At 43.2% G+C, this 110,977-nt stretch overlaps 1 protein-coding gene across 1 annotated transcript; it reads right to left on the bottom strand.

Annotated features, from left to right (window-relative positions):
* Window positions 1–6,320: 6,320 nt before the first annotated feature.
* On the bottom strand, window positions 6,321–105,718 carry LOC124015749 (ubiquitin carboxyl-terminal hydrolase 43-like). The gene is made up of 15 exons (XM_046331202.1): window positions 104,781–105,718; window positions 92,659–92,808; window positions 66,206–66,309; window positions 57,754–57,846; window positions 46,381–46,516; window positions 46,110–46,254; window positions 36,878–37,040; window positions 28,741–28,852; window positions 20,841–20,944; window positions 17,765–17,842; window positions 17,288–17,417; window positions 11,255–11,639; window positions 10,890–11,048; window positions 9,904–10,074; window positions 6,321–9,656 (listed from the first exon to the last, which is right to left on the bottom strand). The coding sequence occupies exons 1-15, from the start codon at window positions 105,399–105,401 to the stop codon at window positions 8,521–8,523; spliced, it is 3,687 nt and encodes a 1,228-aa protein (XP_046187158.1). The 5' UTR covers window positions 105,402–105,718; the 3' UTR covers window positions 6,321–8,520.
* Between the last annotated feature and the right edge of the window lie 5,259 nt (window positions 105,719–110,977).

Below are 110,977 nucleotides of genomic sequence, written 5' to 3'. Positions count from 1 at the left end.
TCCTCACAAGCTCTGCCAGGTTGGTTGGGGAGTGTCGCTGGACAGCTATTTTCAGGTCTCTCCAGAGATGTTTGATCACGTCCGAGCTCTAGCTTGGCCACTCAAGGATATTCAGAGACATGTCCTGAAGCCACTTGTCATGACTGTCCTGGTGTGATCCAAATGGGTAGATCATGATTTGCAATGAATAAACTTCCACCAGACCCCCTCTCACCTGCAGAGGGGAGGAGGAAACTGGTGTGGGGGTTTTGACACCTCCACACCCTGTCGTAAATTAAAGTAGAGGAAGACTCTCTCCCTCTTCAAATGCCCATAGAAATGTGTCTTTGCTTCACAGACAGTCTTCACACCAAAACTCTAACACATTCAGAAGTGAATACTGGAACAATATTTCCAACATATGAATGTGGGGAATGGTTAGTGGGGAGCTATAGAAAAATAAAGCCATATTGGTTTTTATTTTGTGATGTCATTAAAAATGGTATGGATGAAATACTGTAACTTGGAAAGTATATCCCCTTTATCTGTCAAGTTGACATCCAATACGTTGTGCATATAATATGAAAAATTATGAAAGTATTTTTGCTAAGATATGAATGCTATTTTAATTAGATATAAGAGATAACTTGCAATCGTATTTCCTTGCATAGTAAATAGCCATGCACCGAGTGAGGTCAGAGAGCTGATGGAATGTCCCCTCTGGCCAGAGTGCATAAAAGGATTGTGTAAAAAGCCATATTGTGTCAGTCCACTAGGGACCTTTGTCTCATGTAGTAAGTGTGTATGTTTTTTCTGTGCTATTATTTAGTTAGCTAGTTTTTGGATAAACGTGTAAATAATTAAACCAATTTGTGTATTAAGGAAAATGTTTTGCAGATGCATGAGGTGACGATTGTTCAGAATGATGACTTGATAAGAGGTCATGATTAATAAGATGACTGTTTATTGCCCCAGTCTGAGGTCCTGAGCGCTCTGGAGTAGGTTTCCATCAAGGATCTCGCTGTACTTTGCTCTGTTTATCTTTCCCTCGATCCTGACAAGTCTTCCAGGATGCACTTGAGCTCAATTTTGAGTCTCATAGCAAAGCGTCTGAATACCTACAGTGGGGAGAACAAGTATTTGACACACAGCCGATTTTGTAGGTTTTCTCACCGTTCTTGTGATCATTTACAAAGCATGTAGAGGTCTGTAATTTTTTATCATAGGTACACTTCAACTATGAGAGACGGAATCCAGAATATCACATTGTATGATTTTTAAGTAATTAAATTGCATTTTATTGCATTACATAAGTATTTGATCACCTAACAACCAGTAAGAATTCCGGCTCTCACAGACCTGTTAGTTTTTCTTTAAGAAGCCCCCCTGTTCTCCACTCATTACCTGTATTAACTGCACCTGTTTGAACTCGTTACCTGTATAAAAGACACCTGTGTGATTTAACAAAAGCGCATTCGCGATAAAAGCACAATCGTTGCACGAATGTGCCTAACCATAAACTAATTCCTTTCCTAAAATCAATACAAAAAAACCTGCATATTTAGTTAAAAGAAATAGTTTGAAATAGTTAGCAACAGTTTGGGCAGCCTGGCTCATTGCAAACTAATTTGCCAGAATTGTACATAATTATGACATAACATTGAAGGTTGTGCAATGTAACAGCAATATTTAGACTTAGGGATGCCATCTGTTAGATAAAATATGGAACGGTTCCGTATTTCACTTAAAGAATAAACGTTTTGTTTTCGAAATTATAGTTTCCGGATTTGACCATATTAATGACCAAAGGCTCGTATTTCTGTGTTTATTATATTATAATTAAGTCTATAATTTGATATTTGATAGGGCAGTCTGACTGAGCGGTGGTAGGCAGCAGCAGGCTTGTAAGCATTCATTCAAACTTTACTGCGTTTGCCAGCAGCTGTTAGAAATGCTTGATTCACAGCGCTGTTTATGACTTCAAGCCTATCAACTGCTTAGGGCTTGGCGTCCCGTCAGTGGGAAACCTGTCGAAAACTTCCAGAGAAATCGGAGGGTGCGCAATTCAAGTAAATAATCATACAAATTATGGATATTAAACATTTAGGTACATACAAGTGTCTTATATAGGTTAAACGCTAAAATAATTGTTAATCTAACTGCATTGTACGATTTACAATAGGCATTACAGCGAAAGCATGCCATGCGATTGTTTGGGAACGGCGCCCCACATCAAAATATTTTTCAACCAGCACAGGCTTTGTAAAATTACAAATAGCAATTAAATATTCACTTATTTTTGAAAATCTTCCTCTGATTTGCAATCCCAAGGGTCCCAACTACAACATGCATGGTCATTTTGTTAGATAAGATCCTCCTTTATTTCTCGTAAAGTCTGTTTAGTTGGCGCCACCGATTTGAGTAATCCACTCGCTCAACATGCAGAGAAAGGAATCCAAAAAGCTACCGCTAAACTTTGTTAAAACAAGTCAAAATCCTCAGGTACCCTAAAATGTCATTAAACTATAATATTTCATACGGAAAGAACTCCCTGTACCAAAACTAAAAATTTGTCCTCGTTTGGGAAGAAACAAGCCTGAAACCTTGAACAAAGACTGTTGACATCTAGTGGAAGCCATAGGAATTACAATCTGGGATCTGGAATTGCATAGGAACCATAGCTTTCCATTGAAAGAGCATGGGCTTCTCCTACCATATTAATTGTGTTATAGTCTCATACATTATTTTAACATTTCTACAAACTTCAAAGTGTTTTTTTATCCAATGGTACTAATTATATGCTTCTGGGCCTGAGTAATAGGCAGTTTACTTTGGGCACATCAGTCAGACAGGAAGTGGAGAAAAATAGACCTGTTAGCTTTTTTACATGGCACATATTGCACTTTTACTTTCTTCTCCAACACTGTGTTTTTGCATTATTTAAACCAAATTGAGCATGTTTCATTATTTATTTGAGACTAAATAGATTTTTATTTATGTATTATATTGAGTTAAAATGAAAGTGTTCTGTCACGCCTTGGTCTTAGTATTTTGTGTTTTCTTTAATTATTTGGTCAGGCCAGGGTGTGACATGGGTTTATGTTGTTGTATTTCGTATTGGGGTTTTTGTATTATTGGGATTGCGGCTGAGTAGGGGTGTTGTATGGGCTTGGCTGCCTGAGGCGGTTCTCAATCAGAGTCAGGTGATTCTCGTTGTCTATGATTGGGAACCGTATTTAGGTAGCCTGGTTTCGCTTTGTATTTCGTGGGTGATTGTTCCTGTCTCTGTGTAGGTTCACCAGATAGGCTGTAATAGGTTTCACGTTCCGTTTGTTGTTTTTGTATATGTATAAGTTATTTCATGTATCGCGATCTCTTCATTAAAGAACATGAGTAACAACCACGCTGCATTTCGGTCCCACTCTCTTTCTACAAACGAAGAACGACGTTACAGAATCACCCACCACACACGGACCGAGTGGCGTGGTTACAGACAGCGACAGCAGGAGCAGAAAAAGGAGGACGTTATGGACAGCAATGGCATGGAGTATACGACGTGGGAAGAAATAGACAGGTGGGCGGCCGACCCAGAGAGAGTGCAGGAGCCCGCCTGGGATTCGCTGGAGCAATGCGAAGAAGGCTATAGGCGAATGGAGTCAAAAAGAAAGACACGGCGGCGCAGAGCGAAAACCGAAAGTAACCCCCAAATATTTATTGGGGGAGGGCTCAGAGAGAGAGTGGCTGAGTCAGGAGTCAGACCTGAGCCTACTCTCCCTGTTAATCGTGAAGAGCAGTTGCAGTGGGAGAGGCTGCACCACTTGGAGAATTGGACATGGGAGGAGGAACTGGACGGAAAAGGACCCTGGGCTCAGCCTGGTGAATATCGCCGCCCCAAGGAGGAAATAGAGGTGAAAAAAGCGGAGAGGCGCTGGTATGAGGAGGCAGCACGGCGACGCGGATGGAAGCCCGAAAAGCAGCCCAAAAAAATTATTAGGGGGAGGCTTAATGGGAGTATGGCTATGCCAGGTAGGAGACCTGCGCAAACTCCCTGTGCTCACCGGTGGGCTAGAGAGACCAGGCAGACACCATGTTATGCTATGGAGTGCACGGTGTTTCCAGTGCGGGTGCATAGCCCGGTGCGGTTCATACCAGCCCTTCCTATTGGCTGGGCTAGAGTGGGCATCGAGCCAGGTAAGCTTGGGCAGGCTCGGTGCTCAAGAGCTCCAGTGCGCCTGCACGGTCCGGTCTATCCAGAGCCACCTCCACACACCAGTCCTCCGGTAGCAGCTCCCCGCACCAGGATTCCTGTGCGTGTCCTCAATCCTGTAGCACCAGTTCCAGCACCACGCACCAGGCCTTCTGTGCGCCTCGCCTGTTCAGCACAGCCAGAGCCTTCCTTCCCTCCTGCGCTGTTGGAGTCTCTCGCCTGTTCAGCACAGCCAGAGTCCCACTCTCTTTCTACAAACGAAGAACGACGTTACATGTTTATTGTTCATTCAGTAGTGTTGTAATTGTCATTATTACAAATATATATACACTGATTATTTGAGGACCACAAATAGCCGGTTTCGGCCTCAAATAATCGGTATCGGTGTTGAGAAATCATAATCATAATCATAACCTCTAATTTAAATGACTTTCTTTCATTGATCCCTAATATTCTGAACCGTTCTCTCCACATATTCTAGTGAGTCTGTAGAGAAAACTCAAATTAAAGGTACACCCAATTTAAAGGGATGGCTTTCGATAAATGTACTGAAAACCCTATTGAATGAATACTCCACAATGAATTCTGTAAGCCACGCCTGTAAAGCCTACTACACACCTGCATAAGGTAAGTCTGAATACCAACTACTGAGAAGTGAGTAGGAAAGGTGTGTGTAGGAAAGGCATACATTTCCCTAAGAGCACAGCTCACATGGCAAGAGAACTATTTGGAATGTGCTCTCTCAATATCAACAATTTTATATACAATTTTTTTCTCCACAATAGATCAACTTTTATTAATCAGTTGTTCTCTACACCTTGGTTTTGTAAGTTAAGCTGGTATGATGTGATATGGAAATGAGCAGAACCTGAGGCAGTTTAAAGTCCAAGTTAGACAGATACAATGACACATGCAATTGAATATCTCCTTGTTTGTATTATGATATAATAAAGAGAGTAGTAGTGAGAAAAGCTGTTTAATTTGCAATTTAATTTGCAATTCAAATAAATTCCAGTATGGTAGTAAGCAGATATTAGAGGCAGATACAATATATAAGTTAAGTCCACTTGTGCTTTATCCTGACGTTGCTCTCTAATCAGAAGCATACATTATCTGATTTGATCATCTGGAGCCTTCATTTACAAAATGACAAATCAGGTATAAAATGTAGACTTTTACAAAAGTTGCATATAAAATATACTCAACCAATGCCTTCCCAAGGAAAGCATCCTTTATTTAGGGTCATTTCCAAAACAAGTGCTCGTTTTGGTAAACGAAGTTAAATAACGTTGAGAAACCAAATTGATGAGAACAAGCGAATAAAAAATAAAGGCATAACATTTGAGCTAGTGTCATCAGACAATGTTGATGGTGTAGTGTCATCAGACAATGTTGATGGTGTAGTGTCATCAGACAATGTTGATGGTGTAGTGTCATCAACCAATTTGTCATGATGGTTGATGGTGTAATGTCATCAACCAATTTTCATGATGGTTGAATTTGTTGATGGTTGATGGTGTAGTGTCATCAACAATTAGTCATGAATTTGTCATCAACCAATTAGTCATGATGGTTGATGTGTCATCAATTTTACATACAATTTGTCATGATGGTTGATGGTGTAGTGTCATCAACCAATTAGTCATGATGGTTGATGGTGTAGTGTCATCAACCAATTTTACATACAATTTGTCATGATGGTTGATGGTGTAGTGTCATCAACCAATTAGTCATGATGGTTGATGGTGTAGTGTCATCAACCAATTTGCCATGATGGTTGATGGTGTAGTGTCATCAACCAATTTGCCATGATGGTTGATGGTTGATGGTGTAGTGTCATCAACCAATTAGTCATGATGGTTGATGGTGTCATCAACCAATTAGCCATGATGGTTGATGTGTCATCAACCAATTTGCCATGATGGTTGATGGTGTAGTGTCATCAACCAATTTGCCATGATGGTTGATGGTGTAGTGTCATCATCATGATGGTTGAACCAATTTGCCATGATGGTTGATGGTGTAGTGTCATCAACCAATTTGCCATGATGGTTGATGGTGTAGTGTCATCAACCAATTAGTCATGATGGTTGATGGTGTAGTGTCATCAACCAATTTGCCATGATGGTTGATGGTGTAGTGTCATCAACCAATTTGCCATGATGGTTGATGGTGTAGTGTCATCAACCAATTAGTCATGATGGTTGATGGTGTCGTGTCAGCAACCAATTTGTCATGATGGTTGATGGTGTAGTGTCATCAACCAATCCCCATTAGAAGAAGTTATGATGATGCATATGGGGCATCCCATATGGTGCAGTATATTGCATAGCTACTACTGTATGTCTGCTAACTCAATCATACAGTATATATCCTACACATTAACGTTATAGTTTAGGAGAATAGTAAATTATTGTATCATTTCATTGGGTTTAAATTCGAGATAATTTCAGATGAATGAAGTCAACTCAGTTGATGGCCAGTTGATGGCCTATGCTTCTCATGGGGCGATGGGCCTAAGTAATTAAGTAACTCAGAAATCTAATAGATAAATACATTTACTCTAATAGTGTTTTTCTCTTTACAGAAGCACTGTATGCCATTGTGTTGGTATTATCTGTATTACTACTACATATGTTCATATACAGTTGATGAAAGCTCAAACACACGTGCTCTTCACCCTCCTAACATAAAACACACATCATACGTTTCCATTCATTGTTGCTGGGAAATCTGCACTGACTAGAACATACACAGAATGTGCATATATCTGAGTTGGCATGTACCCTATGGCTGACAATTCAAATGCATTACAGCACTCTATAGGAAAAGTTACTCAATGATCTTCATTTAATGTAATAGAGCGTCATGTACAGTATATTGGGAACCTTAGGCAAGAGATGTTTAGGGTTGAAAATGAATGAAAATCAAGACATCCCTGCCCCTCTGCAGAGTACATCAGACAGCAGCACCTTCACAGTTGGTATCTTTAAGGGAGTTTGCCATGGCAACAGGGGAGCAGGTTTAATCCCCCCCTGGTGAGTTATTGTGAAACACAGGCAGTAACTTTCTCTGGAGCTCAGCAGTGGGGAGATACAGGGAGTGACATTAAAAGCCTTGAAATGGGCTGTCAGTCTGTTCCTGCTGCTCTATAAGGGGCTGACCTAAACCACTGGTGTGAGGAGGTTTCACAACAGTTCACCATCACATAATAGCACCCATCTAAGTTCACATAAGTCAATGTACTCTTTCTGATTATTTTTTTCCATTTAGATTCAAATAGAAAGTCCAAGATACTGTCTGGTATTCTTGTATGCTCCACAATGCATCTTCAACTAGATTATCTAGACCTTTATCGGGGTCCTGATGAATGTTCTGATTGACACAAACTTTGGTTCAAGATCCATTAAAGCTATTGTTGAGTATACAAGACCATCACTGTGCTGGAGTACATGGTGTGCCAACTACCCTCTTTTCAACCCAGTATTTCAATCATGTTAGGTACGAACATAAATCGTAATTTCATTCCTCTACCCTTACTTCTCCTCCAATCAAACACCGTCGTTACAGTACGGGAGCCAGTAACAGGTGTGTAACAGCCAGGTTATTACAGTACTTGTTTCTTTCAGTTGCCAGTTGCCACTGACAGAAGATGGTACATGATGAATATTAGCAATAACATAAGTGTATGAGGTCCCAGCAAACAGTTTGCGGTGGAAGCACAGACAGACAATCATTTAATTGAATCCTTTCGTGCAGGATATTCCTCCGCGGCTACATCAATAGAAAATCAAGGACAGCATACAACCAAGACAGATGCTTGACATGTTTGTGGAATAAATATGATCACAATGCAGCAGGGTTACCTCTCCATTGTACACAGTCTGCATAGATTCATTTACACACAAAGACAATACGTCAATAACCATCAGTGTTAACAGAGGGTACATGCTGCCCTTCAGAAACAACAGCTCTGATGGTTATACTACAGAGACCTGGTGACCGTCTGGATGTGATGTGTGTCAATCAATAGCGTGGTTCCAGTGTTCAACAAACAATCATTCTGAACTGTCACAGAGGCACTTACATTAAACAGAAGACTATGACAGACAGTTAACTGTTACGCACTGCATTACTGTTGGAAAAGCCTCCCCTAAGAACCTGTCTTATAGTAACACCGTGACTATTCCTCTGCTCTAGCAGTGGTGGCCAGACTGCTCAGCTCACCCTAACCCTGACAGTAGCATTGGCACAAACTCTAAATAAAGAGACACACACACCAGATAACTCTACTGCTGTGGCAGCAGCCAGTTAGCCTAGCGGTGCGGAGGGAGTCAGAAGCAGGACTCAGGGACGGGTCTCTGCTGCCTGCCCAGGGAGGTGGTGCTGTAGCGTGCCCGCTGCAGGGTGGCATAGCTGGGCTTGTCTGTGGCCAGGCTGCTGCGGGGGGCCGGGGGAGCTACCTGCCCGTTCCTCTGCAGAGAGGCACACCTGCGCAGGGTCAAGTCCAGTTTGGTCTGGATGTTACTGGAGCTGTGGGCACGCTTGATGTCAGCAGCAGAGCTGTGACTCCCTGCCCTCCCGTTGACAAGCTGCCCTTTGCTGTGACGGCAGTCACTTCTAGGGGCGCCGTTGGCCCTCTTTTCCTCCAGCGCTACACCGTTCAGGGTCCCATTGGAGAGGGAGAGTTTAGACGAACTAGCGTTTGCCACCTTGCTGGTTCGACCGTGGCCATTGGCCCGGACTTCCTCCCCCTTGCTAGGTGTACTCTGAGCATCTTTCTTCAGGAAGCCTGATTTGAAAAAGGACAAGAGGCTGTCGTGGCTCCTTACCTCCTGACCCCTCATCCCCTTCCTCTCCTCATGCTGTAGACCAGCCTGGAGCACCCCTACCCTGGAGGTCAGCCCTGCTTGGGCCTTGGGTCTCTTCAGTGTGGAATCCCTACTTGGGGGGGCACTGTGGCTGATGTGGACCCCATCAGTAGAGCCTCTATTGGGGTGAGGGTCCAGGGTCCTGCCCTGGTCCTGCCTGAACCTCTTGGAGGACCTCCGGCCAAGTGAGCTGTCATCCCTGACTTTAGTGATAATACTGAGCCCCAGACTGGAGCTCCTCTCTACGGCAGGCCTGCTCTGGCCCTCTGGTACTCTTGGGGAGTCGCAGGCCTCAGAGTTGGACCTGTCCATGCAGCTCAGGCTGCTCCCACTGGGGGAGCTGCCCAGGTCCCTGTGCCCGCCCTGGGGCGGGGTGGCCACTAGGGTGATGATGGGGTCCTTGGTGCACCGCGGCCTGCGCCCTGACTCCAGGTACTCCACCAGCTCCCCTCGCCTGGGGGCAGAGGGTTTGGGGCGGTCCTTGGAACCGAAGGACCAGCGCAGGGGCAACACTTTGCTCAGGGTGTCCTTAGTGGGTGACCTCATGCTCACGCTCCTGCCCTGAGTGCCTCGGACAAATAGCTTATTCTCAAACCCATCTGGACCCAGAAGAAAAACAAACACAGTTAGGATTCTTCCTCATATTCCTCCTCTTTTATAATGATTCATTGATCGACTTATCTACATAATCATCTGCTTTTTAATGATGTAATGAAATCCCTATACACAGAGATAATCCTCTTTGAGTAACAACCAGAACTTCAGACCAATCAGACACAGCGAGCCATAGTGGTTTTATTTATTTAGAGACATACTGGGGAAATGGTGTCCCAATGGGCTACTCACCTGTCTCTGTTTTAAGAGGCTCGTCCTCGAACACAGGGAGTTCTGGGGATTCAGAGGTTGGTGTGGGGCCAGGAGGGCCAGAGGTGGACCCCCCAGAGAACAGGCTGCCCCTCTTACTGTCCCGCGTCAGACGGATCAGCCAGTGGTCTGACGTGGAGGAGCTGGTGGAGCCTGTAGAAGTAGAAGTTATAGAGAGCTATGTGCCATCTACTGGACTCTCAACACAGCTAATACATACAAACCTGTCTCTTTTTCCTAGAGGGGGACAGTAGGCGAAACATTTCGGAAGAGTTTGCGCATATATTATAACAAGATTTTGTTAGTTGTTGTTAGTTTGGTATCCGAAGTCTATGCCCCTTTGTCGGTGATTGGTCAACAGCAGGGATTCTTCAATGAACTTTTCATTGTGAAATACTGCACCAAACATCTTAGTTATATGTAAAAAATGCACGACTAAGATCAAAAACATCAAAATGAATGACAGATTTCTTTAGTTATCTTAGATTCATTCAGACTATTTTGAGGAAGTGTATACTGGCTATGGCGTCTCAAGAGGGACAAACAGTACTATTGAAGCTTTTTTCTCATTTTTCAAGCGAAAGCCTTTTAAGGGAGTACACGTTCACTTTGCCTATCCGAGTTCTGCTAAGAGCAAACCAAACCTAGTATGCAGATGCCTTCACTGTACCTCCATTCTACGATGGACAAGGTCATTACACACTGCCAATCATACACTCTTTTGATTTCAACATTAATGCTTTAAATTTGAAAAATGTCTGGATGCTGTCAGTGTAGTGCCATTCATTATTTCATTTCATTTCACCAATAATGGATATCAGAAGCCTTATTTCCATTACATGGACTTACTAAAGGTCAGTATTCTTCCAGAACCAATTGGTATATATCATCTATTGAAGTGACACAATAGAACTGCAGGACATATTGCAGACCGTGGCTTAATTAAAGGACTTGTCAACAAGGCTCACCTCTGAGAGAGGAGCTGGCTGACCATGGAGGGATGGTGTTGCGTCTCTGGTAGAAGAGGATGTAGGCTCCCCGTGTGCACACCTCCCCCTCTGTGACTGGCTCTGCACTGCTGTCATCATACCCATACCACTGGGCGTCCAATGAGTTCCTGCAGAACGCTGCACAGAGACCCAGACACCGGTACTTACATACAGACTGAAGAAACCACCACCATATCTTTATCATCATCATCATCAAACACATTTTTGGACTGGATCTCACTTCAAGACACCTTGCTGATTAAGACCACTTTCATTGAGATTGATATTTCATAGAACATTTACAGGATGTGAACATGACAGCCAGACAGTCCCTCCATACAAACCTGTGTAATGTCCCCCATGCATGCCTCCGTGGTGGTTACACACGGCATAAAGGTCATATAGGAAGTCTGGAGGGGCCACGTCGGGTGGGCAGGGCTGTTTCCAGGCCGGGTGCAGGGGGCCGGGGAGCAGAGGACCGTGGGGGGGCAGAGGACCGTGGGGGGGCAGCCGGGTGCTCTGACTCCTCTTCACCACATGGGGCGCCATGTCTAGGCCGTCTAGGGGGAAGCGCACCAGCGTGGCCAGCTTGTTGCGGCGCTCGCCCACCTGCCGGAAGCGCTTCAGGTGGAGGATGAGGATGTCAGGCAGCGTCCACAGGCTCATTTTCACCATTCCCTGTTGCAGCTGCTTACAGTGGGGACATTTCCATGCATCGTCTGGAGCCAGCTGGCAGAAAGAGAGAGAGAGAGAGAGAGAGAGAGAGAGAGAGAGAGAGAGAGAGAGAGAGAGAGAGAGAGAGAGAGAGAGAGAGAGAGAGAGAGAGAGAGAGAAACAGAGAGAGGGCGAGAGAGAGAGAGAAACAGAGAGAGGGCGAGAGAGAGACAGGGAAACAGAGAGAGGGCGAGAAAGAGAGAGAGAGAGGGAGAGAGACAGGGAAACAGAGAGAGGGCGAGAGAGAGACAGAGAAACGGAGAGAGAGAGAGAGACAGGGAAACAGAGAGAGGGCAGAGAGAGAGAGAGAGAGAGACAGAGAGAGAGAGAGAGAGAGGGAGAGAGAGACAGAGAAACGGCGCGAGAGAGAGAGACAGGGAAACAGAGAGAGGGCGAGAGAGAGAGAGAGAGAGAGAGACAGGGAAACAGAGAGAGAGAGAAACAGGGAGAGAGAGAAACAGAGAAAGAGAAAGAGAGAGACAGAGAAACAGAGAGAGGGCAAGAAAGACAGAGTATTCATCCATGTAAAAAAAAGAAGAAGAAAGAAATCTTGTCCCTCAATCAACCCACTGAAATCATTTCATAACACTCTCTAAAGGTGCTACATTGGATTGTTTTACATTTTTATATTGTAATTTCAGAAAATGTCCATAATATATCTGCCGCTAATTGTGGAATGATAATATTTCACAGTATTACTTACCCGCCAGTGTTGTGATTGGCTGTGTGCTTTTCCTATTGATTTCTCCCGCCGGAGCGGCAGCTGTTCTGACTTTATGGCTGTGTTATTTAGTGAAAATTGCTCATTCCTGGTTGCAAAAATTATACATTGTTCGCTCAATTTCAGTTTATGTGAGAAAGCAAGCATTGAATAGTGTAGGGAATCATTGTACCATCTAAATCGCTATGAAATGTATTTTCAATAAGCAAAAATATTATTTTTCCAGCAGTTTGAAGCTGGTGGACAATGTTTTAGACATGAAACGTGGTCTGATACTGTCATGTTTTGTCTTATATTGTCTTGTCATTTTGCTTTCCCTTCTGTTCGTTTTCCCCCTGCTGGTCTTTTTAGGTTTGTTCCCTTTTTTCTCTCTCCCTCCCTCTCTCTCTTCTCTCTATCGTTCCGTTCCTGCTCCCAGCTGTTCCTATTCCCCTATCAATCATCTAATCTTTTCACACCTGTTCCGTATCTTGCCCTCTGATTAGAGTCCCTATTTCTCCCGTTGTCTTCCGTTTCTGTCCTGTCGGATCCTTGTATATTGTTCACCGTGCTGTGTCCTTGTCTCGCCCTGTCGTGTCGTGTTTCCCTCAGATGCTGCGTGGTGAGCAGGTGTCTGAGTCTGCTACGGTCAGTGCCTTCCCGAGGCAACCTACAGTTTATGGTCGAGTCTCCAATCTGTCCTCGTCATTACGAGTGGAATTGTTTTTTTATGCTTTGTTTATCGCTCCGATTTGTCTAGGAGTATTGCATATTTCCTTTACTGGAATAAAGACTCTGTTTTCGCCAAGTCGCTTTTGGGTCCTCATTCACCTGCATAACAGAAGGATCCGACCAAAGAATGGACCCAGCGACTACAGACGCTCGTAACACTGCCGTCGAGATCCAAGGAGCCATGCTCGGCAGACACGAGCAGGAATTGTCTGCTGCTCGTCATGCCGTGGAGAACCTGGCCGCTCAGGTTTCCGACCTCTCTGGACAGTTCCAGAGTCTTCGTCTCGTGCCACCTGTTACTTCCTGGTCTGCCGAGCCTCCGGAACCTAGGGTTAATAACCCACCTTGTTACTCCGGGCAGCTCACGGAGTGCCGCTCCTTTCTCACCCAGTGTGATATTGTGTTCTCTCTCCAACCCAACACATACTCTAGAGAGAGAGCTCGGATTGCCTACGTCATATCACTCCTTACTGGTCGGGCTCGGCAGTGGGGCGCTGCTATCTGGGAGGCAAGCGCTGAGTGTACTAACAATTATCTGAACTTTAAAGAGGAGATGATATGGGTTTTTGATCGTTCAGTTTTTGGGAAAGAAGCTTCCTGGTCCCTGTCTTCCCTATGTCAAGGTAATCGATCCATAACGGATTACTCTATAGAGTTTCGCACTCTTGCTGCCTCCAGTAACTGGAACGAGCAGGCGTTGCTCGCTCGTTTTCTGGAGGGACTCCACGCTAAGGTTAAGGATGAGATTCTCTCTCGGGAGGTTCCATCCAGCGTGGATTCTTTGATTGAACTCGCTATTCGCATTGAACGACGGATAGATCTTCGTCACCGAGCTCATAGAAGAGAGCTCGCGTTAACTGTGTCTCCCCTCTCTCCGACACTACCATCTTTCCCCACTGACTCAGGTGTTGAGCCCATGCAGCTGGGGGGTATTCGCATTTCGACTAAGGAGAGGGAACGGAGAATCACCAACCGCCTCTGTCTCTATTGCGGTTCCGCTGGTCATTTTGTCATTTCATGTCCAGTTAAAGGCCAGAGCTCATCAGTAAGCGGAGGGCGACTGATAAGCGCTACTAGACGGTCCTCTCCGTCAAGTACCTGTACTACCTTACCGGTCCATCTACGCTGGACCGGATCGGCAGCTTCCTGCAGTGCATTAATAGACTCTGGGGCGGAGGGCTGTTTTATGGACGAAGCCTGGGCTCGGGAACATGACATTCCTCTCAGACAGTTAGGGGAGCCCACGGTCATGTTTGCCTTGGATGGTAGTCCTCTCCCCAGTATATTATGTGAAACACTACCTTTAACCCTCACTGTATCTGGTAACCATAGTGAGACCATTTCTTTTTTGATTTTTTGTTCACCTTTTACACCTGTTGTTTTGGGTCATCCCTGGCTTGTGTGTCATAATCCTTCTTTTGATTGGTCTAGTAATTCTATCCTTTCCTGGAACGTTTCTTGTCATGTGAAGTGTTTAATGTCTGCTATTTCTCCTGTTTGTTCTGCTCCCTCTTCACAGGAGGAACCTGGTGATTTGACAGGAGTGGCGGAGGAATATCATGGTCTGCGCACGGTCTTCAGTCGGTCCAGAACCAACTCCCTTCCTCCTCACCGGTCGTATGAGTGTTGTTCTGATCTCCTCAAGAAGCGTTTTGCATCCGCTCCTATCCTTGTTGCACCTGACGTCACTAAACAGTTTATTGTCGAGGTTGTCGCGTCGGGGCTGGGCGTGGGAGCCATTCTGTCCCAGCGCTCCGATACTGAGGATGGGGTCCACCCTTGTGCGTATTTTTCTCATCGCCTGTCACCGTCGGAACGTAACTATGATGTGGTTAACCGCGAACTGCTCGCCATCCGTTTAGCCCTAGGCAAATGGCGACAGTGGTTGGAGGGGGCGACCGTTCCTTTTGTCGTTTGGACTGACCAAAAGAACCTTGAGTACATCCGTTCTGCCAAACGACTGAATGCGCGTCATGCTCGTTGGGCGTTGTTTTTCGCTCGTTTCGAGTTCGTTATTTCTTATTGCCCGGGTACTAAGAACACCAAGCCTCATGCTTTATCCCGTCTCTTTAGTTCTTCTGTGGCTTCTACTGTTCCCGAGGGGATCTTTCCTGTTGGGCGTGTTGTCGGGTTGACTGTCTGGGTAATTGAGAGACAGGTTAAGCAAGCACTCACGCACACTGCGTCGCCGCGCGCTTGTCCTAGTAACCTTCTTTTCGTTCCTGTTTCTACTCGTCTGGCTGTTCTTCAGTGGGCTCACTCTGCCAAGTTAGCTGGCCATCCCGGCGTTCGAGGTACTCTTGCTTCTATTCGCCAGCGCTTTTGGTGGCCTACTCAGGAGCGTGACACGCGCCGTTTCGTGGCTGCGTGTTCGGACTGCGTGCAGAATAAGTCTGGTAATTTTTTTTCTGCTTCTGCTCCTGGTCTTGCTGTGTCTCAGTCTGTCCCTAGTTGTTACTCTCCTGGCCTGTTTGGTCCTGTTTGCTCTAAAGCTTTCAGTTCTCTACCCGTGTCTCATTTTTTTTTTTAGAGTAGTACCCTAGTTTCCCTTTTTATCGTTTTCCGTTACGGTCCTGAGGAGAGGAGTTGGGTTCTTTCTCGGGACGTGCTGGACCGTTTGTGATCTATGATTTCCTCCGTTGCCGCCAGTGTTCCTCCTCGAGAGCGCCAGGAGGCGCTCGGTGAGTGGGGGGGTACTGTCATGTTTTGTCTTATATTGTCTTGTCATTTTGCTTTCCCTTCTGTTCGTTTTCCCCCTGCTGGTCTTTTTAGGTTCGTTCCCTTTTTTCTCTCTCCCTCCCTCTCTCTCTTCTCTCTATCGTTCCGTTCCTGCTCCCAGCTGTTCCTATTCCCCTATCAATCATCTAATCTTTTCACACCTGTTCCGTATCTTGCCCTCTGATTAGAGTCCCTATTTCTCCCGTTGTCTTCCGTTTCTGTCCTGTCGGATCCTTGTATATTGTTCACCGTGCTGTGTCCTTGTCTCGCCCTGTCGTGTCGTGTTTCCCTCAGATGCTGCGTGGTGAGCAGGTGTCTGAGTCTGCTACGGTCAGTGCCTTCCCGAGGCAACCTACAGTTTATGGTCGAGTCTCCAGTCTGTCCTCGTCATTACGAGTGGAATTGTTTTTTATGCTTTGTTTACCGCTCCGATTTGTCTAGGAGTATTGCATATTTCCTTTACTGGAATAAAGACTCTGTTTTCGCCAAGTCGCTTTTGGGTCCTCATTCACCTGCATAACAGATACAGGTCGCGGTGGTCTTCAGTGATAGCTCTGTGCATGAGACCGTGTTTGTTTCATCAGAACAGTATGTGAAGCCAAATTTTTCAGTCACTTTCACAACCTGTTGCTGGGGCGACTGCCTCCGGCACTCTAATCCATCTGATTAGTGTGCATGAAGAAGAATGGAGGAAGGAGATGGAGGCAGCTGTATCCAATAACCTTCATGTTCAGTCGAGGATACTAATCTGGTCACAAATGGAGCTAAAGAAAGCCTAGTCATTTGCCTCATGAATGGCGATGGGAAATGATTCACTCCTATCAGAAACAGACATAGGACTCAAACAATGCTCAGGAAGAAACTAAGAGAAGGCTCTTGAGGAGGACATGTTCTGGATATCTATCACACATGTCAACTTCATAAGCGTATTTCATAAACCAAATTACAGGTGTTACTGTTGACATTGCATCTTATAACACTGGGGGGTCTGTAAGAAGCATTATGGATTCCATAATGATGTCCTTAAAGGGATTGTTCACCCAAATAACAAATGTGCATCTTATTTTTAAGGTAGCATACGATTAATGAATTAGCAATTTGGATGAATTTCCCTTAAAGGACTGTTTCAAACTAGAGGCAGTCTCCCCTACAAACAAAAATACAGTATATAATGAAAATCACAGGTAGGAAGGATTTCCTTGCTCCTCGTCAGTCATTCAGTCAGTGGGTTTGGTACATAAGGTTCTATGACACATGTGAAACTCATTCCACGGAGGGCCGAGTGTCTGCGGGTTTACGCTGCTCCCTTGGACCTGATTGATGAATTAAGGTCACTAATTAGTAAGGGACTCAACTCACTTGGCTGTTTAGGGCTTAATTGAAAGGAAAAAACAAAAACCAGCAGACACAAGGCCCTCCGTGGAATGAGTTTGACACCCTTGTAGACTATAGTGAGACAACAGATTGCACTCAGCAGTGGTTGTTGCCTGACCGTAAGGAGGAGATAATGTACCTGTTCCTCTTTAGTGTAGAGCTGAAAGCACTCGTCCAGGGTACAATTGTGCTGCTGGACGTGCTGCTGATGCTGGCCTCTCACACTCTCAGCATCCTTCACCACCTCCTCCTGGATGTTCCCAAACAGGCTGCAGGAGACCGACCACACACACACACACACACACACACACACACACACACACACACACACACACACACACACACACACACACACACACACACACACACACACACACACACACACACAGACAGACAGACAGACAGACAGACAGACAGACAGACAGACAGACAGACAGACAGACAGACAGACAGACAGACAGACAGACAGATGGGAACATGCACAGAGAGAGAAAGAGGCTGCCAGGCATTAATAAAATAAGGCATGTGCAGCAGCATACATACTTTTTTATGATTACAGTTGGTCTACAATAATTCAGGGCTAGAAAGTTTTAGACTGTCACTGAGATTGACTGACCAGTCTTTGATTCTGTGTTCCCACTCGATGATGAGCTTCACATGGGGCGGTCCTCCTGAGCCACAGAGATTAAGAGCTCTGGGAACAAAAGGGTCAAAGGTCATCAGATTAGCAAGGTAAAACTTCAGCATAATTCCCTACTGTCCATCTATTATTCAGGTGGTATGTACATTTTGTTATGGTGCTTTTCCATTGAGTCTTACCCTCCTCACCAGTGGGCCACCAGTGTTTTATGTTAATGTAGGCCAGTGTTTCCCAAACTAGGGGTTGCAACCCCATGTGTGGTCTCCAGATTTGAAGATGGGGTCACAAGAGAAACTCTGGGGGAAAATCCTGCTTTGTTCATAGAACTGGGGTTATGTCAGTAACCTCCGGTAGCCGCTAAATGTGGTTGTAATAAACAGACAGGTTTCTGTTTTCTTCCAACAAATGTGGCTCTATCCTTTGAACGGTTTAAGATGCAAAATATTATGACCCCTTCACATGTGTGTCACGTGTGTGTCTGTTTCCCTCTACAATGCCCACAAGCCTTATTAGAACAGAGTGGACAAGATCAGGCACTAAATCAGGGGAAAAGAACATCATCAATGATTGTTATTTTCTGTACAGAAGATCAGAGAAAATGATTACTGTCAAAAGTATCATCAGACTGATTTGTAATAGATTGTCATAGCCCAATGAAATAAGTAAACAGTGGCCGTTGATTTCATCACTTTTCTTTTTACGTGGTGGGGTCACAAAAAATGTTAATATCAAAATAGGGTGGGGGGGGCAAACCAGTTTGGGGACCTCTGATGTAAACTCTAGCGCTGTTGTGTTTCCATTAGGAGTGTGGCACTAAAGACTTATTTGCGAGCAGAATCATCAAGCTCTGCATCAGTCAAGAATAATGTTGTTTTGCGAGAAGGTGTTAAAGTTCAGAATTAGCCATCATGTAAATGCCAGCTGAAAAGTACCCAGGGCTTTGCCGTGGCTCCAAGTCAGAGCAGAGCCATGGCCTCGTGAGACATAGGTGCCAGCCCACGTAGATGGAAACAGAAAAGTCTGAGCCTTTTGGGTAAAACACTGGAGTAAATCCCCATTGGAAATACGGCATAGAGACCTTTTCAGAGAGGGCCTTTGTGCAGCAGCATGTATTTATAGACTCTGTACAGCCACTAGGTGTCAGCAGGACCTTACAATTAAACATCCACCACACTGGGATTCAAAAAAAGGAGCAGATCATGGATTTGTAGATAGTGCTTTCAGAAGTGCGTTTTCAGAGGCTGAATAAACAGAATATCCACAAACTATTCACACAACAACATATGTTTAAAGCACAATCGATGGTAAGAAAGTAGTTGAATAAAAAAGGAATGCCCGCAACTCTGGTATGCTCCCATGGTGATTTAATCAGACGCACAATAAAGATGACCTTTTGATCCGAGTTGGATCTTCGGCAGGTCAAGAAAGTAGTTAAACATGAGCTTTTCATTCAGAGTCTGTGTTAACGCTACTGTAGGCCCCTTGAAACCTGGACAGCATTGAATATCATCATGTTGGGGTCCTTTCCCTTTCCTAAAGCATGTTATGAATCAGATTGATTTAATGTAAAAGTCAAGTTTTATGTGCTTTACCAAACCCTAACAGCTAAAACAATGCATGAGGCTATTCTTGGTGTGATAGAGCCCCACCAGAAACCCAGCTCCAGGGTCAGTTTTAAATAGGAAATAAATGGTAGGTGTGATTTTAAACAATTTGTGACAGATTAATTGGGGATCCTTAATGCTAGTTATTCATGAGCAGTAGAAGAGGTGGAATGGGGACAATACAGAGAAACAATTGATTTTTCATTCTCTACTACAATGGAGCGTGTTTTCTTGACTCAAAACGTCTGTGACAGTTGTGCTTTTATAATGGCCTCGAGAGATCCATCCAGTCTCAAAAGGACTCAATTATACAGTATTTGAATTCAGAAATATCTCTCAGAGCAGCTGGCAAGATTGTCTACAGTTTTCTTGGCAGAGAGTAGAGTAGTAAGTTCACTATCACAATGTCTATGACTGTATACATCTTGTGCTCTGGGGGTCCTTCAGGTAAACTACATTATATTCTGGGCTGAGAGTCAATCAAAGCCAGCTGAACACTTCAAACAGAATTTCATTACACAGTGATCCCCATGGCTGCGGGGTGCCTCTCGGTATGAGCCCCGGAGATTTCAGATCTGTAGAGACAGTACATGTATCTCTCCACAGGCTATAGCTGCTTTCATTTACCACCATCACAGCTACTATTATGACTCTACACAGCCCTGCCCGTGATGAAGGCTGGCTATGGACACCCACAAAATAGCGACGGGATAAATGCATCTATGCTGGTCAAAGGAGCGAAGTCGAATAGCAGACAAACTATATGCTGCAAGAAGAATGTTCCTTCCTATCACTTTATTTTCCAAAGTAAGGGAAAGCTATTGATTGAAATGCTAAATGTTTTTACTGATGGTGTTGTTGAAGGTTAAAAAAAAAGAATCACATAAACCTTTTAGGGGCACTGGTGCAGCAATATTACTGAAATATCAATACATGAATGGGTCTTGTAGCACCATCATCAAATAGAAGTGTTCTGAATACTGTGCACACATGCACTTTAAAAGCAACACGCCCCCCAGCAACCATTCAAATGGACGAATGGACATTTCTAAGCAACTGGAGGAATTCTGCCTTAATAAAGCACCCTTTAAAATAGCAATTAGCTTCCACAGAATGCAAACCATTAGGCACCCTCTCCTGAAAAGGAACCTTACAAAATGGCTGCATATTTCACTGCTGTAAGAAATGGGCATTACATAATCCACAACACAGTATGGACTGCCTCACAGTAAAGAACTACCCATACTAAATGTAGAGGGAAGAAACTGTGGTTTTGACACGTTACTCTTGAAATGCTTGGAAGACTTGCTTGAACACCTCTACTGCTTCACTTTAGCTTGATGAAGCGCCTGTTCGCGGCCTTACCTTCTCATCTCACTACCTAACTGTCTGACACGCAGACGCTTAGCTAGCTACAGTATGTGGCCTGCAGAGGCTGTCTGTCTCACCTGTTCACTGCTGGGTGGTAGAGCGGCCGTCCATCCTGGGGGGAGAGGTAGCTGTAGGACGCTGATCCTGCCACCACACGGATCTTAAACAGCACTCTTGCATTCTGCAAGACGACCACAGGTGAGAAATGATGATTATTGAATGAATCAATATTGGCATTGCCACTGGAGTTAGGAGCAGGGACTAGAGTAATGTACAACTATGAGTGTACAGTATAATCAGGGATCCCACTGGTCTTGGTGGACTTGCATATGGTGATTGATGGCACAGTTCTTTGAATCCTAATTTGATGAATGCAATACCCTTTAAAATCCTGTCTGCACAGGACAGATCAAGGTTTGTAGTCAGTAAAAAGTGCCCTATCATCTGATGTGGAGGTTGAATAATGATTTGTAAAGGCAGCATCCCCCAGCAATAATATTCTTCAAATTGGCACTGTTTGTTACGGTCAAAACCGCACGGCAAGTCTAGGTCCAAAAGGCTTCTTAACAGCTTCTACCCCCAAGCCATAAGACTCCTTAACAGCTAATCAAATGGCTACACAGACTACTTGCTTTGTCCCTCCCCCTCTTTTACACTGCTGCTACTCTCTGTTTATTATCTATGCATAGTCACTTTAACACTACCTACATGTTCCTATTACCTCAATTACCTCGACTAACCTGTGCCCCCGCACACTGACTCTGTACCGGTACCCCCTGTATATAGCCTCCACATTGACTCTGTACCGGTACCGCCTGTATATAGTCTCCACATTGACTCTGTACCGGTACCCCCTGTATATAGCCTCCACATTGACTCTGTACTGGTACCCCCTGTATATAGCCTCCACATTGACTCTGTACTGGTACCCCCTGTATATAGCCTCCACATTGACTCTGTACTGGTACCCCCTGTATATAGCCTCCACATTGACTCTGTACTGGTACCCCCTGTATATAGCCTCCACATTGACTCTGTACTGGTACCCCTGTATATAGCCTCCACATTGACTCTGTACTGGTACCCCCTGTATATAGCCTCCACATTGACTCTGTACTGGTACCCCCTGTATATAGCCTCCACATTGACTCTGTACTGGTACCCCCTGTATATAGCCTCCACATTGACTCTGTACTGGTACCCCCTGTATATAGCCTCCACATTGACTCTGTACTGGTACCTCCTGTATATAGCCTCCACGTTGACTCTGTACTGGTACCCCCTGTATATAGCCTCCACATTGACTCTGTACTGGTACCCCCTGTATATAGCCTCCACATTGACTCTGTACTGGTACCCCCTGTATATAGCCTCCACATTGACTCTGTACTGGTACCCCCTGTATATAGCCTCCACATTGACTCTGTACTGGTACCCCCTGTATATAGCCTCCACATTGACTCTGTACTGGTACCCCCTGTATATAGCCTCCACATTGACTCTGTACTGGTACCCCCTGTATATAGCCTCCACATTGACTCTGTACTGGTACCCCCTGTATATAGCCTCCACATTGACTCTGTACTGGTACCCCCTGTATATAGCCTCCACATTGACTCTGTACTGGTACCCCCTGTATATAGCCTCCACATTGACTCTGTACTGGTACCCCCTGTATATAGCCTCCACATTGACTCTGTACCGGTACCCCTGTATATAGCCTCCACATTGACTCTGTACTGGTACCCCCTGTATATAGCCTCCACATTGACTCTGTACTGGTACCCCCTGTATATAGCCTCCACATTGACTCTGTACTGGTACCCCCTGTATATAGTCTCCACATTGACTCTGTACTGGTACCCCCTGTATATAGCCTCGCTACTGTTATTTTACTGCTGCTCTATTTTTTACTGAACACTTATTTTTCTTAAAACTGCATTGTTGATTACGTTCTTGTAAATAAGCATTACACCTGTTGTATTCGGCACATGTGACAAATAACATTTGATTTGATTGGCTTGAGAAAACACAAAAAGAGATTACGAAAAAGTTGTATGGCTTAGACAGAAAAATAGAGAAAATAACCAACAGCTAATGGGCTTTAAATACTGCCACCAGAGGAAAGATGAGCAACCAAGCATTCAAATCAATACATTGGAGAGTTCATAGTTCCAAACCATAGTTCCAAAGCCTCTGAATCTTTTTGATATGCTTGGGGTCCTGCACCAAACTTGGAGGATGCTAGGAAAGGGTGGGTCTTTCCAAATGAATCATCATTAAGGTTTGTGTTAGTTTTCGCCTCATCTCTGCGAGATATACAGGAGAAACTGTTTACTGAGAACTGTTCTAGTTTGGAAGGTACTACCAGGAACACAACCAATAAAAATATATATATTTTGCCTGGTTCCAAAGTTTCACAGGTTAATTTCGATGTGAAACACCCAATAATCCCAAAGATAATCACCCTCCTTATGCTTGTTTTGATTGCATTTGAAAAATCGAGAAAAAAGGTGTTTTTTTACTCAGAGACCTGCTGGGATTGGATGTTCTGGAGTGCTTTGCAGAAAATGAAATTGATTTCCCCTCCTTCAAATGAATTCCTGTGAGTTGCTGGCCAGATTCCAGGATAAACAACAACACTGATTCTTGTGAAGAGGAGAGAACCAAAAATAGGTGGTGAAGGCATTATGTAAGTAGGAGAACACTGAACCGACTCGTCCTGAAAGGATTCAAACACTACAGTCCTGAAAATACTGTAAATATTGCAAAGATGTGCAAGGTATTTCCTATTTCTACGACGGCTGTTGCTGCGAGTGTGAAAATGTTGACTTTCCATGTCAGAAACAAACTCAAGTAAATTAATCAGTTAATAACATAATAGCATGGCTTTGAAATCCATTAGGCGTAAATCATATAAGATCGACAAAACCTTTCCATTATTATAGCAGGATAATAATGGGATGGTTGCTGTTTCTCCAGTCATCCTGATGGGGGCAGCTCCCATCTGTCCAAACAGCCCTCTCAGGGTTTGTTTAACACTTAAAAAGAAAAATTCCCTCCAAAATGATATTTGAGTATTATTTTCATTAGTCCATTGTTAATACAGCCCCAGAATCTTTTGCATGTCAGTAGTCAAGTTTTAAAGAAGCAAAGTGTCACTTGGCACATCACCATGATGATGTGGAACATGGTTATTCTGACTTTCAGGGGTGGTCAGAAGGGGTGGTCTGTCCCACATTTTCAGATATTGTACTGTTGCTGGTGGTCTGAAGGGTGGTGTTCCCACCCATACAGGACATCTACTTGAAACGGTGCCTGAGGAAGTCCAGCAGCATCGTCGAGGATCCCTCACACCCCAGACATGAGCTGTTCACTCCCTTACCGTCCGTCAGACGTTATCAAAGCATACGGTCTGACACCAAGAGGCTCAGAGAGGGTTTCTAGTTTTTACCCCCTTTTTCGATCTTATCTCATCTCTACAACTCCCCAACGGGCTCGGGAGGCGAAGGTCGAGTAATGCGTCCTCCGAAACATGACCCGCCAAACCGTGCTTCTTAACACACACACACACACACACACACACACACACACACACACACACACACACACACACACACACACACACACACACACACACACACACACACACACACACACACACACACACACACACACACACACACACACACACACACACACACACACACATCCCAATTGCTGCTATCAGACTCTCATTTACTATCGCTAATACTGCACAACTTCAACACTTCCCCCCTAATCCCCCCTTTCTCTGATACATGTTTAAATATTGGACTATAAATTGTGCTTTCCTGTATTATACTTGTTCTAAAATGTTTATTCTATTTTCCTGAGCCAATTACTTTTTGTTCTTATTGTTATCTTTAATTATTTCTTATTGTTGTTGCATTGTCCAGAAGGAACCTGCAAGTAAGCATTTTGTTGTTACCATGTGTATCCTGTACATATGACTAATAAAACTTGAAACTTGAGGGAATGGGAAAATGGATGTCCTTTAATGGATGTCCTTTAATGGATGTCCTTAAATGGATGTCCTTTAATGGATGTCCTTAAATGGATGTCCTTTAATGGATGTCCTTTAATGGATGTCCTTAAATGGATGTCCTTTAATGGATGTCCTTAAATGGATGTCCTTAAATGGATGTCCTTAAATGGATGTCCTTAAATGGATGTCCTTAAATGGATGTCCTTTAATGGATGTCCTTAAATGGATGTCCTTTAATGGATGTCCTTTAATGGATGTCCTTTAATGGATGTCCTTAAATGGATGTCCTTAAATGGATGTCCTTTAATGGATGTCCTTAAATGGATGTCCTTTAATGGATGTCCTTAAATGGATGTCCTTTAATGGATGTCCTTAAATGGATGTCCTTTAATGGATGTCCTTTAATGGATTTATATTCAATCCTCGGGTTGTTTTTTTTAGCCAAAATGATCTATAATATTTCAACCGGACAATAACGTCATCAATGTCAAAGGTAAACAAGAAATGCACATGTGCACGAAAAAGCTCTGTCACACGGTAAGGTCCACTCCTTCAGACTGGTCTTACTCCCTCATTTATAAGAATACAAGCCTGAAACGATTTCTAAAGACTTGACATCTAGTGGAAGGCATAGGAACTGCAAATGGAGTCTTAAGTACTGTAATACTGTAATGGCATTAAATAGAAAACTACAAAACAAAAACAAAGACTACTTCCTGAATGGATTTTTCTCCAGGTTTTCGCCTACTAAATCAGTTCTGTTATACACAGACACTATTTTAACAGTTTTGGAAACGGAGTGTTTCTATCCAAATCTACCAGTTATATGCATATCATATCTTCTGGGCCCGAGTAGCAGGCCGTTTAATTTGGGCATACTTTTCATCCAAAATGCCGAATGCTGCACCCTAGCCTAGAGAAGTTAATGGATGTCCTTAAATGGATGTCCTTTAATGGATTGCCAAAAGGGGGAGCCACTACTCCTCTACTCCTCTTGATGCATTTGGATTGACATTATTTTATGAACAAAATTGAAACGATGAAAAAAGACAAATCTTTGCAAAGGTACACAGAATGACAATACTAACGAGGAATTATATGTCAAAAGCTGCTATGGGACTGTACATTAGGATGTCGTGTGGGCATACAGCTCAACACGGACCTGTCATGGGGTAACCTAGAATAAAGATACTAGATCTAAAAATCTAGGACGTCGGGGGAATAACCAGACCTCATAAAGGAATCTGTGAGGCCTGCAGTTTGTCTACATACCTTAGAGAGTCTTGAAGAGGGTTTTTCTATATTTGTGCTCAACCTGAGATAGCGAACACAGAACACATTAAGTGCTCGTATGACTCTGCTCCAGCTGAAATGCCAGAATGGTTACAAATGGAAGAAGAATGGATTTCCCACTGGGTCACACTGTCCTCTATAAATGCATGTGTAAAGCAGCTACATATTTGAGGTCCTAGTGTTAATCACATTACCCTCTGGCAGCTTTCCGTCTCAGATGGTTTTTGTGAACAGCTTCACTGAGAATACCTCAACCTTCCCAAAGTCTTCAAAGTGAATTACCTGTCAAAAGCTTGAAACGAAAGATGACAAAAGTGGACCTGAAATTTGTTTTCCTCTCATCTAGTACTTAGCCACTTTGTTTAAGCCCTGTTTTCTGCTTAGCATGATAGACTTGTGTCTACATGCAAAGACCACCCATGCCACACACAGATACAGTATATACCCGTGTGTGTGTGTACTGTATCTGTGTGTGGCATGGGTGGTCTTTGCATGTAGACACAAGTCTATCATGAATGTGTGAAAAGCACTGGTGTGTGTGTGAAGCAGAAAGAGGCTCAGCTCAGGTGTGTGTGTGTATGTGCGTGTGTGACAGGTGTGTGAGAAGGTATGAGTAAGTGAGAGGGAAAATGAACAAATAAGCAACAACGTTTGGTCTGGCTCTGAGGAATGTCACACCCTGTCAGAATGACTGCTGTGTAGATAGGAAGAAAAACACAGCTAAAACTCAACACCACGCAACACTACACCTCTGAGCTTCTACCTGTTTCAGCCAGAATGCTGCAAGAGGCAAGAGGAGACCAAACAATACTGAATTAGACACAATAGTTGTTATAGTAGCACACGCACTCCAAGAGAAAATCATTGCTTTCAGTTTCTTTCAGTCTTAAATCTACCTGGGTTAATTACTGCTTGTGTTAAGAGAACATTATGATTTGGTAGAGAGCAACACTATTTACACGTGAGAATAATGTTCTGATGCTTTCCCATTACAATCTAATCACTGACAGATTTCTGCTTAATCTCTCACAAATTACCATAACATCATCTGTCTGATCATCTGTCTGTAACATGGTCTGTCTCTGTGTGACAAATATCCATTCTCCATTCCACATTTACAAATCTACTCATCTCCTGTATTGCATCTTCAATTAAATCTCATCAGTTCCCCATCCTTACAGAGTGTGTCACTGTGAGGACATCATGTAGGGTCATGAATTACAGCTGTGAGTCTGAGCCACAGCCTGCTCAAGGAGGGGTGCTGTTATCTTCTAATTATACACAGTCACCAACACCATGTCATCTGAATGGTGAGCGTAGCATACGTAGCATGTCACCCTGTCTGCTCTAGTGAGCAGGTCCATGCTGACTGAGATGTCAGGCAACGGAGAGAGGCAACATCAGGATCCAATGAGGCAGACTGACTGGCTTACTGCCACTCTGCTGCTATTGGACTCCATTGCTGTGGTCTAAAATTAGATAAGAGTAGAAAATCCACTTTTGGAAGTAAGTGATGCTGCCATAAACCATTTTTGATTTTGTAAGCTAGACTTTAATTAAATAGCCAACTGGAGGTTTAAAAAAGGACAGGATAAATCCAATACAGAGAATTACTGAGAGTTTAACACTCTTTCATTCTTCCTTCATGGCATCTCTGTCTCTCCTTCTCCCTTCACGGAATGCTAACCTGTCATTTTTTTTCTCTCCCTAAAACATCAGGACCCTTTAGCAAACAGACAGACAGACATGCAGGCAGTCTGGTGGCCATGCAGCCGCCTGACAGTCAGACACTAACTGGAAAGCTGTTTAGCGACATGATTAACATCATGCTATGCTGCACTGAACCGCAATCAGAGGTCACACAGCTGGGCGCATTTAAGCAGACTGTATTTTTTGCATTTGTATCACTACATGTTGGTCCGATGTTCTGCGGTTGTCCCAACAAAGGTGGAGACAGTGCAAACAAGCCACTTGGTTTGGATCTTCCAGCAAGACAATAACCCCAAGCACACATCAACATCCACAAAGAAATGAATTGGCCACAAAATCAATATTTTGTAATGGCCATCTCAGTCTCCAGACTTGAAAGGCAATTCAAGAGGGCAGTCCATAAGCACAGACAAAGGTTATTAAGGATCCAAATGGATTGTGTATGGAGGAAGGGTCTAAGATCCCTCCCATTGTGTTCTCCAACTCATAGAAGGCTCAGTGCCGTTATCCTCGCAAGGTGAGGAATTGAAAGGTATTGAAAACAGCGGTGTCATTAATTTAGACTCCTAACTTTTTGAGGAAAAACATATTACTTGTTAGACAAAATCATTTTTTTCTGAGCAATTGTATTAGTATAAAATAATATAATAAAAATAAATGTAGCATACAATATAGCTCAATATTTGATTTATTTATTTTATACAGTACTTTTTGCTCATCTTTATCAAGGGGGTCAATGATTTCGAACCTGACTGTATATGCACATACCGTAAGGTAGTTTTGGTTAGGTGTTTTTTTATACTCACAAGGTAGCCCATACTGCACTAGAAGACAAGGCATAGAGAGATATGACAGGCAGAAAACACACTAGCCCAGGGTTAAAGGTTAGCGTTGGAGAGTCACTGAGCCATTAGCTGTGTGTCAGCTATGGTCTTCCAGTGTTGTACCTGGGCCTGTGCTCCGTTGATCATCAGGTAGTAGAGCTTGCTGAGGATGCTCTGCTGCAGCTGGTCCCAGGAGATGGAGCGGTCCTCCCTCATCAGGAACGGAGGTCCAAACCTGAGGAGCAGATGGGAACACATGATGACCATTCAGTCAGAAGAGATAGGAACTTAGACAGTTATCAATGGGATACGTGAAGTGAACTGATCAAAAAATGCAATTTCATTGATGAGGATGTTTGTGGTCAACTAACATTTCATTGACCTAAACGACTGTTTATTCAATGTACAGTGAGTGAAAGAGTAGAGTACACACCATGCATTCAATTCTCACACTGTCATATAGGCAGAACCACACTAGCCCTGCTTAGGTCGCTGGTTTCTTACTAGTCTTCAGGCCCCCTTCACCTATCGTCACGGATGACACTCAACCTATTTAATCACCATTATACCAGAGCTCTGCATCAGAGCTGAAGGATCACATGATGCCTTCATTAAACGGTACCTCAGATTAAGGCCATGTCTCTGTCATAAACTCCTCATCTCTAACTGGGAGAGGCTGAGGCTCACACACATCATTGAGAGATTCGTCACAGGGTTAATCAAATTGCATCTCAACGATCTATCAAATTAAGATTAAATATTTTCCTCAGTGTACGTCAATCTGGCAGGTAACACGACCCAGAGCTGAATATTTTGTGAATATTTAGCAAATATTTCTCTGGCCTTTAACTCCAAAATTTTGCTTGATTAGGTCAACGTGAAAGTGCACGAACCCTATCAAAATGTATTTCTCATCTGAGTCTTAAAGTAAAATATTGATTCTGTTTAAATTCAATACTCATCATAGTTTCATGAAGGGTTGTCCCATTAACTCATGGACACCATGTAGATACTCAAGGTACATTAAGTTATCGCTAACACTCTTCAACATTGTTACCATTAATGTCATTGTTCTCCATTCAACATACTGTACTTTCCACAGGTTGTTGTGTAATTGCAGACCCACATTCCATGGTCACTATGAGCAACAGGTGCAACAACCAGGACATAAAGAGATACAACAACAAAAAGCCTTTCATTTTCTGTGCTTTGAGGTGTTTGTTCCTTTATTTTCAGGACTTGGTATGCTGTAAGATTGGAAGTATGTCAAATTGGCTTACAGACGTGTCCATGTTCATCCCACAATGATCTCCACACAGTCTGTGGTGCCTCCGAGGCACCGTTTTAGCAGTAGCCTTGTAAAGTATTGAGCTACTACAACAGTCTTGTGAGTTGTCTCTGAAGCAATGGTGTGCTTTATTTGTCTTAGTGTACACTGAGAAGACAGCAAGAAACAAATTGTCCACTCAGACTGATGGATATAAGATGTGAGTGTTGATCGTCAGATGATCGCTCTGATAGTTTTGTGTGGGATCATCCATCTAAAACAAAGGCATCTGTGAGGACTAGCACATGGCCAAGCCTGCCAACGTCATAACCAAGGCAGCTGTGAGGACTAGCGCATGGCCAAGCCTGCCAACGTCATAACAAAGGCAGCTGTGAGGACTAGCGCATGGCCAAGCCTGCCAACGTCATAACCAAGGCAGCTGTGAGGACTAGCGCATGGCCAAGCCTGCCAACGTCATAACCAAGGCAGCTGTGAGGACTAGCGCATGGCCAAGCCTGCCAACGTCATAACCAAGGCAGCTGTGAGGACTAGCGCACGGCCAAGCCTGCCAACGTCATAACCAAGGCAGCTGTGAGGACTAGCGCACGGCCAAGCCTGCCAACGTCATAACCAAGGCAGCTGTGAGGACTAGCGCACGGCCAAGCCTGCCAACGTCATAACCAAGGCAGCTGTGAGGACTAGCGCACGGCCAAGCCTGCCAACGTCATAACCAAGGCAGCTGTGAGGACTAGCGCACGGCCAAGCCTGCCAACGTCATAACCAAGGCAGCTGTGAGGACTAGCGCACGGCCAAGCCTGCCAACGTCATAACCAAGGCAGCTGTGAGGACTAGCGCACGGCCAAGCCTGCCAACGTCATAACCAAGGCAGCTGTGAGGACTAGCGCACGGCCAAGCCTGCCAACGTCATAACCAAGGCAGCTGTGAGGACTAGCGCACGGCCAAGCCTGCCAACGTCATAACCAAGGCAGCTGTGAGGACTAGCGCACGGCCAAGCCTGCCAACGTCATAACCAAGGCAGCTGTGAGGACTAGCGCATGGCCAAGCCTGCCAACGTCATAACCAAGGCAGCAGAATGGAGCGTAGCTGGGGTAGTGGTGCGATAACAATCCAAAGACATACTACAGAAATACACAGAATTAGCTCCATTGAAACAGACCTTTTCAGAGGACAATTTCACAAATATTTTCTGAAGAAATGAATCGTCTTGATAATTAACCCCTGATTAACTAAGAGTAGCACACACAGCTTTAAGAGGGTGCATAAATTATAAAGATTACACAGGTCAAAATTGAATAATTTGGGTTCATCTCAGGGCAAGAGCCTAAAAAACAACAACCAGCTAGCACATAACGTTCTGAGAACCATATGTTTCTTAGAGCTTGGTGAGAGCGTGGTTTTCCTATGGTTATTTTGTATACAACCTTCCCACAACTTTCTGGGAAACTGGAACATTCTCAGCACATTTAAGGAACTTGACTAAACTTAATTTCCTTGGTATTTCATTACTTTAACAGAAAGTTTCCTTCAAACATGTTTACATTTAATTTCAATTCTGGTAATGTTCTACTGTAGGAACATTGTTCAACTGGTTTGACATTGGGAATATTCTCAAATAGTTCAGAGAACATACATTTGTTTTTAAAGTACTTCAGCATAATGTTTCATCATGGTTCTATCTAAAGTCATGTTCTCTAATTGTTCCAAGAATGTTAAGAAACAATGTTCTTCTGTGGGAATTTCTGTACATTAGCATAACGTTTCCTACAGGTTTCATCATGGTTCTATTTAAAGTCATGTTCTCACATTTTTCAGAGGGAGGCTTACAAAAACTTTCCATAAAAACCACAGAAAACTAGTAACGTTTAGAGAACTTTCTACAAATATTATTTAAAAACATATATATTCTGTTCTCAGCATTTAAAAAACTCTATCCTCTATCTTGTTAAAGTATGTTCAGGTGCGTTGGCCACACCCACTCATTGGCCTGATCATAATGAGTGTTTGTTTCAGTTGAAATGGAGTATGTTTGAATAGACTAAAATTAATAGCTTGTATTTTGTATGCGTAAAAAAACATGGCATGCTAGCTCAATCCTGGTGGCGCAGTGGACTAATTCCATGGATAGAGAAAAGAAGATTATATACTGGACAAAAAGCTTATTTCTCTCAAATTTTGTGAACACATTTGTTTACATCCCTGTTCGTGAACATTTCTCCTTTCTTAAAATAATCCATTGACCTGACAGGTGTGGCATATCAAGAAACTGATTAAACAACATGATCATTACACAGCAGTACCTTGTGCTGGGGACAATTAAAGGCCACTCTAAAATGTGCAATTGTGTCACACAACACAATGCCACAGATGTCTCAAGATTTGAGGGAGTGTGCAATTGGCATGCTGACTGCAGGTATGTCCACCAGGGATTTTGCCAGAGAATTGAATGTTAATTTCTCTACCATAAGCCGCATCCAACATTATTTTAGAGAATTTGACAATATGTCCAACCAACTTCACAACCGCAAACCACATGTAACCACGCCAGACCAGGACCTCCACATCCAGCTTCTTCACCTGTGGGATTGTCTGAGAACAGCCTCCCGGACAACTGATAAAACTGAGGAGTATTTCTGAAAGTTTGAAAGGAAGTTAATTCAAAAACCTCAAAATAACATATAATTTCTGTTCTCAGAGCATTAATAAAATCTCCCAGTAAAACTTTCAAGGAACCAGAGTAAAACATTCTCAGAACCTCCCTGCAACCTAAAAATAAATGTTCCCAGAACAGGCGAAATGTTCCCTTCTGTTCTCAGAACGTTGAAAAAACATTCCTTTTTACCAGTCACAAAACGTATGGCTTTGTTCCCAACCATTGTGAAACCAAAAACATACGTTCACTAACCCACAACTTCCAAGGAACCACATTTTCTAGCTGCGTCTTTGGAATAAAATGCAAAAATAATGCAGAGCTCATATCTCTTAATAATAATTTCACGCTTATGGCAGAGTCAGATTTATTTTCATCTTTCAGACCAAAACAAATGAGAAAGTTATTTGATCCAAAAAGCATCTGACACTTGTGATAAGATCATCCAATGGAGACTATGAAATGTGTCAGAATTCCCCCTGATCCGCATCGCATCTCTCCTCAACAGGCAGTTTGTCTGCATGGAAATAAGACTCAGCATCAATATGGGTCACATTATGATTTGTTTGTCCTGTCCCACACTGTGCATAATGATGGGTTCACTAGGAAAGAAACATCTAAGCAAATGCAAAATACATTAAATCAATATGGGTGAGGTGGCCTGCTACAAACAGGACTGGATTTCAGACTATAATGTCTAGCAATCTGGCTTTGAACGATCTCAGCGAGGAACTCACATCTAAAGCATGCCGTGTCCAGAGATGATATGGATTAGACAGCAAGCTCTTAGCTCTTTTACTACGTTATATGGAATTGTTTTAAGAAGGTCATACCAAGGATAATTTAGCTATTTGATCAATAATTTTATTTGGCCTTACTGCTATTAGCCCATACAAATGCTTTTAATAACAGATTCACTACTTGGAACAACAGATAGTGCCCAACAAATTCCAAAGTAAGTTTGTTTGGAAATGTCTGTCCTGCATCTATGATAGGTAATTTAACCCCTTAATTTTGGCACTGAACAGTCTCCATATATACTGTAATTCCATCATTCTTTTCAACTGGTACCGGGAGACCTTCAGACAACTCTTGTTGTGGGCAACTGACACATACGTGAGAGTCTCAGCTTTCTAGAGGGGTCATATTAGTGTGTAGACCACCAAACTGCTCAGACGCAACAGACAGAAGCTGGCAAATTGGCTGTACCGAATTCAGATGACTTCCAAGACATGTGTAGGGGTCGTAGAGCAAAACCATCATGCTCGTGAAAGTCTCATGTTTTGTTCGGACGCTACAGACGATTTTGTGAGAAGACCGATTGTCGCTCTAGTGCTTTTACCTATCACTGCAGATGCGGAAGGGTGACACCGGCGGAGACGCATCCAATGCAAAATGACTGACATCTCTAGTTTAAACTAATGTTTTATTATACTAATTAGATTCATCAAGAAGGTCTTCAAAAATATATTCACTCACTTCGGAGTTGACGGTTAAACAAAGCAATGACACTGAAATTAAAATTTCACACTGTGCTGGTTAGATGAATGTACCTGCAAACCTATTCCCTGTAGGACAATAAGAAAAAGACAAAGAGTGCAATCCACATGTCATTTTCTCTGTACACAAATATCTTCACCATTCACCTGATGAGACAGAGACAGGTCTGAGCCCACTTGGGCACACACTGGTTGAATCAACATTGTTTAAAGGTAATTTTCCAATGTATTGTGGCGTGGAATAAACCTGGAAATACATTGGATTAAAAAAAAAAATTTAAAAAAGTCAACCAGTACTGTTTTCATCTCATTTCAACCAACATTGAAATTAGGGTAAGACTTCAACTTAAATACATTGACTTTACTTGACTAACAGGTGCTTACATCAATCTAATTTCAGCATAATCATCAGAACTATGTATACGTTGAAATTGCGTTGAAACCTCTAGTTTTTTTTCCTATATTGAAATTATGTTGCATTTTAGATTTGATTGGACATATTTTATTTTATATTATTTCAATATCAGTGCGATCAAGTCCACCATCCAGATGCCTACCTCTGTGTACCCTGCTAAGCTTGGGAAACAAGCTGTGTTCGTTTCAGCTGAGCTATCATGTCAACACATTTAGACATTGATCAGTTTTCATACTCCTTTGTGTAGACTACCTAAATAACATAGAATAGTTGACAGTAACTCCTCTTACTTCTCATACCCAAGCTGTATGTGAAAGTAAATTCAGAGTGAGTTTGGGTTTACGTCGGCTACATTGACATCTGATTTGCCCAACAAAGGACACCATCATTTCAACGTGTAGCTAGGTATACTATCATTCATCCATGGTTGATTGGATTTTGGGAAGTTTAGAAGTAGTTACCATTAGCCCTGTAAATAGGATTTCAAATACGATGATAATAATAAAACAATTTTACCTTTGGATATTGTCTTGTATATGAAGGACGGTTGGTTGATTTAAAAAAACATTTTGTTATTAAAATGTTGGATTCACGTCTCCATCTCAACAAAAATGAGTTTACAGTGTTGACACTAATATGCGAGAATAATATTTTTGGGTGAACCAATGTTTCATTTTGGCGTTATAATAAGGTTGGCAACAAAATGGAAAATCGTTGTGGATATGTGTTACAGCTCAAATCGACTACAAAATCCACATGCAATGCTTTCTTTATGGGCTGGCTGGCTAGGTAGCTAGCTATCAAACAAGAAAACATAGCTACACACAATAATACCAATATCAGCATGTGCAGTAGCTAGTTAGCTGTAAAATCCCCTTAAAAAACTGCACTATCAATTTAGGAGTCTACAATCTCAGCATGTTCAACCTGTAGATCGATGTGCCCCACATAGTGGAGTCTGACATTCTCAACTGCAGATATAGATTGAGGAGATGGGAAACGTTGCACATGCTATGTCTATGGTACAGGCCGGTGTATTCTGGGCGATCTGGGACAAGGAACGCTCTCCTTTTAAGGAGTGAATATCTTCACCCTTCCCCTCACGCTAGCTCAAAAATCAACACTAGCACTAATTTCGTCAACAAGAAGTACAACATTACAAATATTTCCGAGATGTGAGATAATTAACTTGCTACCTGTAATATCGTATAGCTTTGGAATCGTGACATTACGTGCTTTAGATGAACATAGGCACATTTCTCGACATATACACTGACTTTGAGAAGGGATTGCGTAACGATAGGTTTCGCAACCGTGTGACACAGCATGACAACGTCAACGCGAATGGTCGACAGTCTGCTGGGTGGGGCGTTATATACGTTCCTTCATTCCTTTCTTTCATATATCTGGCAACGGCACCATGCAATGCACCCTGGATTTACAACCCAAGAGGCAGACAAATAGGGAAAATGGGCTAGACCCTCTGTTAAATAAAACATTTCTCGAGGTAGGAATATTGCAAAAATATAACCAATGGCTCATTTAAGAGAAGACATCCTCCCGTGTTATGTAGTGAGAGTGACTTTACCACGGTGCTACGTCATACCAGACGGATGTCTGCCTGCTTGAACGCCAATAACTCAGATACACATGAAAACATGAAAGGACCCAGGGAATTGATAGAACATCACTCAGGGATGCACAAAAACAATATAACATTCAAAATGGGTGAACCTTTCCTGTTTTACACGCATTTTTATGTTTACAACTCTGGTTGAAATGAGATGAAAACAGTACTGGTTGATTACTTTTTTCAAATCCAATGTATTTTCCAAGTTGAGTCCACATCACAATATGTTGACAAATTATGTTGAAACAACGTTGATTGGTTGTGAAGTTTGACATCTGACACCAGTGTGTGGTGCCCAGTGGGAGGGTTAATCAGCTGAGAGACACTAAGCCTTCTGGATGGGATTGGATTTCTCATGTCCGACTCCGTGAGGTCTCCTGAGCGAGTATTGATCCCTCCACTGCTGTCGGGCTGGATGTCTGATGGATTACTCCATCGTGTCAGATGTCAAACTTCACAACCATTCAGTTGGAGACTCGCATCTCAATTAGATTGACAAGAAAGTCTTAGAGGCTGTGACTCATTGACTGTGGCTCATTCAACTGTCACATGAGATAGTAGAGCCCTTTCTGTGCTGCATATGTGCTTCCCAATTTACATTACAGTTGTGAGATGTTTTCCTGCTGGCCCAAAGTCGAATGAAAAGCCTATATTTAGAAATGACTCATGACCTTATGTTATAACTGCAACTTTCTCTTTCACTTCTGAGTGACAGTATGAAGAGGTGAACAACACCAACCGCCCCTTAGATCCCAGAGTGTGTTTGAAACAGTCACCTAACCTGACAGCCTGCTGGGCATTCCAGGCGGCATTGCACACCAGCAACAGGATCTTCACTGGCACACCATGGTTCAGGAACTCTGTTGACAAAGTTCCGGATGGAGGTAACCTTTGACCTTCGGGCCCGGAGGAGTATGGTGAGGACGGCAGGCTGTGGTGGTACCCTGCAGGAGAGGAGGAAAGAGGGAGGAGACAAGAGGGGGGGGGTGTGAAGGAATGTTAAATATAAGACTTGGCGAGACATTCTATTTGGGGAGGAGTGAACCAGAAGGGAGAACAGATGGAGCGGGCGCTGCAGACTCTCCCAGCAGGATGGTCTTATCTGATGAAGCTTTTCACTCCTGGTGGGTGCCAGCACTTCTCACCAGCTAACTTCTCTTCCCTCACACTGTAGAGTGTGACTGAGCAAAAGCCTGATGAAATTACAGCACTCACAGACATTAGCAGATGCTGTGTTACCAACCCACTAACCTCATCCCCAGGCTATTGCGCACAGCGCATATAAGCCTGGGATATCAACCACTCAAAGTTGGCCTTAGTGGGAGTGACCATGGAATTATATGTGAGTGATTCTATGGCAAAGTATATGTCATCATTTCATTTTAGCGAATCACATGTGCTTGTGGTGTGGTGTGCTTGTGGTGCTCTGTGCTTGTGATGTACTAGCATAAGGGGGAGGGTTAGGGGGAAGGTGTTGTGGGAGATGATTGGTTGGTAGATTAGTTAGATTAAGCCAATGCCTATGTGCCAGGAGTTTCTCCCAGCTCTATGATTTGACCAAGTTTGATGCGCTGGTCCACCAGACTCTACTCACATTTGTGCAGGAGTGTCTGGGAACGAGATCACCAACCTACAGACAATGCCAACATTTCAGGCGGCACTGGCTCCCCAAAACACTTGGTGATAAATCACATGGTAAATAGGACTGTAGACAGAAACGAGCAGCTATTGATTGGCCCAGAGACAGTGTTCTCCCAAAACCACAGCGTTGTATTAAACACCGCTGTTTACACCCATCCAGCTCACAATTAATCATCGCCAACGGTGAATGTCACGCTTGAAGGTCCCAAAGCCGCCAAATATCCCACCATTCAATCCAGCCACACCACAGGTCTAATACCAGGATATAGGAGAGTGAAGGAATGCATGGAAACAAAGACCTATTCAATATCAATCAGACACTTCATGTAAACAGCTCTGATATGATAGAGCCCTGACCCGAGAGTGAACATAATGAGGAAGAGTATTACTGCCCTTCATTTATTCATGTTCAACTAATGAAGCAGCTGATCAAACTCTTCAATCATGCTCTGCAATTTACATAAGTGTTGACCTCTGATCGCTGTGAGGATGATTTTATGTAAAGAAGCCCTTCTTTAATGACTGTTGAAACCTTCAGAATTAAAATCAAATCAAATGTATTTATATAGCCCTTCTTACATCAGCTGATATCTCAAAGTGCTGTACAGAAACCCAGCCTAAAACCCCAAACAGCAAGCAAGCAATCCCTAGAAAGGCCATAACCTAAGAAGAAACCTAGAGAGGAACCAGGCTGTGAGGAGTGGCCAGTCCTCTTCTGGCTGTGCCGAATTCAGCAGAGGTCACCTCATGGACTGTCCCCACGTGATTGATGCTAGGTGGGAGGAGGACTCTCATCAGTCATTAAATCAAAGTGTATTTCTTTATATTTGGAAATGTATTCAGAAATTTATTGTTTCAAGACATCTCCCCCAAGGTCTTTTCACTGGTCATTAAATTACAACCAGTTTCCTACCTTTAGGTTGATGTCAGTTTTTCAGAATGACGGAGGGAGAGTGTCAAAATAGCCCACGGCAGATTCCTGTAGATACACAGAAACTTCAACTTGTACACACACGCACGCACACAAATGTAATTTAATATGCCTGTTGATTGTAGTCTCCTGTCATGAGTGATATGACTCTCTATAAGATAATGGAATAGTTGTGTATTCACTTTCCTGTAGTCTAGGGTTACGTCTGAGAAACATTTTAATGTTCAATTCCCTGACAGATGTGAAGGACAGGATGAGCCAGCCTGAACACTGTGAAAGCCAGTAATTAAACACATCTGCCCTCAAAGAGATCCACTTCAATGACTGGATTAGCATGGTCAGTTGTTGACTGGTTCTGAGAAAGCCGTAAAGCCCTATAGCGAAGACAGACACCAAACTGACCACATACCGAGACTGAGACGTCAGTGATTACTAGGGCGGTGGCGGTCATGACATTTTGTCAGCCGGTGATTGTCAAGCAAATAACTGCCGGTCTCACGGAAATTGACCGTTAATTAACATAAACACATTCAGCATCTCCTGGCTTCCACGCATAGCCTATAAGCCACTGATACAGACCTTTGGAACATCTATATTTTTTAAAGTCTATTAAATCCATAGCCTACACCATCACAATAAATCCATTATGTATTTTAGACAGGTCTAAAGAAACAGGAAATGAAGAAAATGTAGTCTATTTCAGAAGAACAGAATAGCATACCCTTTGTCCTTATGTTCGGTGCTGATCTGGCTATATGGCTGTGGGATACACTAGTTCATTTAGCAGACAAGATTCGCTTAGAATTTCGTGGCATTATTTCATAGTATGAATAAAATCGAAAATATATCTTCTCTAAAGGATTTCTGAGGGAGCGCGCACATCCGGCTATTCAGTGTTGAGCGGTTAACAAGGAAACAGGTCTTCCTAAATGCTTAATTTAGAGTTATTTATGCAACTTTAGTTGTGATCAAAACATATAGAACAACGTTTGTATTTTTAATACAAGACTGCATGATGCCACTAATGATGATTTGAAAAAAGTCACATGAAAGGCATGAGCTCTGCATTGTCATTTGCGCAGGCTGTGCACATTTAATCAAATCAAATGTTATTCGTCACATGCCCCGAATACAACAGGTGTAGACCTAACAGTGAAATGTTGACTTACGAGCCCTTAACCAACAATGCAGTTTTAAAAAATACAGATAAGAATAAGAAATAAAAGTAACAAGTAATTAAAGAACAGCAGTAAAATAACAATAGCGAGAATATATACAGGGGGTACCGGTACACAGTCAATGTACATGTAGGTAGAGTTATTAAAGTGATGATAGATGATAACAACAGAGATTAGCATTGGTGTAAAAGAGGGGGGGCAATGCAAATATTCTGGGTAGTCATTTGATTAGATGTTCAGGAGCCTTATGGCTTGGGGGTAGAAGCTGTTTAGAAGCTTCTTGGTCCTAGACTTGGCACTTCGGTACCGCTTGCCGTGCGGTAGCAGAGAGAACAGTCTAAGACTAGGGTGGCTGGAGTCTTTGACAACTTTTAGGGCCTTTCTCTGACACAGCCTGGTATAGAGGTCCTGGATGGCAGGAAGCTTGGCCCCGGTGATGTACTGGGCCATACGCACTACCCTCTGTAGTGCCTTGCGGTTGGAGGCGGAGCAGTTGCCATACCATGCAGTGATGCAACCCGTCAGGATGCAGCTGTAGAACCTTTTGAGGATCTGAGGACCCATGCCAAATCTTTTCAGTCTCCTGAGGGGGAATAGGTTTTGTCGTGCCCTCTTCACGACTGTCTTGGTGTGCTTGTACCATGTTAGTTTGTTGGTGATGTGGACACCAAGGAACTTGAAGCTCTCAACCTGCTCCACTGCAGCCCCGTCGATGAGAATGGGGGTGTGCTCGGTCCACTTTTTCCTATAGTCCACAATCATCTCCTTTGTCTTGATCACGTTGAGGGAGAGGTTGTTGTCCTGGCACAACACGAGGGAGAGGTTGTTGTCCTGGCACCACACGACCTCCTCTCTCATTCACAATTTGACAAGCACTTGATAATGCCTCGGATTTCTTGCCGTCATCCCCTTTGTTTGGCCGTAATTCCCCTAAAAAAATCCATGTCTTTTGAGGCCGTTGTGTCCTTGGGGTGAATATAATAATTATAATTCCCTTCTCCCGGTTGCATGCTCTGAAACACCTCTCACTCTCCTGGCTCTCTCAGATAGCTCAACTCTTATTTGCCAATAACCGTCACGTGATCTATCAGACCCTGATCTGTTTCACCTGTCTTTGTGATTGTCTCCACCCCCATCCAGGTGTTGCCCATCTTCCCCATTATCCCCTGTGTATTTATACCTGTGTTCTCTGTTTGTCTGTTGCCAGTTCGTCTTGTTTGTTCAAGTCAACCAGCGTTTTATCTCAGCTCCTGCTTTTCCCTGTCTCTCTTTTCTCACCCTCCTGGTTTTGACCCTTGCCTGTCCTGTCTGACCATTCCGCCTGCCCCTGACCCTACCTGCGGCCCGGTACCGTTGCCCCACCTCTGGTTTACTATGCATGCCTGCCTTGCCTGTCTATTAGCTGCCCCTGCTGGTAAATTAACATATTGTTTATTCGACGTGGTCTGCGTCTGGGTCTTACCTTCATACTTGATAGTGATCGGATCTTTTTCTCAAGCTACAAGTGAAGACAGACAAATCAGGGACGCCAATTCCGACTCGCACATTGAAGATATTAGAAGAACTGTCCATATTTACTTTTCGAGTAGGCCTAATGAACAGCAAAAGCACTAGCTTATGTCAATCTACTATCCCCCATAATACAAAAGTTGACCAATTCTATTCTGTGTGAGAAATAAATATTCCAAACATAGTCTGGGACAATTGTGGGATGCAATAGATCCCGAATGAATACAACCACTAGCATCCAAAAACATTTTTTAAAGCATCGAGGCTGACGCAACTGATCAGAATGTTTAGCTTAAAATATTGATAAACATTTAGGCTATTTCTTCACATTATAAGAGCAGTAAAGTGCACACAGCAGAAGGCTATACGCGCAAATGTTCCAAAATGCAATCAATTAGCGGGAAAAACACTATTCTCAAAAGTGTGATTGAGCATGTAAGGTGAATTTTTATGGTGACAATGATCTTCCCCAAACTTGAAACTCACGCACTGCATACAGTATGTATGCCAGTTAGGCTCTACACCCCTTGTAAAGCACATTAATGTGCTTCATTTAAAAAAGGTATTTGGCCACTTTAGTTGTGATACAAACCGTATCAAAAAATATAGGCCTATGGACTAAGCTACATGAGGTGCGAGACTTTGATTTGAAAAACTAAAAAAAAAAAGTAAAAAAGGCACGAGCTGTTTCTTGCCTTGCTGCACATCTTTCACAAGTGATAATATATCATTCACAAGTGATAGGCTAATATAGTCACCCATCAGACTGTTCTTGATTTAATTTTGTCTTTACATATACTAAATAATATATATGTGTGAGATTTGTTTTGATTTAGAATGGACCATTATCATGCACCGGTCTCAAAACAGGGGGCAGGGGGAAATGGACGTCATCTTGCACTTAAATAACGAGTGGAGGGCACTTTTCCCGTAGTTAATTTTCATGCCAGCCAGATAGGATATACTCCTGTTGTAAAGAGAAGAAATGTGCTTATATTAGGAAGGTTGAGAAATAAATATAGTAGGCCTAGCCTATAGAAAGCTGATGGGAACCTCCTCTTTTAATAGCCATCACTCTGTTTTAGCACACAATTGCATAGCCTCAAGATATGATCGACAACATGAGCTCATGGCCTCTCATGAAGTGTTTGATTAGATTTTTGATTACATTTGCATTGATGTCAGAGTGATTAGAGGGACAATATAGTGCCGAGTACCATGCAGCTTGTCACGCCCGCTCCCCCTCCCTGGCGCCAGGCTACCCGTCTTTACACACACCTGTCACCATCATTATACGCAGCAGAGCTCATTGGACTCACCTGGACTCTTTCACATGGTTGATTGCCCCTGTATATCTGTCTGTTCCTCGGTGGTGTTCCCTGTGTCCACATTAATTGTTATGTGTTCCTGTCCAGACAGTGTTCCTGTTCTGTTTCATGTCCGTCAGTTATTACACCTTCACTCCCTGTACCTGCTTCCTATCTCCTGCGTCGATCCTTTCACAGTTAGTAAGTTTGGTAGGCTACTAATAACCATCAGCAGCATCAGAGCTTGGAGAAGCTTAATTACCCTGACTAAACGGTCATGTGTCATTTGAGTGCCGTCATGATTCGTGACCGCCGGTGTGGCCGTAATACAGTCACCATAACAGCCCTAGTGATGACTTCATGGCGTTCGTCTCCTCCACTGAGTGACCTAGTTAGCCAGGCTTCTGAATGTGTCCACACTGAGGAGCCTGAACTAATTATTGGGCTTTTCAAACAAGCGTTCCACATCAGTTCCACCTAAACTGGAAGCCCTGGCTGATTGAAGCACATGTGTAAAATCCCACTGATGCCCTGACAGGGGGAACTCTATGGCCTGGCAGCCAGGCAGCATACTGTATTACAACCATACTATATTAGAGACACAATGGACAAACCATGTCATGGTGGGCTGCAGGGTCGACTGAGTTTGGATCAGTCATTGATTAGATGAAGTCATGCAATCTGTTATTAATGTCCTCAATATGAGCCTGGTATGAACAAACAAGACACTGTCAACCAAATGCAACCTGAACAAGGGGAATACCTGATAGAGAAAGAACATGTTGTCTGTGTGTATGATGCACTTCACTGAATGTGAAATAAGATACTTCTATGAGAATTGCCATGACAATGGAGCTCTGTGGGTACAGAATCGATGTTTACATAAACTGACATAGAAAGTGCTTACACCTCTCTTCCTATTTCACCATGCCATGAAAGGTCAGGCAGGAGGAAAATACTCCCAGACACCATCATCTCTCATTAATCTTTTGTGCCACACTGGGATATTCCATACATTGTAGATAGTTCATGTAAACCTTGTTGACAGGGACTCAATTACTCATTCTCCCTGACAAACAAATGAAAATGCTGCCAGGCACAGACAAACGCACACTCCACCATTTTTCTACAGGCCGCTCATCAAGGTGTGAAGTGACATTACTGATAGGCTGTGTGTCAAACAGAGGTGGACAGCCCCTGCTTCACATTTGTATGATTTTGAACATGATTTTAGGACATTTAGTGAGAGCCTTTAGTGACAGCCAGTCGCTGATGTGCTTAAAGTGAGTCACCCTCTGAATTCACGGACTAATGTACATGGTGCCAAGGCTCTTGTTTTTTTTAGCCATACAGTAAGTGCTACAATTCATTTCAGTTGATGCCTCAGCTTGACAGCTTCTATTGGTACCTGAGACACTCCATTCAGACAGTCTAGGTATTCAGACATATCCAGTTTGTCAAAGCACAAGCCTGCAACTTTAGTGTTGAACATCTGTCTAGGAGTTACTATACAATTCAGGGGAGCTCAGGTTTTCTGTAACAAGAGCAAAGCCGAACATGAACACTTTAGAAACTTTAACTTACAGCTATAGAGGCATTATGGCAGTCCTCCTGACCCAGAAACTGTGGAGAAATTAGCTGCTGTCTGGTCAGTCTGTACCTGAACAATGCTGTCAATTGCTTATTGAAAAGATTTCTTCCAAGCAGAGAGTCCCACATGCTTTTCATACTGAGAGAAGTAGTGAGTAAAGTATGCTGTATGTAAACTAGAGAGTAGTACATGAGTGGTATAGTAGAGGAGTCTTTTAAATCAATGTAGACACTGTTCTGGGGAAGAACAGACTCCATTCCCATTCATAGTTAATATGCGTGAGGTGCATGATCCCTAAAGGCATATTGATTTCAAGTACACAAAATGTACCTTCCATTAGCAGCAGTGACCATAAACGTTTACGAGGAGTGACAACTCATCATGATTTAAAGAGGCACATTACACAACCCAATGAGGTATAAGCTGAGGTGAAGCCTCCTGCATCAGTACAGTACCACATTTCACGCCCGTCAGCTTTAGGCCAAATAGATAATGATTACAAAATGATTACTCAGTATTCATTGTGTAACAGTGTTTGAGTTATGTTATCAAACTGGATGTGCATGAAATGAGAGGATGCTCTGTTCAGCAGGGAGGTGGTGAGAGAGGCCTCTCCATATCAACCCCACTACGTATACAGTCTGATAAAACATCCCAGGAGGATTCAGTGTCTGCCTGTGTGTGTGTGTGTGTGTGTGTGTGCAGTCCATTCAAACTGAATAGTCTATTATGTGTGGTCTAACCAAAGATGATAAAGGAGAGACAGAGATGTCTCTGATGTCTGTAATCACTTTGCTCAGTGGTGATGCAAAGAAGTATCATTTTCAGGGACAAACCCAGCTCTGCCAAACCCAGAGTGAATAACGTGGTAAAACTATCCACACAATCTGGCTTCTAGGAACAATGTCTGTTTGCCCTTCACATCATCAGTACAATTACAGAGAAGAGATATTTCAAACATTGTCACGCCCTGGCCATAGAGAGGCTTTTATTCTCTATTTTGGTTAGGCCAGGGTGTGACTAGGGTGGGCATTCTATGTTAATTTTCTATGTTTTGTATTTCTTTGTTTGGCCGGGTGTGGTTCTCAATCAGAGGCAGCTGTCTATCGTTGTCTCTGATTGAGAACCATACTTAGGTAGCTTTTACCACATGGGTTTTGTGGGTAGTTGATTTCTGTTTTGTACCTTTCAGGACTATTTTGGTTATTTCCCGTTGTTATTTTTGTATTTAGTGTTCAGTGTCAATAAATTACCATGAACATGTACCACGCCGCACCTTGGTCCTCACCTTCTTCCACCAACAGCTGTTACAAACATAAATCATTCGATGACAGCAAATCTTTGCGGAAAATGATGGTGATTTGAGTAGATCTGAGCATCTGAGTTATATTGAAAATGTGTTTGTAAGCACACGTTCCCCAAGGACTTCTTATTCTACATTGTGAGTTCCTCCTGGAATCTATCAGACCCAAAGTACACAAACACACATTCATTATCTTGTTTAAAAAGAAACAATGCATTTCTCCTCAGTAGTTCATCCTGATGTTTGGAAGGATTGTGTCAACAGTGCACAGTTCGGGTAAAAGCTGCAGTACAAAGAGCATGTAATTATCACCACCAGATGAAGGACAAACTTTCACATAATACCCTGGTATTTCACAGAGGTTGTACATCCCATTCTGTTAATACAGTACTTCTGTATGCTCTTGACTGAGAAAGGCTTATTTTCCGATGGGACTGAAATGACCCCTGCTTGCTCATAGTGGAAAAGGGACCGGTTCTATTGGAGGATCTTGGTTGATAGTGATGATATTGATCTGAATGTCCCTGGAATATGTAGTTGTTGCTACGGTTACCTGAGAATTGTGAAGAGCCTCCTCTGATGTATAGGGGAGGGGCCTGGAAGGCATAGATGATGTCAGTCTCGGCTATGCACGTCAGATCCTCCTCATCAAAGAAGGAGCGCTGAAAGCCTGTGGTGTAGATCTCTGTCAGGATCACCTGAAAGAGAGAGAGAGAGAGATTGCTAGAGTATCCATTTTATTTAATCAGAGACTTGGAAAATGGAGTGAGAATTAATCTGAGGATAGTGTGCATCATCAAGAAGAGTGAGACAAGATCACCTACCTGGTCTGGGGAGATCTTCCCCTCATCCGCCAACATCCTTCTCAGAAAGGCCAGCGAGCCAAAGAGAGGCACAGCCAGCCCGATGCGCAGGTATCTCTGGCCCTTCGTACTAAAGACCAGAGTTACACACAGAGGCCTGTCGAGTGAAGGGGAGAGAGAGAGAGAGAGAGAGAGAATAGCCTCTGCATTGAAATCGCTACCAATTTTATTACAGTCCATGACCAGGAAGGGGCATATAGTTTTCATGAATTAATCAATACATTTTAGCATTAATAATAGATCATTAGGACAGTTTATGTGTAAGAAATAATGGAATCTGTATTGTGGGTCGATGCAGTTTTAAAGCTGAGCACTTGGCTCTTACCTCTCTGTCTCCTTTGCATGGAGAAGCAGTGCTGACATAGGCAGGGTAAAGGGACATAATGGCTTGTACAAAAACACTACACTGAAGAGATATGTGCCCTGTGATTCACCTGTGAGAGTCTATGTGTGTCTATATGTGAGAAGTGTAGTCAGCCGAGAAGACACACCACTCAGAAAGTCAGCCTCCTCCTCTGAGAAAGAGAGATATGGGAGCCAATGACAAAATGACATAGGCGGGAGGTCCTGAGTGTACAGCACCTCTATTCTACAGACAATACTCTTAATTGTTATATAAATAGGCAAGTCAGTTAAGAACAGATTCTTATTTACAATGACGGACTAGGAACAGTGGGTTAAGAGATTTTTACCTTGTCAGCTCGGGGATTCGATCGGTTACTGGCCCAACGCGCTAACCACTCCTGCCACTCCTTATCTCCTTAGAGTCCATGCTTACATCAGTACAACTCATATTGAAGGTCTTGTGAAAAAGCTCAGGCTCATTTTTTTATTTTAAATAAGTCATGTTTTTCTTTTGAAGCAAGAAAGAGACTTGTTTCCACTACCTTTTTGCCTGTAATCGACTATGGTGATACATTGTACATGTTTGCCCCTGTGGTGTCATTACTTATGCTGAACAATGTGTCCCATGGGGTGTTGTTACAAACTCCAATGCTTTCATCAATCATTGTACCCTCTATACCAGAGTGGGCTGGCCTTCATTAGCTCTTCAGAGACTAAGTCATTGATATGTTGTTATTTACAAGGCCATACTGAGACAGCTCCCATTTTACCTGTGTATCTACATTGTCCAGCAGACTAATGACAATTATCAATTCAAGTGAGTTTTGTGATGTCTTATTGATGACCTGCTCTATATTCCACCATGGAGAAGATTTAGCATGATAAAGAGAGTGAGAGATGCCACTGCCAGCACACAGGCATTATCACACATGGGGACAGCGGACACATAACAGTGGAGGATATACAGTATCATACAAGAGGTGGGTCTAATCCTGAGTGCTGATTGGTTAAAACCTCATTCTAGCAGGTGTCTATTCCACAAGTTCCCACCGGCTAAATCAATGACGTTATATAGCCTATTTACTCTGTTGCATCTGATTGAGCAAGCCACTGTCTCATCAGCCCAGACAGGCAATTTATAAACTCCACTATGAAAACCATCAAACATTTAGTTTTCAATGGCGGAGATTTGTTTAAAACTTGCTGTCCATCTCTCCGACATTTGCAATATTGTTTCAATATTTAAATTTGATCTCCAGCTGTCCCATAGCAATGAACGTGTCGGGAAGCGTGATGAGACAGACAGGTAGGCAGCTTTTCTCAGCCAGTCTAACTCATGAATTAGCATCATTTCTATGGATATATACAAATAACCATCAATAGAAAACAGGTAAAACTAAACAAAGAGCAGCTAGTTTGAGGTTTTTCCAGCTTCAGCTTGAAGTGATTGTGTTAGCTGTGTTGTTGGCTAGCTCTCAAACAACAGTGTCCTGACAAGAGAGCTATGCAATGAAATCGTGCATCATTTGCTCATTGTTATGGATGTATCCAAATCAATGTCACTAGAAAACAGCTTAAATTGTAAATGCAGCTACTTTGTTGTTATTCTGGCTGCACTGTTGACGTGACTGCAAGTTAGTCATAGTTGGTGAGCAAGCAAGGAATAAGAACATTGCCAGCCAATATGGCAATGGAATATTTACAACGAACGAGTGGGTAGCGTCCATAGATAAAGAACAAAAAGACTGAACAACTGGCAACTGAACCAATAGAACGAACGAGTAGTCGGCTTAGGTAGCATCCCTAGACTTGTGTCGGGACTATCTCTTGTGGAAGGATGAAATAGTATGTAGTTATTTTGATTATTTGAATATGTTGGTAACCCATTGTATAAAAGTGACAATGCCCTCGAAGCCAGTGTTTGGAGGATATGTTGGCACAGTTTGCTGTTTGCTTCTTCTCGGCCCTAACAACACTCATACCAATATATCCCCCAAACACCGGCTTCGAGGGCATTATCATTTAAGTAAGTAAAGGGTGTTGAGCTGTGAGATCCCCTGCTGTCTGGACTCAGGGTAACCTCTACACTGGCTGTCAAGGATTCTCAGCACACGCTATAGTGAGGGGTATGGGGAGATCTCCCCATATGATTTAGCCGGTGGCGCACCTGAGTCCATTCCTTTATCGGCCTTTGACTAGCCAGTAGGAACACCAAAACAGTGCCTCATATTATCACCGTTCTTTTTGTGTCTCAAGACACAAACAGTGAAGGCAGTAGTTAATCAATGATGCTCTAAGCAGGCAAGCATTACTAATTCATACTAATTACCTTGTTTGGAACCATTCTGGGAGTGGCAAAACACACTCAACAGCTCAGAACTAGAAAGGCAGGCATAGGGATAATTAACAATCTATAATGTTACATGATACACCCAAAACCTATAATGGGAATTCAATTCCCAGTGACTAAATACTCAACTAAAGCCCTCAATTCAATGGTAATCGGAGTCAGTGATTATACTAAACTACTGCAAATAGTGGCTACACCCCGAGACCTAAACCTTTCAGAGGTTTAGCTCCCCGTCTCTGAGTACAAAGCTGAATCAATCATGATAATGAATCGCAGACCTTTTCCTCAAGAGGACAGGAACATGATAAAACAAGATCTCTGATGGATCTTTACAGTAATAACATGCTGATCTGTAATGAGTGGCTCATTTAATGAAGTTAATGTGTTTAAATGGAGACGCCTGCCATACCACTCAGTCCATTAGGGTACAACATCAATATGGGTCAATGTCGGGCTGACTCTGCCACATTGGTTAACACACTAGATCATAACTAACCACATACTGTATATATGACATGTGAGAACACATTTCAGTCCAATAAAGAAATTTATATGTGTGAGGTTGGGGTTGGTGTAAATGACTGTTGGTGTTGAAAGTCTACACTTTAGTTTGTGTTAGGGTTTATGGAGATATACAAAACTATGACACCTTTTTTCTTACATGGGCAACCATGTACACAATCTTAAAAAGCAAACCATCTGTTTCTTCCTTTCATAACTGTCTACAGTATTCCATGTCATTAGCCAAAAGTAGAACGAACGAGGCGATTATGTAAAGTTTGGCTGGCAAGCTGTTTGTTAGAGCTAGATTTTTAAAAACAATTCTCCAATTAGCATAAAAGCTTGCTTAAGGCCAGGCACCACAGGCTGAAGTGACATTTTTGCATCTACAGCGCGTTCAGAAAGTATTCAGACCCCTTGACTTTTTCCACATTTTGCTACGTATAGTGTTCTGCCCTCTCAGACCCTGGGTTAAATAGTGTTCTGCCCTCTCAGACCCTGGGTTAAATAGTGTTCTGCCCTCTCAGACCCTGGGTTAAATAGTGTTCTGCCCTCTCAGACCCTGGGTTAAATAGTGTTCTGCCAGACCCTGGGTTAAATAGTGTTCAGACAGACCCTGGGTTAAATAGTGTTCTGCCCTCTCAGACCCTGGGTTAAATAGTGTTCTGCCCTCTCAGACCCTGGGTTAAATAGTGTTCTGCCCTCTCAGACCCTGGGTTAAATAGTGTTCTGCCATCTCAGACCCTGGGTTAAATAGTGTTCTGCCCTCTCAGACCCTGGGTTAAATAGTGTTCTGCCCTCTCAGACCCTGGGTTAAATAGTGTTCTGCCCTCTCAGACCCTGGGTTAAATAGTGTTCTGCCCTCTCAGACCCTGGGTTAAATAGTGACATTTTGCATCTACAGTGCGTTCAGAAAGTATTCAGACCCTTGACTTTTTTCCACATTTTACGTATAGTGTTCTGCCCTCTCAGACCCTGGGAATAGTGTTCTGCCCTCTCAGACCCTGGGTTAAATAGTGTTCTGCCCTCTCAGACCCTGGGTTAAATAGTGTTCTGCCCTCTCAGACCCTGGGTTAAATAGTGTTCTGCCCTCTCAGACCCTGGGTTAAATAGTGTTCTGCCCCTCAGACCCTGGGTTAAATAGTGTTCTGCCCTCTCAGACCCTGGGTTAAATAGTGTTCTGCCCTCTCAGACCCTGGGTTAAATAGTGTTCTGCCCTCAGACCCTCAGACCCTGGGTTAAATAGTGTTCTGCCCTCTCAGACCCTGGGTTAAATAGTGTTCTGCCCTCTCAGACCCTGGGTTAAATAGTGTTCTGCCCTCTCAGACCCTGGGTTAAATAGTGTTCTGCCCTCTCAGACCCTGGGTTAAATAGTGTTCTGCCCTCTCAGACCCTGGGTTAAATAGTGTTCTGCCCTCTCAGACCCTGGGTTAAATAGTGTTCTGCCCTCTCAGACCCTGGGTTAAATAGTGTTCTGCCCTCTCAGACCCTGGGTTAAATAGTGTTCTGCCCTCTCAGACCCTGGGTTAAATAGTGTTCTGCCCTCTCAGACCCTGGGTTAAATAGTGTTCTGCCCTCTCAGACCCTGGGTTAAATAGTGTTCTGCCCTCTCAGACCCTGGGTTAAATAGTGTTCTGCCCTCTCAGACCCTGGGTTAAATAGTGTTCTGCCCTCTCAGACCCTGGGTTAAATAGTGTTCTGCCCTCTCAGACCCTGGGTTAAATAGTGTTCTGCCCTCTCAGACCCTGGGTTAAATAGTGTTCTGCCCTCTCAGACCCTGGGTTAAATAGTGTTCTGCCCTCTCAGACCCTGGGTTAAATAGTGTTCTGCCCTCTCAGACCCTGGGTTAAATAGTGTTCTGCCCTCTCAGACCCTGGGTTAAATAGTGTTCTGCCCTCTCAGACCCTGGGTTAAATAGTGTTCTTCTCAGACCCTGGGTTAAATAGTGTTCTCAGACCCTGGGTTAAATAGTGTTCTGCCCTCTCAGACCCTGGGTTAAATAGTGTTCTGCCCTCTCAGACCCTGGGTTAAATAGTGTTCTGCCCTCTCAGACCCTGGGTTAAATAGTGTTCTGCCCTCTCAGACCCTGGGTTAAATAGTGTTCTGCCCTCTCAGACCCTGGGTTAAATAGTGTTCTGCCCTCTCAGACCCTGGGTTAAATAGTGTTCTGCCCTCTCAGACCCTGGGTTAAATAGTGTTCTGCCCTCTCAGACCCTGGGTTAAATAGTGTTCTGCCCTCTCAGACCCTGGGTTAAATAGTGTTCTGCCCTCTCAGACCCTGGGTTAAATAGTGTTCTGCCCTCTCAGACCCTGGGTTAAATAGTGTTCTGCCCTCTCAGACCCTGGGTTAAATAGTGTTCTGCCCTCTCAGACCCTGGGTTAAATAGTGTTCTGCCCTGCCCTCTCAGACCCTGGGTTAAATAGTGTTCTGCCCTCTCAGACCCTGGGTTAAATAGTGTTCTGCCCTCTCAGACCCTGGGTTAAATAGTGTTCTGCCCTCTCAGACCCTGGGTTAAATAGTGTTCTGCCCTCTCAGACCCTGGGTTAAATAGTGTTCTGCCCTCTCAGACCCTGGGTTAAATAGTGTTCTGCCCTCTCAGACCCTGGGTTAAATAGTGTTCTGCCCTCTCAGACCCTGGGTTAAATAGTGTTCTGCCCTCTCAGACCCTGGGTTAAATAGTGTTCTGCCCTCTCAGACCCTGGGTTAAATAGTGTTCTGCCCTCTCAGACCCTGGGTTAAATAGTGTTCTGCCCTCTCAGACCCTGGGTTAAATAGTGTTCTGCCCTCTCAGACCCTGGGTTAAATAGTGTTCTGCCCTCTCAGACCCTGGGTTAAATAGTGTTCTGCCCTCTCAGACCCTGGGTTAAATAGTGTTCTGCCCTCTCAGACCCTGGGTTAAATAGTGTTCTGCCCTCTCAGACCCTGGGTTAAATAGTGTTCTGCCCTCTCAGACCCTGGGTTAAATAGTGTTCTGCCCTCTCAGACCCTGGGTTAAATAGTGTTCTGCCCTCTCAGACCCTGGGTTAAATAGTGTTCTGCCCTCTCAGACCCTGGGTTAAATAGTGTTCTGCCCTCTCAGACCCTGGGTTAAATAGTGTTCTGCCCTCTCAGACTGGGTTAAAAATGGGTTAAATAGTGTTCTGCCCTCTCAGACCCTGGGTTAAATAGTGTTCTGCCCTCTCAGACCCTGGGTTAAATAGTGTTCTGCCCTCTCAGACCCTGGGTTAAATAGTGTTCTGCCCTCTCAGACCCTGGGTTAAATAGTGTTCTGCCCTCTCAGACCCTGGGTTAAATAGTGTTCTGCCCTCTCAGACCCTGGGTTAAATAGTGTTCTGCCCTCTCAGACCCTGGGTTAAATAGTGTTCTGCCCTCTCAGACCCTGGGTTAAATAGTGTTCTGCCCTCTCAGACCCTGGGTTAAATAGTGTTCTGCCCTCTCAGACCCTGGGTTAAATAGTGTTCTGCCCTCTCAGACCCTGGGTTAAATAGTGTTCTGCCCTCTCAGACCCTGGGTTAAATAGTGTTCTGCCCTCTCAGACCCTGGGTTAAATAGTGTTCTGCCCTCTCAGACCCTGGGTTAAATAGTGTTCTGCCCTCTCAGACCCTGGGTTAAATAGTGTTCTGCCCTCTCAGACCCTGGGTTAAATAGTGTTCTGCCCTCTCAGACCCTGGGTTAAATAGTGTTCTGCCCTCTCAGACCCTGGGTTAAATAGTGTTCTGCCCTCTCAGACCCTGGGTTAAATAGTGTTCTGCCCTCTCAGACCCTGGGTTAAATAGTGTTCTGCCCTCTCAGACCCTGGGTTAAATAGTGTTCTGCCCTCTCAGACCCTGGGTTAAATAGTGTTCTGCCCTCTCAGACCCTGGGTTAAATAGTGTTCTGCCCTCTCAGACCCTGGGTTAAATAGTGTTCTGCCCTCTCAGACCCTGGGTTAAATAGTGTTCTGCCCTCTCAGACCCTGGGTTAAATAGTGTTCTGCCCTCTCAGACCCTGGGTTAAATAGTGTTCTGCCCTCTCAGACCCTGGGTTAAATAGTGTTCTGCCCTCTCAGACCCTGGGTTAAATAGTGTTCTGCCCTCTCAGACCCTGGGTTAAATAGTGTTCTGCCCTCTCAGACCCTGGGTTAAATAGTGTTCTGCCCTCTCAGACCCTGGGTTAAATAGTGTTCTGCCCTCTCAGACCCTGGGTTAAATAGTGTTCTGCCCTCTCAGACCCTGGGTTAAATAGTGTTCTGCCCTCTCAGACCCTGGGTTAAATAGTGTTCTGCCCTCTCAGACCCTGGGTTAAATAGTGTTCTGCCCTCTCAGACCCAGACCCTGGGTTAAATAGTGTTCTGCCCTCTCAGACCCTGGGTTAAATAGTGTTCTGCCCTCTCAGACCCTGGGTTAAATAGTGTTCTGCCCTCTCAGACCCTGGGTTAAATAGTGTTCTGCCCTCTCAGACCCTGGGTTAAATAGTGTTCTGCCCTCTCAGACCCTGGGTTAAATAGTGTTCTGCCCTCTCAGACCCTGGGTTAAATAGTGTTCTGCCCTCTCAGACCCTGGGTTAAATAGTGTTCTGCCCTCTCAGACCCTGGGTTAAATAGTGTTCTGCCCTCTCAGACCCTGGGTTAAATAGTGTTCTGCCCTCTCAGACCCTGGGTTAAATAGTGTTCTGCCCTCTCAGACCCTGGGTTAAATAGTGTTCTGCCCTCTCAGACCCTGGGTTAAATAGTGTTCTGCCCTCTCAGACCCTGGGTTAAATAGTGTTCTGCCCTCTCAGACCCTGGGTTAAATAGTGTTCTGCCCTCTCAGACCCTGGGTTAAATAGTGTTCTGCCCTCTCAGACCCTGGGTTAAATAGTGTTCTGCCCTCTCAGACCCTGGGTTAAATAGTGTTCTGCCCTCTCAGACCCTGGGTTAAATAGTGTTCTGCCCTCTCAGACCCTGGGTTAAATAGTGTTCTGCCCTCTCAGACCCTGGGTTAAATAGTGTTCTGCCTCTCTCAGTTCTGCCCCTCAGGGTTAAATAGTGTTCTGCCCTCTCAGACCCTGGGTTAAATAGTGTTCTGCCCTCTCAGACCCTGGGTTAAATAGTGTTCTGCCCTCTCAGACCCTGGGTTAAATAGTGTTCTGCCCTCTCAGACCCTGGGTTAAATAGTGTTCTGCCCTCTCAGACCCTGGGTTAAATAGTGTTCTGCCCTCTCAGACCCTGGGTTAAATAGTGTTCTGCCCTCTCAGACCCTGGGTTAAATAGTGTTCTGCCCTCTCAGACCCTGGCCCTCTCAGACCCTGGGTTAAATAGTGTTCTGCCCTCTCAGACCCTGGGTTAAAAGTGTTCTGCCCTCTCAGACCCTGGGTTAAATAGTGTTCTGCCCTCTCAGACCCTGGGTTAAATAGTGTTCTGCCCTCTCAGACCCTGGGTTAAATAGTGTTCTGCCCTCTCAGACCCTGGGTTAAATAGTGTTCTGCCCTCTCAGACCCTGGGTTAAATAGTGTTCTGCCCTCTCAGACCCTGGGTTAAATAGTGTTCTGCCCTCTCAGACCCTGGGTTAAATAGTGTTCTGCCCTCTCAGACCCTGGGTTAAATAGTGATCTGCCCTCTCAGACCCTGGGTTAAATAGTGATCTGCCCTCTCAGACCCTGGGTTAAATAGTGATCTGTCCTCTCAGACCCTGGGTTAAATAGTGATCTGCCCTCTCAGACCCTGGGTTAAATAGTGTTCTGCCCTCTCAGACCCTGGGTTAAATAGTGATCTGCCCTCTCAGACCCTGGGTTAAATAGTGTTCTGCCCTCTCAGACCCTGGGTTAAATAGTGATCTGCCCTCTCAGACCCTGGGTTAAATAGTGTACAGGCTTATTCTTAAATGTATTCAATAGTTTTTTTCTCATCAATCTAGAAATTTTACTTTACTTAGTACTTTGTTGAAACACCTTTGGCAGCGATTACAGTCTTACAGTTCTTGGGTATGACGCTACAAGCTTGGCACACCTGTATTTTGGGAGTTTCTCCTGTTCTTCTTTGCAGATCCTTTCTAGCTCTGTCAGGTTGGATGGGGAGCGTCGCTGCACAGTTATTTTCAGGTCTCTCCAGAGATATTCAATCAGGTTCAATTCAGGGCTCTGGCTGAGCCACTCAAGGACATTCAGAGACTTGTCCCGAAGCCACTCATGCGTTGTCTTGGCTGTGTGCTTCGGGTTGTTGCCCTGTTGAAAGGCAAAATTTGGCCCAATCAAGGATCTGTATGTAATTTACGACGTTCATCAATCCCTCTATCCTAACTAGTTTCCCAGTCCCTGCTGCTGAAAAACATCCCCACAGCATGATGCTTCCACCACCATGCTTCACCGTAGGGATGGTGCCAGGTTTCCTCCAGAGGTGACACTTGTCATTTAGGCCAAAGAGTTCAATCTTGGTTTTATCACACCAGAGAATCTTGTTTCTCATGGTCAGAGTCCTTTAGTTTTGGCACTCCAAGTGGGCTGTCATGTGCCTTTTACTGCGGAGTGTCTTCTGTCCGGCCAAGGATGTATTGAACTTGAACGGTTGAATTTTTCCTGTGTTAGTGTCAGAAATAGGAATCTTGTTTGAGTACGGGTTGTAAAGGCCTGATTGGTGGAGTGCTGCAGAGATGGTTGTACCGCAGAAATATTTTGGTACTCTTCCCCAGATCTGAGCCTCAACACAATCCTGCCTCGGAGCTCTACGGACAATTCTTTCAACCTCATGGCTGAAAAAATATTTGAAAAAATGCATTAAAAAATGCATTTTACGTACATGTCTTTAATATTTTAGATAGAAAGATCCACAATCTGCTCCGAATAAGTCTAGTCCTGGAGTGTCTTAATAAAATGAAACCAAAACATTTAGGCTGACTTCATCCAGTGTCCAGGAAAATATATCTGTGTGATATGCAAATATGTGCAAATTAATGAGAATTTGCACTTTTGCATATAAAAAATATAAAAATCTGAAATATTTTTATACAAAAAAGTATTATATTTGTGTCTACATTCAACTGGTGAAAGAAGATTGTGATATGATTAAAGGGAAAAAATGTCCCTATGAGGGTGTCGTGCCTGGCCTTTTATTGACACTCCAGTTGCTCCAAAGAGAATGAGAACTATTTCACTGACTGTATGTGTCACAAATAGAGAGATCTAAAGAATACCTGTTAAAGCTAGGATCCTTCATTGAAACAATAACAAAGCATGCTCCCCGCCAATTTATCGCTAAAAAGCTAAGAAATGGGCCTGTATGTAACCACTCTCAAATTCATGTAGCAACTAAGGATTCTAGCTTTACCTTGGATGCTCAGTATGAATGACGATGTACAGTATGAAATTAACGTTGAAGAGACTATCTGTGGTGTAGTAGTATTGGATATATGAGTGTGTGTTAGGCTTTTGAATTTGCTAGGCACACCCTGGGACCTCAATAGGAGCTGCATGCACTTCTATGACACCCCAGCCCAGGAATCTGAGATAGGTGTTAAACTCATCGCTTGACTCTAAATCATCTTTTCCAATTAGGAAAACTCCTCCATCTGCACTGGAGAATAAAGGTGAGAACCATACTGTTTTGACTTAGGGTTGGTCAGGCGGTGTGTGAGAGGAAACATTATCTTCTGCTTTTAACAAAAAACAAAGTTGGCAAAAGTCTTTACAAAGAGGAAAATTAATGAGAGGGTGTAGGTGCTTGAAGAGTAAGGCCTTGGAGGGGACTAACTCCTTAAAAATTGATTTCCTGAACAGGCTAACAGTGGCCAAGCAGGGATGGAGTGATCTTTGTGACCTGGGCATGAATGTGACATTGTTCCTGGTTTCTGAGGTGGTGCTCCTCAGGGCTTTCCTCTGGGCTTCAAATACACTCCATCTCAGCCAGGTCTATTGTTTCTCTGTGCTACTCCAGATCTTTATCCATTCCTCTAACATTATGAGCCTCTAGAGGACTGAAAGGGACGTTAAAAAGACACCGGTGCTTGAGTCTTGTCTACGGTGTATTTCTACGTCTGTACCTTAGGCAAGTCTTTCCGTCTACTATGGCTTTGACTCTAACTGATAGATGTCTCCCAATATCTGCACGTAGTACCATGGTGTGGTGTGATGTGTTGCATGGTTGTGAATTCAGTATGGTTGGCGCACTAACAGGGATAGTACTCACCTGGTGTGGCGCAGAGGGATGGGAAGTGAAATGCAGAGGAAAGGGTCAAAGGTGTTGCTCTGTTTATGACAATGAGGGCAGGTCAGCGATGACCTGTGGAAAGAAAAACAAGATTGTGTGATGCTTGACGCCTGTTTTAGACACCTAAACATGCACTTCTGTGTCAGGCCAGCAGGAAAGTGGATCTTGATATAGAAATGGGCACACTGTATGTACGGTACATCTTGATGTTGCTGTAGAGATTTTTTATGGGACAGAAAAGTGATGTAAGGGGGGTGGGTAGTGGGAAAAAGCCTCACGGTGAGACCGGGCCTTTAAATGGGAACCAGCACGCAGCAATTCCCTAATGATCACCATCATGGGGAGAATGTTCAGGTCATAGGACTCAAAGGACAGGAAAAGAGGGCAAATCTTCCATTCTACCAATATTTCATTCCACACCTGGTTCACACACTGGCTCCAACAGACCCCTTTATGTTTAGGAGAGGAAGTTGCTTATTCTGGCAAATCACTAACTGTTTGAACAAAGAGTCAGAGGGTATTTCCATGGAAGTCCTCAGACTGCAGTGCTATTGAACTGGACTTGAAGTACTTCTAAATCCTGTAATAGTTCTATGGCCAGAACTCCATGACTGGTTCTTCTAGTCAGGAAGCGAAAAGCATTTCACAAGGCTGCCTGAAACTATAAGAGCCTTTAGGACTGGAGTGGAATTGACTTCATCAATGACTTTGCTGCATACAATCAAAACAAGTTGACAAAGCTATGGTTTCTTTGGAAATCTGAATTTCAAGCATAAATGTCCCTCTTCCTCTTTTACCCAGCAAGGCGATGTTTTATGCCAGTATTTCCCTATTCCTTTGCTTTACTATTTTTCATTGGATCAGTGCACAGAGCTTTCACTTCTCAGGAACCTTTACAAGGGGTAGCCTACCATGGGAATCGTAGCCAGAGCATAGCTGTTTAAATGTGTTTCCCTTCTAGGAAGGCACCTGACAGACCCACAGGGGCGAGTGGGGGAGAGTGAATAAAGCCCTATTCAACTCAACCCAGCTGACACTGGAGCTCTCTCTTGGCAGAGTCGTATTCTCAACAGGAAACAGAGGAGCTGCCCATGTTCTTTGCATACAAATAACACTCCAACAGCTCCAATAAAACATAGATGTACTGTGCATTTGTAAGGAACACTTAGGCCTAAAGGAAAAGGAGGTGATATTCCCGTGATGCCTAATGGATGAAGTGTGAGCAGCACTTGAGAGGGAATCCCTGTCTTTGAAGCAGTGATGCTGAAGGGTGAGCTTGAGTTAGCTTAAACACTAGCCCAGGGGTCGGCAACTAGAATCAGCCGCGGGACGATTTTTGACGGAGTGGATGGTGGGGGACAGAAACATAATTATAATCATTTGTACACTGCAAATTGACCCCAAATAAGCCCAAAAATAGATTATATTTGAAAATAACAATAATTTCACACCTTATTTACATTGACACACGTTGAGATACATTGAGATACACAAAACAACCATTTGCCCTCAGAACAACCTCAATTCATAGGGGCATGGACTCTGCAAGGAGTTGAAAGCATTCCACAGGGATGCTGACCCATGTTGACTCCAATGCTTCCCCACAGTTGTGTCAAGTTGGATGGATGTCCTTTGGATGGTAGACAATTCTTGATACACACGGGAAACTGTTGAACGTTAAAAGAAATCCAGCAATGGGTTAGGGGAGGGTATCATGCAGGTGAAAGAGGACCCAAAAGCGACTTAACAGAAACAGAGTTTATTCAAGTCCAAACAGAAAACGACAAATCCTGAATCCTTAACAGGAAATGTCCAAACAGGGAATAACAGAAATCCTCTAGTCTGTAGAGGGGAATAACAGGAGAAGCGGCCACAGACTGCAGGTCGCTTCGGGTTGGCGCAGGCCGTAGCTGACAGAGACACCTGCTCACACGCAGCATCTGATGAAGGCAAAAACACGACAGGACAGGGCGATACACAATCACAGCACGGTGAATTCTAAACAAGGAACCGACAGGACAGGAACGGAACACAAAGGAAGAAATAGGGACTCTAATCAGGGGAAAGGATCGGGAACAGGTGTGGGAAGACTAAATGATGATTAGGGGAATAGGAACAGCTGGGAGCAGGAACGGAACGATAGAGAGAAGAGAGAGCGAGAGAGTGAGAGAGGGAGGGGGAGAGAGAGGGATAGAAAGAGGGAAAGAACCTAATAAGACCAGCAGAGGGAAACGAATAGAATGGGGAGCACAGGGACAAGACATGATAATAAATGACAAACATGACAGAGGGTTTGGCCGGGAGAGCTTTACTTGGCTCATCGTGCTCTAGCGACTCTCTGTGGTGGGCCCGGGTGCCTGCAGGCTGACTTCGATCGTCAGTTGAACGGTGTTTCCTCCGACACATTGATGCGGCTGAATTCCGGGTTAAGCGGGCAGGTGTTAAGAAGCGCGGTTTAGTGGGTCATGTTTCGGAGGACGCATGACTCGACCTTCGCCTATGCCGAGCCTGTTGGGGAGCTGCAGCGATTTGACAAGCTCGTAATTGGAACGCAATTGGATATTTTTATTTTTATTTAAATGTAACCTTTATTTAACTAGGCAAGTCAGTTAAGAACACATTTTTATTTACAATGACAGCCTACTGGTGAACAGTGGGTTAACTGCCTTGTTCAGGGGCAAGCTCGTAATTGGAACGCAATTGGATATTTTTATTTTTATTTAAATGTAACCTTTTATTTAACTAGGCAAGTCAGTTAGAACACATTTTTATTTACAAGAACGCAGAGTTTTACCTCGTCACCTCATGGATTCAATCCAGCAACCTTTTGGTTACTGGCCCAACACTCTAACCACTAGGCTGGCTACCTGCCGCCCCTAAATTGCGAAATTGGGGTGAAAAAAGGGGGTAAATATTGCAAAATTGGGGAGAAAAAATAGGGTATCTGTATCTCTGAGAGAGATATACAATAGTTCTTTAACCTGTCTCCTCCCCTTCATCTACACTGACTGAAGTGGATTTAACCAGTCACATCAATAAGAGATCATAGATTTTCACCTGTATTCACCTGGTCAGTCTATGTCATGGAAAGAGCATGTTTTGTGCACTTACTGTATGTCTCATTTTTTATTTGTTGGAATACTTGGGAACAGATTTCCTAAATGAAACAATTTTCCTGTTGATTTTAGTATTTTATTTACAAAAAACTAACCCCCCCCGAAAAAAAACAGTTGCGGGCTGGTTTTGGCCCAAGGGCCGCCTGTTGCCAACCCCTGCACGAGCCTGAGTAAAACTCTAAAAGCCAGTTTTCCAAGTATATGGGACGTTCAGTGTCACCTTTCCTGAAAAATAAATAAATGAAATATATTTGTTATAACAGCTATTATTAGAACAATATACTAAAGGAACCAGCAGGGTTCCCCCAATTTGGTCTGCAGGTGGTTTTATTTGGCCCACCAAATTTTCAGATAAAAATAAATAAATAACAATATTATATAGTACCAGTTTTGGACACACCAACTCACTCGAGGGTTTTTCTTTATTTTTACTATTTTCTACATTGTATAATAATAGTGGACATCAAAACTATGAAATAACACATATGGAATCATGTAGTAACCAAAAAAGTGTTAAACAAATCAGCCACCCTTTACCTTGATGACAACTTTGCACACACTTGGCATTCTCTCAACCATCTTCATGAGGTAGTCACCTGGAATGCATTTCAATTAACAGGTGTGCCTTATTAAAAGTTCATTTGTGGAATTTCTTTCCTTCTTAATGTGTTTGAGCCATTTAGTTATGTTGTGACAAGGTAGGGTTGGTTGGTATACAGAAGATAGCCCTATTTGGTAAAATACCAAGTCCATATTATGTCAAGAACTGCTTAAATTAGCAAAGAGAAACGACAGTCCATCATTACTTTAAGACATGAAGGTCAGTCAAAAACCATCCACCATTTATTTAGAATTCATGGCACACTTAACCAGCATAGCTACCACAGAATCCTGCAGCGATACGCCATCCCATCTGGTTTTCACTTTGTGGGACTATCATTTGTTTTTCAACAGGACAATGACCAAACACACCTCCAGGCTGTGTAAGGGCTATTTGAAAAAGAAAGTGAGTGATGGAGTGCTACATCAGATGACCTGGCCTCCACAATCACCCAACCTCAACCCAATTGAGATGGTTTGGGATGAGTTGGACCACAGAGCGAAGGAAAAGCAGCCAACAAGTACTCAGCATATGTGGGAACTCCTTCAAGACTGTTGGAAAAGCATTCAAGGTGAAGCTGGTTGAGAGAATGCCAAGAGTGTGCCAAGTTGCCATCAAGGCAAAGGGTGGCTACTTTGAAGAATCTCATATATAAAGTCTATTTTGATTTGTGTAACACTTTTTTGTTTACTACAAGATTCCATATGTGTTATTTCATAGTTTTGATGTCTTCACTATTATTCTAGAAAATAGTAAAAAATAAAGAAAACCCTTGAATGAGTAGGTGTGTCCAAACCTTTGACTGGTACTGTATTTTTACAATTTCTCATTGTTGGACAGTAAAAGCACCAGGATATCAGCGTGATATCAGGATATCATGTGATTTTAATTTTGAAAATCGGTTCCCAAGTATTCCCAAGCATAACAGAGAGACATGTGATCGTATACAAATATAAGCAAGGTTTGAAATTATGATTTTGTAGTCAAATATATCTGTTTGGGCTTCTTGTGGTCAATTTGCAGTCTACATATTATTTGTAATTATGGTCCGGCCCCCGACCATCCTCTCAAGAAAAACATTGGCCCGCGGCTGAATCTAGTTGATGATCCCTGGTCTAAAGATTGGCTGTTAATTCTTCTCAGTGAGCCTGCAGCCTCACCTGCTACTTGAAGATGTGTGCTTTTGTCACAACACTTCATCTCTGGGTTCAAAAGGTCATGGCCCCTTTAGAGATTGTTGATATGTAAAGCATCATTCAGCAGGTGATCCTGAGCATCCAGACAAAACAAAGGAATTACCTTGAGTCACAGTAATAATCTTAAAAAGGCTCAAAGCCCTATTTATTCAACCCTCCTGCAGAAATATAAATAAACTAAAGCGGTGAGACAAAACAAAGGTCACCCAGTCAAAATGATTCAGACAAAGAGAGGCGAGAAGCTCTGAGAGAGTGGTGGGTTTTCATGCCGCTGTAAAAAGGCTGGGCTTCCAGTGAAACTACTGTACACCACGTCCATAATCTGACATGCTCTGCTGCCTGCCGTTTGGTTTCACTCTAATGAGCAGCGCTTGACAGATACCACAGAGATTTTCACTGCATATTACCCATGCTAGGCAGTGAGTCATGCTGTGGGATGAGAACAAAACTAGCTATATCAAAGCTTTACCTTCAAGAACTGGGCAATACATGATTTGATCAGAGTCTACAGAGTTGAAGAAAAATAATAGGTTCAAAATCAATACTTCCAGAGTTAGAGTAGGCACTTCACTTTTGCGGAGACATCACAGTCAGACAGAGAGAATTGTAATGTAGATTATATTATATATCTGTACAGTCAATTGAACGGCACCAATGTGATGAACGACAAATCAAATCCGCATCAAAAACTTAGGAGACAAAAAGCCTGTCAGTATATATGAAGTGTGTTTGTACACAGACTAAGTCTTGTCAAGTATAATGGGCCTGGTGATTGTATAGTGACAAACAGACCCACTACAGTGATAATACTCTGGCCTGTCAGTTGGCCTTGAGATTATATTACATACTGTATTGTTACACCCAGGACTCAAATGCTGGAGGGCAATGAGAGAGGGACAGAGGAACAGATAACAAATCAAAGATAGGGACTCCAAAGGCTGTCACTAAATCAAATAGCACAACAAACATCATGCCACTAATAGTATTATATTAGTTATTAGGATGACAAATATTTAATCATGTAAAATACATCTAGTATTTTAAAATTTAAAACACCACAGACAGGATAAGGATATTTATATTCGAAACAGGACACTTCTCTGACCACAGGGACTCTGAATCCCACTTTCACACATTATTCTAAAAAAGCTTTGACAGTAGCTTTTCAGTCTTACACTTTCACACCCAGGCCTCAATCCTCATCTCAGATAATGATGCTGTTGCCTGAGTAAGTGATTTGGACTGGCCTAAGGGACAAAATCAGATGGTTATGGAAAGATATGGCTATGGAATATTACTTGAGAGAAATGTCTATATAGTCCAAAGCTCTTTTCCACTGAACTAAAGCCATGCTGTAGCTCTGAAATGCAAAGTTATGCTGTTTTTTAAGTTATACAGCATGTTTTATGGTTTGCTAGTAATCAGTGATCATCAGTCAAGTGTTGGATTCCAGTCTGAATCCTCCTGGTTGAGTCTGGCACAGTGTTTGAGTGGGTGAGCTAGCTATGGCTCCCGAGCTAGCTGTGGCTGCTTCCTGTCTAGACACGCCCATTTCCCGGGTGTCAAAGCAGAAACATTCATCAGTGGGTAGCAATTAAGGGATGCGCTCTGACAGATGTATTAACGGCATAACACCAAGCTGCCGATTTTTCAAGGAATTAGCAGATGGAGGAAACAAAAACAAGCAGGAAATTACAAAGCAAATGGAAACTTCCAGAGTGGCAAGTGTTCTAATTACTTCACGACAGAGTTAAAAGGTCCAAATATACATCTGTTCTATTGTGCAATTGTTTGCATAATTCCTTGTCAATATAGTACGACATTAGTCAAGGTTACCCAGAGAAGAGTACAGCTAATGTAAAATTGGGGGCTTGACAGAGATTTACAGATACACTTGGCAGTTGGAAGCAGAACTCTCATTGGCGCCTCTGTGAGAGGAGTGGACAGCCAAATCATGATGAAGGTACTGCAACAGCTCCACTACCTTCAGCAGCTCCAGTGATCTCCCGACCACAGCTGTGAGATGCATCTGTTTCATAGAAACACTTAGGAGGCTTTATCTCCAAGATTAAATGAACACTTGTGAAGCTTCAGAGGCTCTGGGTTCAAAGCTGCTGTAGCAGGCGCTGAGGGGCACTGAACACGGATTGAAAGGAATGTTATAAGGAATACAACTGTGAAAACTCAATCAGGTTCATCAATCACAGCTTCAAAGGAAAGGTACTAGAGCAAAGATTGTATATGTTTATTCAATATGTAGATAATCTATGCCTATTTGATTTGTACAGTTGTCGTTTTTCACTTGACCTCAAACAAGAACCAACCACCTCACTCATTTTATTCAGGACCATAAAAGCACTTGAAGGGGTCCCTAGTTACCTAGGAGACATAAAGGTTAGGTGGAGGGGCAGTCTTTCTTACTGCACTCTGTGCATGGGCCTTGTCAGTATTGATGCTCCAGCTAGGCTCAGTAATTACTGGAATGTCTGCAGTGATTTAATGAGGTTACACTTCCTGCTGCTAATACATATAATACATGTATATATATAATACATATAATACACAACCTCTACACACTTAGAGTTATAATGACATCTCCATTACACATGGTGTATCTGATAATTACAATTGAATCCAATCAATGAGAACTGGATCGATGAGTCATCGGTAATCGAATGTGATGTGGGAAAAAAGCCTCCATACCTAACTTTGCATTGGTTGTACAATAATTGCAAAGAACTCATAGGAGAGGTGCAAAACCCAATAGACCAAATTACAGGCAGTGTGACCGATGGACTAACAGCTTATACCAAGACAAGCATGAAACTGATTTCTACACAAATTACCATAATTGCATTGAACTTTATAACATATGGTTCATAATTAAAGGAAATGTATTAAAATAAGAATGGGCAGCAAACTTTTACCCAATATGTTTTTGTTTAGCCAATCAACAAAGTTTTTCTAAATCTCAATCAATCTCTCAACAACAGACTCCCTCGCAAACTCATCCAGGTGCACTGTCAGGAAGAGAACGGGTTAGACAAAAACACAACTGGCTCCGAATGGAAATAAATAACAAAAGCTGTCACATTTTCACACTTTTTAATTATTTATTATTTTCTAGCATTATCATCTAAGGAGCAGGTTGAGCCATGACAAATATTTCACAATGAACAAAGGAAAGAAAAGTAACTCTTCTGTTTTACATTCAAGACACTGAATCGGAGGGAAATTGTTGACTGACACAAATATGAGAGACAATTCTCTGTATAGTAATTTGTTTATTTTTCACCTGTCCTTCAAGGTGCAAGGCAGCAGTTTTTACATTAGGACAAGTCCATGACTTTCCACATTAAGTGCCAGGGGTTCAGTCAACTGTCTTCTACTCAGCTCAGCTCAGCTCAGATGCCATCAATGCTTGCAGGACTAATGTGCAGATAGTAATAGGACAATTCTCTAGCATTGCATTGAGAATACAGTATGCTATGGGCAGACCTGGCAAACTGGAAACTCACTTGTATTGAGCCTGGAAGTGTTCCTGTACAAAGCTGTGGCGTGCCCCGGGCTGCTGCGAGTGGGGAGGCTCAGTGACCATCGCCTCCTCTGATATACCAGGGCCCTGGAATAGAGAGTGGACAAACAGAAACACATCATTGTAACATCTACAATCGCTAACAGTAAAAAAAAACACCAGATTCAACTAAATCCACTGCTATTCGGATGACACCCAGATTTACATCCACACCAAACACACCTCTCACCTCTTTCCCTCATCTCTGATCAACTGTCTCCAGGACATCAAAAACTGGATGACACCTAATCTACTCAAACTCAACAGCAATAAAACGGAGGTCATGCTGGTGGCTGTCAAAGTTCTCCTCAAGAAAGTGGGTGACCTCGTGATGTCCACTGATGGTTGCACCATCTGCTCATTATCTGAGGTCTGAAATCTGGGTGTCATCCTGGACCACTCTCTCCTTCGAGCCCCACATCAAGTCCGCCGCCAAATCTACCTTCTTTCACCTCCGTAACATTTATTTTTATTTAACCATCCCCAAAACAAGACTGTGCACCATCGTGGACCGGGCTTTCAGCACTGCTGCCCCCCCAAACCCTGGAACTCTCTCCCAGCCACTCAAAACTCTGGGGGCATTGCTACTAGCTACTAGCGTTAGCACAATGACATGCTAGCTGTTCTCATAGATTTCCAGTCATCGAGCTAACACCTATCCATTTAAAAGTGCGTCTTGGCAGAAATATCGACTTATTTTTTTGCATCAGTGGAAACAATTTAGCAGTAGTGGCCAATTAATATAGGGGTTAACACTGGACTGAGGAGAGGAACAGATCAGCATAAAATATATTAAATTCATATCTGTCTAGTTAGAACATTATGAAATGTTGTTCAGCAGTCTTTTTTTCTTTTAAAAGGGGATTTTAAAAGGCAGTGGAAAGTATTGACGTGAATACAACCCGCTTGGGGTACTTCTCTCTTTATTCTTTAATCCACTCACCTAACTGGCCTTGGAAAAGATAAAAGAGGAGGAAAAAGCGATAAAACTAACAGACTGATCACTGAAAAAAAAACAAGCTGATCTGGGACGGCACACAACAAGGGCATAGCACAGCTATGTGATAATGAATGAAATGAATTGAAAACTGTCCCCGTCAGCGCTGATTTAACTGAACTAATCCACCTAGCCCTAGCTGCACCATCAACAACAATAGCAGCAACAACAGCAGCCATGGTCTTTGCTCCTCCTTTATCGTCACCTCTGACGATGTCTCTAGCACTTTCTAATGGTGGTTTGTGTCCAGTGTGACGCTGTGGAATAATAATTACTACAGATACTGTAATGGCACATCATCGATGCAGTGTAGTCATTTGAAACCAATGTAATGTCAAATCTGAATCATTCTCTCACTATGGTATCAGGGACATGGTTGCACCATTTCATAAAGCCATGTTGTCTTGTGACAGGAGGACCAGGAGGAGATGTGTGGTTATGATGGATATTTTGGTACAGCAATGGTAAAAACGAAACAAAGAGTACCATACCATGGCACTGAGACAGGATGGATGACTGAGAAAAAGAGAGGTAATACTGTATAGTGTCATTACGGGCATTCATTAGATTTAATTACCCCTCTCATTTCCGGGGATAAAAAAAACATGTTTTATTGTCATATACACCAGATAGGTACTGTGAAATGTGTTGTTTTGTGTTGTTTTACAGGGTCAGTCATAGTAGTACTGTCACCTGTGCTCCCTCTCCGGCCTCTAGGTCACCAGGCTGCTCGTTTAAGGCGCACACCTGTCACCAGTGTTATGCGCATTTGTGCATAATGACACTCACCTGGACTCCATCACCTCCTTGATTACCTGCCCTTTATATGTCACTCCTTTTGTTTTCCCCCCATTCGTCATTGTTTATGTTTCATGTCGGTGCGCTGTTTGTGTTTCTTGTTTTGTTTATTTATTCAACTTATTTACTCCCTGAACTTGCTTCCCGACTCTCAACGTACATCGTTACAAGTACGGCGCACCTGGAGCAAATTAGGCCTAAGTGCCTTGCTCAAAGGCACATCAACAGATTTCTCACCTTGTCGGTTAAGGTATTCGAACCAGCAACCTTTCGGTTACTGGTTCAATACTCGAACGGCCATCCCTTCATGAATGTCCTTGACAGAAATCATGGTAAATCAATTTAACAGCAAATAACAAAATGATTTTGCTTGCTTGATTAGCGATTATTACTGTAACTGAGCTCTCACAATCTCTCTTCGAAGACGTGTGAAACTTCAACATGCCTCTGCACTACAGTCAATATCAACTGCACAATATGTGCTCACTGACAACGTCGGTTATGAAAGTGACAAAGCAGAACATTTTCCTTACTGTCTATTTCCTGATTTACACAGTTACGGTCACCGTCTGATTATGCATCAACGTTTAGGTAAGAGGACACAGTTAAGCCTTTATTCCTACAAAACAAGCACATTGTTGGATAACAATGGTTATAAATAAAAAATAAAGGGAGCATTATGCGCCAAAGATACTATAGATACTCAAGTGCAAAGGGAATTTGAGCTGCCATTTGCCTTCAGGCACTCAGGATTTAGTGACATGATAACAGTAACATGATGCACTTCAGATGCATAGTGGAGATATTTAATGGTACAAAATTGACTACAATACAGCCCGTGTGTGTGTGTGTGTGTGTGTGTGTGTGTGTGTGTGTGTGTGTGTGTGTGTGTGTGTGTGTGTGTGTGTGTGTGTGTGTGTGTGTGTGTGTGTGTGTGTGTGTGTGTGTGTGTGTGTGTGTGTGTGTGTGTGTGTGTGTGTGTGTGTGTGTGTTTGCGTGCATATGTGTAGCTCCCAAACTGACAAAGCTTTGACCTTGAAGGTGACAGTTGTAACAAAGAACATTTGATGTATCTGGATTCTTTTAAATTGAAAATAAACATTCATACTTTCAACATTCAGCACCTGAACAAAGCCACTGGATGTACACGTTGAATTATGATAACAAATCTCTGACTCACCTTTTCTTATCAAGTGTGGTTGACTTGGAAAAGGCCAAGCTAAAACCACATTTCCGGGTTAGCACATTATTACTGAAGTTACTAGAGCGCTGTACCTAGATGCCAGGCACTTGAAAATGCATTAAGTCATCATATCATTTTAGCCCTCATTTGACAGGCTCATGGAGGCTGTCAGAGCATTATTGCTCGCTAAGTCTCTGAGGTGTATTAACTCTCTCTTTTGACTCTTTCTCCACCACACCACGTCTCCTGTCCTGATCCCATACTGACTGCCACTGTTCCCAGGCAGCCAGCTCAACCATGACCCCTTAAAATATTTAGATCTTAGTGGTTGTTCCACTGGATGTCATAAGGTGAATGCACCAATTTGTAAGTCGCTCTGGATAAGAAATTGGAGCTGAAACTGTTCCCAGGCAGCCAGCTCAACCATGACCCCGTCTTACAATTGGAGCTGAAAGGAGGTTTTTGAATTTCGGTTGTGGAAAAAAGTGTAGTGTAGTGCTCAGGAGGAGAGTTCCTTTAACTAACCAGCGCCACTGAGTCTTTTCTTCCAAGTCCACTTCAGCTTAGCACAGTCCGGAATGTGACCGAAGTATGACCTTCCCTTCTTGCACGGGGCTTCAATAGGCACATACAATCACAAATGTTGCCTCTTCTCTCATTTCCCTCTCACTTTAGTGAGTTCCTCTATGGTTTTAGCTCTCTCCATCACACTCTACCCCACTCAGTCACTCCCTCATCATTCTCTCATAGCCATTCTCCCTTTTCCCCTCCCTGTGTGGTACGGTCATGCTCTGCTGAGCCTTCTGTTATTGGTCAAGGGGTAACAGGTCTTTAGAGCAGGCATTGAGAGCAGAGCGAGAGAGGTTATGAGGTCTGCTCTCCTGAGGCCTATGCTCCTACAGAACATATAGCTAGCTGAATTCATGCCTTACTACCACTCTCTGGCCTCCTCAGCAGCAGAGTTGACTGGAGCTGGAGAGATAGTACATTCCAGAGTTATCTTTATGCAGAGATAACAACACAGCGTTCCGAGACCAATGAGCCCAGCCTAGACACGGTCTTATCACCTCACTAAATTCCCTGGTGAGCCTGGCCAAGTCATCAGACTGCGAGGCGGCAGCAGCATGTTAGCAGCAACCACTAGTATGGCTGGGACGATACCAGTATCGCAATCTGTTTTCAATGGCAAAAATGTAAAACCTGCCGTATGTAAAATAATGTGTGCTATAGTTTGGAAAGTAAATAAATGTGACTCTGGATGACAACATAATGTTTGTTTCCAACATTAGGGCTGTTTTCCTAAAGAAGTTAAATCTGCTTCGTGTTTTGTTTCCTTGTCACTAATGAATATCACGATACTAGTATCGTCCCGGCCCTGCTAAAGACGTGAGCACAGTGAGAAACTGAGACACACAGACATATGATTCAGTAAGGCAGAAGTCATCTAAACTGATCAGGCTAGATAATGATTCCCATTTAATTAACTAAAACTGCTACTGTGCTCAAAGTAATATTTTTATATTTTTTATTTATATACCGTTAAACTTCAATTAATAGCCCGGGTGTTTATTTGCTTGAATCACTGAACACAACCGGCGCTTATTAGAGACACGTGTCTATTTCCTTAATGCACACAGCTTTTTCTCAATACAATTTTGAAAAGACTACAAAACTGTTTAATGTGAACTGTATGACCAGTATAAACATTATAATAACAACTCCATCGCAGATCAGACTTGCAAAGACTAGGCTGCCTTTGGCGTTGCCAACGTTTTCGCGCTTCAGCACCATTCTCTCACTCGTTGCGCCTTGTATCCCCCGTAGTTGAGCCAACCATGTCAAACCACACTGCCGTCTCATCCTTGGACATGATGTTGCTCTCCTCTATCTTCTTTTGCACAATCTTTACATTACTCACTGAAGTTCACTCATAAACAACTCATTTAGACCCAGCGTTTATTGGAAAAGGGCTGACGTGTGTGTGGATGCCAGGCTATTAAAAGGGACAGGCGGCTATTTGAGACTGAGTTTAATTTAAGTTTATGGAATGTGGAAAACTACAGTATGCACCTTGAGAGGTCTCATAGACTTGAATGTCCTGTTCAACATTGAGATGCTATCTTGGAAATCAGTTGTCAGAAAAAGGTCAAGCTCAAACCTGATAGAAATGCCAGTAAAATGGGTTAGGCAGAAAAAGATGGAAAGCAGATATTTTGAGTCAACATGGAAAGCCTGATTTTAGGACAAAATGTATTCCTTCTGAAAATATAGTCATTTAGTGGTAATGCTATGGTAGTGTAGCCTACAGTAATGTACAGTGCCTTGCGAAAGTATTCGGCCCCCTTGAACTTTGCAACCTTTTGCCACATTTCAGGCTTCAAACATAAAGATATAAAACTGTATTTTTTTGTGAAGAATCAACAACAAGTGGGACACAATCATGAAGTGGAACGACATTTATTGGATATTTCTAAAAAAAATTAACAAATCAAAAACTGAAAAATTGGGCATGCAAAATTATTCAGCCCCTTTACTTTCAGTGAAGCAAACTCTCTCCAGAAGTTCAGTGAGGATCTCTGAATGATCCAATGTTGACCTAAATGACTAATGATGATAAATACAATCCACCTGTGTGTAATCAAGTCTCCGTATAAATGCACCTGCACTGTGATAGTCTCAGAGGTCCGTTAAAAGCGCAGAGAACATCATGAAGAACAAGGAACACACCAGGCAGGTCCGAGATACTGTTGTGAAGAGGTTTAAAGCCGGATTTGGATACAAAAAGATTTCCCAAGCTTTAAACATCCCAAGGAGCACTGTGCAAGCGATAATATTGAAATGGAAGGAGTATCAGACCACTGCAAATCTACCAAGACCTGGCCGTCCCTCTAAACTTTCAGCTCATACAAGGAGAAGACTGATCAGAGATGCAGCCAAGAGGCCCATGATCACTCTGGATGAACTGCAGAGATCTACAGCTGAGGTGGGAGACTCTGTCCATAGGACAACAATCAGTCGCATATTGCACAAATCTGGCCTTTATGGAAGAGTGGCAAGAAGAAAGCCATTTCTTAAAGATATCCATAAAAAGTGTTGTTTAAAGTTTGTCACAAGCCACCTGGGAGACACACCAAACATGTGGAAGAAGGTGCTCTGGTCAGATGAAACCAAAATTGAACTTTTTGTCAACAATGCAAAACGTTATGTTTGGCGTAAAAGCAACACAGCTCATCACCCTGAACACACCATCCCCACTGTCAAACATGGTGGTGGCAGAATCATGGTTTGGGCCTGCTTTTTTTCAGCAGGGACAGGGAAGATGGTTAAAATTGATGGGAAGATGGATGGAGCCAAATACAGGACCATTCTGGAAGAAAACATGATGGAGTCTGCAAAAGACCTGAGACTGGGACGGAGATTTGTCTTCCAACAAGACAATGATCCAAAACATAAAGCAAAATCTACAATGGAATGGTTCAAAAATAAACATATCCAGGTGTTAGAATGGCCAAGTCAAAGTCCAGACCTGAATCCAATCGAGAATCTGTGGAAAGAACTGAAAACTGCTGTTCACAAATGCTCTCCATCCAACCTCACTGAGCTCGAGCTGTTTTGCAAGGAGGAATGGGAAAAAATGTCAGTCTCTCGATGTGCAAAACTGATAGAGACATACCCCAAGCGACCCCAAGCGACTCACAGCTGTAATCGCAGCAAAAGGTGGAGCTTCAAAGTATTAACTTAAGGGGGCTGAATAATTTTGCACGCCCAATTTTCCAGTTTTAGATTTGTTAAAAAAGTTTGAAATATCTAATAAATGTCGTTCCACTTCATGATTGTGTCCCACTTGTTGTTGATTCTTCACAAAAAAATACAGTTTTATATCTTTATGTTTGAAGCCTGAAATGTGGCAAAAGGTCGCAAAGTTCAAGGGGGCCGAATACCTTCGCAAGGCACTGTATGTGCTGGAACAAATTTCTGTAGCTCACTGTATGTGTAAACACACACACACGCATGCCCGGACATTAACACAAACACTCAAAAAGGCAACAGACTGATGTCCAAGATGGGAACATAATGTACTCTAATGTGTGTCCTTGATAAACGCTTTATCAAACGACTCCTCTTGTCATGGACACAAAGAGCAGGTTGTCAAAAAGCCTGTGTTCATGTCTGCTGCTTATCTAAGCCATCAACTCTGTGACGCAAAAAAAGTAGTATGTCTGTGAAGGATGGCGCTTTAGTGTTCTGCTATAAGTGAACATGGAGATGAACACATTTTCAAAAAGGAGATTCAGATTAAATTAAAATGACTTGAGCTCTTTCCAACAGTTCTAAGATGAGGTGGCTGTGGTTGAGTGGTCTCACTGACAGAACAGAGCCCTGTAATGGAGAGGAAAGGCCAACTGATGAGGGAACATTTCATTAGAAGCAGAGTGGACAAATGATGATTTATTACTAAACCTGTATAAATAGCTTCATCAGCAAAGGCTTGGATTGCTTGCTTGCCGCAGGCAACTTAGTCATGTTTATTTTACTTTGCCCTGTTTTTCTTATTAACAGCAATACTGTGTAAACAAACTAACAGATGTTTCATTTGTTCAACTTACTGCTTGATAGGGGTGGTGAGAGGCATCACAACAACCTCAAGCACTTTAGCTTCTAAATTGAGTAAAATAAGCTGAATTTAATTTTGTCAGCAAATATTGCCATTAAAAGCAACTACCCACTGGGCACAGATGTCACAGGGATACGTTGTCAGATCACATAATCATTTGATTGGCTGATTACAATGTAATGTACAATGAAAGTTGTCCTTTCAAACAGTTCTAGTGAAAGTCCCTTCTAAAAAAAGTACTCTGCTATATATATTTACAGTATAATACCACACTTTACAAAGTGAATGATTATTGTGAAGGGGCACATGACTGGGCACAAAGGACATTGACGAAGTCTGAAAAGAGAGCCACTGTCAATTTAATGAACAAAACAGAACTCGTCATGTAGTAGTAACGTACGACCGCTAATACCCGAGATATGGTAAATTGTCAAATTGTCAACCTTGCTTAATCCAAAAGCCTCAATGCCAGGAGAGGCGTGTGCCGATACCCCGGGAGTAAGAAGAACATTAAAACTGATTGATTTCTAAAATTGATTAAAAATTATTTATAGAATTTAGATAAATGACAAAGATACAATTGTGAGCAACTGAGTGGAAGGACTGGAGCCTAGTTGCTAGCGCAGCACTGTCAACGAGGGGGACAGAGTTAATCTATTGTTATTCCTGAACTGACTGACCAGAGAAAAATACTGCAGCATTGTTATCAGCTAGCGACGGTGGCTCAAAGGGGTCATTTTCTGTAACCACCAGAGCATACCAGACAGTTTTGACAGCGATTTAAGTCCATGTCCAGACATTGGTAAGTGTAAAATTGAAGGATAAGATCGAGATAATAAGCACTACAGTGCAAACAAACTCCCTGCTCTTACGACACTCCACCACGCTTGAGGCCATTCACTTCACACAGTAAACACAATTCTCCAGTTGAGATGCCATTAAAAATGGATTTGGCACTGGTAGCACTGAGAACCACAGTGATTCACTTCTGAAAGATTTACCCAGAGTCAACTCTCCATAGAGTGTAATGACAAGACTAAGACTGATAACGGGACTTTATTTCATTGTGGTGCTGACTGAGAACCTGAAATCACACACATTAACAGAATGGTCTGTCCTCTAGTGAGGTCTTAAATAATTAACCCAAATGTCACCCATAGTGATTCACACCAGTGTTCAGGAACCAGGGCACTTTCACTCCACCCCACAGGAATTCCGGCAAATATCCTGCGCAGATCACCTGCCTCGTCCTGATGGGTTTTCAGGGATGGAGCGTAAAGGGGAACCAGGTTTCCCAGTAATGGGCCTGCCATGAATAATTGAAGCATCCATGAAAACACAGAGATGGACATGTTCTTCTGGAAGGAGCAGAGCACTAGGGGAGAATGATTGAGAACAGGGGCTGCAACAGCAGAGCTCTAACCTCTCCAGTAGAGCTGAACACACAGACATTGAAAGCGAGAGAGAGTGCACTACACAGCGCTGTCATGCACAGCGTTAATGAATAATGAACGCCTCCCTCTGAGAAACCTCCTACCACGTCCCTCTCTAAAAATAGCCTCTTCTTTAGTCAAGGTGGACAGGTGAAGCAGAACTACTGTCAGAGCCCCAACTCATAGGGAATCACTCTTTGTGGGAGCATCGTTATGGACATGCTAAGTGGGAATGCTCTGCTGAACAGGGTGAGGCTGACCTCAGTATGTAGTAGGTGGTAGTGGCCTGCTGGATGATGTGTGTGTCTGGTCAGGTCTGGTCAGTGGGAATATGTTAGAAAGCAGACCTGTCCAGAGGCAGAATTCTGGCCTTGGTATCCTTCTGTGAGTTCACAAAGGGTATCAGCTACAATGACCCCTGGGATCTCAAGACTGGTTATACACTACATGACTAAAAGTATGTGGACACCTGCTCATCGAACATCTCATTCCAAAATCATGGACATTAATATGGAGTTGGTCCTTCCTTTGCTGCTACAACAACCTCCACTCTTCTGGAAAGGTTTTCCACTAGATGTTGGAACATTGCTGGGGGGAACTTGCTTCCATTCAGCCACAAGAGCTTTAGTGAGGTCGGGCACTGATGTTGGGCTATTAGGCCTGGCTCGCAGTCTGCATTCCAATTCACCCCAAAGGTGTTCGATGGAGTTGAGGTCAGGGCGCTATGCAGGCCAGTCAAACTCTTCCATACCAATCTTGACAAACCATTTCTGTATGTACCTCGCTTTGTGCATGAGGGCATTGTCATGCTGAAACAGGAAAGGGCCTTCCCCAAACTGTTGCCACAAAGTTGGAAGCACTGAATCATCTAGAATGTCATTGTATGCTGTAGCGTTAAGATTTCCCTTCACAGTAACTAAGGCACCTTGCCCGAACCATGAAAAACAGCCCCAGACTACTATTCTCCTCCACCAAACTTTACAATTGGCACTATGCATTCAGGCAGGTAGTGTTCTCCTCGCATCCGTCAAACCCAGATTCATCCGTCAGGACTGCCAGATGGTGAAGCGTGATTTATCACTCCAGGGAATGCATTTCCAGTGTTCCAGAGTCCAATTGTGGCGAGCTTTACACCACTCCAGCCGATGCTTGACATTGCGCATGGTGATCTTACATGCTGACTACACCTCTCGCATCACTTGCGCGAGCTCTGCAAAATCAATTTAAACATACATGTTATTCAATTATTGCACCCTTAATGCTCGCGTGCGCCAACGAGCGTCTGCGTTGCCAGGGGCTAAAATAGTACATTCTATTTGTGACGCTGTTCGCGCTGGAAGTCCTGCCTTTCCCATCTCCTCATTGGTTATACCCACGTGGGGGACTGAAAGACGAATGGAGTTCGGTGGTGATAATACACGTTATGAAGGTTAGTTGCCAATCGCCATATAAGTCCAAAGAAGAAAAGGCATGGAAGGAGGAGAGATGACTAGAAACGATTCGGTTGACCGTTTTATGTGTAGATTAATTGTGGGAGTAGAGGACCTTGTGCATGTCAGGGAAAATAACAACTATATCCCAGGACATATTAGATAGCAACAGCAAGCTAGCTAAATTGCCTTAAATGTTTAATGCTTTTAGACCTGTTCCCAAATTAATATAATTGGTTCAGAGTTTGTTTTGAAATGTTAACCTGCGTGTCGTGATCGCGTTTGGTGTGGGGGAAACAAAATCAATTTGCACACGATGACATACACGCGGGTTAGGCTTGTGTGCGGCTGCTTGGTCATGGAAATCCATTTCATTAAGCTCCCAACTAACAGTTTGTGTGCTGATTTTGCTTCCAGAGGGAGTTTGGAACTCGATAGACGATTTTACGCTCTTCAGCACTCGGCGGTCCCGTTCTGTGAGCTTGTGTGGCCTACCACTTTGCGGCTGAGCCATTGTTGCTTCTAGACGCTTCCACTTCACAATAACAGCACTTACAGTTGACTGGGGCAACTCTAGCAGGGCAGGACTTTTACAAACTGACTTGTTGGAAAGGTGGCACCCGATTAAGGTGCTGCGTTGTGGGTCACTGAGCTCTTCAGTAAGGCCATTCTACTGCCAATGTTTGTCAATGGAGATTGCTTGCATGGACATGTGCTCAATTTTATATACCTGTCAGCAACAGGTGTGTCTGCAATAGCCGAATCCACAAATTTGAAGGCCCAATTTTTCAGTTTTTGATTTGTTAAAAAAGTTTGAAATATCCAATAAATGTTGTTCCACTTCATGATTGTGTCCCACTTGTTGTTGATTCTTCACAAAAAATACAGTTTTATATCTTTATGTTTGAAGCCTGAAATGTGGCAAAAGGTTGCAAAGTTCAAGGGGGCCGAATACTTTCGCAAGGCACTGTATAATAGCAATAAGGCACCTCGGGGGGGGGGGGGTGGTATATGGTCAATCTACCACGGCTAAGGGCTGTATCCAGGCACTCCGCTTTGTGTCGTGCACAAAAAGTATTCACTTCAGTGTTTTTGCTGACTTTACGGTAGTATTCACTAAATCTGCAAAAACACTACAGTGAACACTGTAGTATACTGTAGTATTTACAGTTAACTATAATGTAAATACTGTAATAAAAGATAATATAGTAATTAATGTAGTGTTTCTGCAGATTGTAGTATACTGTAGTATTTACTATAGTGTTTCTGGGGACTGTAATATACTGTAGTATGTACTATAGTGTTTTGTTTTATTATCTTCACCGCGTGGCCGCTGCCACCCTAATCTGGTGGTCCCAGCGCGCACGACCCACGTGGAGTTCCAGGTCTCCGGTAGCCTCTGGAACTGCCGATCTGCAGCCAACAAGGCAGAGTTCATCTCAGCCTATGCCTCCCTCCAGTCCCTCGACTTCTTGGCACTGACAGAAACATGGATCACCACAGATAACACTGCTACTCCTACTGCTCTCTCTTCGTCCGCCCACGTGTTCTCGCACACCCCGAGAGCTTCTGGTCAGCGGGGTGGTGGCATAGGGATCCTTATCTCTCCCATGTGGTCATTCTCTCTTTCTCCCCTTACCCATCTGTCTATCGCCTCCTTTGAATTTCATGCTGTCACAGTTACCAGCCCTTTCAAGCTTAACATCCTTATCATTTATCGCCCTCCAGGTCCCCTCGGAGAGTTCATCAATGAGCTTGATGCCTTGATAAGCTCCTTTCCTGAGGACGGCTCACCTCTCACAGTTCTGGGCGACTTTAACCTCCCCACGTCTACCTTTGACTCATTCCTCTCTGCCTCCTTCTTTCCACTCCTCTCCTCTTTTGACCTCACCCTCTCACCTTCCCCCCTACTCACAAGGCAGGCAATACGCTCGACCTCATCTTTACTAGATGCTGTTCTTCCACTAACCTCATTGCAACTCCCCTCCAAGTCTCCACCACTACCTTGTATCCTTTTCCCTCTCGCTCTCATCCAACACTTCCCACACTGCCCCTACTCGGATGGTATCGCGCCGTCCCAACCTTCGCTCTCTCTCCCCCGCTACTCTCTCCTCTTCCATCCTATCATCTCTTCCCTCTGCTCAAACCTTCTCCAACCTATCTCCTGATTCTGCCTCCTCAACCCTCCTCTCCTCCCTTTCTGCATCCTTTGACTCTCTATGTCCCCTATCTTCCAGGCCGGCTCGGTCCTCCCCTCCCGCTCCGTGGCTTGACGACTCAATGCGAGCTCACAGAACAGGGCTCCGGAAGGCCGAGCGGAAATGGAGGAAAACTCGCCTCCCTGCGGACCTGGCATCCTTTCACTCCCTCCTCTCTACATTTTCCTCCTCTGTCTCTGCTGCTAAAGCCACTTTCTACCACTCTAAATTCCAAGCATCTGCCTCTAACCCTAGGAAGCTCTTTGCCACATTCTCCTCCCTCCTGAATCCTCCTCCCCCCCCTCCTCCCTCTCTGCAGATGACTTCGTCAACCATTTTGAAAAGAAGATCGACGACATCCGATCCTCGTTTGCTAAGTCAAACAACACCGCTGGTTCTGCTCACACTGCCCTACCCTGTGCTCTGACCTCTTTCTCCCCTCTCTCTCCAGATGAAATCTCGCGTCTTGTGACGGCCGGCCGCCCAACAACCTGCCCGCTCGACCCTATCCCCTCCTCTCTTCTCCAGACCATTTCCGGAGACCTTCTCCCTTACCTCACCTCGCTCATCAACTTATCCCTGACCGCTGGCTACGTCCCTTCCGTCTTCAAGAGAGCGAGAGTTGCACCCCTTCTGAAAAAACCTACACTCGATCCCTCCGATGTCAACAACTACAGACCAGTATCCCTTCTTTCTTTTCTCTCCAAAACTCTTGAACGTGCCGTCCTTGGTCAGCTCTCCCGCTATCTCTCTCAGAATGACCTTCTTGATCCAAATCAGTCAGGTTTCAAGACTAGTCATTGAGACTGCTCTTCTCTGTATCACGGAGCGCTCCGCACCGCTAAAGCTAACTCTCTCTCCTCTGCTCTCATCCTTCTAGACCTATCGGCTGCCTTCGATACTGTGAACCATCAGATCCTCCTCTCCACCCTCTCCGAGTTGGGCATCTCCGGCGCGGCCCACGCTTGGATTGCGTCCTACCTGACAGGTCGCTCCTACCAGGTGGCGTGGCGAGAATCTGTCTCCTCACCACGCGCTCTCACCACTGGTGTCCCCCAGGGCTCTGTTCTAGGCCCTCTCCTATTCTCGCTATACACCAAGTCACTTGGCTCTGTCATAACCTCACATGGTCTCTCCTATCATTGCTATGCAGACGACACACAATTAATCTTCTCCTTTCCCCCTTCTGATGACCAGGTGGCGAATCGCATCTCTGCATGTCTGGCAGACATATCAGTGTGGATGACGGATCACCACCTCAAGCTGAAACCGGCAAGACGGAGCTGCTCTTCCTCCCGGGGAAGGACTGCCCGTTCCATGATCTCGCCATCACGGTTGACAACTCCATTGTGTCCTCCTCCCAGAGCGCTAAGAACCTTGGCGTGATCCTGGACAACAAACTGTCGTTCTCAACTAACATCAAGGCGGTGGCCCGTTCCTGTAGGTTCATGCTCTACAACATCCCAGAGTACGACCCTGCCTCACACAGGAAGCGGCGCAGGTCTAATCCAGGCACTTGTCATCTCCCGTCTGGATTACTGCAACTCGCTGTTGGCTGGGCTCCCTGCCTGTGCCATTAAACCCCTACAACTCATCCAGAACGCCGCAGCCCGTCTAGTGTTCAACCTTCCCAAGTTCTCTCACGTCACCCCGCTCCTCCGCTCTCTCCACTGGCTTCCAGTTGAAGCTCGCATCCGCTACAAGACCATGGTGCTTGCCTACGGAGCTGTGAGGGGAACGGCACCTCAGTACCTCCAGGCTCTGATCAGGCCCTACACCCAAATAAGGGCACTGCGTTCATCCACCTCTGGCCTGCTCGTCCCTACCACTGAGGAAGTACAGTTCCCGCTCAGCTCAGTCAAAACTGTTCGCTGCTCTGGCTCCCCAATGGTGGAACAAACTCCCTCACGACGCCAGGACAGCGGAGTCAATCACCACCTTCCGGAGACACCTGAAACCCCACCTCTTTAAGGAATACCTAGGATAGGATAAAGTAATTCTCACATATGGGTGGCACAAATTGGGATATAGGGAGGGGAATGGGTAGGGTATATGTAAATTATATGCAAATTAAATACTGTAGTATTTACTATAGTTTAACAAATGTACACCACAATCCAGATATAATTATTACAGTACCCTGAAAGCATGTGCTATTGACAGTTAAGTTAAATTGTTTGCCTTGAATCTTTTGATATGTCATTATCAGAAGTGCGGATCCTGGGTCTCCCGAGTGGCGCAGCGGTCTAAGGCACCACTACAGCTTCGGGTTTGATCCCAGGCTATGTCACAGCCTGGGGCGGCGCACAATTGGACCAGCATCGTCCAGGTTAGGGGAGAGTTTGTCCGGACGGAATTTCCTTGTCTCATCGTGCTCTAGCAACTCCTTGTGGTAGGCCGTGCACCTACAAGCTGACTTCAGTCGTCAGTTGAACAGTGTTTCCTCTGACACATTGGTGTGGCTGGCTTCCGGTTTAAGCGAGCAGTGTGTCAAGAAGCTGTGTGTTCTGGCAGGGTCGTGTTTCGGGGGATGCATGGCTCTCGACATTCACCTCTCCCGAGACCGTAGGGGAGTTGCAACAATGAGAGAAGATCGTAACTACCAGTTGGATAACAAGAAATTGGGGGGAAAATATTTATTTAATAAAGAAGTGCGGAACCTGGCTACATACAACGTACTAAATTAGATTGCAAAAATCTGCAAATCTTCTATGTAGTCATACATTTAGCTTTTTTTGCAATTGTTATTGTTGTTCTTTTTTAAGTTGAACAAAAGTCTCAACTTATATTACTAAATGTACGCAATATCAATGGAAAAGTATGTCAACTCAATGTTCAGCAAAGGCTGACATATAATAATGTAAAATGGAGATCTCACATTCAAGCACTTCCATGAAGCTATAACCAAGGATGTGGACATCCTTGATATAAGTGAATCAGCAATAAGGGTCTATGGCTCTTCATACAGGCAGGCTGTTGGCACAACAGATCATAATCTGCTCTAGCTGTATGCTCCAGACACACCATTTGTTTGTCCGTTTCACTGAGCTAGTCAGATGGGTGGGCTAGTAATTAAATCCCAAAGTCTGGAGGTCAGAAATTCACAGAAGGGGATTGAGAATGAGACAGTCTCATAACTGAGAAGAAAAGGCAGCAGAGGACTCTGTGAAAGGGAATTTTGTTTTTTTACATAAGAATGAAGGAAAGGATCAAATGATTAGCTGTTTGAGAGACAGAGGGACATAGTCCTGGAGGGGGTAATGATATAAGAGGAGAGGAGTGTAGAAGGAGTGTAGAAGCCCTCAATGCACAGACACTTCTCTGTATAGTTCTTCAGTTGGAGAATACAGCTAGTGACAGGAGGGTAGCTAAAGTGGTAGCGAGACCTCTGACAATGATTCTACAACAGTATATGAGATATCAGCAGAGTGGGTTCAGGCACAGTGGTTTGAGGTGAATGACGATATAACACATGATTAGTTATAATGCATCAACTCAACCGACCCTAGCCAACCGACCCGAGCCAACCGACCCTAGCCAACCAACCCTAGCCAACCAGCCCTAGCCAACCAACCCTAGCCAACCAACCCTAGCCAACCAACCCTAGCCAACCAGCCCTAGCCAACCGACCCTAGCCAACCGACCCTAGCCAACCAACCCTAGCCAACCAACCCTAGCCAACCAGCCCTAGCCAACCAGCCCTAGCCAACCGACCCTAGCCAACCAACCCAAGCCAACCAACCCGAGCCAACCAGCCCTAGCCAACCAACTCCTTCCCAAAATCCTTGCTAGCATGCCAACTTTCCTCATTGGAGAGGGATTTCCAGACAGCTACCTGCAGGTCTGCACTGAGGTCCACTTCCTTTCCTTTTAGTGGAAATAATAGCCAGGCAGTAGCTAGAGGTCAGCAGGGGATGATGATGTGACTCAGTCTCTCTGACCTCATGTCAGTCATACCTAGTGGGCTCCGCTCTGAGAGCATTTGACAGATTTTCAACCATGGCAAAACCCACTGGTGGAGCACAATTATTGGCATCCTGTAACATTCTCTCACATAGTGTATGAGGTCATCTCCACAATGCTACAGTCATTGGTAACCTACATTAGGTATCATTCTATAGAGCAGACTCGCTGGACCTCCACAGTAAAAAGTATAATGACAGTAAAACATTACAGCCCAGTGGAGAGAATCATCCTCCACTAATGCTGAGTGGATCTGCCCTGCCGCTCCACTGCGTGTTTGATATGGAAATTATATGGAAATAACATCAAGTCTGGAACAAAACGAGGGAGGAAACACAGCACTTTTTGGAAGTACCTTTGCGAGCCAAGAAAATACTTAGAGCTACTATTCAAGAAAAATGCTCCTAACACTTTTTTGGGTGGATGAATATGACTTTGTGAAATTAATCATTAGTGTCTCATAAGCCGATTGGTTTTTAGGAGGCATCAGCGGAGGCAGAGGAGGAAATTAATTCATATAAAGACAGGGAGGTGGGTCTCCTGAGCTGATGGGGTTTATTACTGTGCTGCTGACACACTGTGGTGACAGGCAGGAGACAACACCCACAGATGGGGATGTAATGACAGGAGCAAAAATCAAGAAAGGCTAGTAACTATTTATATAGACCACCTCTGTGTGATGCCTTTGGAATATACTTACAGAAACATGTACAGTATGTCTATCAAGAATGTTTACAGCGAGTGTATAAGGTGTTATAAATGGTTTACAAAACATGTTACCCCATTCAAAAGAACTTATCAAAGACATCCAAATGAAGTGAGATGAAGTCAAACGGTCATGAAAATCTGCTGCCAACTAGCCTGTATAATTATGAGCCCTTTTACAGGTAGACTTGGAGAAGGCATTCCACACAGAAGTGGTGGCTCAGCGACAGTGCAGTGCAGTATATAGAAATGTCCTTAACCGCTCCTTAAACCTTGAGTGATACATTGGGGTGTCTGAGGCAGCTTAATTGTGTCTGTGCCAGTGAAAGCAACCCCGGCAGACTGGAGATAAATTAAAAAAGGTCATTTTTCAAGAACAGTGCTCCTGGCAAAGGGAGGGACGCTCTCAAATTAAACCTCCATGAGAAGTCAACAATAATTCACACACACATGCGCACAATCTCACACACACAAATCTCACACACACACACACACACACACACACACACACACACACACACACACACACACACACACACACACACACACACACACACACACACACACACACACACACACACACACACACACACACACACACACACACACACACACACACACACACACACACACACACACACACACACACATACTTTGTCTTGCTCTGTGGGGAAGCCGATACAGAACATGAGCCCAGTATGTATCGGCCAATCAACACTAATCTGGGTTAGAGGTCAAAGGAGTACACAAACACAGAGCGGTCACATTGGGACCCTTTCCTCCAAGCTGCTTTTCCAGCTGGGTGGCTCCGAGTCACAGGAAGCCATTCTGTTCTACAGAGCAGACAACATCAAAGTTGGGGAGAGGAAACACTCACAGGCACAATAGGCCTGCACCCTGCCCTCTCTGACTGGAAAACAGCAACCACACAGGCACAATAGGCCTGCACCCTGCCCTCTCTGACTGGAAAACAGCAACCACACAGGCACGTTGTGACGGTCGGTGCTACTGTAAGTGATGTTGTTGTGGTTAGGTATTGGTGGTTGGCTTAGTTAGTGCACTCTCTGTAAATCACAGCAGATCTTTATGAACAGACAGTGAAGAGAAGACAGGAGGATGCCTTAAAAGGTTCTGAGGATAGTGTTTCTGACCTTGGTAACCTTGATACTGATCGTTGTGATGATTGTGCTCAGCATGGCTGAGGAACCAGTGCAGGTCATGAGTCATTTGACCCTGCATGGAAATGTCCTCTGTTGTTGGGTGTCTCTGGTTGCTCGCCTTCAGTGCTATCTCTTTTCCTAGCTTGCATCATGAGTACCACTGATCATAATCCTCTTTGACCCAAGATTGAACCCTGAACACGGTTCCTCTTCTCTCTACTCACACACCTCCCCTCTGCTTCTCTGTGGGCACAGATACAGTAGATTCCCAAGGCCTTCTGGTGAATATCCCATTCCCTAAAGTGAATGGCTCGGACCAGCCCAGAGTGTTTGCTGTGACAGCACTAACTGCATTACATTCACAGTCCCTTATTCATGTTCCAACACTGTAGGAGGGCTGAGGGTTCACTGAGAGCAAAAGTCCTTACTGTACCCACACTGCTCCTTGTTCTGGATAAGTAAACACATTTGTAAATCAGATGATGAATGAAATATCATCAAACATGGCAACAGTTGCTTGACTATACTGACTCTGCAACATTACTGAGGTTTGCTTATCTGTCAGTCTGTCACTACCCGTTAAGGCTTCCCCACCCACAGCCACACTGTTGTACAGAGCCCAACACAACCCTGTCTCACCTCTCCCTCGCTTCACTAGCAGTGCCCAACAAGCGTCTCTTTCTTCCACCGGCTTACAAAGGGCCACATTCATTATACAGAGAGAGAGCTTCACACCAGCACTGTTTCCTAAGTGATAAACGGTCAACAAACTGAATGCCAGTTCCATGGTGTGACCACAGTGCGTGTGTATTTGTGTGTGTGTGTGCCTGCGTGTGTGTGTATTCTTTTTAAGGAACTCAGTCGAGCTTACAACTTACTCTTGATAATAGTAACAGTAGAATGCATAAGGTGCCATTTCGAAATTGTGTGTAGTGCATAGTGCATCAGCAGTCCCTCTTGCCATGTCAGTCATTGCAGACCTTAGAGAGCTATTTATAACTTGTCAGAAACGTCCAGATCAACCAGCCCATGTCAGCGAATGTTTTTTTAGCTAGGTTGTTAGCCTGTTGATTTTGTTGTAATGTTTGAGTCACTCAGATATAACATGAACACACATAAGACATGGCAAAACATGTAGAAATACAGGAAATTAGCTTTTAAACTGCAAAATGGTCTTTTGGCCAATAAGAGGGGGGGTGAAAAGTTTGTGTCATGGACAGTAGTTGTGCCCATAGAGGGAAGGCGAGACATGTTCCCCAATGACGTAAGGGGGGCCAGAATGAAAGTTTGGGAATCACTGACTTGAGCTTGGAAGCTCAAGGGTGGGGGAACTCCCACTGTTCATCTGGGTCTCCCTTAAACTCCTCTGAACTCCCTCTTTCAAGACCCTTCTCCCAGACGTCAACAAGGGTTTGACTATTTGTGATGTGAGAAGGATACACACAGTTAGATGTGATAGATGTCTGAGCAGTGCTAAAATAAGAAGACCTCTCTTCATTGGAGTCAGTCACCTGAGAGAGCCATTAAAAGCCTTCTACCCTGAGGAGAGCTCCTTTGTGGGTGGCTAGCTGATACTACTGTAAATTCTTTGAGGGCTCTAAAAAGACCAATAAAGGGAAGAGTGAGTACGGTAAGTAGCAGACTTTGAGCCAGGGGAGGAGGGAGGGGGCACAGTGAGAATAGCAGGATGAATCCCGTTAGTAGGTAGTGTACTGTATGAGCCATGGGATTATTTCCTTGGCGACAGTCTATCAGGCCACATGTTTCCATACTGATAAAAAAATGAAATCCATGACAACGCTGGTGCTCAGTCCATTCATAGGTGGCTGGGAGAGGGTCTGGCTAAACATAAGAGATGACTGTCATAAGAGATGTTCTGCTCTGGACAGAGAACACACAGTGCTAGTCTGTGTGTATAAAAAAAATGAATTCACCTTTATTTAACCAGGTAAGCTAGTTGAGAACAAGTTCTCATTTACAACTGCGACCTACTCAAGATAAAGCAAAGCAGTGCGACACAAACAACAACACATAGTTACACATGGAATAAACAAGCATATAGTCAATAACACAATAGAAAGAAAATAAAGAAAGTCTATATACAGTGTGCGTGTGCGTGTGTGTGTGTGTGTGTGTGTGTGTGTGTGTGTGTGTGTGTGTGTGTGTGTGTGTGTGTGTGTGTGTGTGTGTGTGTGTGTGTGTGTGTGTGTGTGTGTGTGTGTGTGTGTGTGTGTGTGTGTGTGTGTGTGTGTGTGTGTGTGTGTGTGTGTGTGTGTGTGTGTGTGTGTGTGTGCATGTCATTTATTGATATAGAGTTTATTCTGATAGACAGTATTCTTTTGAAAAAATAATTACAAGATTGTAGGAGGGCTTTTTCTACCTCAAAATAACGTTTTCAAGAAGAATACTTCATTCAGTCAGGAGAGAGAAGAGCCTCACTACAAGCACAACCCTGACACCTGCTGAACTCCCACTATATGTTAGTCGACAGTCGTATACCTTTGTTGGCATACCCCATATCATTAGAGAACATGTAGCATTAGCTTAGTACAAATTGAGATGCAGCTGCATGAGAGGTGATGTCTGTCCATCGATTAGTCAGTCATGTATTTCAGGCTAAATGACTCAGTTGACTGTCATTATTAATAGCTTTAGCATTAATGAGGACATGCTAATGTGATTTCCAGGGCAGGTTAATAATGACTTCCACAGATCTAATTGAGGTCAATATGAAGCATGATTCCTATTCCTGTCAGTATAAAGCCAACATAGAGACAAGCAATGAGCCTCTGGAAGGGGTTGTCTTTACTCAACAGCCAGAGCAGAATACATACTGAAGCCATGACAAAACCCATGTATTTACATTGAAAGATGTCATATGTTATTATTCAAATGAAAACAAAACTACTGAATTAGTCGTTCATTTCTTCATTCTCTCTGGTAACGAAAACACATATTTGAAATACGTCTCCAAATGCAACATATTATTTACTAGAAATCCAATACTTAATAAAATCTCTAGAATTAGTCAATAACAAAAAAACACTGCATTATCACAACTCTGTCACAGGTTTGTACAACTGTAAACCCTGGCCTATATTTTATTTGAGGTACTTTAATTTTTGAATGTCAATTCGTGATTGTATTTTTTTAAACTTTTAATGTTATTTTGTGTTTCTTCAGAGAAAATATATGTGTAGTGATGTCCTATGTTTCATTGTTCTTGTATTGTAATTTGAAATGTAATAATAAATAAAAAATATATATACAGACGTGCTCAAATTTGTTGGTACCACTCCACAAAAAACGAAGAATGCACAATTTTCTCTGAAATAACTTGAAACTGGCCAAAGTAATTGGCATCCACCACTGTTCATTCCATACTTAATAGAAATCAGACTTGGCTTTTTATTTTATATTCAACATAATATTGTAAATAATAAAACAAATGAAAATGTCATGGACAAAAATGATGGGACCCTTAACCAAATATTTTGTTGCACAACCTTTAGAGGCAATCACTGCAATCAAACGTTTTCTGTAACTCTCAATGAGACTTCTGCACCTGTTAACAGGTAGTTTGGCCCACTCTTCCTGATCAAACTGCTCCAGCTGTCTCAGGTTTGATGGGGGCCTTCTCCAGACTGCAAGTTTCAGCTCTTTCCATAGATGTTCGACAGGATTCAGATCAGGACTCCTAGAAGGCCACTTCAAAATAGTCCAATGCTTTGTTCTTATCCATTCTTGGGTGCTTTTAGCTGTTTGCTTTGGGTCATTATCCTGTTGGAGGACCCATGACCCGAGAGAGACTGAGACAGAGTTTTCTTACACTGGGCAGTATGTTTCGCTCCAGAATGCTTTGATAGTCTTGAGATTTAATTGTGCCCTGCACAGATTCAAGATTCAAGGGTCAATTTTCCTCTTGTGGCCATGACCAGGGAGGTTGCTTCCAGTTCAATGGACCTGAAACTTCTTAATAATATGTGTAACTGTTGTCACAGGAACATCAAGCTGCTTGGAGTTGGTCTTGTAGCATTTACCTTTACTATGCTTGTCTATAATTTTCTTCCTGATCTCCTCAGACAAATCTCTCCTTTGCTTTTTCTGGTCAATGTTCAGTGTGATGCACACAATGATACCAAACAGCACAGTGACTACATTCTCCATTTAAACAGGCTACTTTTCTCTACTTTAAATAGGCCGAATGACTGATTACAAGATTGGAGACATGTGATACTAATTAAAGAAGCTAATTAGTTTGAAATATCACTATAATCCAATTATTTATTATATTTTAACAACAAATGTGTCCAGGCCATTTTAGAATATCTTTGTAGATTAAGCAATAATTCATCTCTTTTCACAGCTTCTTTGCTTTATTCTATGACATACCAAAGGCATGCAAGTGTACATGATAAAATAGATTTTAATTTCAGCACTTTTCAGGTGGAATGAAGCATTATTTCAATGAGCTGTAAGGGTACCAACAAATCTGAGCACGTCTGTATATACACTACCATTCAAAAATTTGGGGTCACTTAGAAATGTCCTTGTTTTTGAAAGAAAAGCACATTTTTTTGTCCATTAAAATAACATCAAATTAATCAGAAATACAGTGTAGACATTGTTAATGTTGTAAATGACTATTGTAGCTGGAAACGGCTGATTTTCTATGGAATATCTACATGGGCGTACAGAGGCCCATTATCAGCAACCATCACTCTTGTGTTCCAATGGCAAGTTGTGTTAGCTAATCCAATCCAATCATTTTAAAAGGCTAATTGATCATTAGAAAACCCCTTTGCAATTATGTTAGCAAAGCTGAAAACTGTTGTGCTAATTAAAGAAGCAATAAAACTGCCCTTTCGACTAGTTGAGTATCTGGAGTATCAGCATTTGTGGGTATTATTACAGGCTCAAAATGGACAGAAACAAAGAACTTTCTTCTGAAACTCGTCAGGCTATTTTTGGTCTAAGAAATGAAGGCTAATCCATGCGAGAAATTGCCAAAAAACTGAAGATCTCATACGCTGTGTACTACTCCCTTCACATAACAGTTCCATCTGGCTTTAACCAGAATAGAAAGAGAAGTGGGAGGCCCAACTGAGCAAGAGGACAAGTACATTAGAGTGTCTAGTTTGAGAAACAGATGCCTCACAAGTCCTCAACTGGCAGCTTCATTAAATAGTACCCGCAAAACACCAGTCTCAATGTCAACAGTGAAGAGGCGACTCCGGGATGCAAAAGCCATATCTCAGACTGGCCAATAAAAAGAAAAGATTAAGGAGGCCCCAAAAGAGGGCCTCCTCGGTGGCGCAGTGGTCTAAGGCGCTGCATTGCTAGCTGTGCCATCAGAGATTCTGGGTTCGTGCCCAGGCTCTGTTGCAGCCGGTCGCGACTGGGAGGCCCATGGGGCGGGGCACAATTGGCCCAGCGTCGTCCAGGTTAGGGAGGGATTGGCCGGCAGGTATATCCTTGTCTCATCTAGTGACGCACTAGTGACTCCTGTGGCTTAATGGGCCATATAGCAGGGAGGAAGGCCCTCAGACAGAGAACACAATAACAAGTTCAAAAGTTCAAATGGGTCTCCTTCACACAGAAAGGTGAACCATTGGGGGTGTGGTGTGGGAAGATAGCCTAACCAAATTGATATTATTAGTTTGTCTTGCCTAAACTAAAGTAAAAGTGTAAAATCAATGATGAAGTGGAGCGGCAAGCTGTCAAAAACAGCAGATTTTCGTCCCTCACACCATCAGACTCTTGGGTGTTAACAAAGTGTGGCAACTTTTTCCTTGACGTGTCCCAGACTTATAATGACAGGCCTTATCAGCAGTCCTCCAGTCCCAGCCTCCTCTGATGTCCTCTGTGGCCTCATACGGAGAGACAGAGACACAGTCCAGATCACCTCCTGTGCCCTCTGACCCTGCACTGAAGGGCAACTCATCTCAGATTGGAGCTTTGTTCAAGTATTGGATAGACACTGCATAGTACTGTATATGGCCAGATAAACAAAGATGGGGGTGTCAACAAAAATATGGAGAGAGAGAGGGGGGGGGGTAGATGGAGAGAAAGGGGAAAGTGCGTGTGAGGGGACCAAATGCTCATTGCTCAAAGCAAACAACCAAATTGAATGGCTCAATGAACTGGGGCCCATACAAACACTCACTGTCACACACACACAACTCACTGAGCATCACTTAGCCCACACACATGCATACACCCATAAACACAAGAACCCACCCACCCATATGCAAACACACTAACCTGCTAACCTGTTAGAAGATAGATGAAGTAAGAAAATCACACTTTGAGGAATCTTACATACAAGACCACAAAGCCGAGTTCACACTGGCAACTGAATCTCAAAACCTCTGTCTTTGCCTACACACAGTCTAGTTTCTAGTCTTAACCATAGCCATGGTTCAGTAGGTCCCTACATGGTTAGTGTCAGTGAGATTCACTTTAACAGACCACGGCTTGAGACCGCCTCTTACTTTGATCTATTAATTCAAGTATGCAGAGTGTCAAATTCAATTGATGCAACAAAGACCAAGCTGTGTTTTATCCAAAACAAGAGCCAGCAGGCCTAAGCAGTAGCCAAGCCACAATGGCTTCATTCTGGCCAGTATCATCATGTAGTAAGCTGTGCTGGTCTGGAACACCATTCACCCTCCCTCAAACCATGCATCTCACTTCAGTTACTTAACACACAACAAGGTCTAACAGATTGTTTTCCGTGTGTTCGCATACCAATTTGATAAAGACATGTTGAATCCCAAATACAGTGATGTATTGTTCTGTGAAATTCCCCTCCACCAGAATAGCGATGATACAACAGAATAAATCAGTGGAGTAAGGTCTGTGGGAGAAGGGACACAGACATCATTTAGATGTATTTGTGATGACTCACCAACCGTGAATTTAGCACTTGGTATGAATCATTCCATTGGTTATCACCCTGATAGCACTGCTAAAGAGGGGGTGTATTTCAAAAGCAGAAATATGTTTTTAATAATGCATGAAACTCCCTGCTAATGGGCACAGTGGAACCGATCAAAGGCCTATCCAGGGGGTGTCAGGCTCCACTGTGCCCACGGGCATACCTTCAGGAGGAGCCATGCACAGAGAAATGATCAAACAGCAAATTACCCAGCTTTGATTCTACTCCTCAGGCTGCACAGAAGACATTATAGAACAAAGTTGCAGGTCTCCTGTGAAAGCAGCAGTTTCACTTGTGGCATCAGCTAGACGGCTGCAGCACACAGGGCATATTCACAGACAGACAGAACTATGGAAACCCATCACAACAGCTCTAAGCTGTTCCTCCCCACAAACACAGGAAATAAGTTTGTCAGAGAGGCAATTGTTTCCAAACAGGTGCATGAACAATTTCACCGAAGGGGGTAGGCAATAGAAGGTATAGAGGGAGCTTTATCCCTCACACAGGGTTATCAGAATGATCTGTTGATTCATATGCATTTAGAGCACAGGAGAGAAGGAAATATGTCACTTCTATGCAATGCTGCTCTTCCTCTCACATCTGTTCAGAATTGTTCAGAATCACAGAGTACATAAATTAAAGTCGATTAATGCTGTGTTAGCACATTTAGTATAGATCCAAGGGTAGATAAGTACATCAATAATTGAGAGCTCAAATTAAATTGTACAGACTTAGAGCTGCAAAGAACTTAAAGATGCTGTTGCAAATGCCTGTAGAAACTGACATTCTGTTGTGAAACCAAGGTTCTGTAAGCATATGAAAAGATCATTTTCTGTATAGCAATACAGACAGTCGTTCTTGCTCTTGTGAGTGAAGAGTGCAAGACACTGTTGAGACTTGAAGCTCAAGCCTACACTTTGAGTTCAGTACAGTTCGACGTGACTGTGTGACAGTGGATGGAGAAGGCACTCTTACCTTCCCAGGGGTTTTGGTCTTGTTATTGTTGTTGCTGCAGGAGGACAAGTTGACATCTTCGTGAACTCGGTCCAGAAGCCAAAGCAGGAACTCCAGGGCGTCATGTTGGGAGTTTCCTCGGAATTGGGATCCATACTTGGATACTATACTCTAGAGAGGGAAAGGAGAGTCACATGGTCAATGAAGGAGTCCGTGTAAAACTGTATTGTAAACATTGGTGAATTAGTGCGTCTTCAATGGACAGAGAAAACAGATTAGCTGACTGTTGTTTTAAAATCATTACATTGATGTAATTCAAGATGAATGTACTATAACCACACAGTGTGCTTTTGAAGTAAAAACTTGCCTAAATGCATGAATAACCTTCTGCTGTCTGGATAATCCGAACATTTTGCATAAGAGTAAAAAACTAAAACAGCAGTGGGATAATTCAGATCCAAATCTGACAGCTTGTTGGGATTTGAGATGTGACAGGAATACCCAAATTGCAGTACCAAAAGCTATTGGTTTGTTTACTGCCATTCCCGCTTCCATAGAAACATGAAACACACAGTGTGATATTCACTGGCCAACTGAGGTGTGCAAGACCCTATATAATCAGTTTTATTTTTTGCCAAATTCCACTTGTTTTTTTCCCCAAATTCCGTTTTCTCCGTTTGTTTTTTCCAGGTTTCTGTTTTTTCAGGTTTTTGCTCTCAAAATATTTTTTTTTAGATAGACAACAACATTTTATGTTTTAGGTCCACACCAATGCTTAAACCACATCAAGAGACCACTTTTGAGGTCTGGGAAAAATATATTACATTTACATTTTTGGGTGTAGATCCCCTTTTATTCATTGCACAGCAACACTGTTTGGTTAGCGGTGTTTCTGGAGAACACGTGATTGCAGAGTTTGTTAAACAAATCGCCACTGGATTGATGCAAATAATCATGATATCATTCTGCCAGGTAGGTATAGGCTTTTGGGAAAGCCTTCCCATCTCCAGAAGATGGATCAGTATTAGCATCATTGCTAATGCCTACACAAAAAGTGCTAAAATGTTTTCAAGACTCCAGCCACCCCAGTCATAGACTGTTCTCTCTGCTACCGCATGGCAAGCAGTACTGGAGCGACAATTCTAGATCCAAAAGGCTCCATAACAGCTTCTATCCCAAAGCCATTAGACTACTGAACAGTTAATTGAATGGCTACCTGGACTACTTGAATTGACCCCCCTTTTTATTTTTTATTTACGCTGCTGCTACTTGACGTTTATTATTTATGGATAGTCATTTCACCATTACCTACATATACATATTACCTCAATTACCTCGACTAACCTGTACCCCCACACATTGACTCTGTACCGGTACCCCCTGTTTATAGCCTCGTCATTGTCATTTTATAGTGTTCCTTTTGTTATAACTTTAGTTTATTTAGTCAATATTTTTTAACTTTAATTTTTCTAAACACTGCATTGTTGGTTAAGGGCTTGTAAGTAAAAGCATTTCACAGTAAGGTCAACACATGTTGTATTCGGCGCAAGTGACAAATACAATTGGATTTTATTTATGATAATCTTGTTTAAATTAATTAATTTTCTAACAAGTTCAATACATTTAGTTGATTTCCTGTTAAGTTCAATAAATGTTTTAATATTATTGAATTCGATTTTAATGTCTGGATTCCGTGATTCTGTCCGCGTTCTCCGCATCGCAGATTTTATAGGACCCTAGGTGTGTCTGTTGGTCCACCTGTGGCTGCACACAGGATCCCTTCTTCAGGAAGCTGTAGGCTTAATTCCTGTAGCACAGCCCCCACAGTGGACCCACAGCGGGTCAATCATTGCCTCAAGCCCCATGTCCGTCTCCACAGAACGCAGAACAAAGGGATTCTTGAATAGCAAATTCTCCCTAATGCTCTTCACGCTTCCCTCGTCGCCCACTGTCTGAGACAAAGCTATTTCAGGTCCCGGGCAGAACATCCTCAAATGCTGCTGAGCCCAATCAGAGCTGACCTTGGATGGCTCCCACTGAACCCCCTCATATTCAGTTATTCAGAAACATTTGTCTCAACACCACACACACACACACACACACACACACACACACACACACACACACACACACACACACACACACACACACACACACACACACACACACACACACACACACACACACACACACACACACACACACACACACACACACACACACACACACACACACACACACACACACACACACAACTATAGTACTAGTATTACCCAAACTTAACTGACAGATATAAAGACCGTTCTTTTGACATTTAAGAAAGCAACATCAAATGAAATACGTCTGTAGATATCACTATGCCACAAAAAAAGTCGGTTGAAGAATACTTAAGCCCACATGGAACACAATGTAAATTGAAATCTGTGGTTTAAGACTGAGTGGCACACGACTCAATTACTCTGGAATTAACCGGCTGAACCGCAGCTGGCAGCCTGAAGGAGCCTCAGCAGTAATGAGAGATTATGGAGAGAACAGCAGCCTGTGATCACTGCCTAATAATCCCTGGTATCTAACAGGCATACTGTATGACTCTATCATACAGTACAGTAGATCTCGCCATCATTGGTACAACCTGTATAATAACACACTGTGTGTGGGAGGTACTGCTTTCTCTACCTATCTTCAAAGTAGCTACTCAGCTGAACATTGTACAAAGTGAACACGCATTCAAAAACAGAGAGCAAAGAGATTATTGGGATGTGTCAAAGCAAAAGTAGGAGTAGAAGAGAGTAGTCTCCGAATGCTGTCTGAAAGTGTGCCTCTTCCTACAGTGTCTATTTTTAGTCAGAGACAAAGTCAGGTGAGAATTATAACACTGTTCAGGTCCTTACACACAATTACACAAAATGTGGACAACAAAAATAAGACATCACCATCACAGGGCCAGAACTCAGACTGTACAGACAAATCCATTGTCTGGTTGTCCCTGTGCCAGCAGCAAGTCTGTCCCTTTTGTGTCCAGAAAGAACAGCATGACATAATGGCCTCTTGGAGACTGGCAGCACAGCACAGAAGATAGCCTTCGTGTAATAGGTTTGCTCATTGTACAGCTTTAACCTACTGTAAATATCATGCATGGAAGGCAAAGCACAATTGAGGTAGCAAGATGAAAGACTTATATTGATGTTGTACGACTTGTTTTGTTGTGTTCTACATAGCCTAAGTTAGTCTGATGGCAGTGTACAGACAATAAAGATTCTAACTCTTGACATACTTTAAATGAACTCTCTAAGGCAGTTTCCAGAAATAAGCTCTCTGTGGACACATAATGCTACAATTACAAGCTGCTGTCTCCCATGGTAATTCTAGTTATCTTCATCAGTATATCTGTGGTCCTTCTGTAGCTCAGTTGGTAGAGCATGGCGCTTAGTTATCGATTCCCGGGATCATCGTAGAATGTATGCACACATGACTGTAAGTGTGGATAAAAGCGTCTGCTAAATGGCATATATTATATTATATCTGAATGTGGTAAATGCGTCAGATAAATAATTGATGCTGTAGATAAGGTATAGTTTTCTCTGTGGTGTCCACAATGACCATTTTGATCTAATTACGTATAACTCTGGACTGTGTAATATGTGTGTATAATTAATGCTCTGGTTTATGAGGTATCTGACTCAAACTGACAATTAATACTTTTTTTGATTTCACCTTTATTTAACCAGGTAGGCCAGTTGAGAACAAGTTCTCATTTGTAACTGCGACCTAGCCAAGATAAAGCAAAGCAGTTCGACACATACAACAACACAGAGTTACACATGGAATAAACAAACATACAATCAATAATACAGTAGAAAAATATATATACAGCATGTACAAATGAGGAAGGATAAGGGAGGTAAGGCAATACATAGGCCATGGTGGCAAAGTAATTACAATATAGCAATTAAACACTGGAATGGTAGGATGTGCAGAAGATGAATGTGCAAGTAGAGATACTGGGGTGCAAAGGAGCAAGATGCATAAATAAATACAGTATAGGGATGAGGTAGATTGGATGGGCTATTTACAGATGAGCTATGTACAGGTGCAGTGATTTGTGAGCTGCTCTGACAGCTGGTGCTATCGTTTAGGACCTTGAGTGTGGCTGAGGTGCACCCATGACCAGCTCTGAAACCAGATTGCATAGTGGAGAAGGTACGGTGAGATTCGAAATGGTCGGTAATCTGTTTGTTAACTTGGCTTTCCAAGACCTTAGAAAGGCAGGGTAGAATAGATATAGGTCTGTAGCAGTTTGGGTCTAGATTATCTCCCCCTTTGAAGAGGGGGATGACAGCGGCAGCTTTCCAATCTATGGGAATCTCAGATGATACGAAAGAAAGGTTGAACAAGCTAGTAATAGGGGTTGCAATAATTTTGGCAGATAATTTTAGAAAGAGAGGGTCCAGATTAGAGCTCGGCCGATTCATCGGAATAGCCGATTAATTAGGGCCGATTTCAAGTTTTCTTAACAATTGGAAATCTGTATTTTTTGACACCTTTATTTAACTAGGCACGTCAGTAAAGCACACATTCTTATTTTCAATGACGGCCTAGGAACGGTGGGTTAACTGCCTTGTTCAGGAGCAGAACGACAGATTTTTCCCTTGTCAGCTCGGGGGATTCAATCTTGCAACCTTACCGTTAACTAGTCCAACGCTCTAACCACCTGCTTCTCACTGCACTCCACGAGGAGCCTGCCTGTTACGCGAATGCAGTAGAAGCCACGGTAAGTTGCTAGCTAGCGTTAAACTTATCTTATAAAAAACAGTCAATCAATCAATCATAATCACTAGTTAACTACACATGATTGATGATATTACTAGTTTATCTAGCATGTCCTGCGTTGCATATAATCGATGCAACGCAGGGGGATGATTTAACAAAAGCGCAGTTGTGAAAAAAGCACAATAATTGTACGACTGTATCTAACCATAAACACTAATTCCTTTCTTAAAATCAATACACAGAAGTATATATTTTTAAACCTGCATATTTAGCTAAAGGAAATCCAGGCTAGCAGGCAATATTAACCAGGTGAAATTGTGTCACTTCTCTTGCATTCATTGCACGCAGAGTCAGGATATATTCAACAGTTTCGGCAGCCTGGCTCATTGCGAACTAATTTTCCAGAATTTTACGCAATTATGACATAACATTGAAGGTTGTGCAATGTAACAGGAATATTTAGACTAATGGATGCCACCCCTTAGATAAAATACGTAATGGTTCCATATTTCACTGAAATAATAAACGTTTTGTTTTCGAAATGATAGATTCGACCATATTAATGACCAAAGGCTCGTATTTCTGTGTGTTATTATATTATAACTAAGTCTATGACTTGATAGAGCAGTCTGAATGAGCGATGGTAGGAAGCAGCAGGCTCGTAAGCATTCATTCAAACAGCACTTTCGTGCGCTTTGCCAGCAGCTCTTCGCAAGCACAGCGCTGTTTATGACTTCATGCCTATCAGCCAAATGGCTGGTGTAACCGATGTGAAATGGCTAGCTAGTTAGTGGGGTGCGCGCTAGTAGCATTTCAATCGTCACTCGCTCTGAGACTTGGAGTGGTTGTTCCCCTCGCTCTGCATGGGTAACGCTGCTTCGACGGTGGCTGTTGTCGATGTGTTCCTGGTTCGGGCCCAGGGGGAGCGAGGAGAGGGATGGAAGCTATACTGTTACACTGGCAATACTAAAATGCCTATAAGAACATCCAATAGTCAAAGGTTAATGAAATACAAATGGTATAGAGAGAAATAGTCCTATAAATACTATATTAACTACAACCAAGTCTCATGTTAAAAGGAACTCATGTCCTGAGCAAGGAACTCAAAAGTTTGCTTTTTTACATGGCACATATTGCACTTTTACTTTCTTCTCCAATACTTTGTTTTTGCATTTTTTAAACCAAATTGAACATGTTTCATTATTTATTTGAGGCTAAAATAGATTTTTATTTATGTATTATATTAAGCTAAAGTAAGTGTTCATTCAATATTGTTGTAATTGTCATTATTACAAATAAATCATAATCGGCCGACGTCTTGTCCAGATTGTCTAGCCCGGCAGATTTGTAGGGGTACAGATTTTGCAGCTCTTTCAGAACATCAGCTAACTGGATTTGGGTGAAGGAAACGTGGGGGAGGTTTGAGCGAGTTGCTGTGGGGAGCGCTGGGCTTTTGACCATATGGACCAGTCCCATCAGTCATATAAATAGGACCCCTGCTAGGGCTTTTTACTGTAACAGCAGCTACATTAGATGACTTCTGAATGTTGGTATGCACTGCCTCTTTCTCTGTGGTGTCATCATCAAGCACATTAGGCATGATAATGACTATAGTGGGTGCTGGTACTGTAAAACTGACATATACTGTATGTACGCCCAGGGGTTAAAACTTCTTGGTGACAGGGGGCAGTATTTTGACGTCCGGTTGAAATGCATGCCCAAATTCAACTGCCTGCTACTCATCCCCAGGAGATATGATATGCATATTATTAGTAGATTTGGATAGACAACACTCTGAAGTTTCTAAAACTGTTTGAATCATGTCTGTGAGTATAACAAACCTTTCAGATTTTTAAAAAAGTCACTCTCTATTCAATTGGCTTTCATTGGGAATCCAGATTTCTAAGGGACCTTCTTGCAGTTTCTGTCGCTTCTACCGGATGTCAACAGTCTTTAGAAATTGGTTGAGGTTTTTCCTTTGTGTAATGAAGAAGTACGGCCATCTTGAACGAGGGTCACTTGAAGTGTACTGTTAGATAGAGGCGCGTGACCAGAAAGCTAGCTACAGTTTGTTTTCCTCCTGTACTGAACACAGATCATCCCGTCTTTAATTTTATAAATTATTAAATACCTAAAGTTGTATTACAAAAGTAGTTTGAAATGTTTTAGCAAAGTTTACAGGTAACTTTTGAGATATTTGGTAGTCACATTGCGTAAGTTGGAACCGGTGTTTTTCTGGATCAAACGCGCCAAATAAATGGACATTTTGGATATATATATCGACGGAATTAATCGAACAAAGGACCATTTGTGATGTTTATGGGACATATTGGAGTGCCAACAAAAGAAGCTCATCAAAGGTAAGGCATGAATTATATTATTATTTCTGCATTTGTGTCACGCCTGCAGGGTTGAAATATGCTTTTCTCTCTTTGTTTACGGAAGTGCTATCCTCAGATAATAGCATCGTTTGCTTTCGCCAAAAAGCCTTTTTGAAATCTGACATGTTGGCTGGATTCACAACAAGTGTAGCTTTAATTTGCTTTCTTGCATGTGTGATTTAATGAAAGTTACATTTTTATAGTAATTTATTTGAATTTGGCGCTCTGCACTTTCCCTGGCTTTTGGCCAGGTGGGACGCCTAGCCACATATCCCAGAGAGGTTAAATTGAGAGGTGTTGGGGGGGGGGGGGGTGTATGACTGTGAGAAGGTCAGTTCTGTCAACCTTTTAAAATGACATTCTATTCCAAAATAAATGAAAATTCTAAAATAGAATTTCCCACTCTGGAAATGAACCCAATAACATATTGGTCCATATTATCAGGCAGGTGTGTTATTTAGCAATAAGCATTATCACCTGATGTAGCCCACCTGATGCTAACTCTTAGATCTAAACATTAGGCTATCTTGTTGCCAGTCAGCAATATATTGATGACTTGAATGCCACCCCCCAAAAAAAAAATCCACTGGCACTCAGCAAACCAAGGATCATGTACTGTGAACTATTGCAGGTCTACCTGTTACACCTGACCCGTGTTACAATTAGCCCCGATCTTATGCATTCAACACCATTAGTGACCTCTGACGAGCATAAACCATTTCAATGCTAAAATATTTGGTTCTAAAATAGTGCATTTTACACATTTTTGGGATTTGAGAAATAAGTGTAGTAACACTAGAACGCTCCGTGATCCTCCGCTATTTACAGTGGCCATCATAAATGCTTTCAAATGTGGGTTTTCCCGCGACTGTATTAAGAATGTTGTACAATGACTGGACATCCATATGTCTCTCCCTGTGCAGCACTAATTTGAGTGCTCCTCAAGAGGAATATTACTTTCTCGCATAGAATGCGACAGGCTGAACAATTTAATAGGTAAACTGTTCTATTGGGTTGTCTGATTTTGCAGTTGCCTACTCATGTTTTTGGTTGTGGAAAATTAAAATGTGGACAACACATTTTTCATTATATATGTCACGACTTCCGCCGAGGTTGGCTCTCCTGCCCGTTCGGGCTATTGTTGTTCACCGGAGAATAAACCTTTATTCATTATTTGCTCTCTGCGCCTGATTCCACCCACCTTGACTAGTCGTGACAATATAATTCAAAATTAGGGAGCAGTGTCATGCCCATAGAGGGCACAGGTGCACGTACACCCACAGATTTGTCTTGTTTATATATATTATTATTATTATTTAAAAAATAATACTACTAGCCACCTAGCAATTTTATGCCCAGATAGATTCCTAATCTCCCAACATATTAGCTGGCATGCCTTTAGAAAAGCAAGCAATTACTATATGACCTGAATAAGACTCACATTACTTTCAATATTTTACCCACATTTTTGCAGAGATGCAGAAAAGCATATTTAGTTTCTTTTAAAAAAGACTGTCAGGAGGATACAGACAGCTCAAGAGGTTAGATGTTTAGATATGCAGAAAAATAAACAGTTTTGACATAGAATTAAGCTTAATTACTATAGTTCTAGATTGCAGCAAAATGCTGTTTCAGGTGTTTGGAAAATGCTAAATTCTTCAACTTCAGGACTGGGACATATCCCAATATGGATCAACCCCAAGCCATCCTCAAGTACTTTGTGCCCCCTCAGATTTTTGGGGTGAATGACGCCCCTGACCAAAGGTCCCGGGTCTCATTTGAATCATATGTGCCAGGTGTCAGACCCGTTGGGACCCAGCCCAATTAAACCCCTGTGTACGCCTGAAGAGAAGATTTACAGAACAAGAACAAGTGTCATCTCCCTGTGACTTCACTGAGTCATTTAACTTCATATTTAAAGTCCTGAAACCCAAAGCTCTGCCAGATCAGATAGCCTAATCATTAAAAGGAGACCCCAGATTTTGACACATCCTTGGAAGCCAGAGTCACTCTCACAGTGATGAGTCATCACACAAACATGTCAAAACTCTAAACTGATTTATCCTTCCAACACGACCAGATAGTCCATCTGCTCCGTAGGGAGGGAGTGAGGACTGCATTCCAGCTCAAGAGGCCTTCATCCCTCCCTCCCTACCCTCCCTGACCCCTGTCCTAGGCCTCTCCCATGTTATTGAAACCTATATACTAGCTGTTGAGTAACTGTTTGAGTTTCTGTTTTCAAACCTTCTCTGGCCCCTCTATGCAAACAGTGAAATCCACCAGGAGGGATTCAGAGAATGCACTAGGACAAACAGATCAGATACTCTTTAAAACACACATCTGATTCTGATCCCAGAGCAGGTAGAATAAAGCCCTCAGATCAGAGGACAGTGACAGGTAGGACATGATGAACGGGAAGAATATATATATCAAGTCGTGGGCACAGTACTTAACCTTTGATACCACATTTCAGTAACTCTCCCCCGACAGCGTCAGTCCTGCAAGGTGCTACTGGAATGTGGCTCAGTGCCAGTCATCCTGCGGTAGCTACCTTTGTGTTTTATTTTTCTCCTGTCTGCGCCACCAACCTGCCTGAGAGGAGACTGGGACAGATCACCATTTAATGGTAACTTTTTGCTTCTAATAAACCAATGACCTCTCTTCTGAATTCACTCAAAATACATTTTACCTGCTTATAATGAAGTAAAGTAATTTCTTTCTGCCAAGCTGTCAGTCATTCTCACATTAGAGTTGACTTGGTGCATAAGAGTGAATATTAGCCTGTAACTGAACAGCACTAGTGTGCAACCACCGAATTGCTTTTGCTAATACATTGTGTTACATCATAAAGTTTCCTTACATTCACTTTCATTTTCTCCTCCAAAATTGTGTTTATTTCTTTATGACCCAAACACTTATCCACCTTCTTTGCTATTCCTTGTCTATGCGATTCACTCTATCTCCTCTTACTCTGTCAGAGGCATGTGGAGTGGCTGATAATACTGTTTGAGAACTCTGCTCTGAGATAATTATGAAGTGGGCCATTTAAATTACGGGGTAAGGTTTTTGATTGTTTATAGATGGCTGGTTGTTTTGTCTGATGCTCCCATGGCCTAAAGGCTCAGACAGGGGCCTGACAGCTATCTGATTATCTTATGGTGCCTGCAGACAGCTGTGGAATTACATAGAAGACCGTTTTAGACGGCCAGACATGAACTCATGACCCTTCTGGTCACAGAGCCACAGCCAAGATGCACGCCTGTGTGTACTTAAACACAGGAAAGATCTCATCACATGCATTGAGTATTTATCATTACCGCTATCTTGAGATCTCAACTATCTTGACTACATGAAGCCAGCTCAGATTTTTGTCCTCTCAAAATCTGACAGGAGAGCCCCACAAGGGAAGAAGGAAGTGGCTATAGATGGAGAGGAGTTGGCAGGGTATCCTTAGAAGAGTGAGATTGTGAGAAAGAGTTACTTTTTGGAGGAGAGGAACAGTCACACAGAACATTGGGTCAGACAGAGACCAAATAAACTAGTTAGGATTGATTCTCCTCTGAGACCTCTCTGGCAGGAGGTACAGCACTGACTGCACAATAAAGGTAATAACATCTCTGGATAGTAATTTAGTCTGGTATTGTGGTGGGGCACTCTCAATCTGCCCCTCATTGACCACCACCCAGACAAAACATCTCTAACTCTTCTACTTCCAGTACATTACACTGAGCTAGAGGCAAAGTGATTGAGCCCCTGGCTTTGCACAATGCAGGGTGAAGGTGTGCCTCTAGTTATGCTTACACCTCTTCTCCTTACAGATCAATTAGCATTTCCAAGAATAAATCCATTGTGAATGTATTGTCCTACCCCTTATCATCTTCTTTTTATCTGGCCTTGAACTATATAGGAGCTTAGCACTGCAGGCGCGGGAGTGTGATAATTGTGTTTTCCTCCTCTTTAGCGTGGGCAGGGTGGGAAAGCCTGAGGGGAAACTGATACTGTCACCGCCTCCTGATCCACACTCAGATCCACACTCAGATCCACACTCAGATCCTTTAATGGAGAGTGTTCCTCTCAATAAACAGTCGTCTCTATGGCAATGTTGCCTAACTAACATAATGAAGTGTGTTCTATTCAGAAACACTCCAATATTGTAAATGGTAGTGAGTCAGCCAGGTGCTATGCACATCATCTCAGCGACTGGAATATTAAAGCCCAGCGTTGGAAGCCGCCATACCTGGAAAATACTCAATATAACACACCAGCTTTCAAAAGTCTGTTTAGAGTATAGTAAGTCCATTGTTTATGTTCAAGGCTCTTCTGTGCTGTGAGTGTCTGATGGAACAAAGTGCCAGCTCAGCACTCCAGACAGACACCTGGTAATCCCATGCCCTCAGACTCCAGTGACACACTGTGCCAGCCAGCCACCTCATTCGTAAGTGGTGAACTAAAAGCCATCTGGGTAAACTCACAGACTATAAAAGCACTGGAGAGATGAACTGGAGTTCAACATAGCTATCAAAGCTCCATGATGCACTGACTTGTAAAGTAATCAATCCTGGAGAGAAAAATAAACAGGTTACCTGTAGGCTAATACATCTTATGAACTCCAATGTCATGGATAGTGCCTCAGCATCATTTTTGGAATATCAAATCAAATGTTATTTGTCACGTTTCGTAAACAACAGGTGTAGACTAACAGTGAAATGCTTATTGACCAATATGATAACATTTTCTGTAAATCCCCTCAATATTTTAGGCAAATGTCAAACAAATGGTTTTTTATCATGTTAGGAATGACTGCAGCATAGTTTTTTATGTTGCGGTTTCAATCAAGGTGCAATCAAGGTATACGGGGGCAAATGGAAATTATCTTCGCCCCTGGATCTCTGGTACTATAATGGCTTGTCCTGAGTTTATTACATAGTAAGTATATTGTTAGTACACAGGTATAAGAGCAACTCAATTTGATAATAGCCAACTATAGCCTACCTTGAATTCCACGGACAGTTGCGGGATGTATTCCAGAGTCCAAAGTGCCCTAACAAGTGATGCCAACTGCTCCGTGACTTCACCTCTGGCATGCTGCGTGTCTTCACTTTTAACAATCCCATTAATTCTCCTTCGTCTCAAATCCAATTTGTACCATTCCAACCCGAGATACTCTGCGAGCAGGTCAGTGTTGCTCAAGCACTGGACCACGGCGTTCATGAAACAGGTGTTCCCGTGATTTTTCAAGCCTAGAACACCTGGAATGTTGCCACCATAGCACCATAAAACCCTTTCTTTCACCGAGCAACGGGAAGAAGCTATCGAATTATTTTTAACAGAATCCTCCCCGGCGACCTGGACATCCTCTTTGATATTTTCTGAGTTGGCACTGAGTGTGCAAGGTGTCCCGTCACGAAACCCCCCATCGTCATCCTCTGCGCCCTGAACTGCAACGTCTCCAAAGTGGGTAAAAGTGCCCAAAGTTTTGATAATTTTATTAACAAAACTCCCCACCGACTTCAATGATTTCTTTCGAAAAAGCCGTCCATGTTTCTGTTTGTTTTCCTTGCGCGTTGCTGCCTTTGACGTGGCTTCATCCTTCACTCTGCAGTGTTTATCCATATCTTTATAATACTTTGCCGATGTTGGAGAATTCTGGAATTAATTTCGAGGCCAGTGTGCCACTTTTCTGCAGAGATTTCCCATCCGGATACCGTGAGGAGGACAGAACACCAGCGCACAGAGGTGAAACCATGGCACATCAACACATATCAACTCCGTGCAGCTGGTAAACGTCAAACATTCCAACACTTACTGAAACCCTTAATGCTTGTTGACCAAATTACACGAGCTCCATCGATGTTACCCGCGCCTTTCCTTGCCTCCTACTTGCAGCCTTTACGGGCATGTACACACTCACTTACCCATCGCTTCGAACTTCGCCTCGAAAGAGGCGTGTATTCATATGCGTAGTGTGTGACTATTCCCTCCCACTTTGATTCTAGTCCCTGTATCATCAGAGTAGTTCACGCTGGCATAGTAGGCCATATTAACGCTGACTCACAAATTGATGTTTCCAGGTTTAACTTTGATTCTAATGAAAACAATCAAGTTGATGTTTCCAGGTTTAACTTTTCTTCCCATGAAAACAATCCGTTTTTCATGGGTGAATGTTGAAACAGTCATGTTTTCTGTTTGGCAGGTTTCCTCTGTTAGTATTAAATACATGGATATGTCATGGACAAGTTTTTGCATTTAGAACACACACATATTAGCCAATCATAAATGGATTAATGATGTGTAGACATTATTTAAAGTAGGTTATGTGGGTTTCCCAATGTTTGGGAACCCCTGCTGTTTCAACCCAATGGCAAGAAGGGTAGTGGTGAGGTGCTCACCTGAAGAGAGCAGTAACCAACCATACACAACAAGATAGAAGGATATGATGAAAAATAAGCAGACATATTTCAGTTAGTTTCATCTCAAACATGAACTTTATGGAGTTTTTGTTGGGGGAAAAAACAGTCCACTATCTTTGCAAAATCTCTGTTAGGCCACCTTGTAAGCATAAGTGTATTCCTTTTACATTCACAACAATATCATTCAATACCTTGGGGAATGCCCTGGCAGAAATGGAGACCTTGTGAAATAATGTCTTGTTAATCTATACTCAGGCAATGAAATGGGATCACTAATCAGAGTAGGATTATTACTCCAATGCAGCCGATCCAATGCAGCCGATTTTATCTCAATATCAAATCATTTCTGGGTAACATTAAGTACCTTACTGTGATTGTTTTCAATTAAAATGGTTAAAAAAAATAAAGCTTCTTAGCAAAGAGCAATTTCTCAAGCAAGAATTTTGCTAGGACTGTCTGGGAGTGGTTTGAGTGGGGAGGGGGAAACTGAAATGTATCTGTTATTGACAGAGAGATTTGGAACTCTCTTTCTTATTGGTCTATTAAGTAATTTACCACATGGTGATGTCACCATGATAGGCCAAATCTCTACCCCACCAAAACAGGCAGAAATTTCAGGCAGTCTTTTCAAACAGTTCTTACACTAAAATGGATTATCATAATTTTCACAATTTTACAGTATTTTTCCAACCTCATAATGTGGAAATATGCAGACTAAATAACTTTTTTGCCCGCTTTGAGGACAATACAGTGCCACTGACACGGCCTGCAACGGAAACATGCGGTCTCTCCTTCACTGCAGCCAAGGTGAGTAAGACATTTAAACGTGTTAACCCTCGCAAGGCTGCAGGCCCAGACGGCATCCCCAGCCGCGCCCTCAGAGCATGCGCAGACCAGCTGGCCGGTGTGTTTACGGACATATTCAATCAATCCCTATACCAGTCTGCTGTTCCCACATGCTTCAAGAGGGCCACCATTGTTCCTGTTCCCAAGAAAGCTAAGGTAACTGAGCTAAACGACTACCGCCCCGCCCCGTAGCACTCACTTCCGTCATCATGAAGTGCTTTGAGAGACTAGTCAAGGACCATATCACCTCCACCCTACCTGACACCCTAGACCCACTCCAATTTGCTTACCGCCCAAATAGGTCCACAGACGATGCAATCTCAACCACACTGCACACTGCCCTAACCCACCTGGACAAGAGGAATACCTATGTGAGAATGCTGTTCATCGACTACAGCTCGGCATTCAACACCATAGTACCCTCCAAGCTCGTCATCAAGCTCGAGACCCTGGGTCTCGACCCCGCCCTGTGCAACTGGGTACTGGACTTCCTGACGGGCCGCCCCAGGTGGTGAGGGTAGGCAACAACATCTCCTCCCCGCTGATCCTCAACACGGGGCCCCACAAGGGTGCGTTCTGAGCCCTCTCCTGTACTCCCTGTTCACCCACGACTGTGTGGCCACGCACGCCTCCAACTCAATCATCAAGTTTGCGGACGACACAACAGTGGTAGGCTTGATTACCAACAACGACGAGACGGCCTACAGGGAGGAGGTGAGGGCCCTCGGAGGGTGGTGTCAGGAAAATAACCTCACACTCAACGTCAACAAAACTAAGGAGATGATTGTGGACTTCAGGAAACAGCAGAGGGAACACCCCCCTATCCACATCAATGGAACAGTAGTGGAGAGGGTAGCAAGTTTTAAGTTCCTCGGCATACACATCACAGACAAACTGAATTGGTCCACTCACACTGACAGCGTCGTGAAGAAGGCGCAGCAGCGCCTCTTCAACCTCAGGAGGCTGAAGAAATTCGGCTTGTCACCAAAAGCACTCACAAACTTCTACAGATGCACGATCGAGAGCATCCTGGCGGGCTGTATCACCGCCTGGTACGGCAACTGCTCCGCCCTCAACCGTAAGGCTCTCCAGAGGGTAGTGAGGTCTGCACAACGCATCACCGGGGGCAAACTACCTGCCCTCCAGGACACCTACACCACCCGATGTTACAGGAAGGCCATAAAGATCATCAAGGACATCAACCACCTGAGCCACTGCCTGTTCACCCCGCTATCATCCAGAAGGCGAGGTCAGTACAGGTGCATCAAAGCTGGGACCGAGAGACTGAAAAACAGCTTCTATCTCAAGGCCATCAGACTGTTAAACAGCCACCACTAACATTGAGTGGCTGCTGCCAACACACTGTCATTGACACTGACCCAACTCCAGCCACTTTAATAATGGGAATTGATGGGAAATTATGTAAATATATCACTAGCCACTTTAAACAATGCTACCTTATATAATGTTACTTACCCTACATTATTCATCTCATATGCATACATATATACTGTACTCTATATCATCGACCGCATCCTTATGTAATACATGTATCACTAGCCACTTTAACTATGCCACTTTGTTTACTTTGTCTACATACTCATCTCATATGTATATACTGTACTCGATACCATCTACTGTATGCTGCCCTGTACCATCACTCATTCACATATCCTTATGTACATATTCTGTATCCCCTTACACTGTGTATAAGACAGTAGTTTTGGAATTGTTAGTTAGATTACTTGTTTGTTATCACTGCATTGTTGGAACTAGAAGCACAAGCATTTTGCTACACTCGCATTAACATCTGCTAACCATGTGTATGTGACAAAGAACATTTGATTTGATTTGATTTGATTTGATTTGTATTAATCACGTTTTTGACTCCACTGGACCTTTATAGACGTGTTTCTTATTTTGGCTTATTAACCATAAATTGAAGATTTATTGAGTAATAAAAAATAACTCTGATATCCAGACCAACTCTCCTCACCAGTGCTAGACTGAGAGGGAATCAGGGTGGGGAGAATTTTGTCCAGGGCAGGTGAGTATACCTCTATGGCAGTATGGACCCATCTACACTGATGCTGATCACGTACTTGTTGTTGGAGCACATCTTGATGCTGTTGATGCTGCCACTGTGCCCAGTGCCAATGTCTGTCACCTGCCCCTGGGATATCAGTGTTTCATTTAGTCTGTTGTCAGTGCAGTACAATGGGTACAGTACAGACTGTCTCATTTTACAAAGGCTTGATGAATGATGTCTCTGAGAGACAATGAAATGTTGTGGCCTAAGATTAAATTGAACTGTATAAACCATACATATGCTGTTTCTTAATCTGTGCCAGTTTCTCAAAGCAGGAAAATAATCCTGCAGCAACAGGAAATGTAAATTATTATGTGGATTATAATTAATGGATTTTTTTTGTAGGGGGTTGATACAGTTTTCATTAGGGCAAATCAAGTGTGAAACTTTAAAGTAGAAATTACAAACTTAACGCATCTGTATCTGTCACAAAATGGTCTCCATCGAGGGTGATGTCATTCCATTAATGGATCCTGAGAGGGACCCTTCTAGTTCTCGTAAGGCAAACCCGTCATACACCTCCCAATAGCCAATCCATCTCAGAAAGGATACAGTATGTTAAATATTACAGGCCTTGATGTGCAGTAAACGAGGATCATAGAATAGTTGTGTGAAGAACTCTCATTAAACTGCAAAATGCATACAATAACAATGTATAAAATCCACCCAACAGTTTCCAAAAGCACATGCTCATTATCTTTCAACCAGGATTATAATATGCAGACTATTTCACAATGACCACTATTCATTATTCAAACTTTTTAATCAATGCAAGTCTGTGTCCAAATCACTCCTCCTGTTTAAAAATGTTTATAAGCAGATGTATTTTGCATGCCAGCATTTATTGGCTGTTAAATCATTTTGGGAGATTTAGAACTAAAGCCTTGACTTTCTCCTAATGAGTCCTTCACGGTATGCAAATAGAAACTGCAACCGTGTATCAAATAGTAAAATGCAGTGGTTAACACATGGTTGTGTGTGGGAATGAGCCATAATCATCTCTGATTGTATAAATGTATAAATGTATAAAGTCCAGTACCCAGTTGCACAGGGCGGGGTCGAGACCCAGGGTCTCGAGCTTGATGACGAGATTGAAGGGTACTATGGTGTTAAATGCTGAACTCAACTCCAGCCACTTTAATAATGGGAATTGATGGGAATTGATGTAAAATATATCACTAGCCACTTTAAACAATGCTACTTAATATAATGTTTAAATACCCTACATTATTCATCTCATATGTATACGTATATACTGTACTCTATATCATCTACTGCATCTTTATGTAATACATGTATCACTAGCCTTTAAACTATGCCACTTTGTTTACATACCCTACATTACTCATCTCATATGTATATACTGTAATATGTATATACTGTACTCGATACCATCTACTGCATCTTGCCTATGCCGCTCTGTACCATCACTCATTCATATATTTTTATGTACATATTCTTTATCCCTTTACACTTGTGTGTATAAGGTAGTAGTTTTGGAATTGTTAGTTAGATTACTCGTTGGTTATTACTGCATTGTCGGAACTAGAAGCACAAGCATTTCGCTACACTCGCATTAACATCTGCTAACCATGTGTATGTGACAAATCAATTTGATTTGATTCTGATTTGATTGACAATTGCAATTGTTATTTGAAGTTATTTTTAGACCACAAATAACACATTTCCCTTTTAAAACGCAGGTGCCTTTCTATTTTTCCCTTTGTGGAAAAGTGAATTAACCTACAAAGAAGGAGCTCAGGAAGAGTGTAGATTTGACATCCTATGTGATTGTGTCACCACTTTTCATGAAAAAACATGTGCTCCAGTAGTATAGAGTGTAG

Source organism: Oncorhynchus gorbuscha, linkage group LG26 (assembly GCF_021184085.1).
Source record: "Oncorhynchus gorbuscha isolate QuinsamMale2020 ecotype Even-year linkage group LG26, OgorEven_v1.0, whole genome shotgun sequence".
Taxonomy (NCBI): domain Eukaryota; kingdom Metazoa; phylum Chordata; class Actinopteri; order Salmoniformes; family Salmonidae; genus Oncorhynchus; species Oncorhynchus gorbuscha.
The sequence above is the reverse complement of the archived record's forward strand: the minus strand, read 5'-3'. Positions and strand labels throughout refer to the sequence as shown.

Bases quoted from the DNA above. Each gene is read 5' to 3' on its own strand.
- LOC124015749 (XM_046331202.1), bottom strand. From the start codon at position 105,401: ATGGATAAACACTGCAGAGTGAAGGATGAAGCCACGTCAAAGGCAGCA. The intron at 57,847-66,205 runs GTGAGTTTCCAG...TTCTTTCCACAG, and splicing joins CACTTCCAGGCTCAATACAA to GTCATCGCTGACCTGCCCTC. The intron at 46,517-57,753 runs GTGAGTACTATC...TTCACTCGACAG, and splicing joins ATCCCTCTGCGCCACACCAG to GCCTCTGTGTGTAACTCTGG.